The sequence below is a fragment of the Eretmochelys imbricata genome, chromosome 18 (assembly GCF_965152235.1).
Source record: "Eretmochelys imbricata isolate rEreImb1 chromosome 18, rEreImb1.hap1, whole genome shotgun sequence".
Lineage (NCBI taxonomy): Eukaryota > Metazoa > Chordata > Testudines > Cheloniidae > Eretmochelys > Eretmochelys imbricata.
In genome coordinates, this window is record NC_135589.1 from 1,070,015 (window position 1) to 1,211,173 (window position 141,159).

The window sequence follows — 141,159 nt, forward strand, 5'->3', positions numbered from 1 at the left end:
CTGATGAGTTGATTAGAATTCAGAGAACAATCCCACGTCTGTGCTTGTCCATCCAGTGATGGATTAGCCCTCTGTCGCCCTGGGCTGAGATGAAATATGTGCCACCTGACCCCATTCCACTCAACATCAGACAATAAAAAAACCCCTTCCACCATTCACTGCTGTCAGCCTGGCACCACCTGCTGCAAAAGGGGTAAGATTCAAGTCGATGCAAGAATGTATTGGAGGGGGTGTCCCAACAATCAGAGAGCACCTGGGGAGCGGGGCCTGCGTCAGTGGAGGCTCCAGGGCAGAGAGCAGATGAGGCAAATGAAAGGTTCCATGTTGGTCTTACCACGAAGGAGGTGCTGGTGCCATGCCCCAAAGGGGCAGGCGGTAGAAAGATACACAAGCAAATAATTCTCAGTCTCACACAAAAGAGCTAGCAAAGCACATTGTGCTGAGCAGCCTGAGAAGAGATGAGACAGAAATCCATGGCTGGGTCTCTAAACAGTCATCCCCCAGAGACCCAACGTCAAGTCAGGAGTGGGCACTGCACAGATACATGCTAAGAAACAGTCCCTGCCCAAAGCCCTCACCATTCAATAGGCAAAACAGAGATAGGAAGTATTCTCAGCCCTGTTTTGCAGATGGGGAAACTGAGGCACAGACAGATTAAGTTACTTACCCAAGGAGGCAGTGTCAGAGCCCAGAATCAAACCCTGACTGCCCATGTCCCATGCCACTACCCCATCCACAAGACCATCCGCCCTCACGGCAAAGCCTAAAACAGCTACTTCTCACATGTTTCAGGTCACATGTTTCAGATACGACCACTGATTATTTAAATGTCTCCGCATTTGGGAGCCCAACTTGAGATGCCTCAGGCCCGATTTCCATAGTGCTGAGCACTCATAGCTGCCGTTGATGTCCGGTGCAGTTTGTGGTGCTCAGAGATTCTAAAAATCAAGCCCAAGGCATTTCAAAGGGGGCACCCAATGCCCAAGAACCAGTTTTGCTTAATGAATGAAGTGAGCTCTACGGCCCACCCCCAGTGACGCTCCCCCTCCCAGAAAGCTCCCATGACTCCTTTCAGGCTGCACTCTGCTGAGCCTCCCACAACTGTGTCCTATATAAGATGGCAGCAAACTCTATCAGAGATCATCCTCAGAGGTCAGGGGCAGGAGAACCAGGGCAGCTAGTGACTCTGCAATGGAAATATTGCAGGTTTCCTCCCCCGGGTGTCATTCGGCTGGATGTCCTGGGAGCCCATATTCCCTGTAAGCTGCGGGCATGCCTGGGGGCAGGGACCTGGAGGCGGGAGCTGGACTAGGCACAGCAGGCCCAAGAGCAGCTCACCCTGGCAAGAGAGACACGAACGGCTGGGATCCCGCTTCCCAGCCTGGAGATGGCTGCCCCTTACTAAGCCTCACTCCCCGTGTAGAACACCCAACCCCAGACCCCATCTCTCCACCGCCCCATTCAAACTGAGCTTCTGTCACCTCTGCCAGAAGTGCTGGGAGTGAACTTGCCTTCTGGGGAAATATGTCCACGAGTTCTTAGCCCACCTGGGTGCTGGCAAGCGTTACGGGTCCCCAGAGAAACAGCCCAATAGCATAAGATTGAAATGACCAGGAACTGGGACCTGTGTCTCTTTCACCTCGTTGTTTTAATGGCTGGATGTTGCTCCTGGTTTCCAAAAGCCCTTGGTCTTCGCTCCTTCAACGCTACAGTGACTGTAATGCCAATTCTGAGTTCCCCTTCCCATCCCATGAATTATGACAAACACCCAGAACATCAAGAAACATCTAGCAACTTCTGCTTGGGGAAATCAGACCTGCTGGCCATCATGGAATGAACAGGAATAAAGCTACATCTCCCCTTAGAGACAGGAGTTCTCTGGGAGATCTGTGCATTGCATGCCCATGCACATGCCCATACCCTGTCCTGGCTGGACAGAGTGGAGCACTGGATCGCTTTCCACCAGGGCTTTGCAATGCAGGGCTATGAATTTGGGGGGCTGCTAGCCCTTTTCATGCATATCATGCTGCCTCACTTAAGCAGCTCAGGTCATTTCCTCTAATGCCAGGCTCACCTGCAACTGCTGGAAGCTGCCTGACTCCCTGAGCACAGCTGTGAAGAAAAGCTTTCTGGAGGTAATGTTCAGCCTCACTTTGATGATCTCCCTCTCCCATCCCCAGGCTCTTTCTCTTTCTTTAACTTCTGCAACTTTTCTGGCTATCCTCACGCCCCTGTCTGGTGGCCACGATCCTGCAGTGCTCACTCAGGCAAGAATTCCAGGGCAGTAAATGGGAATTTTGGTCATGTGTTTCTGCTCTCCTTTATTTGGGTGTGTTCTGTCCCTGATTTGCTTTGACTGCACAAATACTGCTGGTTTCCTGCGGATCCCCCAGTAGAACTGGGCTAAAATGTCACTGCACTGCCTGGATTTAGGTGCAGACTATCTCCACCATCTCCCTACAATCCTCTGAGTCTTAGTGAGGTTTGCACAGCACCTAGCACAAAGGGGTCCCTCGTAGGTGCTACCACAATACAAATAATCATTGATCCAAAGTAACAGCAGCAACATGGTCCAGAGCACCGAGCAACAGGACTCCTGGGTTCTTTTCCCAGCTGTCACTGCCCAATACAGGTCATGCAAGACCTAGGTGTTGGGATCCACGAAGGGACTTAGGCGTTGCAATGCTAAGTCTGACAGTGCCTAGAAAATCACAGGAACAACACCATGATTCACAAAGCCGAGGTATGCCCCTAGCCTCCCTCCCTATGAATGGGGAGTGAGAGACCCCTTAGCCTGTGCTCCATAAACCCAGCAGGCTAGGCAGGGAGCCGCCTGAGCTGGGCCGAGGGAAGAAGAGGGGCATGTGCTAAGCTAAGCCCCACCACTGTCACAGAGCTGCAGGGCAGGCTGCAGGGCACACTCAGCTCTGCTGGCGATTCATGAACAGGAACCCGCTGCCTCGGTCAGACGGCTTCTGGGCCTAAGGTGTTCCTTGCAGGAACATGTTAGGTACTCCACCCAAAACAGCCCAAGGAGGAGGAGGTGCTGCAGCCCACCTCATAACTTCTAGCCTACCGCTTAGAGCACGCACCTGGGACAGGGACCCAGGTTCATTCCCCTGTCTCTGTCAGAGAGACAAGAGGATTTGAACAGGGGTCTGTCATCTCTCAGGAGTGCTCTAATCACTGGACTCTGGGATACTCTACAGTGGGACTTCCTCACTCTCTCTCTGCTGTGGACAAATAACGAAGGAGTGACTGGCCTGGACCCACCCCCGGACTCTCTCTCACACCCCCAGGTTTCAGAGTAACAGCCGTGTTAGTCTGTATTCGCAAAAAGAAAAGGAGTACTTGTGGCACCTTAGAGACTAACCAATTTATTTGAGCATAAGCTTTTGCGAGCTACAGCTCACTTCATCAGATGCATACTGTGGAAAGTGTTGAAGATCTTATTATATACACACAAAGCATGAAAAAATACCTCCTCCCACCCCACTCTCCTGCTGGTAATAGCTTATCTAAAGTGATCACTATCCTTACAATGTGTATGATAATCAAGGTGGGCCATTTCCAACACAAATCCAGGTTTTCTCACCCCCCCCCCACCACAAACTCACTCTCCTGCTGGTAATAGCTTATCCAAAGTGACCACTCTCCTTATATTGTGTATGATAATCAAGGTGGGCCATTTCCAGCACAAATCCAGGGTTTAACAAGAACGTCTGGGGGAGGAGGGGGGTAGGAAAAAACAAGGGGAAATAGGCTACCTTGCATAATGACTAAGCCACTCCCAGTCTCTATTCAAGCCTAAGTTAATTGTATCCAATTTGCAAATGAATTCCAATTCAGCAGTTTCTCGCTGGAGTCTGGATTTGAAGTTTTTTTGTTGTAAAATAGCGACTTTCATGTCTGTAATTGCGTGACCAGAGAGATTGAAGTGTTCTCCAACTGGTTTATGAATGTTATAATTCTTGACATCTGATTTGTGTCCATTTATTCTTTTACGTAGAGACTGTCCAGTTTGGCCAATGTACATGGCAGAGGGGCATTGCTGGCACATGATGGCATAGATCACATTGGTAGATGTGCAGGTGAACGAGCCTCTGATAGCGTGGCTGATGTGATTAGGCCCTGTGATGGTGTCCCCTGAATAGATATGTGGGCACAGTTGGCAACAGGCTTTGTTGCAAGGATAGGTTCCTGGGTTAGTGGTTCTGTTGTGTGGTATGTGGTTGCTGGTGAGTATTTGCTTCAGGTTGGGGGGCTGTCTATAGGCAAGGACTGGCCTGTCTCTCAAGATTTGTGAGAGTGTTGGGTCATCCTTCAGGATAGGTTGTAGATCCTTAATAATGCGTTGGAGGGGTTTTAGTTGGGGGCTGAAGGTGACGGCTAGTGGCGCACCACCCTATACCGGAAACTACTGTCCGCTATTCCTACCTACATGCCTCCAGCTTTCACCCTGACCACACCACACGATCCATTGTCTACAGCCAAGCTCTGCGATACAACCGCATTTGCTCCAACCCCTCAGACAGAGACAAACACCTACAAGATCTCTATCAAGCATTCTTACAACTACAATACCCACCTGCTGAAGTGAAGAAAGAGATTGACAGAGCCAGAAGAGTTCCCAGAAGTCACCTACTACAGGACAGGCCTAACAAAGAAAGTAACAGAACACCACTAGCCGTCACCATCATGTGCCAACCTTGCGCTGCAGGGTGGGGGCGAGCTCCTCACACAGTCTCATGAAAGTGGCTTTTCTCATCCGAAAGTTCTGCAGCCGCTGCTCGTCATCCCAGACTTGCATGACGATGTGATCCCACCACTCAGTGCTTGTTTCCCGAGCCCAAAAGCACCGTTCCACAGTGGTGAGCATGTCCGTGAATGCCACAAGCAATCTCGTGTCATATACGTTATGCGAGTCGACGTCATCGTCGGACTCCTCACTGTCAGTTTGTAGCTTAAGGAGTAACTCGACTGCCATTCATGACGTGCTGGCGAGACTCGTCAGCTTATTCCCCAGCAGTTCGGGCTCCATTCCCGCAGACCGAAAGGGAAGACAAAAAACGTTGAAAGATGGCGCCAAATGTGGCTGGAAGCACAGAGACTGCTGGGATGCGAACTGATGCATCACGGGGCGCTGGGACAGGACCCACAATGCCCTGCCCCCCGCCCCCTTCCCACAAGCCACAGCGCCTGAATGGGAAGAGCTGCTCTGGGGGACAGCTGCCCACAATGCACCGCTCCCAGTGCCGCTGCAAGTGCGGCAGATGTGGCCACGCCGGTGCGCTCGCAGCTGTCAGTGTGGACAGGCTGCAGCGCTTTCCCCGCTGCGCTCTCCGAGGGCGGGTTTAACTCACAGCGCTCGACATCTGCAAGTGTAGCCAAGCCCTTAGGAAACACTATTTCACTGGGAGGGTGGTGAAGCACTGGAAGGGGTTACCTAGGGAGGTGGTGGAATCGCCGTCCTTAGAGGTTTTTAAGGTCAGGCTTGACAAAGCCCTGGCTGGGATGATTTAGTTGGGGATTGGTCCTGCTTTGAGCAGGGGGTTGGACTAGATGACCTCCTGAGGTCCCTTCCAACCCCGAGATTCTAGGATTCTATGAAATATCAGAGCTCTGTGTGTGGGAGAGGCAGGGCTGAAATACCAGGGGTCCTAATGCCAGCATGGAGGTGCATCATCAGAGCTGTGGCTGGGGAGAGCAGGGCTGGGATAACACAGATAAGGTGGGCAGGGTCAGGACTGGAACAGCAGCGGAAAGGAGGAATGGTGCAGCATTAAGAGTGCTAGCCCAGGCCTCGGGAAATCCCCGGTCAGTTCCCTGCTCTGTCACAAACTTCCTGGGTGATGGCAGGTGAGTCACTCAGACTCTCTGTGCCACCCGTAAAATGGGGCGGCTGTTGCCGTGCTCCCAGGGGTGAGGCATTAGGGCGTGCACGATGCTCAGACCGCAGGGAGAAGGAAGTACAGGGAGCCTGTTGCACATCTGCAGGGAAGTGAGTAGAGTGTAAATAACCCTCAGACCTGCTGAGTGCCACCTTCCAGGGAGAGCCTGGGCTTGAAAGGGGAAATGTGCTCGAGGGCAGGGCTGGGCGCTGGAATGTGAGCAATGTTGGCAAGGCCTGCTGCCCTTCTGGTGTCCCCATTGTTCTGAATGTGCTGTCAGTTGACTGGCATTAGCAGCGCCCCAGCCAGAGGGCATCAAAGCCGACGCCAAGATGAATGGGTCGCGGCTGCCTGTCACAGCCGAGAACCTGGTGCGCCACTGGTATGCCTGGGAAGAGCTGAGCGGGGGCCCTGCTGGCTAGGCAATGGCCCTAGCAATGACCGCTTCAGACCCTGGGCCTCTGGAGAACCTCCCTGGACGTCTGACAAATGAAGATTACTGATGGCCCCTGGTGCTTGGGCAGGGGAACCCAAAGGCCAGGGGTGCTGGAACAATGTGTATAGTGGGGGTGCTGCGAGCCATTGGATCAAACTGTAACCCCTGTATATGTGGAAACCACTTCAAGCCAGGGGGTGCGGCAACCCACACCTCAACCCCTAGTTCAAGCACCTATGCCAAAGGTTCCCTTCCAGCACCCATCCATATCACTGCAGAGCAGCATGGGGCCAAGTTTTGGAAGCTGGTGCCCGTAGGGTGACCAGATGTCCCTGTTTTATAGGGACAGTCCCAATATTTGGGGCTTTGTCTTATATAGGTGCCTATTACCCCCCAGCCCTGTCCCGATTTTTCACACTTGCTGTCTGGTCGCCCTAGGTGCCCACAGCAATAAAGTGGGGGCCTCAGTCAGCAGCTGCCAGGGGGTCTTGTTTTCAGTGACTGTATTTCCAGGACTAAGGCCTCGGGGGCTGCAGTCCTCTCACAGCTGTTCCTTGCCCAAGGCAGCCATCTCTGGGTCATGGCATGGCACAGGAATACACTCGCTGCAGCCTTCTTCACAGCTGGTGCTGTGCCTCTGTGGCTGGCAGCAATGCCTGGACTGGGCTCTGAACCTGAGACCGGGCACTTCCCTGGGGCCAAGCCCCCGAGGAGGCAGCGTTGGCAGGTGAGCTCCTATTGAGCGGGTGGAGCTGCCTCCTGACGCGTGATGAGCGCAGACGAGCTGGAACGAAGAGTTGGGGCATCCGGGCCCTGCACCCCTCCCCTTCCTGTGATTCACCATGACTCTCAGCCAGCCAGTAAAACAGAAGGTTTATTACATAGACAAGAGGAACACAGTCCAAAACTGAGCTTTTAGCTACAGACAACAGGACCCCCTCGGTCAGGTCCGTCTTGGGGGGGCAGGTAGCCTAGAACCTGGCCCTGGGACTCCCTCCGTTTCCCCAGTCAGCTCCAAACTGAAACCCCCTCCAGCAGTCTCACCCAGCCACACACTCCGGCTCCTCCTCCAGCCTTTGTCCAGTTTCCCTGGCAGAAGGTGTCACCTGGCCCCAGCCCCCTCCTGGCTCAGGTTACATGCTCAGGTATCATCCCTCAAGTGAAGTTACCCCCTGATATCCCATCCCCAATGCAGACAGTCCCAGTAAAACTCCCCCGCAACATCCCCAGGTCAATCCTCCCTGCTCCCCGCTCCGTCACACGAGCCCACTAACAGCCAATGGTTTGGAAAGGAGCTCAACCCAATGGGTAGGGGAGAGCGGGTGGATGGGAGACCTAATCACAACAGCAATAACAAGCCCAGTAGATCGAAAAGTGCTTTAGGAAGGGGTCAGTATTGTTATCCCTGATTTACAGCTGGGAAAACTGAGGCACAGCTGGGGACATGCCTGTCCAGGGTCACCCAGCAGCAAAGCCAGGACTAGAACCCAGGTCTCAGCCCAGTGGGTTCTCCATTAGAACACATTGCTGGCGACTCTGAGCTCAGCCTGACTGGCCCGGCACCACCAAGGAGAACACCCCAGAGTTCCCAGTTTTAGCCTCCACTGCCATCCCCAAACCCCCACTCGGCTGCCCCTGAACTCAGCATCTAGGAGTTCAGGGCAAAAGGTGCCTCAGCGCCCATGCTGCTGCCTCTGGGCATGTGTACTAGGCATCCGGTCAGCCCAGAGCAATCCACAGGGGAATCGGACCTGCAGGGCCAAGCAGCTGGGCACGCTCAGAGCATGCCAACGGGATAAGCCCTATTTGATGGTGTGTCTACCTTACTGCTTTGAGCCCACTGGCTAGAGCACATTCCTGAGAGGTGGGAGAGCCCTGTTCAAGCCCCTTTTCCCTCTCAGGCAGAGGAGGGAATTGAACCCAGGTCTGCCACATCCCACGTGAGTGTGCCAACCACTGGGATGGGCACCACCATGTCTTTCTCTGGCTGTTTTGTGTGGTGCAGGCCGGCAGCTGACTCAGTCCTGCCAGCATGACTTGGGCACCTGAGCTGCCTGCCCGGAGAGGGGCACCCATTTGTGGCTCCCTAGCAGAGCTAGTACCTGCCTGCAGCCCAGACATGGTGGCCTAGCTCCAGGAAAAGGCAGGGCTTAGGACACACCTCTCAACAGTCTCCCATTGGCGAGAACAGGCGGCTCCCTGTTAAGCATGCTGGCTTTTGGGGAGCACGTTCTTAGGCGCTGGTGTCTCCCCATTCATCGACTTTGTGCACCCCAGTGTTGTACCCATGGCCCCTAAAATGTAGGCCCTGCAACGCTCAGCATTGCCACATTTAAGTCCCTCTGTGCAGCCAGGCCATTCTGTCCGGCCCTAACTTCCCTCTAAGCTGCACCTCTCCCCACTGGCCCCAGCCCAGCCCTGGACCTCCTGCGGAGAGGTACCCATCCTGTGGCCCCAATCCAGCCCTGGCCCGGACCTCCTACAGCCCGGGGAGAGGTACCTATCCTGTGGCCCCAGCCCCGGAGCTCTGCCCGAGCCCTGAGCCCCCTCCCACACTCCAAACCCCTTCGCCCCACCCCGCGCCACACATCACCTCCCTGTTGGGGCACATAACAAAATTCATTCCGCACATGTGAGGGGAAAATCAGAGGGAACACTGGTCCAGCCTCTTCTGGGCGTGTGAAGAACAGCTGGGCCTGAGGGAATTCCCTACAGCCCGTGCAGTCTCACCACACCTGTGAGGCCCAGAGCTGCTGAGGTGCCAGGCGTTTACATCCAGCCATTTAACTCCAGTGCCAGCAGCTGTTGCCTAAACCCCTCCCCACGGCGGCAGGGATTGGCCCAAAGGAGCTGGAAGTGCTGTCGGCACCAGGTCTGAGGATTTGCTCGAGTCTTTGGGGGCCTCAAGTCTTTCCTAAAAGCTGCTGTGTCGAGGTGGGAGGGAGAGCTCAGTGGTGTGAGCATTGGCCTGCTAAACCCAGGGTTGTGAGTTCAATCCTTGAGGGGGCCATTTAGGGATCTGGGGTAAAAATTGGGGGTTGGTCCTGCTTTGAGCAGGGGGTTGGACTAGACGACCTCCTGAGGTCCCTTCCATCCAACGCTGATATTCTATGATTCTATGGGGGAGCAAGGGGGCTTTCCCTATGCAGGCTCACTGAATGGGAACATCTCCTGTTCTAGCATCTGGAGGGGCTCTGCTTAGACTAGGGTATTCCAAAGTCCTTGTCCCCACTAACACCCCAGAAGACTTGGAATTGAATCCTGCACTGATTGGCAATGAATATTTGGCTGCCTTGCAAAATTCTCAGCCAGCTGAGCCGTCTCTTCTCAGAAGAAGCCAAGGCCCCATCAGTGGGTTAGAGGATGGCACCTTTCTGGAGAATGTTTAAGCCAAGCTATTGAAGTCTCATACAGTGGTAAGCTGCTCTATGCAGTGTCCTAGAGGGCTCTGGACAGGCCTGGTGGATTTTTGGTTACATTCCTAATAAATCCTATGGCAAGTGTCCATAATGGCTGGGGGCGGAGAGGTGAGATCAGGCACTCAACCGCCATGGGGATGAGCCCACGGGAGCTGTCAGGCTCGGGTGGGAGCTGCCAGTTTCCCAGTGCTCGCCCTGCGGGCTCTACCCTTTGCTGCCCCTGCTTGGCCGCCAGGAACCCTCTGGCTCTGCCTGTCCCCTGCTCTGGCCGCTGCCTCCTCTGGGCGAGGGCTGGGGCTGGGCCAGGGCAGCCCTGGCCGGGGGCAGACCCCACAGGCCACCGGGGCCCACGGCCAGGCCTGACGCAATAGGGTCACAGCACCATCTAGTGGCTCTTAGGAGCGTGGCACCAGCATAACCCTGAGCCCAAGGACGAGGCCCCAGAGCTGAGCAGGTGCCAGGCGGCCAGCTACCCACCAGGAGGGGGTCCCCAGCGAGGGCTGATCCGGCACCTCAGCTGACACTGGCTGGGGGCAGAAACTGGCGGGGACGAGCACGGGGACAGCTGTTTCCTGGCGGGGAGAGGGAGGTGAGGGAGAGAGCAGGAGGGAACCAGTGAAGTCCAGCTAGCACGACCCCCCTGATCCAGAGACCCACAGGGAGCAGTGCAGCCCAGGCAGGAGGAGCGCCTGGCCACATGGCTGCTGGGCTCGGCTTGGCCCCGGCGCTCCGGAGTCATTGGGTCCCAGCCTGGTGTCATGGGCGCTGGCTTGCAGCTGGCCCCCGCACACTTTGCCTTGCTGTGGCTGAATCTAGGGGTGGGGACCCCCCTCCCCACCATCTCCTTTGCACTGGCTGAGGGCTCTGGGGAGGCATGCTGCTGGAGGGCAGGAGAGCGGGGGAAGAGGGGGTTGAGCTCAACTGACTTTAGGCAACTTGAGATGCCGGGGCTTGCTTTGCAGAGGTGCGACCTCACTGAGTTCAACAGGAACAGAGGGGGTAGCTGGCCCTTTCAGAAACAAGGCTCAAGGGCCCAGAGCCTCAAATGTATTACGCCTCCTAACTGCCATTGATTTCAGTGGAATTAGGTGCCTCAATACCTCCATGGCTCCGGGCCAAGGTGCTTCAGGTCTGGCACCAAAAGCAGGGAGCACCTTAAAAAATTAGCCTTAATCTGCATCAGTGTCACAATCTGAGAAATGGGGCATGTGGCATGGAGTGGGATTTACCTCATCACCACTGAGATCCTTGCCTACAAAATCCTTGAGCTATGCAAAGTATGGTCCCTGTCTGGATGGTTCAGGGCCAGGCCAGATGCCTTGGCCCTCGGCTCCCTGCTCCCCACACCCACCTTGGAGCCGCACAGGGGGTTCATTTTATTTTCCAGCCTGTGCCTCTTAAAAATCATTTTTGCAAAGAGTGTCATCTTACAATAGCGATAAATAGAACTTTATTTTATACATATTTCACCAGAAACACAAACACAATCTCAGATTTTAAAAAAATTAGTTTCTGAACATTAATTTAGAATTGGATCCAATGCATTTTATGTCGCTTTAAAAAAAATGAATACAACACAGACATAAAATACCCCTGGGTGTCCACAGCATAGTTATATTACACAGACAGTCGGCAGTTTAAAATTAAATACACACACATCAGGGAGTTGTACCTTCCTGCCCGCAGAGGAAGCCAGTTCAATATATATTTTTTTTTACAATGTGCAGTGCACGCCCCCACATGAAAACAGACCCCCATGGCTACACACCAAGGTCATCCTACTTCAGGAGCTAATGGACTCAGGGTGGCTGGTGACCCCTGTGGAGGCCAGGAAGCTGCGCTGGACAGCAGCGTAGGTCTGCTCTTTGTAGTGCATCGTGCGCGCTTTGTGGCCGCAAAACGGCCTGCTGCCCGTAACCCTGGGCAGTGGCACAGAAGAGGTTAATATCACAGCTGGCAGACTTTTCCCCAAAAAATGTTTTTTTCCAACAAAAAAGGTCTTTTTCAGCAAAATGACTTTTTTTGGTGGAAAATTTTTATTTTGGTCAAATTTTCCCCCCTGCCCAGTTCTGGGGGACCCTGGCTAGGTTCAGGGACTTCTGGCAACCCTGCATCACTTTCGTCAAAATGTTCCAGTCTGTCAATGAAAAAACATAAATGGAACATTTCTGGGCTAAAATATTTTCACAAAAAATTGGAAATTTGACCAGAAAGATGTTTGTGAAAACTCACCAGTCGGGGGTTTAGGAGTAATTTTTTTCATCAAAAACAAAAACTAAAAAATAGCTCAGGAAGCTTTTTGGGAAAAATGTATTAAAAAATCCCTGAAAAAACAAATTGGCTTCTCCCGCCCAGGCCTGTCGAACCTCCCTTGTGCCTCTGGGCTCCTGGTGCAGCATGGCAGCGCACTGGCCGGTCACCTGCAGCAGGAGCCGGGGTTAACCCGGGTGGCTGCAATGGGTCTGCTAGAGATTGTCTGTCAGTGCGTCATGGCTCTTTGGGATAAACTTATTCTAAAGTCGTCAGGCGTTTGCCCAGTCCTGGGTTCACACACGCTCTGATTCCACCCTGATCAGGCCTGGGTGCCCCAGAGCTAGGCAGTCGTGAAGCCTAATGCAGCCGAGCTCTCACAGACCCCAGTCTGAAGACACTGCCCCCACATTGCTCCCCACAGCCATTCAGGAGCCCACCTGGCCCGCAGCCCTGGCTGGCACCACTAGCTCGTGCTCTCCATTTGCTCTCCGCAGGACCCTGCTTCCAGGGCGCAAAGAACAGAGTGGGGGCTGGGGCGCCCCCTGCTGGCCACGGGGCAGAGCTACCGTGGAGTTTGTGGAGTGTATGGGCGTCGCTGAGGGCGGGAGAGGAGGCGCGGGCAGAGCGGCTGGCGGACGCCTGTGTGCACAGGGAGCCCTCGTGCTGGGGCCCAGGATGCTGCCGGGCTCATGGAGCAGCTGGGACGTAGGGTGCCATGGCGAGGGCACGCTGCAGAGGGACACTGCTGGAAAGGCTGCAGGCACTGTTACTGGGGGGCCTGCGTGGGGGGGGGGGGCGCTACCAGCAGTGGATGCTGAAGAGTCTTGGCTAGTGTCCCACAGCACTGGGGCACAGACCACAGGCCAGCCACACGCTCACTGCAAACCAGTCCGGCATGCGGAGATGAAGGGGAGGGGGAAGCAGCCCTCCCTCTGGCAAGGCAGAGCTATTCCAGGCCTGGCTCTTTCCTCCACACCTGGGCATCAGCCCAGCACCACGGCTGCTATTTGAGGCCATGCTAGGTGGCTGTGTACAGATGTGGGTGGAGGGGGTATATACCCCCGCCACTCGCAAGAGCCAGGTGCTGGCCACATCCCTGCAGACCGGCCAGCCTGTCAGAGAGCTGCAGGGGGGCTGGCAATGCACATTTGGAGGCATGGCTTTCCAGGCCAGGGCCAGAGACAGGCATTCTCCCTTGGCCCAGGGTCCCACTTCTAGTTTGCCATCTCTCCCAATCCCTCCTTCCCCCAGGACTCCTCCCTAGCCTGGGCTCTGCCAGTGATGCTAGGCTGGTTCCTGGGCACCCTTCACCCTAGGTATCATCTACGTGCCACCCTTCCTCCTCTGGGGCTGGGTCAGACTCCCAGGGACGACCCTGAGGGAGGCTCTCGCGGTGAGACTGGCCAAGGTGGCCCCACAGGTGGGGAACAAGGACGCAGCTGGCCAGGAAAGGTGGGGGCTGGAGGATCTAGCTGCCAGAGGTTATTGGCCTGTCACTGGGGAGTTGCTGGGCTCTAACACACCATAGTGTCATTCCTGGAAGCTGGGTGCCTGGGTACAAATGGCTTCCTCTCTGGAGCGGTTCCTTCAAGGCCTGCCAGGTGTTCTGGGCTGCAGGGCATGTCCCAGGGTCCGAGGGCTGGGCATGGGTGAAGTGCCTGGCACCGCATGTCCCATCAGCAAAGTGCAGAGCAGGCCGAGCTGGTTGGGGGCTGGGCACACGACAGGCAGGCCACCGGGAATCTCTTCCAAGGTCTTGGTCGCTTGCGGGAGAGGCTCTGGGCGCGGCGGGTGGCCTGATGCCCCCTCAGCCATGCGGTGGCCTTCCCAGTGTACAAGCTCCAGCTCTCAAGCAGCCAGCGCCTGGCCGCAATGTGGGAAGGGAAGGAGGGAGCTGGCCCGGCCATCTAGGCCACAGGCTCCGGCTGCTTGCTTTGGCGATGGGCCAGTTGTCTTCAGCTGTGACAAAGCTCGGGGCCCTCCGCAAGCCCTTCAGCTTGTGCTTCTTGTGTGGGTGCTGCAGGGGAAGGAGCGTGGGGCGAGGGCGCTGAGCACAGGCCGTGAGAATTCCCATCTTCTCCAGGCTAGGGGGGAACAGAGATGGGGGTAACCATGGGTATAGAGGTGGAAGGGACGACAGGCCAGTGGGTGGGACATGGGGAAACACAATCCGTGGCCCAAGATCTGGGGAGACCACGGCCCAACAGGAGCAGGAACCCCAAAAATGATCCATATGCCCCAGTGTGGCAGGTCCCGGAGCCCTGCAGGCTCTGCACACATGGAGAGAGCTCTATATTCTGGGCATAGCACGGCCATATGTCAGCCATGCCCTTGAGGTAGGCTGGGAAATCTGAGGATTCAGGGCTGTGAATGGGGGATTTCTCACCCTCCAGCCTCCCCATGCCAGCTGTCGACTGGCACTAACAGATGCAATGGGGATCCCTGCTGGGGGGCCTGGAAACGCCTTGCCCAGAAGCACCAAGGAAGCAATACAGACAATCCACAGAACGTGCTGCCCTCCGTTGCCTCCTTCATGGACGGGGCGGGAGTGGGGCAGCCCAGGAGCTCTGCCCGCCCCAGACACAGAGGGCAGCTCAGAACTGGCTCAGCAGCTCTTGGGCCAACATGGCACAAGGCAGCTGCCCAAAGGCCCAGGGCCTGGCTCAAGTGCCAGCCCCTACCCCATAGCAGAGCCCGAATCCCAGGTAACCGGGTTGGGGGGGCGCTTGTACTCCCAAGAAGAGACCAGCCTCAGCGGGAGGGGGAGACCTGCCCTCTCCATAACCATCCTGCCCCAGGCTCCGGCAAAGCCCTGCCCCCATAACCATCCCACCCCTAGGCATCGGCAAAGCCCTGCCCCCCAACTATCCCACCCCAGGCTCCGGCAAAGCCCTGCCCACCCTCACCCCCCATAACTATCCCAGCCCTAGGCACTGGCAAAGCCCTGCCCTCCCCCACACATAACCATCCCTCCCCAGGTACTGGCAAAGCCCTGTACCCCCTCCCATAACCATCCCTCCCCAGGCTCCAGCAAAACCCTGCCCACCCCCACCCCCCATAACCATCCTGCCCCAGGCGCCGGCAAATTAGGCAGGACTGAGAGGGTGCTGACCTTCTGGGGATGCACGTCCACGGAGGCTAGATGAGGGGCTAGCAGCTCTGCATGGACAGACACACAGACAGGGACATTAACCACAACCCTGGGGTCACAAACAAACCCACTGAGAACCACTGCTTCGGTGTCCATCCGGCCCTGGGGCAGGCGTGCCTTGGGTGCAGCTTGGGTTAAATAGTTCTGTGTCTGGCACACTGGCTAGGCCAGAGTGAGTAGCCGTTCCTGGCCCAGGGATTGTTGCCCCTTGTCCCACGAGCAGGGACTGAGACGCTCGGTGCTCCTGGCTACCATGGCCCAGCCCTGAGCGAGGCAGCGGACGGAGACTCACAGGCAAAGCTGGGATAAGGGTGAGTTAGAAGCATTTGACCCCTGGTGTGGCTGTAGGCCACAGGCTGCACATTGCCCCAGGGGCTCTGGACAAAAGCTGTCTCCTTGAGGGCAAAGCTCTGTCCACTGGTGCTGAGCCTACGACAGCCGCATAGATCTCTGTGAGGGTCTCTGGAGCCCCAGACCAGGGACACGCTCAGGCTTCCAGGCCTGCACCAGGCAGGATGGTGGAGTGCCCGGAGCTGGATCTATCGTGGCTTCTTTGCAGCCAGTGGTGCTAGCTACCCCCGGGGGAGGGAGGGGAGTCCCTGCTGAGTGCTTTGGAGAATCCCACTTCGCACGACGGGTTCCAGCCGCCCCCATGTGCCCCCTTCTGCTGCTGTTGGCCAGTGCCCCAAAGCGGGGGTGACGGGGGTCTCAGTGTCCTGCACAGGGGGCACAGCGAGGGCCAGAACACTGCAGCTAGCCAGGCAAGGCCGCCCAGAATTGGGGGGCAGGGGGGCAGGGGGGCATGGTGCCATGTTCACTGGTCTGAGAGAGATGGTCAGGAATTGGCCCTCTACGCGCCAGGCTGTCAGGTGGGGGAGGGGAACAGACACTGTTTCTCTTCTGCAAAGCCGTGCTGGTGCCAAGGTGCTGAGTAGTGGGGGCTCCTCGGGGTAGCGCTGGAGTCCCTCTAGCTCCCCCGCCCCTCGCGGGCAAGCCCTAGGAGTCCTGCATGTAAACGCCCACTGGCCTCTCCCCGGGGCTCTGGCCCTTAGCCCTAGCGCACTCACCAGGTGGGGCGTGTGCTGCTCAGACTTCTCCAGCTGGATTTTGATTTCTGGACAGGCAGGGTCTCCAGGTTTCCTGGGCTCCGGCTGGGGAGATTGGGAGGGGCCTGGAAGGCAAAGTCAGACAGCAATGGGAAATGTGAGCTCCCAGCACAGCTGGGAGAACTAAATGTCCAAAGCTTGGTAGCCAGAAACCTGGGGCACAGGCAAGTGGTGGAGCCATGTTCATAACGGACGACGCAGGGGAACGATTCCCATTCGGCCCAGGCCAGAGCTTGGGCAGAACCCTCTGGGAAGCAGAGAATAGCTGCAGGGCAACACCCCTGACCACAGCCTGATCGACTCCTGGTGTGCCTCCTGCCCTGCCCTGGCTGGGAGCAGGGCAGGTACAGAGGCCTCGCTCCAGTGTTTCACTGGCAGTGGAAGCCCCCTGCACACGCAGGCTTCACTGGGCGCCATTTCTGCTCCCCTTTAAGGCTGCTTGACACTTCCAGAGAAGCACAAAGGAACCTGCTACACTGAAGCCAAACCCAGCGTGCTTCGCATTACCAGCTGGCTGTGCTTGCTCCAGCAGCATAGAGCAGCGTGAGCGGAGACGGCAGCTGCAGCCTGCTGTGGCCTGAACTCAGGGCTCTGCCTTTCCCCGATGCCCCACCGGCAGCATCTCCCTGCTGTGGCATTTCTAGTGCCCCCCTGAGCAGGCTGCCCAGCTGGCAGCAGGAAGATTTCCCAGCCATTTGGAAAGTTTGAAGCCTTGCAGTTCTTTTCCTGATGCTACGGTCCCCTGAGACTCCGCTCCCCTAACTGTGTGTATGCCCCCCCCCCCCGCAGCTCTGCACCCCAGCATGGGAAGCAGTGTGGCCTAGTGGACAGTGCATTACACTGGGATTCAAGAGACCTGGGCTCTATTCCCAGCTCTGCCAGTGGCCTGCTGTGTGAACTTGGGTGCCTCAGTTCTCCCATCTGTAAAATGGAGAATCAGATTCCCCTGCTAACAGCATCTGAGCGCCCAAGCACTTTGACATGTTATACAAGAGCTAGTGATCATCATCTGCCCCTTTGGCTCTCCCAGCAACCAAGCCCAGATGCCAGGCTGTCTTGCCCATCCCCAGAGCCATTGGCTGGCAAGACAGGTGCACAGCTCTCACGCGGACACATGGGCAAACAGAAGCTCGAGGGGGTTGCTGTGCCATGGTATCGTGCTTGGCAGAGTGTGTGAACAGGGAGGTGGGGGTGGGGGGCACTCAGCTCCCCTTCCTGCTATGGCTGGGGTCCGGTGCAGTGTGATGGCAGCCCCCAGATGGCAGGTCTGTGGCAGAGGCCAGGCTCCTGCCCCATAGAAGCATCGGGAGGGTCTCAGAGAGGCAGCTCTGAGGAAAGGGGGAGGGGGCAGGTGCCGGGGGCTGGTGGTGGCTGGGGCCACGATGGGTGGGGTCCCGGTCGGGTACCTGGAGAGCTCCCCCCGCTGGCCGTGCTGAGGCTGTCATCCAGCCAGGTGCTGTAGATGAAGGAGTCTCGCTTGCGGGGCGTCCCCGAGGCCTGGCTTTCCTGCGGCACACACAGAAGAGGGAGGGAGGGAGGTGAGGCAGACAATCCCCGGCTGATGAGCTCCTGAAATGGGCTCCTCCTGGGAGACTCAGAGCCCCCTCCCAGCTGAGGGTACTGGGTCCACCCCAGCCGCCGAGCCCCCCCGGCCCTGCTGACAGGAACCCCCCACCCAGGGGACACGCTCCGTGGCTGCGATCTTCCCTCAATGCCCCATGGCCAGCAGGGACCTGCTCTGTGCAGCGAGCACCCCTCCAGACCGAGGCCGGGAGGCAGGGAAAGGGGCCAGTGCGCCAAGCTCCGCCCTGACTTACCATGCCCATGTAATCATCGGCACCCTCATTCTCCTCCACCACGCTGCCAAAGCTGCTGGCGCTGGATGACGAGCGGGAGAAATCCCGCAGCACCTCGGGCCTCTGCAACACTGGCTCCCCCCTGCAGACATGGGGCAGTCAGACCCAGTACCGCCCTAAAGCCCCCACCTAGACACGGCAGTGAGACCCAGCACCCCCCCTGCACCCCTCCAAGACACAGGGCACTGAGACCCAGCACCCCCCCTCTACCCCCCCGAGACACGGGGCAGTGAGACCCAGCACCCCCCCTCTACCCCCCCGAGACACGGGGCAGTGAGACCCAGCACCCCCCCTGCTCCCCTTGAGACACAGGGCACTGAGACCCAGCATGCCCTAGACTCCCCCTCCAAGGCTCAGGACAGTGAGAGCCAGCACCCCCCTGTACCCCTCGAGACACAGGGCAGTCAGACCCAGCACCCCCCCTTGCCCCCCAAGTCATGGCAGTGAGACCCAGCACCCCCATATGCCCACCAGAGACACAGGGCACTGAGATGCAGCACCCCCGTAAACTCCTCCCTGAGACACAGGGAAGTGAGACCCAGCACCCCCCTATGCCCCCTGAAGACACTGGACAGTGAGACCCAGCACCTCCCTGTACTCCCCCGAGACAGGGCAGTCAGACCCAGCACCCCCCCTAAGCTCCCCCCTGAGACACAGGGAAGTGAAACCCAGCATCCCACTGTTCTCCCCTGAGACACTGGCCAGTAAGACCCAGCACCCCCCTGTGACATTATTGACATGAACTGTGACTGTATAGATCATTATTGCAACCAAGCTCCTATAGTTGCACAAAATCTGGTACAAAGGAGGTCAGGTGAGGTGTCTATGAAAAGGGTGTAATTTGCCTTGTAAGTAGCACCAGGGAGGCATTTCCTCAGTTTCCTGAGAAAGAATTCTTCAGATTAAGTGCCCAATCAAGAAACACTTCACTGACAGTGGACCTTGGGTGACTCCAATCTACATATGAGGAGCCTTCCTGGGAACATTCAGCATAGCATGTGAGCATTGGCTGCTCCACCTGTAAAGACCTGAGTCATGCAGGGACATGTGACTTGCCCATGTGACTCCAAACTCCATTTTGCTGCTGTGATTTTCCACAGTAAGAACAAAGGGGTCCTGCCACATGGCGGAGGATATAAAAGGCCCAGGAAACCCTCCATTTTGTCTTCAATCCTGCTCCTTACTGCTGCAAACTGAAGCTGTAAACAATGGACTGAATGACCCATCCAAGCTGTGGATGTTCTCCACAGACTTGATTTAAGCCAGCAGTTTACTCCATTGCTGCTGCAAGTCTGAACCAAGAACTTTGCCATCACTGTATGTAATTGATTCCATTTAACTAGTTTTAACTCTCATCAATATTTCTTTCTTTTTATGAATAAAGTTTTAGATTTTAGATCCTAAAGGATTGGCAACAGTGTGATTTGTGGGTAAGATCTGACTGGTCTATTGACCTGGGTCTGGGGCTCGGTCCTTTGGGATTAGGAGAATCTTTTTTCTTTTCCTGGTGTATTGGTTTTCATAAGCATTCATCCCCCTATGGCATGGCACTGGTGGTGATACTGGGAAACTGGAGTGTCTCAGGGAATTGCTTGTGTAACTTCTGGTTAGCCGGTGGTGTAAAACTAAAGTCTTCTCTGTTTGGCGTGCCTTAATAGTGAAGGTCCCCCAGCCTTGGGCAGTGACTGCCCTGCTCTCAGCGATTTGTCCTGAATTGATACTCTCAGTTGTGTCCTGCCAAAGGCCACTAAGTTACACCCACCCCCCACATGCCCTGTGAGACCAAGCACCAGCCCCCCTGCTCCCCCCCACACCCGAGACACAGGGCAGTGAGACCCAACACCACCCTAACCGACCCATAGAGACACCCCCTGCACCCTCTTGAGACACAGCAGTCAGACTCAGCACCTCCCCTGTACCCCCTCCCCGAGACACAGGGCAGTCAGACCCAGCACCCCCCCCTAAACTCCTCCCCGAGACACAGGGCAGTCAGACCCAGCACCCCCTTAAACTCCCACCTGAGACACAGGGAAGTGAGATGCAGCACCCCCCCGTGCCCCCTCCGAGACACAGGGCAGTAAGACCAAGCAACACCCTAAGCTCCCCCAGGGCAACCCAGAGGATTCAGGGGGCCTGGGGTCTTCGGCGGCAGGGGTCCTTCTGCTTCGGGTCTTCAGGGCACTTCGCGGAAGACGTGGAGTGGAAGGACCCCTTGCTGCTGAATTGCCACCGAAGACCCGGAGCAGAAGAAGCAGCGGCCAGTCTTTGGCGGCGAGTCCTTCACTCCAGGCGTGTTTGGCAGCACTGAAGGACCCACCGCCGAAGTGCTGCCGAAAACTCTCGTGGGGGCCCCTGAAAACTCTCGTGGGGGCCCCTGCAGGGCCCGGGACAAATTGCCCCACTTGTCCCCGCCTCTGGGCAGCCCTGAGCTCCCCCTCCAAGATACAGAGCAGTGAGAACCCGCACCCCCCGTATCGCCACCCTGAGACGCAGGGCAGTCAGACCCAGCACCCCTGTCATAAACATACAGCTAAGAGTAGCATAAAATCCCTCCTTTACCTGTAAGGGGTTAAGAAGGTCAAATAACCTGGTTGGCACCTGACCAAAAGGACCAATAAGGGAAGAAGATCCTTTCAAATCTCTGGGGGGAGGTTTGTTTATGTGGTCTTTTGTTGTTTTCTCTGGGACAGAGAGGGACCAGGGAAGGAAAAACCTGCTCCTAAAACCCTACCTGATATAAGCATCTAGATTACAAAAATTGTAAGTTGTCCCGGAGTCCCCGGGCGATGCTCTGGAACTACTCCACAGGACTCTGGGGGAACCTCCTCTCTGAGAGCAGACTCTCTGCAGGACACACAGCTCCCCCGGCTTCCACCTTCCTGGGTCTGACCTCGGAGCATTCAGCCTCCTCTGCCCCTCCGTGCGCTTCCCACAGCAAGTCCGCCCAGGCGGGCTCCTGAGGAAGCCAGAGGGCCCTGCACCCCAACTCCGCAGTCACCTGTGACCCTCAGTGAGTCAGTAAAACAGAAGGTTTATTAGACGACAGGATCATGGTCTAAGACAGAGCTTGTAGGTACAGGAAACAGGACCCCTAAGTCAAGTCCATCTTGGGGCCAGGGAGGCCAGACCCCAGGTCTGGGCCTCCCTCTCTTTCCCCAGCCAGCTCCAAACTGAAACTCTCCAGCCCCTCCCTTGGCCTTTGTCTCTTTCCCAGGCCAGGAGGCCACCTGATCTCTTTGTTCTCCAACACCTTCAGTTGGCCCCTTTGCAGGGGAGGGCCAGGCCATCCATTGCCAGGAGACACGGTGTCGACCATTCTCTGTCCGGACAGCCTCACACTGGCCCTCTAGGGCTCAGCAACAATCACACATCCTTATCCCACCACCTAGATACTTAAGAAATGCATAGGGGAAACCGAGGCACCCACCCAGTATTCAGAGAAAACATTAAGAACAGTCCTACTTCATCACATAATTTAATGCATTTCCTTACTTTACTTATCTTTTGTTTTTAGCTTATGAATTTTCCCTATGCTAAGAGGGACGTTTATTCCTGTTTTTGTAACTTTGAAGTTTTGCCTCTTTGTTTTTAAATCTTATTACCCTGTAAAATTACCTTCCATCCTGATTTTACAGAGGTGGTTCTTTTACTTTTTTCTTCATAATGAGGTTCTGTTTTTAAGAATCTGATTGGTTTTTAGTGTCATAAAACCCCAAGGGTCTGGTCTGTGCTCACCTTGTTTACCTATTTGGTTGGTATATTATTCTCAAGCCTGCCCAGGAAAGGGGGTCAAGGGGCTTGGAGGGATATTTTGGGGAAACAGGAAATATCCAATGAAGTGAGCTGTAGCTCACGAAAGCTTATGTTCAAATAAATTGGTTAGTCTCTAAAGTGCCACAAGTTCTCCTTTTCTTTTTGAGGAACTCCAAGTGGTTCTTTTCCTGAATCTTTATCTAATGCACTTGGTGGTGGCAGCGATACCGTCCAAGGACAAGGAAGGATTTGTGCCTTGGGAAAGTTTTAACCTAAGCCGGTAGAATTAAGCATAGGGGGTCTTTCATGCGGGTCCCCACATCTGTACCCCAGAGTTCAGAGTGGGAAGGGAACCCTGATAGCCCCCATACCCGCTCCCGAGACACAGGGCAGTCAGACCCAGCACCCACCCTGCACCCCCACCCCTGAGACACAGGGCAGTGAGACCCAGCACCCTCCCTGTACCCCCAAAAGATGCGGGCAGTGAGACCCAGCAGCCCTCGTGCCGCCCGAGACAAGCGCAGCGATACTCAGCACCCCCCACCTGAAAGCACACCCCGAGACACAGGGCAGTGAGACCCAGCACCCCCCTAAACTCCCCCTGAGACAAAAGGCAGTGAGACCCAGCACCCCCCTATGCTCCCCCAAGACACTGGGCAGTGAGACCCAGCGCCCCCTGCTCCCCCCAAAGACACAGGGCAGTCAGACCCAGCACCCCCCTGCTCCCCCCAGAGACACATGGCAGTGTCACGGAGTGTGGGGAGTCAGAGCCCTGCACCCCCCCACTTCCTACGATTCACTGCAACTCTCAGCCAGCCAGTAAAATGGAAGGTTTATCAGACGACAGGAACACAGTCCAAATCAGAGCTTGTAGGTACAGACAACAGGACCCCCTCAGTCAGGTCCATCTGGGGGGCAGGGAGCTTAGATCCCAGCCCTGGGGCTCCCTCTGTTTCCCCAGTCCCCTTCCAAACTCCAGCCCCCCTACAGCCATCTTCTCCAGCTTCCCCCTGGCTCCTCCCCCAGCCTTTGTTCAGCTTCTCGGGCAAAAGGTGTCACCTGGCCCCAACCCCGCTCCTGGGCTCAGGTTACAGGCTCAGGTATCGTCCCTCCAGTGAAGTCACCCCCTGCTATCCCATCACCAATGCACACAGTCCCAGTAAAACTCCCCTGCAACATCCCCAGGTCAATCCTCCCCACTCCCTGCTCCGTCACATCTCTCCCTCCTTTGAGATTGAACTGAGCGAGGTCACTCTGACCCGTGACAGTTCAGGGCCCCCTCTCTGGGACAACGCATCCGCTATCATATTGGCACTTCCCTTCACATGGACCACGTCCATATCATAATCCTGCAGGAGCAGGCTCCATCTCAGGAGCTTGGCGCTGGCTCCTTTCATCTGGTGCAGCCAGGTCAGGGGAGAGTGCTCGGTGTACACGATGAAGTGTTGCCCGAAGAGATAGGACTCCAGTTTCTTAAGGACCCACACCATGGCCAGGCACTCCTTCTCGATGGCCGCGTAGTGCTGCTCCCAGGGTAGCAACTTCTTGCTCAGGTACATGATGGGGTGTCTCTCCCCCTTTTCATCCTCCTGCATTAACACCGCTCCCAGTCCCATGTCTGAGGCGTCGGTGAACACCACAAAGGGCTTGTCAAAGCCTGGGTTTGCCAGGACTGGGCCACTAACCAGAGCCTCCTTCAGCGCCCGGAAAGCCTCCTGGCACTGCTCGGTCCAGACCACCTTGTCTGGCTTCCCCTTCTTGCATAGCTCAGTGATAGGGGTGGCTATGGAGCTAAAGCGGGGCACAAACCTTTGATAGTACCCCGCCATCCCCATAAAGGCTTGCATCTGCTTTTTGGTGTGGGGAGCGGGCCAGTCTCTGATCACCTCCACCTTGGCTGGTTCTGGTTTTAGACAGCCGCTCCCCACCCGATGGCCCAGGTAAGATACCTTGGCCATCCCCACCTTGCATTTCTCAGCTTTTATGGTCAACCCAACCTCCTGGAGTCGGTCCAGCACTTGTCTAACCTGGGTCATGTGGTCCTCCCAGGTCTGGCTCAAGACACAGATGTTGTCAATATACGCCACGGCAAAACTCTCCATCCCCCTCAGGAGCTGGTCCACCAGGCGCTGGAAGGTGGCCGGTGCTCCCTTGAGGCCGAAAGGCAGGGTCAGGAACTCATAGAGCCCCAGAAGGTGATAAAGGCCGATTTCAGCCGGGCATCTGCATCCAGTGGCACTTGCCAGTAGCCCTTTGTAAGGTCCATGGTGGTAAGGTGGCGAGCTCCTCCCAGCTTGTCTAGGAGCTCGTCAGGCCTGGGCATGGGGTAGGCATCAGATACAGTGATGGCATTGAGCTTCCGATAGTCCACACAGAACCGGATCGACCCGTCCCTTTTGGGGACCAGCACCACCAGCGAGGCCCAAGGGCTGGCAGATGGCTGGATCACCCCCAAAGCCAGCATGTCATTGACCTCTCTGTCCAGGTCCTGAGCAGTTTTCCCTGTGACTTGGAAGGGGGAGCATCTTATAGGCGGGTGCGATCCTGTCTGTACCCGGTGGACAGTCAGATTAGTGAGTCCAGGCTGGTTGGAAAACAGCTGTCGGTACGGATGCAGCACCCCTGTGATTTCAGCTTCCTGGGCAAGGGTTAGCCGATCAGAGAGGGGAACTGTTTCCTGGGAGGAGCCAGCTCCGGTCTTAGGGAATATATTTACCAAAGGGTCCTGCTCCTCCCAATGTCCACACATGACAAGCACCACATTCCCCCTGGCATAATATGGCTTCATCATATTCACATGGTACACCCGGCGGTGGTACGCCCGGTTCAACTGTTCCACCACATAGTTTACCTCATTTAGCTGCTTGACAACCTTGAAAGGGCCCTCCCAGACAGCCTGTAGTTTGTTCTTTCTCACGAGGATGAGAACCATCACCTGATCCCCGGTGGCATAGGTGCGGGCCCGCACCATGCGATCATACCAGACCTTCTGCTTCCTCTGGGCTCTGGCCAGATTCTCCTTGGCCAGGCCCATTAGCTCAGGAAGTCTTTCTCGGAAGGTCAGGATATACTCCACCACTGAGTCCCCATCGGGAGTGGCCTTCCCCTCCCAATCATCGCTCATCAGGTCCAGGGGCCCCTTTACCCTCTTACTATATAACAGTTCGAAAGGCGAAAATCCAGTAGACTCCTGGGGCACTTCCCTGTATGCGAACAGCAGGTGAGGTAAGTACTTGTCCCAGTCCTGAGAGTGCTGGTTCATGAAGGTTTTCAGCATCATCTTTAGCGTCCCATTGAACCTCTCCACCAGCATTATGGATTGGGGGTGATATGCGGAGGCCCAGTCGTGCCGGACCCCACATTCCTCCCACAAACACCGGAGCAGGGCCGACATGAAGTTGGAGCCTTGGTCTGTCAAGACTTCCCTGGGGAACCCCACTCGGCTGAAAATGGTCAGGAGCGCATCTGCCATAGTGTCTGCTTCGATGGAAGATCGGGCACTGCCTCGGGGTAGCGGGTAGCGAAATCTACCACCACCAGAATGTATTTCTTCCCCAACCAGGTCGTCTTGCTGAGAGGCCCCACTATGTTCATAGCCACCTCCTGGAAAGGCTCCTCTATGATGGGCAAAAGTCTCAAAGCCGCTTTCCCCTTGTCCCGGGCCTTCCCCACCCTCTGACAGGGGTCACAGGATCAGCAATACTGCCAGACCGTGGTAAAGACCCTGGGCCAGTAAAAGTTCTGTAGCAACCTCTGCCGGGTGCGCCGGATTCCCTGGTGCCCTAAGAGGGGGATGTCATGGGCCAGGTTTAGTAGCTTGCGACGATACTTCTGGGGGACCACCAGCTGCCTCCTGATCCCACATGACTCCACTTCCCCTGGGGGAGCCCATTCTCGGTACAGGAACCCCTTCTCCCACAGGAACCTCTCCTGGCAACCTCTCCCCATGGTCTGTGCCGCACTGAGGTTGGCCAGGTCCTTAGTTTCCGCAAGGAGGGATCTTACCTCAACTCGGCCTGGAACTCAGCAGCTGGGGAAGGGATGGGGACCTGCTCCCTCTTGCTGGCTGGGTCTGAAGCCGCAGCCCCTCTGAGCCTTGTCCCTGGGCACTCCCTCCGCACTGGGGTAGGGTCCTGTGCCTCCGGTGAGGTACCCTTTGCCGGCTCTGGCTACAGGTCATGACCAGGGCCTTCTGGGGATTGCTTGGCCATTCCTCTAGGTTCCCCCATCAACACCTCAGTGGGCAAATAGTGTTGCACCCCCATGTACTTGGGAACCTCCTTGGCCCCCCATTTCAGATGTACCCTCTCCACGGGCACCTTGAATGGGGTCCCGCCCACACCCGTCAGGGTCAGGTAGCTGTTGGGCCACCACCTCGGGCTGGGCCAGCATCACCTCACCATCCGTACCCCAGTATCCCATGACCTTCCTCCTAGCCACCTCCAGGGGAACAAGGCACTCGCTCCGCAGGGACAGCCCTGCACCCACTTTGTAAACTGAGAACCTTGAGTCTGGAGCATCCAGCCCCCCAGAGGAACTGGCCTGGGAAACTCCTCCCTCCTGAGCAGTTGGTACACTGCTAACCCCCATTGCCTGGGAAGCCTGCCCCTCATCTGGCTGGGTCCCTACCCAGTTAACTCTGTGCGGGTTCGGTCTGCTCAGTCTGCCCTTGAGCCTGGGGCACTGGGTCCGTATGTGGCCTCTCTGGCCACAGTAATAGCAATGCATGTCCCATTGGTCCCCTCGAGCCGGTTGGTTGGTCCTGACACCAGGCGTTCCCCTTTGGAGGGGGTTCTCCATGTTCCCCCTTTGGGACGTCCCAGGGTGACTCTCTCTGCATCATGGCAGGCCTGTTCCTTTGGGACTTCTCCCTGCCACCCTTTGACCGGCAGTTCACAAATTCATTGGCCAGTTGCCCTGCGCGTTGCGGGTCCTGGGGCTTTTTGTCCTCCAACCATAGCCTCAGGTCAGATGGGCACTGTTCATACAGTTGCTCCAGTACCATTAGGTCTAGCAGGTCCTCCTTAGTTTGGGCCCCATCTGCCCTCTTGTGGGCGTATCCCTGCATCTGGAGGATCAGTTCTAGATATGTGACCTCAGGGGTTTTACACTGACTCCGGAACCTTTTCCGGTACGTCTCGGGGGTCAGCCCAAACTCGCATAGCAAGGCCTTTTTGAATAATTCGTAGTCCCCTACCTCCGCCCCTTTCATTCGGCTGTACATCCCTATGGCTTTGGGGTCCAGAAAGGGGGTGAGAAACTGGAGCCTGTCTGCAGGGTCAACCCTGTGCAGCTCATAGGCGTTCTCAAAGGCATTCAGGAAGTCATCTATGCCCTGGTCTACACTAGGACTTTAGGTCGAATTTAGCAGCATTAAATCGATGTAAACCTGCACCCGTCCACACGATGAAGCCCTTTATTTCGACTTAAAGGGCTCTTAAAATCGATTTCCTTACTCCACCCCTGACAAGTGGATTAGCGCTTAAATTGGCCTTGCCGGCTCGAATTTGGGGTACTGTGGACACAATTCGACGGTATTGGCCTCCGGGAGCTATCCCAGAGTGCTCCATTGTGACCGCTCTGGACAGCACTCTCAACTCAGATGCACTGGCCAGGTAGACAGGAAAAGACCCGCGAACTTTTGAATCTCATTTCCTGTTTGACCAGCGTGGCAAGCTGCAGGTGACCATGCAGAGCTCATCAGCAGAGGTGACCATGATGGAGTCCCAGAATCGCAAAAGAGCTCCAGCATGGACCGAACGGGAGGTACGGGATCTGATCGCTGTATGGGGAGAGGAATCTGTGCTATCAGAACCCCGTTCCAGTTTTCGAAATGCCAAAACCTTTGTCAAAATCTCCCAGGGCATGAAGGACAGAGGCCATAACAGGGACCCGAAGCAGTGCCACGTGAAACTTAAGGAGCTGAGGCAAGCCTACCAGAAAACCAGAGAGGCGAACAGCCGCTCCGGGTCAGAGCCCCAAACATGCCGCTTCTATGATGAGCTGCATGCCATTTTAGGGGGTTCAGCCACCACTACCCCAGCCGTGTTGTTTGACTCCTTCAATGGAGATGGAGGCAACACGGAAGCAGGTTTTGGGGACGAAGAAGATGATGATGATGATGATGAGGCTGTAGATAGCTCACAGCAAGCAAGCAGAGAAACCGGTTTTCCCGACAGCCAGAAACTGTTTCTCACTCTGGACCTGGAGCCAGTACCCCCTGAACCCACCCAAGGATGCTTCCTGGACCCGGCAGGCAGAGAAGGGACCTCCGGTGAGTGTATCTTTTAAAATACTATACATGGTTTAAAAGCAAGCATGTGAAAGGATTACTTTGCCCTGGCATTCGCGGCTCTCCTGGATGTACTCCCAAAGCCTTTGCAAAATGTTTCTGGGGAAGGCAGCCTTATTGCGTCCTTCATGGTAGGACACTTTACCACTCCAGGCCAGTAACACGTACTCGGGAATCACTGTACAACAAAGCATTGCAGTGTATGTTTGCTGGTGTTCAAACAACATCCGTTCTTTATCTCTCTGTGTTATCCTCAGGAGAGTGAGATATCATTCATGGTCACCTGGTTGAAATAGAGTGCTTTTCTTCAGGGGACACTCAGAGGAGCCCGTTCCTGCTGGGCTGTTTGCCTCTGGCTAAACAGAAATGTTCCCCGCTGTTAGCCACGGGGCGGGGGCAGGGTTGAGGGGGTAGCCACGCGGTGGGGGGAGGCAAAATGCGACCTTGTAACGAAAGCACATGTGCTATGTATGTAATGTTAACAGCAAGGTTTACCCTGGAAGAGTGTAGTCACTGTTTTATAAAATGTGTCTTTTTAAATACCGCTGTCCCTTTTTTTTTCTCCACCAGCTGCATGTGTTTCAATGATCACAGGATCTTCCCCTTCCCAGAGGCTAGTGAAGATTAGAAAGAAAAAAAAATGCACTCGAGATGAAATGTTCTCCGAGCTCATGCTGTCCTCCCACACTGACAGAGCACAGACGAATGTGTGGAGGCAATTAATGTCAGAGTGCAGGAAAGCACAAAATGACCGGGAGGAGAGGTGGCGGGCTGAAGAGTAAGTGGCGGGCTGAAGAGTAAGTGGCAGGCTGAAGACAGGGCTGAAGCTCAAATGTGGTGGCAGCGTGATGAGAGGAGGCAGGATTCAATGCTGAGGCTGCTGGAGGACCAAACCAGTATGCTCCAGTGTATGGGTGAGCTGCAGCAAAGGCAGCTGGAGCACAGACTGCCACTACAGCCCCTGTGTAACCAACTGCCCTCCTCCCCAAGTTCCATAGCCTCCTCACCCAGACGCCCAAGAACGCGGTGGGGGGGCCACCGGCCAACCAGCCACTCCGCCACAGAGGATTGCCCCAAAAAAAGAAGGCTGGCATTCAATAAATTTTAAAGTTGTAAACTTTTAAAGTGCTGTGTGGCATTTTCCTTCCCTCCTCCACCACGCCTCCTGGGCTACCTTGGTAGTCATCCCCCTATTTGTGTGATGAATGAATAAAGAATGCATGCATGTGAAGCAACAATGACTTTATTGCCTCTGCAAGCGGTGATCGAAGGGAGGAGGGGAGGGTGGTTAGCTTACAGGAAAGTAGAGTGAACCAAGGGGCGGGGGGTTTCATCAAGGAGAAACAAACAGAACTTTCACACCGTAGCCTGTCCAGTCATTAAACTGGTTTTCAAAGCTTCTCTGATGCGTACCACGCCGTCCTGTGCTCTTCTAACCGCCCTGGTGTCTGGCTGCGCGTAACCAGCAGCCAGGCGATTTGCCTCAACCTCCCACCCCGCCATAAACGTCTCCCCCTTACTCTCACAGATATTGTGGAGCACACAGCAAGCAGTAATAACAGTGGGAATATTGGTTTCGCTGAGGTCTAAGCGAGTCAGTAAACTGCGCCAGCACACCTTTAAACGTCTAAATGCACATTCTACCACCATTCTGCACTTGCTCAGCCTGTAGCTGAACAGCTCCTGACTACTGTCCAGGCTGCCTGTGTACGGCTTCATGAGCCATGGCATTAAGGGGTAGGCTGGGTCCCCAAGGATACATATAGGCATTTCAACATCCCCAATAGTTATTTTCTGGTCTGGGAATAAAGTCCCTTCCTGCAGCTTTTGAAACAGACCAGAGTTCCTGAAGATGCGAGCATCATGTACCTTTCCCGGCCATCCCATGTTGATGTTGGTGAAACGTCCGTTGTGATCCACCAGAGCTTGCAGCACTATTGAAAAGTACCCCTTGCAATTTATGTACTCGCCGGCTTGGTGCTCCGGTGCCAAGATAGGGATATGGGTTCCGTCTATGGCCCCACCACAGTTAGGAAATCCCATTGCAGCAAAGCCATCCACTATGACCTGCACATTTCCCAGGGTCACTACCCTTGATATCAGCAGATCTTTGATTGCGTGGGCTACTTGCATCACAGCAGCCCCAACAGTAGATTTGCCCACTCCAAATTGATTCCCAACTGACCGGTAGCTGTCTGGCGTTGCAAGCTTCCACAGGGCTATCGCCACTCGCTTCTCAACTGTGAGGGCTGCTCTCATCTTGGTATTCATGCACTTCAGGGCAGGGGAAAGCAAGTCACAAAGTTCCATGAAAGTGCCCTTACGCATGCGAAAGTTTCACAGCCACTGGGAATCGTCCCAGACCTGCAACACTATGCTGTCCCACCAGTCTGTGCTTGTTTCCCGAGCCCAGAATTGGCGTTCCACAGCATGAACCTGCCCCATTAGCACCATGATGCATGCATTGGCAGGGCCCATGCTTTCAGAGAAATCTGTGTCCATGTCCTGATCACTCACATGACCGCGCTGACGTCGCCTCCTCGCCCGGTATCACTTTGCCAGGTTCTGGTGCTGCATATACTGCTGGATAATGCGTGTGGTGTTTAATGTGCTCCTAATTGCCAAAGTGAGCTGAGCGGCCTCCATGCTTGCCTTGGTATGGCATCCGCACAGAAAAAAGGCGCGGAACGATTGTCTGCCGTTGCTCTGACGGAGGGAGGGGCGACTGACGACACGGCTTACAGGGTTGGCTTCAGGGAGCTAAAATCAACAAAGGGGGTGGCTTTACATCAAGGAGTATTTCAGGCAGGACTTCATGGAGGGTTCCAATAAGAAATGGTGCACCTAAGTTATTTTTCTTATTGGAACAAGGAGGTTAGCCTGGCCTCTGATTGATACATGGCTAGATTTACCTCACTGCACCTTCTCTGTGAGTGACTACAGTGTGACCTAGAGGAATGAGTCCCCTAGACAGGGGAGGGGGGGAAGCAAATGAGTACAAAACAAATCTGGTCTATTTCTTGTTTTGATCCACTCCATCTATCTTTTACATCTTTGGCTGGCAGCAGATGGTGTAGAAGGACTGCATGCCATCCACATCTCATGGCTGCTCGGCAGAAGATGGTACAGTACGACTGCTAGCCATCCTCATCTCTTGCCTGCCCGGCAGAAGATGGTACAATACGACTGCTAGCCATCCTCATCTCTTGCCTGCCCGGCAGAAGATGGTACAGTACGACTGCTAGCAATCCGTATCGCCTGCCTGCTCACCATAAGACGGTTCAGTAGGACTGACTGCAGGACTAAAGAGAATGACCTGGTCAAGTCACTCCAAATTTAGTCCCTGTGCCCATGTCTGCCCAGGTGCTCCCAGCCAACGTGGCCAGGAGCACCTCGGACACGATGATGACAGCTACCAGTCGTACTGCACCATCTGCTGCCAGAAGGCAATGGGTTGCTGCTACTGTGTAGCAAAGCCGTACCACGTCTGCCAGCACCCAGGAGACATACGGTGACTGTTACCTGAGCGGGCTCCATGCTTGCCATGGTATGGCGTCTGCACAGGTAATTCAGGAAAAAGGCGCGAAACGATTGTCTGCCCTTGCTTTCACGGAGGGAGGGAGGGAACGGGGGCCTGACGATATGTACCCAGAACCACCCGCAACAATGTTTTAGCCCCATCAGGCATTGGGATCTCAACCCAGAATTCCAATGGGCAGCGGAGACTGCGGGAACTGTGGGATAGCTACCCACAGTGCAACGCTCCGGAAGTTGACTCTAGCCTCGGTACTGTGGAAGCGCTCCGCCGAGTTACTGCACTTAATGCGCTTAGAGCATTTTCTGTTGGGACACATACACTCGAATATATAAAACCGATTTCTAAAAAACCGACTTCTATAAATTCGACCTTATTCCGTAGTGTAGACATACCCTATATCCTCCCCTTCCTTATACTGGGCCAGGACACACTTATCAAATCTCCATGCCGTCCTGGGTCCCCCATCACTCACCGCAGCTGGAGGCTCGCTGCTTCTCAGCCTGGCCAACTCCAGCTCACGCTGTCTCTGCTTCTCTCGTTCTTTCCATTCCTCCTTTAGTTCCTGCTGCCTCAGCTCTAGCTCTTTCAGTTTTATCTCCCTCTCCCATTCCAGCCATCTCAGCTCCAGGGGTGGGGAGCTCCGCCAGGAGGATCCCCAGCTGGCCGCAGGGGTCACGGTGCCCTCGGTATTCACTGGGCTCCTCCCAGACCTTCCCCTAGGCATAGATAGGAGGGGTCCCGGGATGCCCTCGGCAGCCGTCTGACCACGTGCAGCTGGGACAGACACTGGTGCCCGCCCTGCATCTGCCAGGCTGCTTCCCTCAGAGACAGGGATCGGTTCATTGAAGCGGTCCTCCTCCTCCAGCTGGGCAATCAGCTGTTCTTTGGTGAGCCTCCCAATACGCAGCCCCCTCTGCCTGCTCAGCTCCACCAGGTCGCTCTTAAGGCGCTCATTATACATCTTCCCGCTGGCCACTCGCAGGCCTGGGTGCTCTCAGCTCCCCATGGTTTCCAGGACAAACCCCTAGTGTGCCAGCCCTTCTCCAGGTCATCACTTCTCTCCCAGGGTCAAGCCGCAGACTCCTCTGCCACTGAGACTTCTCGCCATAGTGCCCAAGGGGACCCCATTATTGCAACAGTCCTTCTCGCTGGTCACACAGTACCAGAGGTTGAGCGTAGCTCCTCTGCCCCCTGAAACCGCTCTTCGCTGAATCTTCAGCACAGATGGTCCTCGTCAATCCCCCTTCGTTTTACTGCTCCCCAGTCACTTACTGCAGGAAGTGCCATCCACGGGATGCAGTACATCCCACTGCTGCCACCAGTTGTCATGGAGTGTGGGGGAGTCAGAGCCCTGCACCCCTCTTCCTGGGATTCACTGCAACTCTCAGCCAGCCAGTAAAAAGGAAGGTTTATTAGATGACAGGAACACAGTCCAAATCAGAGCTTGTAGGTACAGACAACAGAACCCCCTCAGTCAGGTCCATCTGGGGGGCAGGGAGCTTAGACCCCAGCCCTGGGGCTCCCTCCGTTTCCCCAAACCCCTTTCAAACTCCAACCCCCCTACAGCTGTCTCCCCCAGCCTCCCCCTGGCTCCTCCCCCAGCCTTTGTCCAGCTTCCCAGGCAAAAGGTGTCACCTGGCCCCAACCCTGCTCCTGGGCTCAGGTTACAGACACAGGTATCGTCCCTCCAGTGAAGTCACTCTCTGCTATCCCATCACCAATACAGACAGTCCCAGTAAAACTCCCCCAGGTCAATCCTCCCCACTCCCTGCTCTGCCACAGGCAGTGAGACCCAGCACCCCGCTATGCCCCAGAGACACAGGGCAGTGAGACCCAGCAACTAACATGCACCCCCCTGAGACCCAGCACCCCTCTATGGCCCCCCAACACACAGGGCAGTCAGACCCAGCACCCCCCTCCCCGCATCTTTCTGAGATATGGTAGTGAGACCCAGCACCCCCCGGTACCCCCCCAGATAGAAGGCACTGGGACCCAGCACCCCCCAAGACACCCCCCAAGACACCCCCTACACCCCCCTGAGACACTAGGCTGTGAGACCAAGCACCCCCCTACACCGCCATCCTGAGACACAGGGTAGTGAGACTCAGCATCCCCCCTTCGCCCCCCAAGACACAGGGCAGTAAGACCCAGCATCCTCCCTGTACCCCCATGAGATGCAGGGCAGTGAGACCCAGCATCCCCCTAAACTCCACCCCCCGAGACACAGGGCAGTGAGAAGCAGCACCCGCTCTGTGCCCCTCCAACACACAGGGCAGTCAGACCCAACACTCTCCATAGCCCCACGGGACACAGGGTAGTGAGACCAACCAGCAGCCCCCCCTGTATCCCCTGAGACACAGGGCAGGGAGACCCAGTACCCCCACACACACACACCACCCTGATACAGAGGGCAGTGAGATTGAGCACCCCCCTCTGCTCTCCCGAGACACAGGGCAGTGAGACCCAGCACGCCTCTGAGACACAGGGCAGTCACACCCAGCAACTCCTATGCACCCCCCTGAGACCCAGCACCCACCTATGGCCTCCCAACACACAGGGCAGTCAGACCCAGCACCCCCCCTGCACCCCGCAGAGATATGGCAGTGAAACCCAGCACCTACCGGTACCTCCCCAGACACAGGGCACTGAGACCCAGCACCCCCGTAACCCACTCACCAAGATACCCCCTACACTGGGCTGTTAAACTGAGCACCCCTCTATACCCCCACCCTGAGACACAGGGCAGTGAGACCCAGCATCCCTCTGTGTCCCCCCAAGACTCAGGGCAGTCAGACCCAGCACCCCCAACCCACTCCCCGAGACACAGGGCAGTCAGACCCAGCAACTCCCGTGCACCCCCCTGAGACCCAGCTCCCACCTATGGCCTCCCAACACACAGGGCAGTCAGACCCAGCACCCCCCTGCATCCCTCAGAGATATGGCAGTGAGACCCAGCACACCCCTAACCACTCACCAAGATACCCCCTGTAACGACATGGGGGTTTTTCTTGGTTGTTCCTTGTTTCCTATGGGGGGGCTTTCTGGGTTTGCATGCAGAGGGGGTGGGACGTAGTGTTCCTGGGTGTTACTGGTTTAACAAGGGGATGGGAGAGGGAGTTTGTTGTTACAGAGGACCAGCCAGGGAACTGGGGACCCCAGCTGATGGCCTGGAGCATGGAGACCCCAGCGACTGGTGACCCGGAGGCCCAGCTCAGTCGCAGCCGGTTCTGGCCAGCGGGAGAACAAGGACTGTGAAGAGAGGACCCCTAGGGACCTGACCTGCCGGTTCCAGCCAGAGGGGCGAGAGGGCAGATGAGAGGAGGCCCAGGCGACCCTGTTTCCTGTTTACCTGGAGAGAAGACAATGGACAGAGGGGGGGTGGGTAATATCAGATGCCCAGCTGGGCAGCAGGGGGGTCTCTGGGCTGGAGAGAGGGGGCAGGCGGAGCCCCCCTGGATGCAGGGAGATTTGGATGTGCTGTGCTGAGGGAGGCCAGGCCTGAGGGTCCTGAGAGTTTCCTGGGCTGTGTTCAACACTCAATAAACCTCCTGTTTTATGCTGGCTGAGAGTCACTCCGGTCTAGAGAACAGGGTGGCATCGTCCCCTTCAGGGGGTGGAGGGCCCAGGGGTCCAGGGCGAGACCCAGCACCTCCTGGTACTTCCCCAGACACAGGGCACTGAGACCCAGAACCCCCTAACTCACTCACCAAGATACCCCTTGTGACGCCGCAGGGAGGGGGGAGTGTTGACCTGGGAATGTGCCCTGGGGGTGGGAGACCTGAGAGCCTGTCACCTGAGCCAGGAGGGGGAGGGGGAGGTGACACCTCTGCCTGGGAATGTGAACAGAGGCTGCAGGAGGGGGCCTGCTGGGGGGGTTTAGTTTCAGTTTGGTGCTGGGGGGTGGAAAGCAGGGAACCCCAGGGCTGGGGTCTAAGCTCCCTGCCCCCCAGAAGGACTTGACTGAGGGGTCCTGGTTGTACCCACAAGCTCTGTTTCAGACTGTGTTCCTATTGTCCAATAAACCTTCTGTTTTACTGGCTGGCTGAGAGTCTCAGTGAATTCCAGGAAGAGGGGTGCAGGCCTCAGACTCCCCCACACTCCACGACACCCCTACACTGGGCTGTTAGACTGAGCACCCCCTTACACCCCCACCCCAAGACACAGGGCAGTGAGACCCAACACCCATCATGTACCCCCTCAAAACACGGGGCAGTGAAACCCAGAACCTCTCCTGTACCCTTCCAAGACACAGGGCAGTGAGACCAAGCACCTGCCCTGCACCTCCCAACCCCGAGAAATGAGGCAGTGAGACCCAGCATCCCCGTATGCCCCCCAGAGATACAGGACAGTGAGACACAACACCCTCCTGTACCCCTACCCGAGACACAGGGCAGTGAGACCCAGCACCCCCGTATACCCCCAGAGACACAGGGCAGTAAGATCCAGAACCTCCCCTGTACCCCACCCCCCGAGACACAGGGCAGTCAATGCAGCACCCCCCTAAACTCCCCTCCAAGACACAGAGCAGTGAGAACCACACACCCCCTACCTCCCCGAGAAACAGGGCAGTGAGACCCAGCACCCCCCACTACCCTCCCTCCGAGACACAGGGCAGTCAGACCTAGCACCCGTAAACTCCCCCTCCAAGACACAGGATAGTGAGACCCAGCATCTCCCCTGTCCCCCCCCCCCCCACGAGACACAGGGCAGTCACATGCAACACCCCACTAAACTCCCCCTCCAAGACACAGAGTAGTGTGGACCAGCACCCCCCGTACCTCTCCGAGACACAGGGCAGTGAGACGCAGCACCCGCCCTGTACCCTCCCCCCGAGACACAGGGCAGTCAGACCCTGCACCCCCTTGATCCCCCCAAAGACGCAGGGCAGTGAGACCCAGCACCTGCTCTGCACCCCTCGAAGACACAGGATAATCAGACCCAGCACCCGCCCTGTGCCCGCCCCGCCCCCGCGAGACATGGGGCAGTGAGACCCAGCATCCGCTCTGTAAACCTCAAAGACACAGGGCAGTAAGACCCAGCACCAGCCGTACCTGCTCCCAAGACACAGGGCAGTGAGACCCAGCACCCGCTCTGTACCCCTCCAAGACACAAGGCAGTCAGACCCAGCACCTCCCTAAAGCCCTCCCCCCCGAGACACGGGGCAGTGAGACCCAACACCCACCATATACCCCCTCGAAACACAGGGCAGTCAAACCCAGCACCTCTCCTGTACCCCTCCAAGACACAGGGCAGTGAGACCAAGCACCCGTTCTGTACCCCTCCAAGACAGAGGACAGTCAGACCGAGCACCTCCCTAAACTCCACGCCCCCGAGACAATGAGCAGTGAGACCCAGCAACCCCCTGCGCCTTCCCTCAAGACATAGGGCAGTGAGACCCAGAACCGCTCCCCAGCACCCCTCCGAGACACAGGGCAGTGAGATGGGATGGGATGGGAACCTGGGAGGCAGTGACCATGAGAAGGTCGAGTTCAGGATCCTGACACAGGGAAGAAAGGAAAGCAGCAGAATATGGACCCTTGACTTCAGAAAAGCAGACTGTGACTCCCTCAGGGAACTGATGGGCAGGATCCCCGGGAGAATAACATGAGGGGGAAAGGAGTCCAGGAGAGCTGGCTCTATTTTAAAGAATCCTTATTGAGGTTACAGGAACAAACCATCCCGAAGTGTAGAAAGAATTGTAAATATGGCAGGCAACCAGCTTGGCTTAACAGTGAAATCCTTGCTGATCTCAACACAAAAAAGAAGCTTACAAGAAGTGGAAGACTGGACAAATGACCAGGGAAGAATATAAAAATATTGCTCGGGCATGCAGGAGTGAAATCAGGAAGGCCAAATCACACCTGGAGTTGCAGCTAGCAAGAGATGTTAAGAGTAACAAGAAGGGTTTCTTCACGTATGTTAGCAACAAGAAGAAAGCCAAGGAAAGTGTGGGCCCCTGACTGAATGAGGGAGGCAACCTAGTGCAGGAGGATGTGGAAAAAGCTAATGTACTCAATGCTTTTTTTGCCTCTGTCTTCACGAACAAGGTCAGCTCCCAGACTGCTGCACTGGGCAGCACAGCATGGGGAGGAGGTGACCAGCCCCCTGTGAAGAAAGAAGTGGTTCGGGACTATTTAGAAAAGCTGGATGAGCACAAGTCCATGGGGCCGGATGCGCTGCATCTGAGAGTGCTAAAGGAACTGGCGGCTGTGATTGCAGAGCCATTGGCCATTATCTTTGAAAACTCTTGGCGATCGGGGAAGGTCCCGGATGACTGGAAAAAGGCTAATGTAGTGCCCATCTTTAAAAAAGGGAAGAAGGAGGATCCTGGGAACTGCAGGCCAGTCAGCCTCACCTCAGTCCCTGGAAAAATCATAGAGCAGGTCCTCAAGGAATCAATTCTGAAGCACTTAGAGGAGAGGAAAGTGATCAGGAACAGTCAGCATGGATTTCCCAAGGGCAAGTCATGCCTGACTAATCTAACTGCCTCTATGACGAGATAACTGGCTCTGTGGATGACGGGAAAGCGGTGGACGTGTTATTCCTTGACTTTAGCAAAACTTTTGATACGGTCTCCCACAGTATTCTTGCCAGTAAGTTAAAGAAGTATGGATGGATGAATGGACTATAAGGTGGTAGAAAGTTGGCTAGATTGTTGGGCTCAATGGGTAGTGATCAATGGCTCCATGTCTAGTTCGCAGCCAGTATCAAGCGGAGTGCCCCAAGGGTCGGTCCTCAGGCCAGTTTTGTTCAATATCTTCATTAATGATCTGGAGGATGGCGTGGATTGCACCCTCAGCAAGTTTGCAGATGACACTAAACTGGGAGGAGAGGTAGATATGCTGGAGGGTAGGGATAGGATACAGAGTGACCTAGACAAATTGGAGGATTGGGACAAAAGAAATCTGATGAGGTTCAACAAGGACAAGTGCAGAGTCCTGCACTTAGGACGGAAGAATCCCATGCACCGCTACAGACTAGGGACCGAATGGCTCGACAGCAGTTCTGCAGAAAAGGACCTAGGGGTTACGGTGGACGAGAAGCTGGATATGAGTCAACAGTGTGCCCTTGTTGCCAAAAAGGCCAATGGCATTTTGGGATGTATATGTAGGGGCATTGCCAGCAGATGGAGGAACGTGATCGTTCCCCTCTATTCGACATTGGTGAGGCCTCATCTGGAGTACTGTGTCCACTTTTGGGCCCCACACTATAAGAAGGATGTGGAAAAATTGGAAAGCGTTCAGTGGAGGGCAACAAAAATGATTATGGGACACATGACTTATGAGGAGAGGCTGAGGGAACTGGGATTGTTTAGTCTGCAGAAGAGAAGAATGAGGGGGGATTTGATAGCTGCTTTCAGCTACCTGAAAGGGGGTTCCAAAGAGGATGGATCTAGACTGTTCTCAGTGGTAGCTGGTGACAGAACAAGGAGTAATGGTCTCAAGTTGCAGTGTGGGAGGTTTAGGTTGGATATTAGGAAAAACTTTTTCACTAGGAGGGTGGTGAAACACTGGAATGGGTTACCTAGGGAGGTGGTGGAATCTTCTTCCTTAGAAGTTTTTAAGGTCAGGCTTGACAAAGCCCTGGCTGGGATGATTTAACTGGGAATTGGTCCTGCTTCGAGCAGGGGGTTGGACTAGATGACCTCCTGAGGTCCCTTCCATCCCTGATATTCTATGATTCTATGATCCAGCAAACCACATGCACCCCCCCGAGATTCAGCACTCCCCTATGCACCCCAGATACACTGGGCTGTGAGACCCAGCACGCCCCCTGCATCCCACCGAGACCCAGGGCAATGACACCCAGCACCCCTCCGAGACACAGGGAAGTCAGACCCGGCAACTCCCGTGCATCACCCCAAGACCCAGCACCCCTCTATGGCCCCCCGACACACAGGGCAGTCAGACCCAGCACCCCACCTGCATCCCTCTGAGATATAGCAGTGAGACACAGCACCCCCTCCGGTACCTCCCAGACAGAGGGCACTGGAACCCAGAACCCCCCTTAGCCACCCCTGAAGACACCCCCTACACCCCCCTGAGACACTAGGCTGTGAGACCCAGAACCCCTCCTTTACCCCACAAGACACAGGGCAGTGAGACCCAGCATCCTCCCTGTACTCCCACGAGACGCAAGGCAGTGAGACCCAGCACCCACTCTGTACCCCTCCAAGACACAGGGCAGTCAGACCCAGCACCCTCCGTATCCCCATGGGACACAGGGCAGTGAGACCAACCACCCCCCCGTACCCTCTGAGACACAGGGCAGGGAGACCAAGTACCCCCCGCCCCCCCGCACCATCCCAATACACAAGGCAGTGAGACCAGGCACCCCTCTGAGACTCAGGGCAGTCAGACCCAGCACGCCCCTAAACCACTCCCCGAGACACAGGGCAGTCCAACCCAGCAACTCCTGTGCAACCCCCCGAGACCCAGTACCCTCCTAGGGCCCCCCAACACACAGGGCAGTCAGACCAAACACCCCTTCTGCATCCCTCCGAGATATGGCAGTGAGACCCAGCACCCCCCGGTACCCCCCAGACACAGGGCACTGAGACCCAGTACCCCCCTAACCCACTCACCAAGACACCCCCTACACTGGGCTGTTAGACCAAGCAACCCCCTACACCCCCACCCCAAGACATAGGGCAGTGAGACCCAGCACTCCCCTGCATCCCCCTGAGATATAGCAGTGACACCCAGTACCCCCCCGTACCCCTGCAAGACACAGGACAGTCTGATCCAGCAACCCACATGTACCCCCCCCCGAGACGCAGCACGCCCCTATGGCCCCCAGATACACTGGGCTGTGAGACCCAGCACCCCCCCGTATCCCTCCAAGAGAAAGGGCAGTCAGACCCAGCACCCTCCCTGTGTCCCCGCACCCCGAGACACAGGGCAGTGAGACCCAGCACCCCCCTGTGCCTCCCCCGAAGACACAAGGCAGTCAGACCCAGCACCCCATTAACCCAGCCCCCGAGACACAGGGCAGTGACACCCAGCACCCTCCAACATGTCCCACCCTCTCCCTCACCCACCCTTGGAGAGACAGGGCAGTCAGACCCCTCATTGGCTGCCCCTGGACAAGTCTCTTTCCTGTGTCCCGCTCATGGGTGCCCAGAGCCCTGCAGTGGGGCTGCGTCCGGACCACCCTTTGATGGGTATTTTCAGAGCAGAGCAAATGAGTGCAGATCAAATGGAAAGGACCCTCTGCCCCCTGGCCCAATGCCTTTGTGTGGGAAATGCTCCACCCCCCTAAATATTGCCCACGTGTATATTGCTCTCTGCCCACAGCCCATTAGGCTCCCTGGGAATCCCAGCCCTGGGCCAAGGAGGAACTGACCTGTTCTTCATGGTGGGCATCTCTGGAGAGCTCTGGTTGGACGAGTTCTCCGACTTGGGCTCCTGGGACATGTGGCCGCTGTCAGGTGTCTTCTGGGGGCCTGCTGTGCTCTCCCTGTGAGAGGCACCGGGGACATACTTGGGCCAGGGCAGGGAGAGCCATGCTAGCTGCTGGGCAGCTCTCATCTCCAGCTGCCCTCCCAGGGGGCACCAAGATCTTCCAGCCCATAGCACGGCAGGGCTGGATTGGTGACTGGTGTCCCTGTCCTCACGCCTGGTCTCCCCTGGGCTCAGTGCCAGCCGCGATGCAGCACAAACCCCCGGTGTGGCCAGGCTGGCCTGGGCCTGGCAGTGCGGGAGCTCCCGCTGCTTGGTGGCATCCCCACTCCCCTCGGGGTCTAATCCAGGCTGAATTCCAGGTGAATTCCAGGCAGCTGCCCTCAGGGGGAGAGCACATGCCCAGCCCGTCCTGCCCCTGGCAGTCTGGCCAGGGGCCAGGCGTGTCTGCTGGGAGCAGCCTTGGAGAGACGGAGCCGCACAGCGAGGGGCCACAGTGGAGGCTCTCTGTGCTCACTGGGGCAGCCCCTCCCTCCTCCTCCCCACCACCGCTTGGGGCTCTGCTTCCCTGCCCCCGCTGTGCCCTGTCACCCAGCAGGCTGCCTCCCATTGGCACGGGGGCAGCACCACGGGGCTGGGGCAGGGCAGGCAGGAAGGACCCAGCTGTCTCTGCCTGGGGGTGAGGGTGAATGGAGCTGGTCCTCCCTCTTGCAGGTCTTGGCGCCCCTGCTCCTCCCCTGGCATGGCTTCACCCACCTTTTCTCCTGCACCTCCTGGATGTTCTCGATGCCGATGGCGCTGCTCCGCCTGGGGCTGAAGGGCCCTGATTTCTTCCGGGTTGGGCTCTTCCCAGGAACAATCAGCGACTGGAAAAGGTTTGATCCCATCAGCCAGACAGTCCTGGGAAGCCCACAGGGGCCCAAGCTGGGGTGGGTTGGACTTGGACCAAGGGCAAAACCAAACTGGAGCTGGAGCCAACCCAGCAAAGGGCAGGCGCCCCCATCCCGAGGGCTGCTCCCCCAACAGCATTCGCCAGGGCACCAGAGTCCCCTGCTTAGCCAGGTCCCACGGTTACTGCTCACACACATCTACCACTAGGGAGCCCTGTGGGCCACCAACGCTGGGCATCGGGCTCAGGGCCTCCTCCAGCTGGAGCCCCATCAGAGCGCCAGGGGCTGGGTGGAGAGGAGGAATTCGGCGATGACTCTGCCCCATCACGTGGTGCCAGCTGCTAGCCATGGGGCAGAGACCGGGGCTGGGCCGGGCTGATGGGGTCTGGGGGCCTGATGCTGTTGGGGAGTGAGCGTCTGTCAACTGGAGAATGCTCAGCACTTGGGGGGCACTCTGGGGTGCCTGCACCATGCCAGAGGGGCTGGAGGGGCAGCACCTCGCAGACAGCGTGGCCTCTCAGCCGGGCTTCCTGACATGGGGAGAGGTGACCCATGCCTGTGGGGCACTCCAGCACAGCTTGAAGCAGTCACAGCCCTTTGCAAAGCCCTGTGCCCACCTCTGGCACCTTTCACCTGAGGATCTCCAAGCACTGCACGGACTGGAATGAAGCCCTGTGAGGAAGGTACCGTCACCCCTCTTGTACAGGTGGGGAAACTGAGGTACAGTGAGAGGATGTGACAGACAGGAGAGGAACACAGGAGTCTGCACTCCCGTGCTCCTTGCTCTAACCACTGGCTTGCACTGCCTGCCAGCTCAGGCAGGGCCATGCACGGCGGCTGTGTCCATAGCTGGATCTCTCCTTGGAACCAGCGACACTGGCTGGGGGTAGGGCGGGGAGCAGTGGGGGTCAGGCCAGGGGCCAGTCTGGATTGACCCCAGTTATGCAGATTAGAGTGCAATGAGCAGAGGGGCTAGCCCAGCTGGGGACCCAGTAGTGTCAATGAATTCACATTGACACGCCCCCCGGCCAAGGTGAAGGGAAGGTGTGGGGCCACATAGGAACAAGCAGGGCTGGGCTGCGGGCACTGAGGGCACCCGCCTCCTGCTGGCTTCTCAGTGGGCAGAAGGCCGTCTGCACTGGGGTTAGCCCAAGCGATCTATGCCAAGAGACTCCTCTGGAGTCAGCTCAGCTCCAGTGAGCTCGGCTACACTGCAGCATAACTCTCCCCGCCATGGCCGCGCTGGCTGAGCCGGGGGCTTGTCGCATTGCAGGGGGCTGGGCTGGGCCGCTCTGTGAACACCTTCCCCATGGATAGCAGGAAAACGTGTCTGTCCTTCCAGGCACAGCGGGCATGGTAGGAAGCTCTGGCAGACTGGCACCACTGACCGCTAGCTGCATCCTCACTGCGAGCACTTGCGGTAGCAGCTGATGAGTGATGCTCACTCAAGTTGTAGTCTGTACCCACCGAGTCAGCCACGGCACGGCGTGTATGGAGGGAGAGGCAGGAGTGTGACGGAGTGGGAAAGTTCTTAATGTTTTCTTTGAATACTGGATGGATGCCTCAGTTTCCCCTACGCATTTCTTAAGTATCTAGGGGTGGCGGGATAAGGGTGTGTGATTGTTGCAGAGCCTTAGAGGGCCAGTGTGATGGTGTCTGCACAGAGAATGGCCGACACCCTGTCTCCTGGCAACTGATGGCCTGGGCCCTCCCCTGCAAAGGGGCCAACTGAAAGGGTTGGAGAGCAAAGGGATCAGGTGGCCTCCTGGCCTAGGAAAGGGACAAAGGCCAGGGGAGGGGCTGGAGAGTTTCAGTTTGGAGCTGGCTGGGAAAAGGGAGGGAGACCCAGACCTGGGGTCTGGGCTCTGGGCTCCCTACCCCCATGATGGACCTGGCTGAGGGGTCCTGTTCTCTGCACCTACAAGCTCTGTTTTAGACCATGTTCCTGTCATCTAATAAACCTTCCATTTTACTGGCTGGCTGAGAGTCACGGCTGAGTGAGGAGTTGGGGTGCAGGGCCCTCTGGCTTCCCCAGGAGCCCTGCCTGGGCGGACTCGCTGTGGGAAGTGCATGGTGGGGCAGGGGATGCTGAATGCTCCGAAGTCAGACCCAGGAAGGTGGAAGCTGTGGAAGCTTCTTGCCCTGCAGACAGGCTGCTCCCAGAGAGGAGGCTCCCCCAGAGTCCTGACTGGCTTTGTAGGGAATAGTTCCAGAGCATCGCCCGGGGACTCCGGGACAAGGGGCAAGGCTGGTGAGAACACGAGTTCACTCTGCAGTGAGGCCAGGCCCGGGCAGAGGGCTGGAGGGGGAATTGCTCCACTTTGCCAGGCCTGAGGAGAGGAAAGGCCCTGAGCTGTGAGGAAGGGAGGCAGCTGCAAGGGCTGGACACTGCAAGGCGTGGAAGGCGGCATGACCAAGGGTCTTTGGGGTGCCAATACCCAGGCAGGGGTGAAGGCAGCAGGTGCCATGGAGGCTGACACGCCTCTCTCCCTACCCGATGCCCCGAACTGCCCAGCCGGGATGCCCTTCATGCTGGGATGGCAGCCAGGCCCAGCCAGCCAACGTCCCCACCACGGCCCAGCTACCCCATTGCATGTACAGGGCTGGCTCCAAAGAGGAGAGGGGTGCAGGGAGGGGAGGGAGGGAGAGAGAGAGAGAGAGAGAGAGAGACATCAACCTCTTCTATGGTTCCTATCCCTATGGCGCTGCCTCGACGTCCGCACCTACTTGGCGCTTTTCCAGGGACAAGCAATGACTGGTAAGCAGACAGAGGAGAGAAGCAGAGCAGGGTGGGGGGAGAAGAGAGGGGGGAGAAAAAGAGAAGAGAGTCATGCAAAAAAAATGGCTTGACCATCATAACAAAGGGCTCATTAACAGCACCCCGTAGCTGCCCGTCGCTGGATGCACATGTGGGTGTCCTGGAGGGCTATGCGGGGAGACACTGTACCTGTGGTGGGGATCCCCACTGAGCAGCTACTGGCGCTGGATGGTGGATTTGGAGTTGGCAGCTCTCATGGGAAGGTCTGGGGGGAGCTGTGGGACTTGCATAGTGGGGAGAGAGGAGGGTGGGTGGGGAGCAGCTGGGAAAGGGGGCAGAGCTGCGTGACACAGCAGAAAGGGGGCTAGCTCAAGGCAACTTTTGCAGACAAAAGCAAATTCCTCCTTGGACCCCGCCCCAGGCAGGTCAATCTCTCACAATTGGGGAAACAAAGGCACAGAGGAGGCCATGGTTTGCCTAAGACTACACCACAAGTCAGTGTCTGAGCCAGGGATAGAACCCCAGACTGCTGGCACCTCTCCTTCCCTGAGGCCCAGCCAACGATCCCTGGGCACCAGGGGGCTCAGCTCCTGCTGTCCATGGCTTCCCGTAGGAATAGGGTGACCAGATGTCCTGATTTTATAGGGACAGTCCTGATATTTGGTGCTTTTTCTTATATAGGCACCGATTACCCCCCACTCCCGTCCCGATTTTTCACATTTGCCATCTGGTCACACTATGTAGGAGCAGGAGCCCGTGCTGGGGGACTGGCCATTGCCACGCTCAGCACAGCCATGGAGCCCGGCGTTCCAGAGCAGTAACACCAGCAGGCAAATTATCCACCCTGAGGGCGGCCCAGTCTCCTTCCCCGCCAAACTCTGAGGCCTAGATCCTCCTTCGGAGGCACATGCACGTTTAATGCAAACAAGCCCTCTTTTGCCCAGCGCGCCCAGTAGCTGGCACGTCCCTTGCATCCCTCAGACGTTGTCTGGCTGCCGCCCTCGCCGATCTGAGCCAGGGCCACCACTGGACAAGGGGGTAGCCACACAGGAGGGCAGGAAGCTGGGTGCTGGATTGTAAACTGAGCTGGAGTGCAGTTCAGCGGCATGGCCACACGATGACGCCAGCACCTAAGAGCTTGGCAGCGGGCTGGTTCTGAGGACTGGGTGAACTCACCCACATCTTGAAGCTAGTGCTTCCTCTTCCTGCTCCCAAAGGGGATTGCCATCGGTGCTTTGCCCTTCCTAGCCCCTTCCCTCCGGGATCTCCATGCACTTTACAGGCATCAATTAATATGCCTCACAGCCCCCACTCTCTCCCTGGAACAGATGGGGAAACTGAGGCACAGAGCAAGGCTATGACTCACCCCACGTCACAGAGCCAGTCAGTGACAGAGCTGGGCAAGGAACCTAGGAGTCCTGACTCCCAGCGAAGCCCGTGGCAGACCTTCCACTGGTTTCACTGGGGCAGGGCAGTGCCGCTGCAGGGATGGCAGAGCCATGGGACCCATATGGGCCCACCCCTTCCCCGCACCCACTCCATGAAGACACTGCTGCAAACAGCAATGTTTCCATGGAAATAAAGGGCTGGTCCTGGTCCCTAAGGTCGGAGTCCAAGGAGACCTCCCACCAAGGCCTCCCAGCCCCACCCTACCTCCAGCACACACAGGAATTCGCAGCCTGCTCCTTTGATTTAAATGGCAGCTACATTTCTACGCAAATGAAGTGCAGCCCCTGGGCTCTCGGTGGGTTGCCAAGGCAGTCCTGGGTTACACATAGCCTTGGCCTGTTGGAAGAGGTCAGGGCTGCCCCTCCCTTGGACCTGCTTCCTGCCTCCAGGTCTCTGTTGGCCAGCCACCAGCTAGGCAGTAATGCAATGACCAAAGATCCTCCTGGCACCTCCCTGGGAATGCTGCGAGGCAGGATCCCACTGCCCCCACGAGCTCTGCATGGGAACCATCCTCCTGCAATGAGAGAGGGGCTGGACAAGGCCCCCCTCTGTGATGCTGGAGCTCTGGCTGCATCGAAGGGAAGGGGGAAAGGACAGGTGTGGTTGTATGGCTGTGGGGGCACAGAAGGGAACAGGTGGGAGACGGGGGGGTCAGAGGGGACTGGGTGGGGGCTGGGACAGAGGAATGGGGGGTTTCACTGTGACAGTCACTCATGTGCCCAGAGAAGGACCCCAGGGCCCACACACGTTTTCCCATGCTCAGCAAGTCCGGGCTCCGTGCTGCCTGATGCTGCCCTGCAGGAGGCTGAAGGGTCTCGGGGCAGGCTGGGGGGCCCAGCACTGAACAGGGAGGAGTGGGGTGGGGAAGGCAGGGGCAGGCGGGCTGAGGCAGAATTCAAACCAGGCACAAGGAGAGGAAATGGGAGGCCCATGGCAGTGAAGTGAGCAGGGGGGCCCACAGGGAGGAGGGAGAGAGAGATACGGGGAGGAGGGATGGGGGTGGGTCAGGTGGAGCTGGGATGGAGCACCGAGCAGGGAGTGGGGTCAGGTTAGGGGCAGGGCTCTGAACAGGGGGTGTGGTCAGGGCTCACAGCAAGAGGTGGGTCCAGAGTAGAGGCGGGGTCAGATGCACAGGGCTTGGAGCAGGGGGTGGGGCTAAGAGCAGGGGTGGGGCTCAGAGCAGGGGCGGGGCTCGGGGTAGGAGGGGGTCAGAGAGGCGGGGCTCAGAGCAGGGGTGGGGCTCGGAGCAGCAGGGGGTCAGAGAGGCGGGGCTCGGGGCAGGAAGGGATCAGAGAGGCGGGGATCAGAGCGGGGGCGGGGCTCGGGGCAGGAGGGGGTCAGAGAGGCGGGGCTCGGGGCAGGGGTGGGGCTCGGGGCAGGAAGGGGTCAGAGAGGCGGGGCTCAGAGCGGGGTGGGGCTCGGGGCAGGAGGGGGTCAGACAGGCGGGGCTAAGAGCAGGGGTGGGGCTCGGGGCACCAGGGGGTCAGAGTGGCGGGGCTCGGGGCAGGGGCGGGGCTCGGGGCAGGAAGGGGTCAGAGAGGCGGGGATCAGAGCGGGGGCGGGGCTCGGGGCAGGAGGGGGTCAGAGAGGCGGGGCTCGGGGCAGGGGTGGGGCTCGGGGCAGGAAGGGGTCAGAGAGGCGGGGCTCAGAGCGGGGTGGGGCTCGGGGCAGGAGGGGGTCAGACAGGCGGGGCTAAGAGCGGGGGTGGGGCTCGGGGCACCAGGGGGTCAGAGTGGCGGGGCTCGGGGCAGGGGCGGGGCTCGGGGCAGGAAGGGGTCAGAGAGGCGGGGCTCAGAGCAGGGGCGGGGCTTGGGGCAGGAGGGGGTCAGAGACGTGGAGCTCGGGGCAGGGGCGGGGCTCGGGGCAGGAGGGGGTCAGACAGGCGGGGCTCAGAGCGGGGGCGGGGCTCGGGGCAGGAGGGGGTCAGAGAGGTGGGGCTTGGGGCAGGGGTGGGGCTCGGGGCAGGAAGGGGTCAGAGAGGCGGGGCTCAGAGAGGGGGTGGAGCTCGGTGCAGGAAGGGGTCAGAGAGGTGGGGCTCAGAGCGGGGGTGGGGCTCGGGGCAGGAAGGGGTCAGAGAGGCGGGGCTCAGAGCAGGGGCGGGGCTCGGGGCAGGCGGGGGTCAGAGAGGCGGGGCTCAGAGTGGGGGTGGGGCTCGGGGCAGGAGGGGGTCTGAGAGGCAGGGCTCAGAGCGGGGGTGGGGCTCGGGGCAGGAAGGGGTCAGAGAGGCGGGGCTCAGAGGAGGGGCGGGGCTCGGGGCAGGAGGGGGTCAGAGAGGCGGGGCTCAGAGCGGGGGTGGGGCTCGGGGCAGGAGGGGGTCAGAGAGGCGGGGCTCGGGGCAGGGCGGGGCTCAGGGAAGGAATGGGTCAGAGAGGCGGGGCTCAGAGTGGGGGCAGGGCTCGGGGCAGGAGGGGGTCACAGAGTCGGGGCTCAGAGCAGAGGCGAGGCTCGGGGCAGGAAGGGGTCAGAGAGGCGGGGCGCAGAGCGGGGGTGGGGCTCGGGGCACGATGGGGTCAGACAGGCGGGGCTGAGAGTACGGGCGGGGCTCGGGGCAGGAGGGGGTCAGAGAGGCGGGGCTCGGGGCAGGAAGGGGTCAGAGAGGCGGGGCCCAGAGCAGGGGCGGGGCTCGGGGCAGGAGGGGGTCAGAGAGGCGGGGCTCAGAGCAGGGGCGGGGCTCGGGGCACGATGGGGTCAGACAGGCGGGGCTCGGGGCAGGGGCAGGGCTCGGGGCAGGAGGGGGTCAGACAGGCGGGGCTGAGAGCGGGGGTGGGGCTCGGGGCAGGATGGGGTCAGAGAGGCGGGGCTCGGGGCAGGGGCGGGGCTCGGGGCACGAAGGGGTCAGAGAGGCGGGGCTCAGAGCGGGGGTGGGGCTCGGGGCAGGAGGGGGTCAGAGAGGCGGGGCTCAGAGCGGGGGCGGGGCTCGGGGCAGGAGGGGGTCAGAGAGGCGGGGCTCAGAGGAGGGGCGGGGCTCGGGGCAGGAGGGGGTCAGACAGGAGGGGCTCAGAGCGGGGGTGGGGCTCGGGGCAGGACGGGGTCATAGAGGCGGGGCTCAGAGCAGGGGCGGGGCTCGGGGCAGAAAGGGGTCAGAGAGGCGGGCTGAGAGCGGGGGTGGGGCTTGGGGCAGCAGCAGGTCAGAGAGGCAGGGCTCAGAGGAGGGGCGGGGCTCGGGGCAGGAAGGGGTCAGAGAGGCGGGGCTCAGAGCGGGGGTGGGGCTCGGGGCAGGATGGGGTCAGAGAGGCGGGGCTCAGAGCGGGGGTGGGGCTTGGGGCAGCAGGAGGTCAGAGAGGCGGGGCTCGGGGCAGGGGCGGGGCTCGGAGCAGGAAGGGGTCAGAGAGGCGGGGCTCAGAGCGGGGGCGGGGCTCGGGGCAGGATGGGGTCACACAGGCGGGGCTCGGGGCAGGAAGGGGTCAGAGAGGCAGGGCTCAGAGGAGGGGCGGGGCTCGGGACAGGAGGGGATCAGACAGGCGGGGCTCAGAGCGGGGGTGGGGCTCGGGGCAGCAGGGGGTCAGAGAGGTGGGGCTCAGAGCAGGGGCGGGGCTCGGGGCAGGAGGGGGTCAGAGAGGCAGGGCTCAGAGCGGGGGCAGGGCTCGGGGCAGGAAGGGGTCAGAGAGGCAGGGCTCAGAGCGGGGGTGGGGCGCGGGGCAGGAAGGGGTCAGAGAGGCGGGGCTCAGAGTGGGGGTGGGGCTCGGGGCAGGAGGGGGTCAAACAGGCGGGGTTCGGGGCAGGAAGGGGTCAGAGAGGCGGGGCTCAGAGCGGGGGTGGGGCTCGGGGCAGGATGGGGTCAGAGAGGCGGGGCTCAGAGCGGGGGCGGGGCTCGGGGCAGGATGGGGTCAGACAGGCGGGGCTCAGAGCAGGGGCGGGGCTCGGGGCAGGATGGGGTCAGACAGGCGGGGCTGAGAGCAGGGGCGGGGCTCGGGGCAGGAAGGGGTCAGAGAGGCGGGGCTCAGAGCGGGGGTGGGGCTCGGGGCAGGAGGGGGTCACACAGGCGGGGCTCGGGGCACGATGGGGTCAGAGAGGCGGGGCTAAGAGCAGGGGCGGGGCTCGGGGCAGGAAGGGGTCAGAGAGGCGGGGCTCAGAGCGGGGGCGGGGCTCGGGGCAGGAGGGGGTCAGAGAGGCGGGGCTCAGAGCGGGGGCAGGGCTCGGGGCAGGAAGGGGTCAGAGAGGCGGGGCTCAGAGCAGGGGTGGGGCTCGGGGCAGGAAGGGGTCAGACAGGCGGGGCTCAGAGCAGGGGTGGGGCTCTGGGCAGGAAGGGGTCAGAGAGGCGGGGCTCAGAGCGGGGGCGGGGCTCGGGGCAGGAGGGGGTCAGAGAGGCGGGGCTCAGAGCGGGGGTGGGGCTCGGGGCAGGATGGGGTCACACAGGCGGGGCTCGGGGCAGGAAGGGGTCAGAGAGGCGGGGCTCAGAGCGGGGATGGGGCTCGGGGCAGGAGGGGGTCAGAGAGGCGGGGCTCGGGGCAGGGGCGGGGCTCGGGGCAGGAGGGGGTCAGACAGGCGGGGCTCAGAGCGGGGGTGGGGCTCGGGGCAGGATGGGGTCACACAGGCGGGGCTCGGGGCAGGAAGGGGTCAGAGAGGCGGGGCTCAGAGCGGGGATGGGGCTCGGGGCAGGAGGGGGTCACAGAGGCGGGGCTCGGGGCAGGAAGGGGTCAGAGAGGCTGGGCTCAGAGCGGGGATGGGGCTCGGGGCAGGAGGGGGTCACACAGGCGGGGCTCGGGGCAGGAAGGGGTCAGACAGGCGGGGCTCAGAGCGGGGGTGGGGCTCGGGGCAGGAGGGGGTCACACAGGCGGGGCTCAGGGCAGGAAGGGGTCAGACAGGCGGGGCTCAGAGCAGGGGCGGGGCTCGGGGCAGAAAGGGGTCAGACAGGCGGGGCTCAGAGCAGGGGTGGGGCTCGGGGCAGGAGGGGGTCAGAGCGGCGGGGCTCAGAGCGGGGGCAGAGCTCGGGCAGGAAGGGGTCAGAGAGGCAAGGCTCAGAGCGGGGGTGGGGCTCGGGGCAGGAAGGGGTCAGAGAGGCAGGGCTCAGAGCGGGGGTGGGGCTCGGGGCAGGAGGGGGTCAGAGAGGCGGGTCTCGGGGCAGGGGCGGGGCTCGGGGCACGAAGGGGTCCGAGAGGCAGGGCTCAGAGCGGGGGCGGGGCTCGGGCCAGGAGGGGGTCAGAGAGGCGGGGCTCGGGGCAGGGGTGGGGCTCGGGGCAGGAGGGGGTCAGAGAGGCGGGGCTCGGGGCAGGGGTGGGGCTCGGGGTAGGATGGGGTCAGACAGGCGGGGCTCAGAGCGGGGGTGGGGCTCGGGGCAGGAGGGGGTCAGAGAGGCGGGGCTCAGAGCGGGGGTGGGGCTTGGGGCAGCAGGAGGTCAGAGAGGCGGGGCTCGGGGCAGGGGCGGGGCTCGGAGCAGGAAGGGGTCAGAGAGGCGGGGCTCAGAGCGGGGGCAGGGCTCGGGGCAGGAAGGGGTCAGAGAGGCAGGGCTCAGAGCGGGGGTGGGGCGCGGGGCAGGAAGGGGTCAGAGAGGCGGGGCTCAGAGTGGGGGTGGGGCTCGGGGCAGGAGGGGGTCAAACAGGCGGGGTTCGGGGCAGGAAGGGGTCAGAGAGGCGGGGCTCAGAGCGGGGGTGGGGCTCGGGGCAGGATGGGGTCAGAGAGGCGGGGCTCAGAGCGGGGGCGGGGCTCGGGGCAGGATGGGGTCAGACAGGCGGGGCTCAGAGCAGGGGCGGGGCTCGGGGCAGGATGGGGTCAGACAGGCGGGGCTGAGAGCAGGGGCGGGGCTCGGGGCAGGAAGGGGTCAGAGAGGCGGGGCTCAGAGCGGGGGTGGGGCTCGGGGCAGGAGGGGGTCACACAGGCGGGGCTCGGGGCACGATGGGGTCAGAGAGGCGGGGCTAAGAGCAGGGGCGGGGCTCGGGGCAGGAGGGGGTCAGAGAGGCGGGGCTCAGAGCGGGGGCGGGGCTCGGGGCGGGAAGGGGTCAGAGAGGCGGGGCTCAGAGCGGGGGCGGGGCTCGGGGCAGGAGGGGGTCAGAGAGGCGGGGCTCAGAGCGGGGGCAGGGCTCGGGGCAGGAAGGGGTCAGAGAGGCGGGGCTCAGAGCAGGGGTGGGGCTCGGGGCAGGAAGGGGTCAGACAGGCGGGGCTCAGAGCAGGGGTGGGGCTCTGGGCAGGAAGGGGTCAGAGAGGCGGGGCTCAGAGCGGGGGCGGGGCTCGGGGCAGGAGGGGGTCAGAGAGGCGGGGCTCAGAGCGGGGGTGGGGCTCGGGGCAGGATGGGGTCACACAGGCGGGGCTCGGGGCAGGAAGGGGTCAGAGAGGCGGGGCTCAGAGCGGGGATGGGGCTCGGGGCAGGAGGGGGTCAGAGAGGCGGGGCTCGGGGCAGGGGCGGGGCTCGGGGCAGGAGGGGGTCAGACAGGCGGGGCTCAGAGCGGGGGTGGGGCTCGGGGCAGGATGGGGTCACACAGGCGGGGCTCGGGGCAGGAAGGGGTCAGAGAGGCGGGGCTCAGAGCGGGGATGGGGCTCGGGGCAGGAGGGGGTCACAGAGGCGGGGCTCGGGGCAGGAAGGGGTCAGAGAGGCTGGGCTCAGAGCGGGGATGGGGCTCGGGGCAGGAGGGGGTCACACAGGCGGGGCTCGGGGCAGGAAGGGGTCAGACAGGCGGGGCTCAGAGCGGGGGTGGGGCTCGGGGCAGGAGGGGGTCACACAGGCGGGGCTCAGGGCAGGAAGGGGTCAGACAGGCGGGGCTCAGAGCAGGGGTGGGGCTCGGGGCAGGAGGGGGTCAGAGAGGCGGGGCTCAGAGCGGGGGCAGAGCTCGGGCAGGAAGGGGTCAGAGAGGCAAGGCTCAGAGCGGGGGTGGGGCTCGGGGCAGGAAGGGGTCAGAGAGGCAGGGCTCAGAGCGGGGGTGGGGCTCGGGGCAGGAGGGGGTCAGAGAGGCGGGTCTCGGGGCAGGGGCGGGGCTCGGGGCACGAAGGGGTCCGAGAGGCGGGGCTCAGAGCGGGGGCGGGGCTCGGGCCAGGAGGGGGTCAGTGAGGCGGGGCTCGGGGCAGGGGTGGGGCTCGGGGCAGGAGGGGGTCAGAGAGGCGGGGCTCGGGGCAGGGGTGGGGCTCGGGGTAGGATGGGGTCAGACAGGCGGGGCTCAGAGCGGGGGTGGGGCTCGGGGCAGGAGGGGGTCAGAGAGGCGGGGCTCAGAGCGGGGGTGGGGCTTGGGGCAGCAGGAGGTCAGAGAGGCGGGGCTCGGGGCAGGGGCGGGGCTCGGAGCAGGAAGGGGTCAGAGAGGCGGGGCTCAGAGCGGGGGCGGGGCTCGGGGCAGGATGGGGTCACACAGGCGGGGCTCGGGGCAGGAAGGGGTCAGAGAGGCAGGGCTCAGAGCGGGGGTGGAGCGCGGGGCAGGAAGTGGTCAGAGAGGCGGGGCTCAGAGCGGGTGCGGGGCTCGGGGCAGGATGGGGTCAGACAGGCGGGGCTCAGAGCGGGGGTGGGGCTTGGGGCAGCAGGAGGTCAGAGAGGCGGGGCTCAGAGCGGGGGTGGGGCTCGGGGCAGCAGGGGGTCAGAGAGGCGGGGCTCGGAGCAGGAAGGGGTCAGAGAGGCGGGGCTCAGAGCGGGGGCGGGGCTCGGGGAGGATGGGGTCACACAGGCGGGGCTCGGGGCAGGAAGGGGTCAGAGAGGCGGGGCTCAGAGTGGGGGCGGGGTTCGGGGCAGGAAGTGGTCAGAGAGGCGGGGCTCAGAGCGGGGGCGGGGCTCGGGGCAGAATGGGGTCAGACAGGCGGGGCTCAGAGCGGGGGTGGGGCTCGGGGCAGGATGGGGTCAGACAGGCGGGGCTCAGCGCGGGGGTGGGGCTCGGGGGAGGATGGGGTTAGAGAGGCGGGGCTCAGAGCGGGGGTGGGGCTCGGGGCAGGAGGGGGTCAGAGAGGCGGGGCTCAGACCAGGGGCGGGGCTCGGGGCAGGAGGGGGTCAGAGAGGCGGGGCTCAGAGCGGGGGCAGGGCTCGGGGCAGGAAGGGGTCAGAGAGGCGGCGCTCAGAGCGGGGGTGGGGCTCGGGGCAGGATGGGGTCAGACAGGCGGGGCTCAGAGCGGGGGTGGGGCTCGGGGCAGGATGGGGTCACAGAGCCGGGGCTCGGGGCAATATGGGGTCAGAGAGGCGGGGCTCAGAGCGGGGATGGGGCTCGGGGCAGGAGGGGGTCACACAGGCGGGGCTCGGGGCAGGATGGGGTCAGAGAGGCGGGGCTCAGAGCGGGGGCGGGGCTCGGGGCAGGAAGGGGTCAGACAGGCGGGGCTCAGAGCAGGGGTGGGGCTCGGGGCAGGAAGGGGTCAGAGAGGCGGGGCTCAGAGCGGGGGCGGGGCTCGGAGGAGGAGGGGGTCATAGAGGCGGGGCTCAGAGTGGGGGCAGGGCTCGGGCAGGAAGGGGTCAGAGAGGCAGGGCTCAGAGCGGGGGCGGGGCTCGGGCCAGGAGGGGGTCAGAGAGGCGGGGCTCAGAGCGGGGGTGGGGCTCGGGGTAGGAAGGGGTCAGAGAGGCGGGGCTCAGAGCGGGGGTGGGGCTCGGGGTAGGAAGGGGTCAGAGAGGCGGGGCTCAGAGCGGGGGTGGGGTTCGGGGCAGGAAGTGGTCAGAGAGGCGGGGCTCAGAGCGGGGGTGGGGCTCGGGGCAGGATGGGGTCAGACAGGCGGGGCTCAGAGCGGGGGTGGGGCTCGGGGCAGGATGGGGTCACACAGGCGGGGCTCTGTGCGGGGGCGGGGCTCGGGGCAGGATGGGGTCAGACAGGCGGGGCTCAGAGCAGGGGCGGGGCTCGGGGTAGGATGGGGTCAGGCAGGCGGGGCTCAGAGCGGGGGTGGGGCTCGGGGCAGGATGGGGTCAGACAGGCGGGGCTCAGAGCAGGGGTGGGGCTCGGGGCAGGAAGGGGTCAGACAGGCGGGGCTCAGAGCGGGGGCGGGGCTCGGGGCAGTATGGGGTCAGAGACGCGGGGCTCAGAGCGGGGGCGGGGCTCGGGGCAGGAAGGGGTGAGACAGGCGGGCTCAGAGCGGGGGTGGGGCTCGGGGCAGGATGGGGTCACACAGGCGGGGCTCAGGGCAGGAGGGGTCAGACAGGCGGGGCTCAGAGCGGGGGTGGGGCTCGTGGCAGGATGGGGTCAGAGAGGCGGGGCTCAGAGCGGGGGCGGGGCTCGGGGCAGGAAGGGGTCAGAGAGGCGGGGCTCTGAGCGGGGGCGGGGCTCGGGGCAGGAGGGGGTCACACAGGCGGGGCTCAGAGCGGGGGCGGGGCTCGGGGCAGGAGGTAGTCACACAGGCGGGGCTCGGGGCAGGAGGGGGTCAGAGAGGCGGGGCTCAGAGCGGGGGTGGGGCTCGGGGCAGGAAGGGGTTAGAGAGGCGGGGCTCTGAGCGGGGGCGGGGCTCGGGGCAGGAAGGGGTTAGAGAGGCGGGGCTCTGAGCGGGGGCGGGGCTCGGGGCAGGAGGGGGTCACACAGGCGGGGCTCGGGGCAGGAGGGGGTCAGAGAGGCGGGGCTCAGAGCGGGGGCGGGGCTCGGGGCAGGAAGGGGTCAGAGAGGCGGGGCTCTGAGCGGGGGCGGGGCTCGGGGCAGGAGGGGGTCACACAGGCGGGGCTCGGGGCAGAATGGGGTCAGACAGGCGGGGCTCAAAGCGGGGGCGGGGCTCGGGGCAGGAAGGGGTCAGAGAGGCGGGGCTCAGAGCGGGGGCGGGGCTCGGGGCAGGAGGGGGTCACACAGGCGGGGCTCGGGGCAGGAGGGGGTCACACAGGCGGGGCTCGGGGCAGGAGGGGGTCACACAGGCGGGGCTCAGAGCAGGGGCGGGCCTCGGGGCAGGAAGGGGTTAGAGAGGCGGGGCTGTGAGCGGGGGCGGGGCTCGGGGCAGGAAGGGGTCAGAGAGGCGGGGCTCAGAGCAGGGGCGGGGCTCGGGGCAGGAAGGGGTTAGAGAGGCGGGGCTCTGAGCGGGGGCGGGGCTCGGGTCAGGAAGGGGTCAGAGAGGCGGGGCTCAGAGCAGGGGCGGGGCTCGGGGCAGGAGGGGTTCACACAGGCGGGGCTCGGGGCAGGAGGGGGTCACACAGGCGGGGCTCGGGGCAGGAAGGGGTCAGAGAGGCGGGGCTCAGAGCGGGGGCGGGGCTCGGGGCAGGAGGGGGTCACACAGGCGGGGCTCGGGGCAGGAGGGGGTCACACAGGCGGGGCTCGGGGCAGGAGGGGGTCAGAGAGGCGGGGCTCAGAGCGGGGGCGGGGCTCGGGGCAGGAAGGGGTCAGAGAGGCGGGGCTCAGAGCGGGGGCGGGGCTCGGGGCAGGATGGGGTCAGACAGGCGGGGCTCAGAGCGGGGGTGGGGCTCGTGGCAGGATGGGGTCAGAGAGGCGGGGCTCAGAGCGGGGGCGGGGCTCGGGGCAGGAGGGGGTCAGACAGGCGGGGCTCAGAGCGGGGGCGGGGCTCGGGGCAGGAGGGGGTCAGAGAGGCGGGGCTCAGAGCGGGGGCGGGGCTCGGGGCAGGAAGGTGTCAGAGAGGCGGGGCTCAGAGCGGGGGCGGGGCTCGGGGCAGGAGGGGGTCACACAGGCGGGGCACGGGGCAGGATGGGGTCAGAGAGGCGGGGCTCAGAGCGGGGGCGGGGCTCGGGGCAGGAAGGGGTCAGAGAGGCGGGGCTCAGAGCGGGGGCGGGGCTCGGGGCAGGAGGGGGTCACACAGGCGGGGCTCGGGGCAGGAGGGGTCACACAGGCGGGGCTCAGAGCGAGGGCGGGACTCGGGGCAGGAAGGGGTCAGAGAGGCGGGGCTCAGAGCGGGGGCGGGGCTCGGGGCAGGAGGGGGTCACACAGGCGGGGCTCGGGGCAGGAGGGGGTCACACAGGCGGGGCTCGGGGCAGGAAGGGGTCACACAGGCGGGGCTCAGAGTGGGGGCGGGGCTCGGGGCAGGAGGGGGTCACACAGGCGGGGCTCTGAGCGGGGGCAGGGGCTCGGGGCAGGAAGGGGTCAGAGAGGCGGGGCTCAGAGCGGGGGCGCGGCTCGGGGCAGGAGGGGGTCACACAGGCGGGGCTCGGGGCAGGAGGGGGTCACACAGGCGGGGCTCAGAGCAGAAGCAGGCCCAGCGGGGGTGCGGGGATGGTCACACTCACTGTGCCCGCGGGTTTGGCCGTGTCCGGGTTGTTGTGGCCGAAGCTGCCGCTGTGGCTGGTGGACACCGTGTTCTGTTTCTTGCTGCTGAGGCCCATGGCGTCCATGGACTGGCTGCGGCTGCGGATCACGCGCTGGAAGGGAATTCAGTCACTGTCACTCGCTGCCTGCCCCACTGCAGCCCTGCACTCAGGGCTGCCAGCCCACAGCCGCCGGCCATCCCTGGGCCCAAGCGGAGAGCTGCAGCAGGCTGGAGGGGAGAGACACTGGGACACGCTCCGGGGAGCAAGGAGGGGGTCGTGGGGAGCAGAGCCTGAGACAAACCCCATCCCCCAACACTGGGCTCCCCTGGACAAATGGCAGTGGGTGGTGGCATGCGCTGGGCCTGTCACCTTGAGCATGGGCTATGCTGGGTGGGACTGGACCATGAGCCAGACCCTGGCAATGGAGAACTCTTGATGCTCCAGAAGAAGGCAAAAGCCCCCTTCCCACTAATGTACGTAGCAAGGGGTGCTCATGGTGGGCCAAGGGGTTCCTGCCTGACCCCTGCAGCAACCAGCTGCTGTCCTATAGCCTGAGAATTGATAACCTGCCGCCAGCCTGCGTGAATGGCTGTGGGATAACCCACTCACTGGATGTGGCCTATGAGCCCAGGCAACTCCACACAGTGACTTCTCTCCTCGAGAACAATGAGTTCCTAGTCGCTCCCCAGGACCCTCCCACTGTCCCCACTCCCCAAGGTACCCATCTGCCTGCTGCGCAGGTTGGGCATCCGCAGGAGGGGCAGCGTGTTAATGGTGCCTAGATCTTGGCCCCAGGACACTTTTTTGGACTCTAGAAACCTGCGTGGTTGGGGGACAGCTGAGGCCAACAACCCCAGTAATGATGGCCCCACATGCTGCCCCCGCAGCACAGAGAGCATGAGCAGACTGGAGGGGCATTGCCCAGCTGTGGGGGACAGTAAAGCTGCCCACTCCCTGTTGCAGGCTTCCCAGTGCTTGTACCAAGGTCCCAGCCCAGTGCCAGCCCCATCCGAGCAGCTCCTCTTCCCAGCCCCGTCCTAGGGCGCCTGCCTTTCCCCAACACCTCCAGCTGGGCGGGGGCAGGCTGGCAGCAGCTGGCTCAGCGCTGGGACCGGGGCAGGGAGGAGATGGGGGCAGATGGCACATCCGGCTCCTGGTCTGGGGCTGTAACTAGCAGAAAGGAGCACTGCACACTTCAGTTTACTTGTACGTCGTTGGGGGGATGCTCAGGACTTGGCTGGCACAGCCTGGGACATGTTTCACTTTCCTGTCCCAGCAAACAAAGGAACCCACAAGCCAACACGGCTAGTGCTGAGAGCAAGGACTGGCACCAGCAGTCCTGGCTTCCACTCTCAGCTCTGGAAGGGATCACGTCTAGTGCTCAAAACAGGGCACTGGCAGCCAGGACACCCTCCACGCCGGAAGGGAGTAGGGTCTAGGGCAGCCAGGACTCCTGGGTTCTATTCCCAACTCTGCCTCCCTGTGTGACCTTGAACAAGTCACAGAGGCTGGTGTTTTCAAAGCTGTGGTGATCCCCTGGGCATTGGGCACCCAACTCCTTCAGCCCCTTTCAACCACAACCTCCCAGTGCCCTGATCCCCCTGTGTAGGAGTGACCCCACTGCCCAGAGGGCTGCGATCCTTCTGCTGGGCCTGCCTGGAGGCAGGTGCCATGGCTGAGCCCTCACGAAGGGCTGTTTGCCTGGAGGAGCTTTTGCTGCAGCAGGGTGAGACAGGTGGCAGCGTGGGGGGCTGGCTGCCAAGCAGGGCAGGCGGGCGCACTGCCAGACTCCGCCCCAGCTCCAGTGCTGTGCTCCATGGTGAGCGAAGCATGCAAGCACCATGCCGGCGGGGTGCCAGTCCCATGCAAGGGGAAGACTCAGACAGGTGCTTGCCAGCCAGGCTGGGAGGGAGACAGACGTGGGGAGGGGGGAGACAACGGGAGTCCTGCTTATTAGTGCCCCCTGCTGGCTAATATGGGGAGCTGCGGATGTGCCTGAGAGTCAAGGGAAGGCACTACACACCTCACCGCTAGTCTGCAGCCACGTCCCCTCCCCGTCCTTGGCAAGGTCTGTCCCTGTGCCAGGGGCATGCAGGAGATGGTGCAGCTCCCATGAACCCGCTTAGTGCAGGCTAAGGCCTGTGGGCCAGAGCTCCGTGGATGTAGGGCTTCCCTAAGAGCTGACATTCCCCTTAGGTCCCTGGGGAGCAGCTGGACACACTTCTCTACCCAACCTGTCCAGGCCAGGTCAGCAGGGCTGGGCAAGTCCGTCTGCGCCCCATGCATCACAGCGCTGCTGGGAACTTAGGTGTGCCCCCTGGGCCGGGCAGGTAGGAGCAAGAGTTCCCCGAGGTGAGACCCAGACAGCAAAACTGATGAGCAAACTCAGCACACCAGCCACTCACAGGCAACTCTGCCAGGGGGAGCACTGAGCCCTCTGCAGAGATGGCTGGGCCCCCAGGTCAGCCTGTGATGTTGCACTCCATTTGATTTTATGAAGATATGCTAATGAGTGTCAATATAATATTACTAGAATATGCTCCATGCAAAAGGTCTCCTGTAAAGTATCATTACAAAGCTTATAATCTACTGAGTGTGGTCATCCTATTTGTATAAATGTATCACTCTTGTATCTGAAACTAGAAATATGAAATATAACTCTGAGGGCCTATTGTAATTATGCAAAGTGAGGGCCATTAATGGTGGTTTGGAATCCTGATGGCTCCCATCAACTAGGACAATTTGTTGTAAATGGCTGTTTACTTGCTAGCCTTCCTGTGAGTCAGGCCAGGAAGAATGAAGGCTTGGGGTCTCACAGGACATGTGACCATGTCACCTGGTATTGGAATCCATCTTAAACCTGGTGCTTTTTCATTGAGAAGGAGGGTTGGGGACCCAGAGAGACAAAAGATTCCCGCCTTGTGCCAAGGGGGTAGAACAGAACAAGGGGGTGGAACATACAAGGGAGTGGAACAGAACAAAGGAGGGTTCAGTCATGAGAAATCCCCTAGTTACCACCTGAGCTGGAGCTAACAAGAACTGTACCAGGGAAAGGATTGGGCGCAGACTAGGAAGGAGTCCAGTCTGCGAAAGAAGCTTATTGGAACATCTCTGAGGGTAGAGATTTTATCTGTAATCAGTTTCTTCATGTATTAGGCTTAGACTTGCGTGTTTTGTTTTATTTTGCTTTGAAACTTACTTTGTTCTGTCTGTTATTACTTGGAATCACTTAAATCCTACTTTTTATATTTAATAAAATCACTTTTGCTTATTAATTAACCCAGAATAAGTGATTAACACCCGTGGGAGCAAACAGCTGTGCCTATCTCTCTCTCAGTGTTATAGAGGGCAGACAATTTATGAGTTTACCCTGTATAAGCTTTATACAGAGTAAAATGGATTTATTTGGGGTTTGGATCCCATTGGGAACTGGGTGTCTGGGTGCTAGAGACAGGAGCACTTCCTAAGCTGTTTTCAGTTAAGTCTGCAGCTTTGGGGGATGTGGTTCAGACCTGGATCTGTGTTTGCAGTCTGTCTGTCTCAACAAAGCAGGGTTCTGGAGGCCCAAACTGGCAGAGAAAACGGGCTCAGAGGTAGTCTCAGCACATCAAGTTAGAGTGCCAAGGGGGTTTCTGTGATTGAACCCGTCACACAGCCTACAACAGAATGGCAATCCTCCCCTAGCCCCTTCCATGCAGGGAACCCAGAGGCCAGTCAGCACGCTGTCCCCCTTTGACAGATGGGGGAACTGAGGCAGGGTGGGGGAGTGACTGACCCACAGTCACACGCAGAGCTGGGAATAGAACCCAGGACTCCTGCCTCCCAGCCTCTGCTCTCACCATTGGATTCTACTACATCCCTTTAAGGCAGAGCCCTGCAACTGTGGCGTGTGCCCACCTAGGGTGGCATGGAGGAACTTTGGGATGAGCGCAGTGGGGCCCTGGCCAGCCCTCATGGGGGTGCAGTTGGAGTGCCACGCAGCTCCCCTCCGCCCCCAGGCTCCCAGCTCTGCTCCAGCAACGGCCCCAGCCCCAGCCTCACCCTCAGCCTTCTCCCTCAACTGTGGCCCAGCCATGGCTTCCGCTCCTGGCCCTGGCCCTAGCCCTGCCCCCACATGTGGCTCTGTTCCCAGCCCCAACCCCAGTCCTGCCCCCAGCTTCAGTCTCCGGCCCCGTTCCTGGCCCCAGAACCACCCTCCAGCCTCTGCCCCCGCACCCACCCACCCACTCAGGAGCTGTGGCCCTGCTCCTGGCTCTGGCTCCCAAGGGGGATGTGGGGGGGGGTGCAAAGAGGGGTAACAGGGGGCATGACTGAAAAGTTTGGGGACCACTGCTTTAAGGGCTAAAAGTGTGGGTTCCCCCTGCCCTCCAACACATGCCTAGATCTTCTGTCTTCTTCCCACTGCTCTGAGCTGCTACACAGCTTCCCAGGCCTTGGCAGTCCCTGGCTGGAGAGCTGCAATGCCAGGGACTGTGCCACGCCCCTCTCACCTTGAAGGACTCGAAGAAGCCCCCGCTACCCCCGCTGCCGTTCTCCAGCTTGTCCTCGTCCCCGCCCAGGCCCATCATGGACTGGCTGTTAACATGCAGCTCCTCGTACAGCGTCTCCAGCAGAGCTGCCCGCGTGCGTTCCTGTGGCAGGAGGGGCACAGGGGGTGTTAGCGGCATTGGAGGGACGGGCTGGGGGCACTAGGGATCAGAAAGAAAGGGGGCAGAGGGAACCGAGTACTGCGGGGAAAGAGGACGAGTTGTGATTCTGCCCCTGGCTCCTGCTCGGTGCCCGGCTGTCGGCCCTGGAGAGCGGGGCCATCCCCAGGAGCCTTTGGCACGTGCTGCCCTGCCACAGAACCAGCTCAGTGCCTGTATCCTGGGCCCGGCGTAACAACTGCATGCAAGCATGCAGCGAGGCACGGCCCTGGCCCTGGCCCCAGAGCCGACGACCAAGGGCCCCGTCTCGCCACCCTTGCTCCCAGAGCCCTAATGCGGGCACTGCGGCACATTGGCTCTCACAGGAATGAGGGCTTGTGGACAGACAGGTCGGGCCAGAATGAGACAAGGGGCAATGGGGGAGGGGAGGGCAGGTGCTGGGCATTGCTGGGGGGGCTAGGGAGGATGCCAGCTCAGAATGCAGCCCCGGCATGTGGCTCCTGACCCACCTCCAGCTTGGCAAACTTCTCGGCTTTGTAGCAGGCGTACTCGGCATTGATCAGCTTGGTCAGCAGGAACTCCTGGAAGTCAAGGCCCTGCGGGAGGAGAAACCCCATGTCAGTCTCTGCCTTTCCTTCGGGAATGAGCTTGCCAGGCAGCCAGTATCCGCCAGGGCGACTTGGCAGCGGCTGAGCACCCCCTGGTGGTGGGACTAGCACCTAGCAGGAGGAAGCTCCACCCAACTTGGCTCTGGCCTTGGCCCTGCCAGCCCCAGAGTTCCAGGCATTACCGCAATGGGACAGGGCAGTAACCAGCAGACTCTATGGCTGGCTGCCCAGATCCCTGCTCTGAGGCCTCCCTGGGCTCCCTGTCCTGTGAGAGCGGCATTCCCAGCGGAGAGCGTGACTCCCGCAAGCACACAGCCCCGGCCAGCCTGGTCTGGAAGTGCAGATGGACGAGCTGGCCCCAGGAAGCTCCCTGGAACTGGGAAGTTCAACATGTCCCCTCTGGGCAGGTCAGTGCCTGCCTGGGGCCAACAGCTGGCCCTCCTTGCCTCTCACCTTTCTGAAGACGGCTGGGTCAGGCAGTGGGGGGCCAAAGAAAGGCACGTCATCCCGGGCTGTGACAGACACCTGCAAGACATGGCGCTGTGAGCCCCTCCTCTGCCACGCGCTGCCAGGCCAGTGGGTACGTCTAGACAAGGGAGGGCCCAGATGGGGTGGGCAGCTCGTTCCTTCAGGGCCCCCTGCCTTGCACCACTTACTGGACACTGGGGTGTCTTCATGGCACAGGGGAATCACCCGCCCGACAGCCTGGGCAGGAACGCTGGGGCCTGCTGGTGCCCGGGATCATCCCTCCGAGAGGTACGCCTGCCCAAGAGCTCACCCTCCCCACCCTGCTAGGCTGTGCTGAGCAGTGTCCTCCCGCCCCCTGATGATGGGCCCAGCCCTCTGGCCAGGACTCTTTGCGGCATGTGGTGACAGCAGTGCTGCTGTCCCCAGAGCTGCCATCTCCCCAGATCACTGGGACCAGGGGCTCAGCATTGAACCAGGGCCTTCCACTTCAGGTCCACGGAGTGTCCTTGGGTCAGCGTCAGCCTGACTCCGGGTTCAAGCACCTCATGCCCAGGCCATGCGCTCTGGACAGGGCTCCCCCTCCTCCAGTGAGCATCCCAGGGGGAGCAGTGATAACACCCATGCTTCATCTTGGGACTCACATGATCATTAGCCCCAAGAGGAAACTGAAGCACAGAGAGACAAAAGGACTGGCTCCATATCACACAGTCAGTGGCAGAGCAGGAACAGAACCCAGGAGTCCTGACGACCGGCCCCCTGCTTTCATCCCGAGACCTCACCCCCCGCCCAAAGCCAGGAACAGAACCCAGGAGTCCTGACGACCGGCCCCCTGCTTTCATCCCGAGACCTCACCCCCCGCCCAAAGCCAGGAACAGAACCCAGGAGTCCTGACGACCGGCCCCCTGCTTTCATCCCGAGACCTCACCCCCCGCCCAAAGCCAGGAACAGAACCCAGGAGTCCTGACGACCAGCCCCCTGCTTTCATCCCGAGACCTCACCCCCTGCCCAAAGCCAGGAACAGAACCCAGGAGTCCTGACGACCAGCCCCTGTCTCTAACCTCTAGGGACTGTCATTCCCATATTAACAACCTTGTGCCCCATTTCTGAGTTTCATGGATTGCTTCCCATGCCCAGTGCTCTGCCCAGTCCTGTTCCCTCAGGTCCCAGTCTCTAGCTGGGAGCAGGTCTGTGGCCCAACCCCTGCCCTGTTAGTGCCCTGGTAACTCGGTGGTGCTGCACCCATTGGGCTGGGTCCCTGGCGGGCTGCGAGCAGGCCCCTGGGCATGTGCTCACCTTGTAGAGCGTGCTCTCGGAGCAGGGCTTCTCCGCCTGCACCACGATGTAGGCATGCAGGAAATTGGAGGCGATCATGTCCGGCACGAAGGGCGTGTTCTCGTCCTGGAAGACGATGGCCACAATGTCGTTCCCGATGTGCCGCTTCCTCTGCAACTGAGCGCAGCGGGGAGGGCGTCACTCCCGCGGCCCCAGCCCCATGCCAAGACAGCCAGGCCCAGCGCGGGTCGAGGAGGGGAAGTGGTGGGAGATAGATCAGGGAGACTGGGAGCTCAGTGAGGGGCAGGAGCATGGACAGGCTAAGCCAGAGGGATGGGGGTCCCCTGGCTGCCCCTTGTCAATACCCCACCTCCCCTCTGGCCCGAGTTAGGGCCTCGGCACTAGCGAGTGTCTCTTCACTCCAGTGGGGGGCTGGGGCTGGGTTAGAGCTCATGGGGAGCAGGCCAGGGGCTGCGTGGCGGGTGCAGGAGGGGGCTGGTTTGGGGCAGAACCACTTGGGATGGGAGTCATACTGGTCACAGTGACTGCGTAGAAAAAGGGCCACAGGTGGGTGCATGAAGGGGGTGGGGTGTGTGCACATGACGGCCGAGGGTCTGTGCGGGGCTGTACTTTAGGGGGTGTGTACACGTGTGTGCCCACATGTGCAGACCTGCATGTCTGTGCGCAGCCCCTGCCGGGGGGGTACTGCAGCTCTCTCGTACCTGCTGGGCGTCACCCTCGGTGTAGGGCAGCTTTGTGGACACGTGGAACATGATCTCCTTGCTGCGGAAGGTGCAGTAGACAGATTCTGTTCCCGTCTGGCCATGGGTCACGTCCAGCCCCCCCCGGAACCTGCCATCAAAGAGACCCAGGCCTCAGGCAGACGCCCACCCCGCCCTGTCCCTCCACTCCCAAGGAGCCTGGGACAGCATCTGCAAGGCCAGGCCGATCTGTCCTGCAGAGACCCACTGGACGGGACAGCGAGTGGCACAGGCTTAGCAAAAAGGGGCCAGAGCAGCGCAGGGGACCAGCCTCCCTCCTCTCCACACACAGGCCCGGCAGACCCAGGCTGGCAGGAGCTCGCTCACCCCTTGAAATCCTGCAGCTGGACTTTCTGGCCCAGGAAGTTGAGGAACTCCACGAACGCCGGGCTCTCCTCGGTGGTGCCGAACAGCTCCTCCTCGGACGTCTGCAACAAGGCCAGCAAACCAGAGGAGTTAGGACAGGGCCGGGCCCCCTGCCCAGCTTAGCATGAGCCCAGGGCTGTGCCCGGTTGAGGCCTGTCCACACAGCCTGGCTGGAGGGAAGCTGAGTCTGTGAGGGGGGGCAAAGGAGCCCCTAGCGGAGATGGCGCTTGGAAGGGTGCAGGAGCAAAGAGCCTCTGCTGCGGCCGAGCTCCCCCCAAGTCTATGCCGTGAGCTGAGCTCTGACCCGCAGAGTGAACCCGCAATGCCCCTGCAGCACCTGCCGATTGCCGTGCCTGCAGAGAGCATGGCACCACTGGGGCCCAGTTCTGGGGAGAAGCCGTCGCAATCCTTCATCTGGTGCTGTTGCAGCCCCTAACCAACAGCCTGTATGTGCACCCAGCTTCGGGGTTCTCCCCATTTGTCTGGTGGGGAAACTGAGGCACGGGTACATGACTTGTAAAGGGTCACTGGAGAAGCAGGGAACAGAAGTCTCCAGACTCACAGTTCCCAGCCTTAACCATTAGGTGGTGCTCTTCACCCCACCCCAGCCCCGGTAACAGAACCAGGGCAAACGCTATGTAGTCAAGGGTGTGGTTTAGCTGGATAGTCCCGGCCATGGCTCCTGAATCCATTATAGCTCTTGGCAAAGCAAATGGGCCGTGGCTGTGCTCAGATGAAAGCAGCTGGGAGGGTGGGATGCCAGGGAGACGTCCCCGGTGGGTTCAGGCAACCCAGTTCCAGCCGCTTTTGCTCACCAACAGCTATGCTGAGCTGGAGCAATAGCTGGAAGGTTGGGGGCTCCCGCCCCCGCTGCAGGCTGCTTGTCAGAGGGGAAAGCCAGGGGTGGAGACTGGCAGGCTGGGGTAGCCCCAGCTCCCTATGGGATCGATTCACTGTCCCAGAAAGCCCAGCCCCCACCGCATGGAGACTGACCCACCTGGCCCAACTTCTGGTAGATGACGCCGAACTTGAAGTGATTGCTGAGGACGTGCTCGTCGAAGGTGACGATGAGACGGGAGGCCTGGGGAGACGGGAGAGGCTGGTTACATCCAGCTGCCAGAAAGCGCTGCTCCCTCTGAGTTGTGACGGGGACCCGGCCCTGGGAGGACTCACGATCCATGCAGGGCAGGGTTGCTGCATGGGGCGGGTTCCTCTCAGGGTGGCAGGTGTGGGGTGTGAGGCGTGGGGCAATGCAGAATCTGGATTTCAGGAGGGGCGGTCTCATGATTTCAACAATTCTTCCATCCCAGAATGAAAACAACATTTGAAATTTCTCACAAACCAAAATTCTGAAAGAAAATTCATCTGGGGCCAATCGAAGCTCTGACAAAATCTAACCCTTCCCTTTCCAGCACCACTTTCTGCCCTATTTTTATAAGATATGACGCTCAAAAATAAAAAAAAAACTGGAAGGAAAAGTTCTTTCAAAATGGAAACCTGAAATGCTGCGTTTGGAAAAGATCAAAATGGGACACTCCGAATGGGACGCCCTCAGCCCTGCATGGCACCTCCAGCCCCGCACCCAACAAGGACGCCCCACGCCTGGCAGGACGCCCCCAGCCCCGCAGACAGCACTTCATTTCCATTTGGAAAGGAATTTACCAAGGCGAGATGATTCCATGGAACGTTTGCTGTCTCTGAACTGGCATTTCCAGTGGAAAAACGTCCCATTCGAAAATTTCCTCCCAGTGGCAGGTGGGTGAGGGGAGCCCTCAGAGCAGGAACAAGCCGCACAGACAGGGACTGGGCCGGCTCTAACAGGCTTTTCCCATCTCTGAGATCTAGGACTCTGGTTCTTGTCCCCACCTGGCGCAAGCCCAGGCCCCTCACACAGCTCTGTGCAAACTCCTAGCACAGCGACCAGGAACCCCCGCAGAGCAGGGCCCTGGGGGCAGGGGACCCGCGGAGCAGAGGGCACCGGGTGCAGCCGGGACCTGAGCTCTTTTCCAAATCCAGCCCTTTGTGCCTTCATCCACATGTAGTTACCCACAATGCTCTTCTGGCTGTCAGCAGACACAGGATGGAACAAAAGCTCTGGGATATGTGGCGGGAAGGGGGGTCTGGGAGTCACCCAGGGATAGGGTGACCAGAGGGCAAGTGTGAAAAATCGGGATGGGGGTGGGGGTAATAGGTGCCTATATAACAAGAAGCCCCCAGAATCAGGACTGTCCCTATAAAATCGGGACATCACCCAGGGATGCCCCTCTCTTTCCTGCTGGCTGGGGAACCAGAGTGCTTCCTGGCATCCCCCGCTTGCCGCAGTGGACTTCAGATATGTGCTGTGGGAGGGGTGGACTCTCCCGAGTCCCAGGGCTTCCTCTGACCCCCCACCCCCAACCCAGAGGTGGGAGTTTTGCCATGGAGCAGCAGAACCCCAGCCCAGCCCAAGACAGAGCGCTCTGAGCTGAGCACTTTGCCAGAGGCGAGCTCCCAGCAGGAGCGGCCTTTCCACACAGACCTGCTTTTCGGGGCTGCGCTTCACTCCACCATTAACTGCAGGTGCAAATCCCACCCGTCGGTGCCTGGGCACCGGGGACGCCTCAGCACTGGAGTCAGGGAGCAGAAGGAGGCCAGCCCTGATATAAACCCAGCCAGTGAGGTGAGCCCCTGGGACAGGGGTGCCTCTCCTCTGAAGCTCCTCTAAACCCCTGGGTGGGGCTCTGCGCTGGGCCGGGAGCACCCTGAGAAAGGCTCCCTGGTGGGGCTTGGCGGTGCCGCTTCTGGCCACCGGCAAACCTGGCAAAGGAGCCAGCCAGGGTCAGGTTTGGGGCTAAAGCTGGACTAAGTTCTGATTGCCTGTGGAATGCCCAGCCTGCCCTTCCGACATCCTGCTGCCTGCTGAAGGCTGGGGTTCCCTGCTGGGCGCCCTGGTGGGAGCCCCCAGTGGTGCGGAGGCAGGCTGGGGGTGTGAGCGTGCGCGGGAGCTGTCAGAAAGTTCAGGCTGGCTTCCTTCCCCCTGCACGCTGCCGCCAGCCTACCTTTGGGTACAACACCGGATAGAACCGATCCACGTTCACGTCCTCGCACGCCAGCTGAAACAGTGACGAGAGAGTGAGAACGTGCGACTCAGAACCGCATGTGTGCACGTGTCACGGGGAGGAGGAGGAGGGGAGCGTGGATGGGAGCAGCCAGAGCCCACATGTTTGGGCTTTTGGGATGACGCTCTCTGCTCTCTCAGGCTCCCTTCAGGGAGCACGGGGGGGCGGGGGGGTTGTGTGTGTGCCCCTGCACAGCCCCTGCCCCCCACCAGGCTATCGACCGCAGTGCTCTGAGAGAGAACAGGCCGTACACCCACAGTGCCCGGCCTGCCGGTCACGGCCGCTGGACAGGCTGCAGAAAAATGAACCCCCGCTGGAGCCAGAAGTGGTCCCGGCCATAGGGCACTAATCGGCCCCCACGGCCCAGCACTCTCCTCAGGCAGGGAAATGGGGCCTGGCCTGTGCGAGGGCTGAGTGAGATCAGGGTACAGGCTCAGCCCATGGTAACGCCGGGCACCAGAGCTGGAAGGGTCCCGCCGAGGTACCTGCCTTGGCCATCTGCACGACGTTGGGAAACTCGGTCAGGCAGGAGATGGGGATGACGTCGTGGTAGGTTCGGCACTTGGTTCTGCAATAAGAGGCGAGGGTGTCACAGGACCAGGCGGGGCACCCCGAGAGCCCTGGCACCTGGCCCCCCCAGATGGGGGAGGAAGCATGATCCAGGCTCTGTGGCTCGGGCATTGCCCCGGGGACGCAGAGGGCCCCTCGCTCACCTGAGTAGCAGCCGCAGGTGCTCCTGGTCACCAATGACATCGTACTTGAGGGAGAAGACGAGGTGGCCCAGTGCCGTGTCCAGGCAGTAGTAGTTAAAGTGCTCCTGGGGGGAAACAGATGAGCCACTGAGAGACCAGAGAGCAGCCTCCCAGCGGGGGTGGACATAGCTCTTTGGTCCCCTCTCTGGTCCACTGCGGCCCCCTGGGGTAACGGCTGCCCTCCTGGGCTCACACGACAGCCCAGCTCCCGTGATCAGGAGCTAAGGATTTCTGCCCCTTGGGCCCCAGCGCTGAGCAGGGTGGGGTGCCCCCATCAAGGCCTGCGGCACCTCCAGGCAACAGAGGGAGGGAGGGGCAGTTTGCTGGCTAGGGCCTTGCGCAGCCTGGCAGGTGAGGGCCAGCTGGTGACCAAGTTGCTGGGGGACGGTTAGGCTCAGGCAGCAGGTCAGACACCTGCCACCATGCACGGGAGGGCGGGGGGCTGCGAGTAGCTGATGGGTCCCATGTTGGCTGCTGCAGCTCATACGCCCCTTGGAAGAGGCGCATACCCCTTCCACTCCCCGGCATGCTGAGCGCTGCCCCCCACAGGCTGCTGGGCCAGGCTGGCGTGTCCTGCACAGCCCCCCCTCGGGACTCGGAGCAGGACCCCACGATCTGGAGATGTCCCACAGGGTCTGTCAACACCTCGCGCCCCTCCACGGCCTGCTGCAGGCTCAGGGGTCAACAGAGCCAGGGACCCAACGAGCCTCAGAGACCAGCAGGCCGCGCAGCTGGGGGATGCATCCAGGGAACCACAAGGAGTCTGGGCTGCTGCTCGCACTTCCCCGCCAGCTGCAGGTGAACTTGGCCAATGAGCCATTCCCAGCTTCCAGCGGCACACTCCTGCACGCCAGACCCCTCAACTCCTGGCTGCATGAACCGGGGCCGGCCGGGACCTGGAGGTGCCATCTGGGGGGTTCAGAACACCACAGGGCCCTTCCCAAGTGCCCCGAGTCCCAAGCGAGGGGCACCCAGAGCAGCTGCATTGTGGGATCCAGCCCATAGCGCAAACTGCCCCCTCTGCGATCACAGTGCAATGGGTCGGCCTTGCCCATGGGGAGAGGGAAGGGCCGACACACAGGGAGTAAACCCCAGAGCAGGGTGGGCCATCCCTACCCCCAAAGGCAGGGTCTATTTCCAACACTGGCAAAGCTTGGGCTGTCAATCTGATGCCTTTGGATTTGAGCGCCATCCCTGGGACCAGTGGACATGGCCCTGGGCACATTCCAGAGGGATTAGCCATGGGTAGCCCCGATTCATGCCAGGTGACTGGGGATGTGCAGTAAAGGTCCGTCCCTCAGCACTGCTTGGGGTGTCACACCCTTTCCCCAGAACATTTCTCCCCACCAAGACACCAGCCCTGGCCAGCACACTGTGACACAGCCAGCAACGCGCTCCAGCCTGCTGCAGTCCCCAGAGCCCTGCCGGCGTGGGGTGAAGCACAGTGCGGACAGACAGCTGAGTCCAGGGAGCATTTCAACCCCACGGGGCGGATACAGCCGGAGCTGTACGGCGTGTAACAAGGCCCCAGCGCAATGCTCTGCTGGAACAGTAGGAGCAGAAGGGATGCAGCAATGCAATCGGCAGGGGGCGGGAGACGTGCTCTAGCCATTGGAGGAGGGTGCAGGGGTGATTCATGCTAGCATGGCTCAGGGCCAGTCCTCATGAAAGAGACAGGCTGTGGCCAGGTGCCAGGAAATTAATCCCAGCAGCAAGGGGTGCAGAAAAGCAACAACATGTAAGTACTCCAGCAAACAGCGTGAGATCCTTGGGCAAACAGAGCCCGGGACTGCAGCTCACACCCTGAAGGAGAGCCCAGGGGCCCTCAGGCCATGGCATGGGCTTTCCCAGGCTTAGGCCTGTTTGACTGAGAATAACAGAGTGCTGCTCTTCCAACCATGCAGCCCTAGCAGGATCCTGTGATCCGACCTGCAGAGACTGGAGTCGGCGCCAACCTCACCTGCCCTCAGGTACCTCAGTTCTGTGCATGTGAGGGGTAGGGGGAGGCCTGAAGCCAGATTTGAACTCCCCCTATTTGGTGACTTGCCCAGCCCCTGGAGTGGGGTGGAGGACCCCTGGGAAGCAGAGAACTGCTGTAGAGCAGCAAATGCCAACCATGCTCCCGATCCACCCCCTATGCCAGGGCTGGGAGCATGGCTGGCACAGAGCCCTGACACCAACTCCATACTGTTCAGGGAGGCCCCCGCATAGGGTGGCTTTTCCGGAAGCAGTTTCTGCTCCCTTAAAGGCCTCTTTATGGCCCCAGAGCATCTTAAAGGGGCCTCAGCTCACCGGCTAACCAGACCCCTAAACTGGATCCAAACGCTAGCAGGATCCGCTCCTCCCCCTGAGCCCCAGGAAACTGGCTAGTCCCCAGCTGCATGTCCTCTGGGAGCGGGCGAACTGCCAGAGCTGCTTGGGAGTCCCAGGCCTGGGAGGAGGGACTAGGAGCTGGGCAGGGCAGGGCTCTTGGGGGATCTGAAATCAGACAGTGGTTTGTGTGTTAAGGAGCCCTGACAATGGGACATCCTGGGCGCCCCCGATAGCAAGATGTCCCAGGTCACCATTGCTTCCCCAAGCCTCTCTCCCCAAACAGGAGTTGAGGCAAAGGCCTTTCTTTTCCTTGTTCGATTCCCACTACCCCAGTCCCCCCGTCCTGTTCACACAGGAAATTTGCCACATAGCGTCCTTGGGGGGCCCGATGGGGCTCGGCCGGGTTGTTCCAGGGGCAGAGAACACAAGGGTTAGCCCCAGCGTAGGCTGTCCTGAGCCTGCAAATGAAGCAGAACCCCAGTATGAGCCTGCTCCAAAGTCCATTGAAACCAGAGGGAGTCTGAGTCCCGCAAGCACCGGGAGCCAGGGAAACTGGTCTGGTCGGGGAATCACCAGCAAAGGGACTGAGAACGGCCAGTCTGTGCTAAAGGCAGTGCATGGCGAGCGCCGGGATCATCTTCCTGCTGGACCAGGGCCAGGGGGTGCTGGGGGGCGGGTGGGGAAGGAATGCTTACCTTGCCCAGGAAATGCTTCCTGTAGATCCTGGCCATGTGGTTACATTCCAGTTTCACCTTGGAGGTTGGAGACGGGAGCGACACGGTTTCGGGGATGCTGGTCAGCTCATGGTTGGTGCCTTCGATCCAGTAGCCCCCGAACTGTGGCAGCAGGATGAGGGGGAACGGCCCCTCGCGCCCCAGCACCTGGAGGGAGAGGGAGGGCCAGGAAACTGCACTGGGGCATGCTGACCCGCGACCCTGGTGTGGAGACACACAGCCTGCGGAGCATGCGCCCAGGATCTCTACAACACCACTCTTCGGAAGGAGCCCAGAGGCCTTCGCAAACGAAGCGTTCGCCTCGTCGGCCTCAGGGGCCCAAGACAGCAGCCAAGGGCACAGCAGAGGAATGGGAAGCCAAGAGGGCACTGAGGGAGGCAGGACAGTGCTCACTGTCAGGAACCAGGCCCATAGGGAGCACAGGCTGAGCACTGACACAACGGGGTGGGGGAACATCTTTCTTTGAGCCTAATCCTGCACTCTGAGGTGATGAAAGGTCTCCCCTCCCACCCGGCTCTCTAATATCCAGGGACCAACCCTGCTACACCAACACTGCGAACTGCAGAGGGGCTTGGTTTTACCCCCAGGAGCACAGCACCCCCGGCGCCATGCTGGGGCAATCAGGGAGAAGAGCACTCACGACTGGCTAATCACCACCACGCCCCACTCACCCGTCCACAGCCTGGCCAGGCCAGATGCTGCATAGCGTAGGAGATCTGCTAGGATCCGAGCCCACCCCCAGACAGCTGGGAACAGACAGCTCATGGGCTCACCAGGAGGCTTCCAAAAGAGGGGTACACTGAACCCTCTTACCTTATAACTTGCCTTAGAGCAAGCTAGCGGGGACTAGTGCTTAGCGCACTGGCCTGGGCCTCAGGAGACTTGGGTCTCTTCCCAGCTCTGCCCCGGCCTGTGGGGTGACCTTGGCCAGTCCCTTCCCCTCTCCGTGCCTCATTTGTAAAAGGGGGCTGTAAAGTGCCTGAAGAGCTCTGGGTGGCAAGTGTGATCCAAGAGCTACAGCTTGTTCTCAGAGCGGCCTGACACTCAGCAGCACCCTAGGAAATCAGCCAGCGTCGGGCCCAGGATGTCTGTGCAGGAACTGGCTGATGGGGAGGCAGCTAAATTTCAATAGGAAGCACTTCCCTCTTGGTCTCTATTGAAGCAACGCCCCGGCCTGCTGCTGGAGAGATGGACACCTCTGCCAGTCGCTAAGGCAGGGCAGGGAGGCTAATGGTTGTTAAAGACCCTGGGGCCCTTTTCCTACACGATGGAGCCTTGGCCTCAGTACCCTGGCCTGGTAACCATGCCCACCCCTTCCACTCCAACCCCACCCTCCTGGTGCTACTCTGAGATCCCCGGGGAGCCGGGGGATTTCCCAGCGCCTCCCAGGGAATGGCACCATCCCCGCAAGCGCCCAGTGTACCCTGCGATCTGGCAGGGGCAGCCAAAGGCTGCAAGGCTCAGGCGCTGGTCTGGCGCAGCAAGGGGAAGATCAGCAAGTGCTGGGGACGCCGCAGAACAGCCCGCCCCTCCCTGCTTGTCTCCTCGTTACTCACCGCACTCCCTACCCACCCCCCCTTTTCATCCCATTCACTCTGTGCCTTCCCAGGGACTCCCATCCTGGGCTGGCCACTGCCCTCCTCTAGACCTGCCCTGCTGCAATGCCAGTTGTGGGTGGCTGGGCAGAGCGGGCCCCACCCGGCCTTTGTCACCTGTCTCCTTAGACTGGAAGCTCCTTGGGGCAGAGACCATGCCTTGGGGGATGTGCAGCACCCCAGGCCGGGTTCTGGTCTCCACGGCAACACAAATGTGACACAGGCAGAGCACAGGCACCCTCGTTACCTCATGGACGCTGGGATACGGAATATAATCCTCTTCGGTCTGAAACACACAAACACACCAGGGGCTCATCGACTGGGGGAGTCCGCCCTGCGTGAGAGCCAGGCCTGCTGCTGCCCCCCCGGCCCCCGGCCCCCAGCCAAGCCTGGCCTTCCTCCAAGGACCTGCCAGACGGAGAAGAGGCTTATTCTCAAAGCCTAGCAGGCACATCTCCCCTGGGGGGTGGAGCTCAGAGGGCAGTGCACTTTGGGGTGTGCACTGGTAGTGGAAGCTGTAGTGTAGACAGGTCTCTGCCCCAGGGGAGCCGCAGTGCTGCCCAGTAATGGGACGCCTCACTGTAGACCGGGGTGCTGCACAAGGGGCCTGGCAGGCACTGGAAAGGGGAGCAAATATCCCTGATGGGGCAGGCAGGACCCACCAGGCCCACTAGGCGCCAGCCCCCTGCAGAGGCGATCGAGGAACAAAGCCAGAGAGGTGACTGGTCAGAGGCTATCCCGTGACCCCCTGGACACCGTTAAAGGTTAACATTCAGATCAGCAGCGACACTGACGAGCGCCCTTGTGGGTGGCAAGCCGTCAGGCCAATGAACGGTGCTGGCCCACTGCTTGTTGTCTCTGCTGGCTCTGTCAATCAACGGTCCCTTCTCCTGCCAACAGCCCAGCAGGGACGTCTCCGCGGCCACTGGCTTCCTGCACAGCTGCCGCAGACAGGGTGGACACGCTACAGCCAGCCCCCTGGGAAAAGGTGATGGCTCTTGCGGACGCCCATCCCAGCTGGAGCTGCCCTCTGAAGGCATTAGCTTGTCACCTCTGGAGATCGGGGTTCAAATCCTGCCTAAGGCGACCAGGAGAATGAGTCAGATAGTCTCATTCCGCTTCCCACCTTCCCACCGCTGTGTTTCCCCACAAACTACGCTGCAGAACAGCTGACAGCTTCTCTGTGGAGGCTGCGGGTCACACTGCGGGGGTCGGCAGAGCTGTGTGTAAGGGGTCCCCAGAACTGGAATAGCTGAGGGGGTGCGGGTCACACTGAGGGGGTCGGCAGAGCTGTGCGTAGGGGGACCCAGAACTGCAATAACTGAGGGAGTGCGGGTCACACTGCGGGGGTCGGCAGAGCTGTGTGTAGGGGGACCCCAGAACTGGAATAGCTGAGGGGGTGCGGGTCACACTGAGGGGGGTCGGCAGAGCTGTGTGTAGGGGGACCCAGAACTGCAATAGCTGAGGGAGTGTGGGTCGGCACTGAGGGCTGTCGGCAGAGCTGTGTGTAGGGGGACACAGAACTGGAATAGCTGAGGAGGCTGTGGGTCAGCACTGAGGGGGGTCGGCAGAGCTGTGTGTAGGGGGACCCAGAACTGGAATAGCTGAGGGGGCTGTGGGTCAGCACTGAGGGGGTCGGCAGAGCTGTGTGTAGGGGGTCCCCAGAACTGGAATAGCTGAGGGGCTGCGGGTCACACTGAGGGGTGTCGGCAGAGCTGTGTGTAGGGGGACCCAGAACTGCAATAGCTGAGGGAGTGTGGGTCACACTGAGGGGGGTCGGCAGAGCTGTGTGTAGGGGGTCCCCAGAACTGGAATAGCTAAGGGGGTGCGGGTCACACTGAGGGGGGTCGGCAGAGCTGTGTGTAGGGGGTCCCCAGAACTGGAATAGCTGAGGGGGTGCGGGTCACACTGAGGGGGGTCGGCAGAGCTGTGTGTAGGGGGTCCCTAGAACTGGAATAGCTGAGGGGGTGCGGGTCACACTGAGGGGTGTTGGCAGAGCTGTGTATAGGGGGGTCCCCAGAACTGGAATAGCTGAGGGAGCTGCGGGTCAGCACTGAGGGGGTCAGCAGAGCTGTGTGTAGGGGGATCCCAGAACTGCAATAGCTGAGGGGGTGTGACAAAGTGGGACTGTTCTTAATGTTTTCTCTGAATATTGTGGTGGTGCCTCAGTTTCCCATATGCAGTTCTTAAGTATCTAGGTGGTGGGATAAGGGTGTATGCGGACCCTCTAGCTTTCCCAGGACTCGCTGTGAGGGGCAGAGCGCATGGAGGGGCAGAGGATGCTGAATGCTCTGAGGTCAGACCCAGGAAGGGGGAAGCCGGGTGAGCTGTGTGTCCTGCAGACAGGCTGCTCCCAGAGAGGAGGCTCCCCCAGAGTCCTGCCCGGCTTCATAGGGAGCAGCTCCAGAGCATCGCCCAGGGACCCCGTGACAGGGGGTGCGGGTCAGCACTGAGGGGTGTCGGCAGAGCGGTGTACAGAGGGGACCACAGAACTGCAATAGCTGCGGGGTGCGGGTCACACTGAGGGGTCGGCAGGCCGAGGCGGAAAAGCAAGGAGGGCCGGTGGCCGTGCAGTGGCTGGGAACCCTGTACAGCTCCTGCTGAGCAGCCCTCAGAGCCGGGGGCACATCGGTTTCTCTGCCTCTCGTCAGAGCCCCTCTGGTTGTGGGTGCTGAGCTGCAGCTCGTGCTCGGTAGGGAGCGCGAGGGGCGTCAGAGCTGGCTGCAGCCCCCAGCGCGCCGCATGGTGCAAAGCGCAGGCCCCATCCGACACTGCAGAGGGCATCCCAGCATAAGTGGGTAACCCCAAATGTGCTGGGGGGAGGGAGATCCAATGCCCCTGCCCCCATGCAGCATCCTCTGGGGCCTACCTTGAGAGGGGGTGGGAAGGAGCATCGCTGTTCATCCATTCTGCTTCCCTGCGAGAGACAACAAGGAAGAGGGAGTCAGTGGCTGGCCCTGAGCGTGGGCCCTAGCACCAGAGTGTGTGTTTGCTTTGCGGGTGGGGGCTGCTTCCTGCTTGGCACAGATCTGCAGGCAGCTGTGGGTCACAGCCGCATGGCTGTCCCCGCTCCGTGCCTCCTCTGAGTCGATGGCTGTGGGTGGGACTCGGGGGTTGTGTCTACCTGTGGCAGTGCCTGGCAGGAGCGCTCTGCGAGCGGGGCATGAACTCACAGCTGGGGCGGGACGCCGGCTGTCCCTGCAGCTGTGCCGGCTCTGCAAGGCTCTCCATGCTGCCGTGTGTCCGTGCAGCGCTTCAGGACAGGGACAAGTCCAGGCTACAAAGCCCCAGGAAGCCATTCAGCTCTGCTCACTTGGAGAGCTTGGCTTCGCGTGCTGAACCCGCTGGGCAGAGCCCGGTTCCCAGTCTGGGCCCCGCTCCTGCAGACGCTTCCGCTAGACGACTTAGCCACTGCCAGCAGCCTACGCAGAACTGGAATAGCTGAGGGGGTTGTGGGTCAGCCCTGAGGGGGGTCGGCAGAGCTGTGTGTAGGGGGGTCCCCAGAACTGCCATAGCTGAGGGGCTGCGGGTCAGCATTGAGGGGGGTCAGCAGAGCTGTGTATAGGGGGACCCAGAACTGCAATAGCTGAGGGGCTGTGGGTCAGCCCTGAGGGGGTCGGCAGAGCTGTTTATAGGGGGGTCCCCAGAACTGGAATAGCTGAGGGGGCTGTGGGTCAGCCCTGAGGGGGGTCAGCAGAGCTGTGTGTAGGGGGACCCAGAACTGCAATAGCTGAGGGGGCTGTGAGTCAGCCCTGAGGGGGTCGGCAGAGGTGTGTGTAGGGGGGTCACCAGAACTGGAAGGGCTGAGGGGCTGCGGGTCAGCCCTGAGGGGGTCGGCAGAGCTGTGTGTAGGGGGGTCCCCAGAACTGCAATAGCTGAGGGGCTGCGGGTCAGCACTGAGGGGGGTCAGCAGAGCTGTGTGTAGGGGGACCCAGAACTGCAATAGCTGAGGGGCTGTGGGTCAGCCCTGAGGGGGTCGGCAGAGCTGTTTATAGGGGGGTCCCCAGAACTGGAATAGCTGAGGGGGCTGTGGGTCAGCCCTGAGGGGGGTCAGCAGAGCTGTGTGTAGGGGGACCCAGAACTGCAATAGCTGAGGGGGCTGTGAGTCAGCCCTGAGGGGGTCGGCAGAGGTGTGTGTAGGGGGGTCACCAGAACTGGAAGGGCTGAGGGGGCTGTGGGTCGGCACTGAGGGGTGTCGGCAGAGCTGTGTGCCGGGGGGTCCCCAGAACTGGAATAGCTGAGGGGCTGTGGGTCGGCACTGAGGGGTGTCGGCAGAGCTGTGTATAGGGGGGTCCCCAGAACTGGAATAGCTGAGGGTACTGCGGGTCAGCACTGAGGGGGTCGGCAGAGCTGTGTATAGGGGGGTCCCCAGAACTGGAAGGGCTGAGGGGGCTGTGAGTCAGCACTGAGGGGTGTCGGCAGAGCTGTGTGCAGGGGGGTCCCCAGAACTGGAATAGCTGAGGGGGCTGTGGGTCAGCACTGAGGGGTGTCGGCAGAGCTGTGTATAGGGGGGTCCCCAGAACTGGAATAGCTGACGGGGTGCGGGTCAGCACTGAGGGGTGTCAGCAGAGCTGTGTATAGGGGAGTCCCCAGAACTGGAATAGCTGAGGGGGCTGTGGGTCAGTACTGAGGGGGGTTGGCAGAGCTGTGTATAGGGGGGTCCCCAGAACTGGAATAGCTGAGGGGGCTGTGGGTCAGTACTGAGGGGGGTCCCTAGAACTGGAATAGCTGAGGGGGCTGCGGGTCAGCACTGAGGGGGTCGGCAGAGATGTGTGTAGGGTTCCCCAGAACTGGAAGGGCTGAGGGGGTTGCTGGTCAGCAGTGAGGGCGTTGGCAGGTCGAGGCAGGAAAAGCAAGGGGGGCCGGTGGCCGAGCAGTGACTGGGAACCCTATACGGCTCCTGAGAGACGGGAGCCCAGTGCAAAGGGTCTTTCCAGAAAGCACCATGGGTTTTGCAGCACCCCCATCTCCCCGGCTCTGCTCAACCTGCTGCATCAGAGGAGACCCTATTCATGCCCCGTCCCCTCCAGGAATGTATTGAACCAGCTGCAGCAAAACACTGAAAAACTCAGTTAAAGCTCTTCAGGCTCCAGCCACAGTGACAGCCTCCGCTGAATAATACGAGTTGACAACCTGTCCGGCCTCCTCCGATCCCTGAGCCCCAAGGGCTGCTCCTGCCCTGGGCTCTCCCAGGGGACACAGGGCCTGACACAGGGGCCCTGACGGATCTCTCATCCCAGCTGGGGGTGGCGTGTGGGGGAGATCTCTGGGCTGAGATGGTAATTGCTCTCCCAAACCAGCCTCCACTTCTTGGCTGGCTCACCAGAGCCCACGTGGGCCCCCCACCCATGCCTCCTAGTATGTATTGCACCTTCCTTCCTTCCTTCCGCTCTGCTCAGCCAGCCACGGGCCCAGCTCTAGGGAGGCGACTCACCTGCATCTTTTCGATCATCTCAAACAACTCTGAGGTCTGCAAGAGAGAGAAAGCAGCCTGCATCAGCACGAAGGGCCGAGACCACTGTTCCCTCTGAGCTGTGTGCGTGTGCGTGAGCACACAGATCCTAAACCCTGCGCACACAGCAAAACACCGCGCACACAAAAATTTGCACAGAAACTCAACATTTTGCACAGAAGAATTTTTTTGCGCACACGGCCTGTCAAAAATTAGAGGGAACACTGACCCTGGTCTGCAATCCCAGCAGGCCTAGAGCCCCCATTGCCATAGGTCAGCCATCAGTGCCCTGCATGAGATAGCCAGGCTGCCCCCATCAGCCTCAGATGGGGCAGGCTAGGATAGCGGGAGGACTTTAGGGGTAGGTCTGATGAGACTCAGAGACAGCCTGAATTCCAGCCAGATGCCAGCCCCTGTCCCCTTCACTCCCCACATCTGCCCCACCACTGCCCTCACTAACTGCGCTGGCCTCAGGCCTCTGCTGGCACCCCCACAGCCGGGGTACTCCCTCCCCAGCTGAGTCTGATCTCGGGGCAGTCAGTGAATCACGCTGGCTATGTGACCCAGGGGTAACACTCCCTGCTCAAGCCAGTCAGCCTTTGTCCCAAAGGGGATGAGAGCTGTCCTTTTAGCCCATGTGCCCCTCAGCCTGCAGGGTTGGGGCAGTTCTGGCCTGTCCCAGGTGGGAGTTGACTGAGCCATTGATTGTGCTCGGATACAATGGGCTGGATTTCCCGAGACACGTTACATGGAGAGCCGCAATGTGCCCTGCTCTTTGGGCACTAGCAGGGGGTGGGGGCAGTAGGAGCTCGCTCGCCAAAGGACAGAGCTGCTAGACGGGTGAGGCCCCCCCATCAATTACTGAGATACCCACGTGCAGGGTTAGCCCCCCAGCGGATACGTAGCTACAGACGTACACTCACTTGTGTTGCGATACAGCTGTGTACACAGGAACATGGCCCCGTACAGGAATCCACACACACAGGGAGAGAGAGACACACACAGAGACACAACCTCCCCTCCCTCCCATAAACGCCCTTGTGCACCTAGACACACTCCTGAACATAGACACACCTGCCAATGTGCATGTGCACACAGACACCCTCCTCAAACACCCACATGCAAACACCTACAGCCACACTGCGCACACCCCCACCCCATGTGCACCCCTGAGAACTCGTTCACACGCACTCCTGGACACACACGGTGTGGGCCCCTGCTCACCCCCAGGCGTGCAGGGTTAACCACTTTCCCTTCGAACACAAGCAATAGCCCTTAATTACTTGTCTTGGCAGCGGCTCAGAGCCCCTTGAGTGCTCAGCGGCTCCCAGCTGGAGCAGGCAAAAGGGCTGGAACACAGAGCCCTGAACTTCATATGGAACAGCTAGACTGGAAAGGTTTCAGAGTAACAGCCGTGTTAGTCTGTATTCGCAAAAAGAAAAGGAGTACTTGTGGCACCTTAGAGACTAACCAATTTATTTGAGCATGAGCTTTCCTGAGCTACAGCTCACTTCATCGGATGCATACCGTGGAAACTGCAGCAGACTTTATATACACACAGAGAATATGAAACAATACCCCCTCCCACCCCACTGTCCTGCTGGTAATAGCTTATCTAAAGTGATCATCAGGTTAGGCCATTTCCAGCACAAATCCAGGTTTTCTCACCCTCCACCCCCCCACACAAATTCACTCTCCTGCTGGTGATAGCCCATCCAAAGTGAGTGAATTTGTGTGGGGGGGTGGAGGGTGAGAAAACCTGGATTTGTGCTGGAAATGGCCCAACCTGATGATCACTTTAGATAAGCTATTACCAGCAGGACAGTGGGGTGGGAGGAGGTATTGTTTCATATTCTCTGTGTGTATATAAAGTCTGCTGCAGTTTCCACGGTATGTATCTGATGAAGTGAGCTGTAGCTCACGAAAGCTCATGCTCAAATAAATTGGTTAGTCTCTAAGGTGCCACAAGTACTCCTTTTCTTTAGACTGGAAAGGACGCCCTCGTTGGTTTGGGGGCTCCTCCCACCCACCCAATCCCCCTCCAGGCCAGCTCTTCTCACTGCCTCCCCCGCATCCCAGCCCCGTCCACCCGCTTTTTGCATCCCCTCCTGCCGTTCTGTCGCCCTGGCCTGCAGACCTGCCGCAGCATGCTCCTCTGGGCCAGTGGCAAGGGTCGGGGTCACTGGTAGGCACCACCCGAGAAAACCCAGCCAGGACAGGCAGAGGCTGCTGGAGGCCCCAGGGTCCCCGATGCTGATGCCGCTGCGTGCCCGAGATGCTGCCCTTGCGCCAGACTCACGTTCCAGCTGTACTCGGCCAAGTTCCTCCTGCACAGCCCTGGCACACCAGAGGAGAAGGGCTGTGGCCGAGCCATCCTGATGGGCTCGGGCTCTCCTGGGGCACTTCCCCAAGCACCACACAAGCCCTGGCTGCTCTGAGCTCTTGTGGGGCAGCCAGCCCCTGCCCCCTCAGCCCCGGGATTCCAGGAGACATGGAGGTGAGTGCTGGCTCTCCCGGTTCTGCGATTCACTGCACTCGGCTCCATGTGTACCTTATGGGCGTGGCGGCAGGTGCAGAAGGGAGCCATGCCAAGGGGCAGGTCTCGCTGCTCTAGCCTGCCCCAGGCTGTGCAGAGGAGCCAGGGAGTTGGTTGCAGATCACCTGGATGGCCAGGGGTCTCCCATGCTGCACCCCTGGTGCCTGGGTGTGTGAAAACTCAGACTGCTCCTGCCAGCTCCCGGACCTGCACTGTAACAGATGGCAGCACAGCTCAGCCCATGCCAAGCTCTCCGCTGAGCCCTGGCCCTGCATCCTCAAATACTGCCCGAGGAATTGAGGGGGTGTCACGGTGTGACAGGGAGTCAGGGCCCTGCACCCCCACTTCCTGCAATTCACCATGACTCCCAGCCAGCCAGTAGAAGGTTTATGAGAGACGACAGGAACACAGTTCAACCCAGAGGCTGTAGGCATAAACAGGATCCCTTAGTCAGGCCCTTCTGGAGGACAGGGAGATTAGTCCCAAGCCTTGGGGCTCCCTCCTCTTTCCCAGCCAACTTCCCAAAACTGGAAACCCCTCCAACCGTCTCACCCAGCCTCCCCCCAGCTCCTCCTCCAGCCTTTGTCCAGTTTCCGAGGCAGAAAGTGTCACCCTGCCCCAACCTAGGGAGGTGGTGGAATCTTCTTCCTTTGAGGTTTTTAAGGTCAGGCTTGACAAAGCCCTGGCTGGGATGATTTAGTCGGGGATTGGTCCTGCTTTGAGCAGGGGGTTGGACTAGAACCTCCTGAGGTCCCTTCCAACCCTGATATTTTATGATTCTATGATTAACCTCCCTCCTGACTCAGGATGAGGCTCTGGTATCTTCCCTCAAGGGAAGTCTTCCATCCCCAATGAAACCCCTGCAACATTCCCAGGTCAAATCCGCTCCACTCCCTACTGCATCACATCTCTCCCCCCTTTGAGACTGAACTGAGTGGGGTCACTCTGACCAGTATTCAGGGCTCCCTCTCCGGGACAATTCATCCGCTATCATGTTGGCAGTTCCCTTCGCAAGAACCACGTCCTTCTCATAATCCTGCAGGAGCAGGCTCCATCTCAGGAGCTTGGCGTTGGCTCCTTTCAACTGGTGTAGCCAGGTCAGGGGAGACTGCTCGGTGTACACAGTGAAGTGTCGCCCAAAGAGATAGGGCTCTAGTTTCTTAGCCAGGCACTCCTTCTCGATGGCCGCGTAGTTCTGCTCTCAGGGTAGCAACTTCTTGTCCAACTACACGATGGGGTGTCTCGCCCCCTTTTCATCCTCCTGCATTAATACCGCACCCAGCCCCGTGTCTGAGGCGTCAGTGAACACCACAAAGGGCTTGTCAAAGTCTGGGTTTGCCAGAACTGGGCCACTGACCAGAGCCTCCTTCAGCTCACAGAGAACCTTCTGGCACTGCTTGGTCCAGACCACCTTGTCTGGCTTCCCCTTCTTGCATAGCCCAGTGATGGGAGCGGCTATGGCTCTAAAGTGGGGCATGAATCTCCGATAGCGTCCTGCCATCTCAATAAAGACCTGAGCCTGCTTTTTGGTGTGGGGAGCAGGCCATTCTCTGATCACCTCCACCTTGGCTGGTTCCGGCTTTAGGCAGCCACTCCCCACGCGGTGGCCCAGGTAAGATACTTCCGCCATCCCCACCTTGCACTTCTCCGCTTTTACAGTCAGCCCAGCCCCCTGGAGTCGGTCCAGCACTTGCCTAACCTGGGACACATGGTCCTCCCAGGTCTGGCTAAAGACACAGATGTCATCAATATATGCCATGGCAAAACTCTCCATCCCCCTCAGTAGCTGATCCACCAGACACGGAAAGGTGACCGGCGCTCCCTTGAGGCCGAAAGGCAGGGTCAGGAACTCATAGAGCCCCAGAGGGGTGATAAAGGCCGATTTCAGCCGGGCATCTGCATCCAGCAGCACTTGCCAGTAGCCCTTTGTAAGGTCCATGGTGGTAAGGTACCGAGCTCCTCCCAGCTTGTCTAGGAGCTCGTCCGGCCTGGGCATGGGGTAGGCATCAGATACAGTGATGGCACTGAGCTTCTGATAGTCCACACAGAACCGGATCAACCCGTCCCTTTTGGGGACCAGCACCACCGGCGAGGCCCAAGGGCTGGCAGATGGCTGGATCACCCCCAAAGCCAGCATGTCATTGACCTCTCTTTCCAGGTCCTGAGCAGTTTTCCCTGTGACTCGGAAGGGGGAGCATCTTATCGGCGGGTGCGACACTGTCTGCACCCGGTGGACAGTCAGATTAGTGCCTCCAGGCTGGTTGGAAAACAGCTGTCGGTACGGATGCAGCACCCCCCTGACCTCAGCTTGCTGGGCAGGGGTTAGCCGATCAGAGAGGGGAATTGTTTCCTGGGAGGAGCCAGCTCCTGTCTCAGGGAATAGATCTACTAGAGGGTCATCTCCCTGCTCCTCCCAATGTCCACACATGGCCAGCACCACATTCCCTCTGTCATAATATGGCTTCATCATATTCACACGGTACACCCGGAGGTGGTGCGCCCGGTTTGACAGCTCCACCACATAGTTTACCTCATTTAATTGCTTGACAACCTTAAAAGGGCCCTCCCAGGAGGCCTGTAGTTTGTTTTTTCTCACGGGGACGAGAACTATCACCTGATCCCCAGTGGCATAGGCACGGGCCTGCGCCGTGAGGTCATACCAGACCTTCTCCTTCCCCTGGGCTCTGGCCAGATTCTCCCTGGCCAGGCCCATGAGTTCAGCCAGTCTCTCTCGGAAGATCAGGACATACTCCACCACTGACTCTCCATCGGGAGTGGCCTTCCCCTCCCATTCGTCTCTCATCAGGTCCAGGGGGCCCCTCACCCTCCTGCCATATAACAGTTCGAAAGGCGAAAATCCGGTAGACTCCTGGGGCACCTCCCTGTACGCGAATAACAGGTGAGGTAAGTACTTGTCCCAATCCTGCGGGTGCTGGTTCATAAAGGTTTTCAGCATCATCTTTAGCATCCCATTGAACCTCTCCACCAGCCCATTGGACTGGGGGTGATATGCGGAGGCCCAGCTGTCCCGGACCCCACGTTTCTCCCACAAGCACTGGAGCAGGGCCGACATGAAGTTGGACCCTTGGTCTGTCAAGACTTCCTTGGGGAACCCCACTCGGCTGAAAATGGTCAGGAGCGCATCTGCCACGGTGTCTGCTTCGATTGAAGCTAAGAGCATGGCCTCGGGGTAGCAGGTGGCAAAATCTGCCACCACCAGAATGTATTTCTTCCCCGACCGGGTCGTCTTGCTGAGAGGTCCCACTATGTTCATAGCCACCTCCTGGAAAGGCTCCTCTATGATGGGCAAAGGTCTCAAAGCTGCTTTCCCCTTGTCCCAGGCCTTCCCCACCCTCTGACAGGGGTCACAGGATCGGCAATACTGCTGGACCGTGGTAAAGACCCTGGGCCAGTAAAAGTTCTGTAGCAACCTCTGCCGGGTGCGCCGGATTCCCTGGTGCCCTGCGAGGGGGATGTCATGGGCCAGGTACAGGAGCTTGCGGCGATACTTCTGGGGGACCACCAGCTGCCTCCTGATCCCACAGGACTCCACTTCCCCTGGGGGAGCCCATTCTCGGTACAGGAACCCCTTCTCCCACAGGAGCCTCTCCTGGCAACCTCTCCCCATGGTCTGTGCTGCACTGAGGTCGGCCAGGTCCCTTAGGTTCCTCAAGAAGGGATCTTTCTGTAACTTTGCCTGGAACTCAGCGGTTGGGGAAGGGATGGGGACCTGCTCCTCTCGCTGGCTGGGTCTGAGACCGCAGCCTTTCTCAGCTGTGTCCCTGGGCGCTCCCTCCCCACCGGGGTGGGGTCCTGTGCCTCTGGCAAGGTACCCTCCCCAAAGTCAGGGCATAGTGCCCCTTGCTGGCTCTGGCTATGGGTCACAACCAGGGTGCCCTGGGGATTGCTCGGCCAGTCCTCCAGGTCACCCCCATCAAAACCTCAATGGGCAAATGGTGGTACACCCCCATGTCTTCGGGGCCCTCCTTGGCCCCCCATTTCAGATGTACCCTCACCATGCTTAGTTTGAATGGGGTCCTGCTCACACCCATCAGGGTCAGGTAGGTGTTGGGTGTGACAAAGTGGGACTGTTCTTAATGTTTCCTCTGAATAGTGTGGGGGTGCCTCAGTTTCCCCTAGGCTGTTCTTAAGTATCTAGGGGGTGGGGTAAGGGTGTATGATCATTGCAGAACCCTAGAGGGCAGGTGTGTGCAGGAGTCTGGACACAGAGAATGGCCGACACCCTGTTTCCTGGCAACTGATAGCCTGGCCCTTCCCCCCTGCAAGGTGAGAGCTAAAGGGTTGGAGAACAAAGGAATCCGGTGACCTCCTGGCCCAGGAAAGGGACAAAGCCCAGGGGAGGTGGGGCTGGAGGGAGTTTTCAGTTTGGGCTGGCTGGGACATGGAGTGAAGTGCAGAAGTGGTTGTCTGGCTCACTGCCCCCCAAAATGGACCCAGCTGAGGGGTCCTGTTCTCTGCACCTACAAGCTCTGTTTTAGACCATGATCCTGTCGTTTAATAAACCTCTGTTTTACTGTCTGGCTGAGAGTCACGTCTGACTGCGGAGTTGGGGGGCAGGACCCTCTGGCTTCCCCAGGACCCTGCCTGGGTGGACTTGCTGTGGGAAGCGCACGGAGGGGCAGAGGATGCTGAATGCTCCAAGGTCAGACCCAGGAAGATGGAAGTTGTGTGAGCTGTGTGTCCTGAAGACTGGCTGCTCACAGAAAGGAGACTTCCCCAGAGTCCTGACTGGCTTCATGGGGAGCAGTTCCAGAGCATCACCCAGGGACTCTGTGACATTGGGCACCACCCAATCTGGGGCCACAACCTCTGACCGGGCCAGCATCACCCGTGTTCCAGTATCCATTGACCTTCCTCCTAGCCACCTCCAGGGGAACAAGGCACTTGCTCTGCAGGGACAGCCCTGCACCCACTTTGTAAACTGAGAACCCTAAGTCCGGAGCATCCAGCCCTCCAGATGAGCTGGTCTGGGGCCCTCCTCCCCCTGAGCAGTTGGTAAGCTGCCAGCCCCCCTTGTCTGGGAAGGCTGCCCCTCATCCGGCTGGGTCCCTACCCAGTTAACTCTGTGTGGGTTCGGTCTGCTCAGTCTGTCCTTGAGCCTGGGGCACTGGGTCCATATGTGGCCTCTCATGTCCCGTTGGTCCCATCGAGCCGGTCGGTTGGTCCTGATGCCGGATGTTCCCCTTTGGAGGGGGTTCTATGTGTTCCCCCTTTGGGAGGTCCCATGGTGATGCTCTCACTGCATCAGGGTGGGCCTGATCCTTTGGGACTCCTCCCTGCAATCCCTGACCGGCTGTTCACAAACTCATCAGCCAGCTGCCCCGCGTGTCGCGGGTTCTCTGGCTTCTTGTCCTCCAACCATAGCCTCAGGTCGGATGGGCACCACTCATACAGTTGCTCCAGTACCATCAGTTTAACCAGGTCCTCCTTCATCTGGGCCCCATCTGCCCACTTGAGGGCTTATCCCTCCATGCGGGTTACCAGTTCCAAATATGTGACCTCAGGGGTTTTATACTGATTCTGGAACCTTTCCTGATACATCTCGGGAGTCAGCCCAAACTTGTGTAGCAGGGCCTTTTTGAATAGTTCATAGTCCCTTTTCTCCGCCCCTTCCATTCGGCTGTACATCGCCACGGCTTTGGGGTCCAGTAAGGGGGTGAGAAACTGGAACCTGCCTGCAGGAGCAACCTGGTGCAACTCACTGGCTATCTCAAAGGCTATCAGGAATTCATTTATGTCCTCCCCTTCCTTACGATGGGTCAGGATGCACTTATCTAAGTTCCATGCCATCCTGGTTCCCCCATCACTCACTGCAGCCGGAGCCTCGCTGCTCCTCAGCTTGGCCAACTCCAGCTCATGCTGCCACTGCTTTTCCCACTCCTCCAGCTCATGCTGATGCTGCCTTTCACGGTCCTCTCGCTCCTTCTCTCAATCTTCCAGCTCTCTCAGAGAATCAGAGAATATCAGGGTTGGAAGGGACTTCAAGAAGTCATCTAGTCCAACCCCCTGCTCAAAGCAGGACCAATCCCCAACTAAATCATCCCAGCAAGGGCTTAGTCAAGCCTGACCTTAAAAACCTCAAAGGAAGGAGATTCCACCACCTCCCTAGGTAACGTATTCCAGTGCTTCACCGCCCTCCTAGTGAAAAAGTTTTTCCTAATATCCAACCTAAACCAGTTTTATCTCCCTCTCCCATTCCAGCCGCCTCAGCTCCAGGGTGGGGAGCTCCACCAGGAGGATCCCCTGCTGCAGGGGTTAGGGTGCCCTCGGTATTAGCAGGGCTCCTCCCAGCCCCTCCCCTAGGCATAGGTAGGAGGGGTCTCAGGATGCCCTCAGTAGCAGTCTGACCCCTCCCAGCCAGGTCAGGCACTGGGGCCTGCCTTGCATCTGCCAGGCTGCTTCCCTCAGAGACAGAGATCGGTTCCTCTGAGTGATCTTCCTCCTCCAGCTGGGCAATCAGCTGTTCTTTGGTGAGCCTCCCAATGCGCAGCCCCCTCTGCCTGCACAGCTCCACCAGGTTGCTCTTAAGGTGCTTATTATACATCTTCCAGCTGGCCACTTGCAGGCCTGTGTGCTCGCAACTCCCCACAGTTTCCAGGAGGAACCCCTAGGGTTCCAGCCCTTCTCCAGGTCACCACCTCCCTCCCAGGGTCAAGCCGCAGACTCCTCCACCACTGAGACTTCTCACCGTAGTGCCCAAGGGGACCCTGTTATTGCAACAGTCCTTCTCACTGGTCACACACTCCCAGGGGATAAGCGTAGCTCCTCCGCCCCCCGAAACCACTCCTCTCTGAATCTTCAGCACGCCTGGTCCCTGTCAATTCCCCTTCATTTACTACTCCCCAGTCACTTACTGCAGAAAGCGCCGTCCACAGGGTGCAGTAGATCCCACCTGTGCCACCAACTGTCACGGAGTGAGGGGGAGTCAGGGCCCTGCACCCCCACTTCCTGCGGTTCACCATGACTCTCAGCCAGTCAGTAGAATAGAAGGTTTATTAGAGACGACAGGAACACAGTTCAAACCAGAGCTTGCAGGCATAAACAGGATCCCTTAGTCAGGCCCTTCTGGGGGACAGGGAGATTAGACCCCAGCCTTGGGGCTCCCTCCTCTTCCCCAGCCAATTCCCCAAAACTGGAAACCCCTCCAAGCATCTCCCCCAGCCTCCCCCCAGCTCCTCCTCCAGCCTTTGTCCAGTTTCCCAGGCAGAAGGTGTCACCCTGCCCCAAACCTCCTCCTGGCTCAGGTTACAGGCTCAGGTATCTTCCCTCAAGAGAAGTCTCCCATCCCCAATGAAACTCCCCTGCAACATTCCCAGGTCAAATCCGCCCCACTCCCTGCTGCGTCACGGGGCAGGAGGGCGGCAACTTTCTCAGTATTACTGCTCAGGTGTCATGTGAATAGCAGACTAAGGCTGCTTTTACACACAGCCCTCGGCACCGGGGAGCAGCACCCACTAGGCCAGTGGTTTTCAGACTGCGGGTCGTGACCCAGTACTGGGTCGTGGAATGGAAGGCACTGGGTCGCGGCAGCTCTGGTCAGCACTGCCGACCGGGCCATTAAAGGTCCCATCAGCAGTGCTGCCCGGCTAAAGCAGGCTTGTCCCTACCTGTTCTGACACCGTGCTATGCCCCGAAAGTGGCCAGCAGCAGGTCCAGTGCCTAGGCGGGGGGACCACGGGGCTCCGTGCACTGCCCCCACCCCAAGGACTGGCTCCGCACTCCCATTGGCTGGTTCCCAGCCAATGGGAACTGGGAGGGGAGGGCAGTGCCTGTGGGGGAGAGTCACATGGAGCCACTTGTGTTTCTCCACCTAGGAGCTGGACCTGCTGCTGGCTGCTTCCAGGGTGCAGCGTGGTCTGCGGTGGCAGGACAGGCAGGGAGCCTGCCTTAGCATCCTCACTGTGTCGCTGACTGGGAGCCACCCAAGGTAATCCCGTGCCCCATCCCCACACCCCAATCCCCAGCCCCAGCCCAGAGCCCCCTCCCACACCCTGAACCACTCATTCCCGGCCCCACCCCACAGCCCTCACCCCCACACCCCAACCCTGACCCCCTCCCAAACCCTAAACCCCTCATCCTCAGCTCCGTTGGGTCGCGGGCATTAACAATTTTCTTCAACTGGGTCACCAGAAAAAAAGTTTGAAAGCCACTGCACTAGGTCAGCCAGCCACCAGTGTTCCCTCACCCGTCCCACCCCACTGATCCAGAGCCAGGCCCCGCCCCTCGAGAGTTAGGATGCTCTAGTGCCCCTGCCAGAGTCTTAGAGCTAGGAGCCCAAGGTCATCATCTCAGCTCTCCGCTGACGTGGGTGACATGCAGCCTTCTGTGCCTCAGTTTCCCCTCTCAGGTAAAGGGACCGATTGCAAAGTGCTCTGGGATCCTCTGGTGGCAGGTGCTATAGCAACAGGAGGTGCATCCTAGGCGCCAGGGCAGCTCTCGGCCTCCTCAAGTGCACCACACGCAGTGGCTTATGCTTTTGCTACTGGCACCTGCTAGGCGAGCTGGGCCGCCAGCTCCAGCTGTAGGGACTCGTGCTTTCAGATCTGAGGTCTGCACTCAGCCTCCGCCCATGACACCCAACGGTGGCCTGTCCCATGCTGGCGTGGCTGACACAAGCAGCAGTACGCGAGGGCTTGTCGGAGCCTTTCTGTGGCTGGGATTGTAAGAGCCAGGCTGGCCCTGCCCCACCTTGTTGTCCCCAGCTGCCCGGAGCATCAGTGATGACTCATGCTACCCCGTGTCTCTGCTTAGCTCAGGATCCAGCGGTGTTTGCTCTGCCAGGGGAGCTCCACTCTGTTGACTCTGGCATCTGCTCAAGGCTTGGCAGCCACGACCCAGCCTGGAAGTGACGGGGGTCTCACCAAACGAAACAAAAATCTCTTTCCCCTCTCGGCAGCTTGCTTGAATCGCGCCTGACGTGCAGGCAGCCAGCCCGCCCACGCGTGTGGAGTCCAGACAGGGCTTCCCGATGGGGTGACAAGGCAGCACAGGCTGGGTGTGTGGGCCGGACAGCCAGAGAGTGACCCAGCTACACTGTGCTGTAAACCAGGGCTCAGACTGCGGCTTGTGCCAAACCCCCTCTCGTCCACACACAAATCTGTCTAACTCAGGAAGCGAGAGCCAGGGGGACTCACAGGGTCAGAGCCCAAGTCCTGCTGCGACTTGGGTCCAAGTCCTGCCTTTGCGCAGTGTGGTCACAGCTCGAGCCGCAACCCGGAGTCAGAAGGTCTGCACAGTGCAGTGTGGATGCATTCACATGGCTCAGACCCGTGTCCTGCTGTTGTAAGCCCAGCTTTACAATGCACTGTGGACACTCAAGCGCGGGCCTGGAAACTGAATCCACAAGACCCAGTTTCTGATGCAGTGTGGATCCAGCAGCCACAACAGAGAATCCCCTGGGCAGACATCACAGCCCTGGGGTTTCATTTCCAGCTGTCACTGGAAGTCCCATCCCCAAGTCCCATCCCCACACTGCTCCTACCCCCTGTCTGTGTGGATTGGAAGCCCTGTGGGGCAGGGACAGCCCAGCAAAAGGAGCCTTGGCTCTTGGCAGGGACCTCTGGGCACCCCTGCAACATAAGTCATTCCGAATACTTCGAATCAGAGGCAGCAGCTGTTTGGATTACAGTCTCTTTAAGGGAAGTGGCCGGCAGTAGTTGTGTGCTATTAGCCAGGTGAGGGTAATTATAGCAATTAGCAGGCTGCAGGAATGAACTTCCTGCCTGCGAGACATGGCGACCAGAGCCAATGTGTTTCACTGGCACAAATGAAAGGGAAACACAGGTCCCCTGGCTAGTCTGGTGCTGCTTGTGACAGATGGAGCCAGAGAACAAAGCCACAGGAACTGCAGTGACTCAAGGTATCACATATAGCCCGTGTGCGTCGTGATACCACGTCAGAAATAGCAGCAGGTTATCGCAGTACATCCGACAGTGCTTTATACAGGTATACACAGGATCCCTTTCACCCCCTCTGGGGAGGAACGCAGCAGCCTCTCTTGACAAAACTGCACAACATTTTAGGAGAGGCAGGGAAGGAGAACACCACCTCCAATTAAACTGAAGGAATGTAGGTAGGAAGAACGTAGTTACTACTGCCACCTGCAGTGTGTCCAGGACACCGGCAATAACGATCCAGTTTATGTGAATAGTCCCGTGGGATCTTTGATACCAAGTGCTCAGTGCTTTGGTTCTGCAGGCACTTTAACAGGGCTGAACATAAATGCCTATATCTAGCAACAAAGAATGCCGGTCACACTTAGAGAATGGAGGCTTGATCCCGGGCAGCAGTGACTCTGAAAATAATCTGGGGTCATGGTCACCAGTGCCGGAACCGGGGCGGAGGGCGGGACAGTGGGCCATGGCCTCCCACTTTTTAATAAAAGAAACGTATGTGCTCTCTGTGGGATATTTAAGTATTAATTCCTCCACCACTTTGACCTTGGCCCCTCAACTTCTGCAAAGGTTCCAGCACCCAAATGGCCATTGTCTCCCCAGCCCTTTAAAACCTGGCTGGGAGGGAGCATGCAATGACCTGGCCCAGTTGGTTGGCACCAAGGTCCCGCTTTGCACTGAGCCACATACCAGCATCCGGTCTCTTATACAGGCTGTTGGGACAGGTCTGGGGATCTGGAAGGGCCAAGCCATTGTAGGGGAGGGGTTTGGGGATTTAGGGGGTCAGGCCATTGAGGGGAGCTTAGTCCCGCACTCTTGCAGTCCTTCCGGTGCCTGTGATCATGGGGGATGATCAGCTGAACATGAGCTGCCAGTGTGATGCTGTGGCTAAAAGGGGCTAAAGCAATCCATGGACGCCTAAACAGGGGAATGTCTAGTATGACATTTTCCTCTCTGCTTGGCACTGGGGCACCTGCTGCTGGCATCCTGGCTCCAGTCCTGGTGCCACAGCTCAAGGAGGATGCTGATAAACTGGAGGGGGTCAGAGAAGAGCCAGGGGAATGATTAAAGGGTTAGAAAACCAGTGACTGACTCACGGAGCTCCATCCATTTACCCTAACAAAAAGAAGGTTCGGGGGTGACTTGATCCCAGCCTGTAAGTACTTATGTGGGGAACAAATATTTCATAAGGGGCTCGTCAGTCTGGCAGTGACAGGTCTGACCCGACCCAGTGGCTGGTAGCTGAAGTTAGACACATTCAGACTAAGGTGGACATTTTTACCAGTGACAATAATTAACCAATGGACCAATTCACCGGGGTCATGATGGATTCTCCATCCCTGACCATTCTCAAAGCTCTGCCCTAGGGATTACTGTGGGCAGGTCTCTGGCCGGGGCTATCTGGGGTCACACTAGATGGGCACAAGGGTCCCTCCTGGCCTTGGAAGCTATAAGCAAAGGGCAGCGACCCAATGCTAACTGAAAGGGAAGAGTGCCCTCTACTGAATCATCACCTATGTCTCCGCAGCAACCTCAAGTTTTCTTGGTCTCCCATCCTAGTACCAGCCTGGCATGAGATCGGCAGGGCCACAGGCCAATGGGCTCGGCGGGGGGGTGGGGGGGCAGGGCTGGTCTTGACTGCAAGCACGTTAGGCAGCTGGAACGGCTAGTGCATGTGATGTTGGAAGGACTGGGATTGGGGATGAGAAGGGTTCAGGTTAGAGCTGTGGTGGTCAAAGATTTGGGGAGGGCTAAGAGGGGATGATTCTTTCAAGCAGAGAGCAAGAAACTGCCCTAGTATCTGTCATTCCATCTAAATCAGCGATTCTCAAACCAGGGGGTGGGCTTGGCAAGGTAGGCGTGGGAACGTGGCAAGGGAGGCATGAGTTGTGTGCCTTTTTTTTTTTTAAGTGCTCTGGCTCTCAGCCCCGGGTGGCTGGGCTCGTGCAGAAGGAATGTGCACACCAGGGAGGTGGGGATAAAGGAGACAGCTGGAACCCCACCACCCAGGCTCAGGCTCTACTTCCCCTCCCCGCCTCAATTCCTCACCAGGAGGCAGCGGGGTTCTGCTGTCAGCGGGGTTCTGCTGTCAGCCGGGTGGGAGGGGGGGGCAGCACGGAAGTAAAGGTGGCAATGGGGACTAAGTCTGCTGTGAAAAGTGATACTGATGAATATTGCTTTTCACATTGCCACCCTTTCTTCTGTGCTACTGCTCGCACAATGCTGCCTTCAGAGCTGGGTGCCCAGCCAGCAGCCGCTGCTCTCCTCTCTGCCTTCAGAGCTGGGTGCCCAGCCAGCAGCCACTGCTCTCCTCTCTGCCTTCAGAGCTGGGTGCCCAGCCAGCAGCCGCTGCTCTCCTCTCTGCCTTCAGAGCTGGGTGGCAGTATATGTACTTGGGTGGGGTGGAGTGTAAACAAGTGCAAAGAATGGGGGCTTGGTCAAATAAGTTTGTCACTTAGACCAGTGTTCTCAATAGATAAGCACATCAGCTGGATGGTTCTGCTAAAATGATTGGCAAGAAGAAGTTAAAAATGTTGGCATGTAAACTGACACCGCTAGGTTTCAGAGTCAACACCCCATTCAGGATTAAGGATTGCAGCATCTTGACTTTGGCCTTGTCTACACTACAAAATTAGGTTGATTTTATAGAAGTCGATTTTTAGAAACTGATTTTATACAGTCAATTGCGTATGTCCACACTAAGCGCATTAAGTCGGCGGAGTGAATCCTCACTACCGTGGCTAGTATCAACTTACAGAGCAGTGCATGATGGGTAGCTATCCCACAGTTCCCGAAGTCTCTGCTGCCCATTGGAATTCTGGGTTAAGCTCCCAATGCCTGATGGGGGAAAAACATTGTTGCGGGTGGTTTGGGGTACATGTCGTCAGGCCCTCCTCCCTCCCTTCCTCCATGAAAACAATGGCAGACAATCGTTTCGTGCCTTTTTTCCTGGGTTACCCATGCAGATGCCATACCACAGCAAGCATGGAACCCGCTCAGCTCACCGTCACTGTACATCTCCTGGGTGCTGCTGGCAGATGTGGTACTGCATTGCTACACAGCAGCAGCTCCTTGCATTCGCGGCAGATGGTGCAGTAGGACTGATAGCCGATGTACATCTCCTGGATACTCCTGGCAGACCTCAGTGAGGTCGATCAGAGGCTCTTGGACAGACATAGCTATCCTCCTCTTAGAGCACCAAATGGGAGCCAGCAACTCCAGGTCATTCTCTTCTTTAACTTTCATCTTATGGGGATTCAGTCCTGCCTAAAATATCATGCGAGCTGGAGGCTTCTGCCTCAGGTTGCTTTCCCAGCCGGCAGCACTGCGTGGTCACACCTACCCCAGCCTGTCCCTTGCTCCCATGGCTCATGAAGCCTGGACAGTAGTAAGGAGTAGGTCAACTATAGGCTGAGTAAATGCAGACTGGTGGTCGAATGTGCCTTTGGATGTTTAAAAGCTCACTGATGCTGTTTGCTGACTAGGTCAGACCTCAGCGCAACCAACATTCCCATTGTTATTGCTGCTTGCTGTGTGCTCCATAATATCTGCGAGAATAAGGGGGAGACATTTATGGTGGGGTGGAAGGTTGAATCAAATCGCCTGGCATCCGATTTTGAGCAGCCAGACACCAGGGTGATTAGAAGAGCACAGCAAGGCGTGCTGCGCATCAGAGAGGCTTTGAAAATCAGTTTCATGACTAGTCAGGCTTCAGTGTGACAGTAGTGTGCGTTTCTCCTTGATGCAAACCCACCCCCTTTGTTGATTTTAATTCCCTGTAAACCAACCACCCTCCTGCTTTGAAATAAAGTAACTATTATTTTGAAACCATGCATTGTTTCTTTATTAATCTTTTAAAAAATGAGATAATGGACAAGGTTGCCCGGGTGGGGTGGGGGAGCAGGGAAGGACAATGCCACATTGCTTATTGTAGCCACATTAAAAATCAAACGTGACAGCCTTCTGTTGCTTGGGCCATCCTCTGGAGTGGAGTGGCTGGGTGCCCGGAGGTCCCCGCGTGTTCTTGGGCATCTGGGTGAGGAGGATATGTAAAATGGGGAGGAGGGGAGGCGGTTATACAGTGGATGCAGCGGGAGTCTATGCTCATGTTGGCTTTCCTGCAGCTCCAACAGATGCTTCATCATGTCCGTTTGCTCCCACATTCACCTCAGCATCGCATCCTGCCTCCACTCTTCATGCTCACTTAATTCTTTCCTGGCCTCTGCCATTGAATGCCTCCATGCATTAAGCTGTGCCCTATCAGTGGGGGAGGACTGCATGAGCTCAGAAAACATGTCATTGCGAGTGCATTTTTTTTGCCTTCTAATCTGGGATAACCTCAGGGACGAAGATGACAGGGGGAGCGTAGAAACAGCCTACGCTCTACGATTCTGGAGGCACTACATGGTCACCTGTGCTGCTGAGTGCTGCTGAGTTCGCCACGCTGACCAAACAGGAAATGAAATTCAAAAGTTCCCGGGGCTTTTCCTGTGTACCTGGCTAGTGCATCAGAGTTCAAAGTGCTGTCCAGAGCTGTCACAATAGAGCACTCTGGGATCGCTCCTGGAGGCCAATACCGTCAATTTGCATCCACACTACCCCAAATTTGACCCAGCAAGGTCAATTTTAGCACTACTCCCCTCATCAGGGAGGAGTACAGAAGTCGATTTTAAGAGCCCTTTAGGTCGACGGAACGGAGTTGGTTGTGTGGACACAGTCATTTTTAAATTGACCTAACGCAGCTAAATTCAACCTAACCCTGTAGTGTAGACCAGGCCTTTGTGTGTAATCATAGAATCAGAGAATATCAGGGTTGGAAGGGACCTCAGGAGGTCATCTAGTCCAACCCCCTGCTCAAAGCAGGACCAAGCCTCAACTAAATCATCCCAGCCAGGGCTTTGTCAAGCCTGACCTTACAAACCTCGAAAAAGGAGATTCCACCACCTCCCTAGGTAATGCATTCCAGTGCTTCACCACGCTCCTAGTGATGTATTGGTTGGTCAGCCCACACTGCAAGGATAATGGATCTACTAACGATGGCTCTATTACAGCCAGTCTCCTTTAGTTCAAGTGTCAGCTGCCTGCATTTTTGGAGCTGTAGGTCCAAGGTTCTAAACCTGGCTCCCTAGAAGCATTCGTGACTTATAGCATCATCATTTCTTGTCTGTAGCCATGAATGTGTTCCACTGGGTATTGTGGACCAGGGGTGGGCAAACTTTTTGGCCTGAGGGCCACATCAAGGTGCGAAACTGTATGGAGGGCCAGGTAGGGAAGGCTGTGCCACCCAGACAGCTTGGCCCCCCACCCCCTATTTGCCCTTTCCCACTTCCCGCCCCCTGACTGCCCCCTCAGAACCCCCGACCCATCCAACCCCCCCGCTCCTTGTCCCCTGACTGCCCCCTCCTGGGACCCCCCTCCCCAAACTGCCCCCCAGGACCCCACCCCCTATCTAGCCCCTCTGCTCCCTGTTCCCCTGGGACTGCCCTGATCTATCCAACCCCCTGTACCCTGACCCCTGACCAAACCAGAACCTCCGCCCCGTCCAACCGCCCCCTGCTCCCTGTCCCCTGACTGCCCCTGGGATCCCCCACCCCTAACTGTCCCCTGCTCCCAGTCCCCTGACTGCCCCCCCGGGACCCCTACCCAACCCCCCCCCACTGCACGCTTGCCAGGGCAGGAGCTCGCAGCCCCGCTGTCTGCGCGGTGGTGTGGATGCAGGGGAGGTGGAACAGTGGGGGAGGGGATGGGGCAAGCCTCCTGGGCCAGGAGCTCAGGGGCTGGGCAGGATGGTCCCACAGGCCAAATGTGGCCCACAGGCCATGGTTAGCCCACCTCTGCTGTAGACTGTTACCAAACTCATTCCCATCCGATGAACCCCAGGTGAAATGAGCTGGGGGTGTCAATGCAGTCCCTAGAAAGGTAGCATCCACATCCCTTCAGCTGCCCCCATTTTCATAAGCATCCTCAGCAATTAGGACCTGAATGGACCCTAGAGTCTGAGCCCTCCACTCTTGGTTCGTAGGGTTGTTCATGAGGCACAATGGCTGGGGCAGGGAGTGCCTGGGGGCTCTTGATCTGCAGCCAGGCAGTTTGTAGAATGAGTGCCCAGCCTTCACCCCAGCACCTTTCCTCAGCACACACCGCGCTTGGATCCTCAGCTGGTACGAACCCATGTTCCTCCACTGTCTCAGGGTCATAAAGGACTTTCCTCCCGGGTCAAATTGGTAGCACCCTGGGGGAGGGGTCATCTTCCTCTGCAATATGGGGGTGCAGATCACCCACTGGGACCAGCTGGGTAGGTCTCAGCTAATTCATTTCCTGCAATTGTTGGGGCCTTGAGCATTGCGTTACCGAGGGAGGCGGTGGAATCTCCTTCCTTAGAGGTTTTTAAGGCCCGGCTTGACAAAGCCCTGGCTGGGATGATTTAGTTGGGGATTGGTCCTGCTTTGAGTGGGGGGTGGGACTAGATGACCTCCTGAGGTCCCTTCCAGCCTTGGTATTCTGTGATTCTGTGACCGGTGACCTCTTGCTCTCTCCTGGGCTCTGCCAGTGGGTCACAGCAGTTTAGTTTCCTGAGGGCTGAAAGGTTTTAGTCTAACCCAAGTTATGAGGCTCAGTATCAGGTGACAGTGAAATTTAAGGGCCTGTGACACACAGGAGGTCAGACTAGATCGGGTCGGGGAACATTCTTTCCACTGACCCACAGGGAAATCAGTTGCAGGCCACATACTGTGCAGCCGGGGGGCGGGGGGGGGGGGGCGCAGAGGCTCAGGGCTTCCCCTAGGCTCCGGAGTGGGGCCAGGAAGGAGAGGATCAGGGTGCAGGAGGGGGCTCCAGGCTGGGGCACAGGTTTGGAGTGCGGGACGAGGTTCAGGCTCTGGGAGGGGCTCAGGGCTGGGGCACGGGTGAGGGTGGGGGTACGGGATCTGGGAGGGAGTTAGGGTTTGGGAGGGGGTTCCAACCTGGGGCAGGGGGTTCGGGGTGCGGGCTCTGGCCGGGTGGCGCTTACCTTAGGTGGCTCCCAGTCAGTGGCACTATGGGGCTAAGGCAGGCTCCCTGCCTGCCCTGGGTCCATGCTGCTCCTAGAAGGGGCCTCCATGTCGGGCCCCTAGGTGGAGGAGCCAGGGAGCCCACAGGCACCACCCCTGCAGCTCCCATTGGACATGGTTCCCAGCCAATGAGAGCTGCGGAGCTGGTGCTGGGGTGGGGGCAGCACACGGACCTTCCCTGATCATCCCTGCACCTAGGGGCCACAGGGACAGGCCAGCCGCTCCCGGGAGCTGACCAGACTTTTAATGGCCTGCCAACCCCAGCTTCTTCCCGCAGCAGGGTGAGTTCGCACTCACGGCTCCAGCCCCGTGTTTGGGCGCTGAAGCTCAGGGCTTCTGGCCCACAGCACGGAGACTTACCGTGGGCCAGATGAAATGAAGAAGGGGGTTGGATCCGGCCTGCAGGTTGTAGGTTCCCCACCCCTGGACTAGACGATCACATGTTCCCTTCTAGCCCTAGGCACCAGCACTGTGGTCTCACCCCTGGGGAGGATCTGAGCCATGACAGTTTCATTGTGTTTTAAAAGGGCCATTTCCCTAGTGAAATATGGTGGTGCACAGTGTGAGCCAAATGCTAATAAATTGCCCACTCGTATCCAGCGCCATCAGCAGAACATAGGAATGGCCACACTGGGTCAGACCAAAGGTCCATCTAGCCCAGTATCCTGTCTTCTGACAGTGGCCAGTGCCAGGTGCCCCAGAAGAAATGAACAGAACCGGTAATCATCAAGTGATCCACCCCCTGTCCCTCATTCCCAGCTTCTGCCAAACAGAGGCTAGGGACACCATCCCTGCCTGCCCGTCCTGGCTAATAGCCATTGATGGACCTATCCTCCATGAATTTATCTAGTTCTTTTTTGAACCCTGTTATGGTCTTGGCTTTCACAACATCCTCTGGCAAGGAGTTCCACAAGTTGACTGTGCATTGTGTGAAGAAATACTTCCTTTTATTTGTTTTAAACCTGCTACCTATTAATTTCATTTGGTGACCCCTAGTTCTTGTGTTATGAGAAGTAGTAAACAACACTTCCTTATCTACTTTCTCTACACCAGTCATGATTTCATAGGCCTCTATCACATCCCCCCTTAGCCGTCTCTTTTCCAAGCTGAAAAGTCCCAGTCTTTTTAATCTCTCCTCATATGGAAGCCATTCCAGACCCCTCATCATTTCTGTTGCCCTTTTCTGAACCTTTTCCAGTGTATGTTTTTTGAGATGGGGCGACCACATCTGCATGCAGTACTCAAGATGAGGATGTACCATGGATTTATACAGAGGCAATATGATATTTTCTGTCTTATTCTCTCTCCCCTTCTTCATGATTCCCCCCACAACATTCTGTTCTCTTTTTTGACTGCTGCTGCACATTGAGTGGATGTTTTCAGAGAACTATCCACAGTGACTCCAAGATCTCTTTCTTGAGTGGAAACAGCTAATTTAGACCCCATCAGACGCTCATCGGATACTCATTTAGACACTCATCAAAGCAGACAGTTGCTCCGAGGAAGCCTGTGGATTAGACTCATCTCGGAGCTGCACCAGCCAGACCCCAGGAGTTTTGAACCAAACTGCCAGCCACACAGCAAGCAACCGAGAGGCAGACGTCATGACTCAGATCTTGGAGTGGACCTGACTCGAGCACTGCCGTCACTCTCCCTGGGGCTGGTGACTGCTCCTGGCAGGTTCCTCTGTTGTCTAATGTTGCTGCTAGTGAGGCGTTCTAGTCCTCAGCTTCCTTGTTAAACATGCCCAGCATGTGGAAAGAACCTGTTCCCCAGTGCTGCCCAGGCTGGTACTGGAACTCCCTGGTGAGTGTGTGGTACAGGCGCCCTTTGCGCTCACCCACCTCCTTTCACCTGCTGAGTTCATTCCTCTAGCCCCAAGCTCAGATGTGGCCCAGCTGGAGGTCACATCGCTGAGCCACCTGCAGCACACATAGTGCAGACTCCTCTGCAGCCACCTTCACCTGGATTATGGGGCTGTGTGGTTCAGAGGCTACGATTAAGAGAATCAAAGAATATCAGGGTTGGAAGGGACCTCAGGAGGTCATCTAGTCCAACCCCCTGCTCAAAGCAGGACCAACCCCAACTAAATCATCTCAGCCAGGGCTTTGTCAAGCCTGACCTTAAAAACTTCTAAGGAAGGAGATTCCACCACCTCCCTAGGTAACACATTCCAATGCTTTACCACCCTCCGAGTGAAAAAGTTTTTCCTAATATCCAACCTAAAACTCCCCCACTGCAACTTGAGACCATTACTCCTCGTTCTGTCATCTGCTACCACTGAGAACAGTGTAGAGCCATCCTCTTTGGAACCCCCTTTCAGGTAGTTGAAAGCAGCTATCAAATCCCCCTCATTCATCTCTTCCGCAGACTAAACAATCCCAGTTCCCTCAGCCTCTCCTCATAAGTCATGTGTTCCAGTCCCCTAATCATTTTTGTTGCCCTTCGCTGGACTCTCTCCAATTTATCCACATCCTTCTTGTAGTGTGGGGCCCAAAACTGGACACAGTACTCCAGATGAGGCCTCACCAATGTCGAATAGAGGGCAACGATCACGTCCCTCGACCTGCTGGCAATGCCCCTACATATACATCCCAAAATGCCATTGGCCTTCTTGGCAACAAGGGCACACTGTTGACTCATATCCAGCTTCTCATCGACTGTAACCCCTAGGTCCTTTTCTGCAGAACTGCTGCCTAGCCATTCGGTCCTGTGACAAAGCTCTGTCCTTCCCTCCGTGGGTCCCGCGTTTCTTGGCGGATTTTGCTAGCCTCAGAGGCTCACTGTGACCCTCCATGTAACCCTTCTTTCTCTAGAGACAAGGGTCACAGTCTACTGAACCATTTTCATCATTAGCCAACGAGGGAGGAGAGGAGAAATTATCCTTCTTTGCACAGTCTCTGTTGTCTCCCAGTCTCAGTGATTAATCAGGGGGCAAAGGTGGGGGGGAGCCCGGGCCCACCCTCTACTCCGGGCTCCAGCCCAGGGACCCTAATAGTATCAGCTATGGTAGCTGACCTTTTAGAAACATGACATGTACAATTCCCTGGGCTACTTTCCCCACAGCAACCTTCACTTCCTCAAGCTCCACTTCACCCTTACCTCAGGGCCTCCTTTCTTGTGCCTGATGTGGTGTGTACTACTCAGCCTCTCCAACAGCACAACTTCCTCCCACAGATCCTGACATGCACACCCACCTGACTAACTGGGAGGCTTCTAACTAGTTTCAGCCAGCCCCTGATTGGCTTCAGGTGTCCCAATCAACCTAGCCTTCTCCCTGCCTTCTGGAAAGTTCTTAATTGGCCCCAGGTGTCTTAATTGACCTGGAGCAGCTTCCATTTCACTTAACCTGGTACCAGTGATTTGTTTAGCCTGGAGCTAATATATCTATCTCCCACTACTTTTCTATAGCCATCTGGCCTTGCCCCGTCACATATCCTCCCTCCCCACCCCCCCACTCAACACCATAGAGCTAGGCAACTTGGGACGCCAGGCAGTATGCTCGTGAAAGACCATCAGCATGACCATGGTGGCATGCAGCCCTGTGCCGTATGTGGAACTGGAATGGTTGGAGGGATAAGAACCACCTGGTGACCCTTGCATTCTTTTCCTTATTCCGCTGCATCCACTGGAGGGGTGCATGGTCCGTCACAAGAGTAAATTGCCGGCCTAAGAGGTAATAATGCAGTGTCTCCATAGCCCATTTGACAGCAAGGCATTCTCTCTCAACTACTGCGTATTTCTGTTCTCTTGGGAGAATCTGTCTGCTTAGGTAGAGGATTGGGTGTTCCTCTTCTCCCACCATTTGCAACAGAACTGCTCCCAACCCCACCTCGGAAGCATCTGTTTGTAAAATAAATTCCCTGTTAAAGTCTGGGGCTATGAGTACGGGGTCATTACAGAGGGCCGTCTGATGGTCTGTAAATGCCCCCTCTGCTGCGTCAGTCCACTTTACCATGCCTGGACCTCGGGCCTTCACCAGGTCCATTAGGGGACTTGCCCTAGTGCCCTAGAAGTGGGGAATAAACCGTCGGTAGTAGCCTACCATGCCTAGGAACGCACAGGCCTGCTTCTTTCGGGTCGGCTGGGGCCAGTTTTGAATTGCCTCTAGCTTATTCATTTGGGGCTTCACTATGCCCCTTCCACAATATATCCCAGATACTTAGCCTCTGCTAGCCCTAAGGCGCATTTAGCGGGATTAGCAGTGAGGCCAGCCCGCCTTAAGGTGCGCAGTACTGCCTCAACTTTCTCCAAGTGGGTTCCCCAGTCTGGCGTATGGATGATGACATCATCTAGGTATGCAGCTGCATAACTAGTATGGGGGCGCAGCAGCTTATCCATGAGGCGCTGGAATGTGGCTGGAGCCCCATGTAGCCCAAAAGGGAGGACGGTGTACTGGAATAGCCCATCTGGGGTGGAGAATGCTGTCTTTTCTTTAGCTTCTTTGGTCAGAGGAATCTGCCAGTACCCTTTTGTCAGATCCAGTGTAGTGAAGAATTGGGAACTACCCCGTCGGTCAACCAGTTCGTCGATGCGTGGTATGGGGTATGCATCAAACTGGGATATTTCATTCAGTCGGTGAAAGTCATTACAGAATCTCATGGTACCGTCAGGTTTAGGCATTAGAACAATTGGACTGGACCACTGACTGTAAGATTCTTCAATAACCCCTAATTCTAACATTTTCTTTACTTCGGCCTTGATTTCTTCTCTTTTGGCTGCTGGGATTCGGTAGGGTCTCAATGTTACCTTGGCTCCGGGGATCATGTGGATATGGTGATAGGTCTCAGTCGTCCGCCCTGGTTTTGTAGAGAACACATCTCTGTTGCGATTAATCATGTCGGCTGCCTCGATCTTTTGGATCGGTGTCAAGTCGGATGATATCCTCACTTGCTCGTGTAAGTTATCCTCCTGGGGAAGGGTCTCCTGCATGACTAAGCATGCCTCTCGATTGTGCCAAGGTTTTAGACGATTGATGTGGTAAATTTGCTCCGATTTTCAGCGGCCTGGCTGCCGCACCTTACAGTTCACCTCTCCCACGGCTTCAATTATTTCGTAGGGTCCCTGCCACTGGGCCAACAGTTTACTTTCTGCTGTGGGCACCAGTACCATCACCCGATCCCCTGGTTGGAACCGTCGAAGCTTCGCTTGGTGGTTATAATGGGTTCGTTGGGTCTCCTGTGCTCTCTCCAAGTGCTCCCATACAATGGGGGTAACTCGGGCTATCCGATCTCTCATCTGCAGTAAAACATGCTCAACTATGTTCCTTCCGGGATTTGGCTCCTCTTCCCAGGCTTCTCTGGCTGAATCCAATGTGCCCTGAGGGTGGCGCCCATATAGGAGTTTGAATGGAGAGAAACCCGTGGAGGTTCCTCCGGATGGCGAACATGAGGTAAGGCAATAGGGTATCCCAATCTTTCCCATCCCGGCTCACCACTTTCCTGATCATGGCCTTGAGGGTCCTATTGAACCTTTCCGCAAGGCCCTCTGTTTGTGGGTGACAGAGGTCCGTAGGGCTTGTACATGGAGCAATGAACAGAGATCTTTCATCAACTTGGACATGAAAGGTGTCCCTTGATCAGTCAATATCTCCTTGGGTAGCCCAACCCGGGCAAAGATCTGTACTAGCTCCTTAGCTGTTATCTTGGAAGCTGTGTTGTGCAGGAGAACAGCTTCCGGGTACCGGGTTGCATAGTCCAGTACAACAAGCACATGTTGGTGGCCCTGAGCTGTCTTCTCTAGGGGCCCTACCAGATCCATGGCTATCCATTCGACAGGAACCTCTATTATTGGAAGAGGTATCAAAGGAGCCCGCAAGTGCGGGCGAGGGCTATGTAACTGACACTCTGGACAAGAGGTACAGTATCGCCGGACATCTTCATGTATTCCTGGCCAGAAGAACCTCTGCAGGATCCGTGCCTGGGTTTTCTCTACCCCTAGGTGTCCTCCAAACAGGTGACTGGGAGAGACTCAATATGGCTTTTTGATGTTTTTGTGGCACCAGAAGTTGTTGTATCTCTTGCTCCTGCATTTGCACCACGCGGTACAGGAGATCTTTCTTCACTATAAAGTAAGGTCTGGGACCTTCCCATCCATGGATATCCCATCGATCTCTGCCACCTCTTTCCTGGCGTTATCATATCTGGGGTCCTCCGCCTGGTCCCGCCCAAAAGTCTCTCTCCCGGGACTAACCTGCCCAAGCTCCCAGGGGCCGGCTTCTGCTTCTTCCAGTGGCTCGCCGCCATCATGGCTGGGGACAGCTTCTGGCTCACCTTCTGTGGTGGAAGTTTCTCTGTTGGCTGCTTGCATCCATCGGCCTATGAGGGAGGTCTTCTGGCCCTGGGTCAGGATCCGGGATCCCAAGGCCTTCACAGCCTTCCTCTCTTTTTTTGTCTTCTGGGTCTTTCGGGGGGCCGAGAACAGATCCTGAGAAATCTCAGCGAACATTGGGGGCTGACATTCCCCCGGTGACAAGCTGCTGTCCTCAGCGTCCCCACCTCCCTCCAGCCTCTCCAGGGGGAGTAAATTATCAAACCCTGGATAGCCCCTCCCAATGACCACAGGATATGGGAGTTTAGGAACTACGCCCACGGTCACCTCCTCTCTCTCCACTGGGATGGTGGGGTAATGGCTCACGGCCCCAGGCATGCACCTCACTGCTACGCGTTTGGCTTGTAACAGCTGACTATTTTTTACCAGCTTACCCGATATGAGGGTGATCGCACTCCCAGAGTCCACAAACACTGTAGTCTCTGCTCCATTTATCCTCACTGTCCTGGTGTAATTATGCGGGGCTAATGCGACCCCCGCGAGGTGGATAAAGGAGCATGGGACCTCCCAATCCCCCAAGTTACATTGCATAGACTCCTCAGTGCTGGGACACTGTGCTGCTATGTGTCCCCACTCCCCACATGCATAACATCTATAATTGCTTTTAATCACCCCCCTATCCTGGGGGTTAGGGGTTTAGTCCGGGGGTTCCCCCCACTCAGGCCAATCCCTTCCTTCTGGGGTCCCCGCTGGTTTTCGGCCCCCCCGCCTTCTTCCACCTACGACTCCCCAGGGGTTTGGCTGCCCAACCTTCCAGGGTCAGGGTCGGGTGCTTGCTTCGAAAGGGGCCTTCCTTGGGTAGTCGGGTCAGTTCCCTGGCTGTCATCCATCTTTCTACCAGTGTGATCATCTCGTCGTACGTGGATGGATCATTCTGGCCTACCCATTTGCAGAGATCTGGCGGCAGTCCCCGCATGTCATGGTCGATGACCAAGGTCTCCAAAATCTCCTCCAGCCTGCACAGCTCGGGCTGTAACCACTTCTGTGCGAGGTGTATGAGGTTGAATAGCTGGGACCTCGGGGGTTTGTTCTCCTGGTATTTCCACTCATGGAACCTCTGGGCCCTTACCACTGCTGTTATCCCTGATCGTGCTAGGATCTCTGCCTTCAGAAAGGTATAGTCAGTGGCATCCATGGCAGGCAAGTCAAAGTAGGCCTTCTGGGCCTCTCCACACAAAAAAGGGGCGAGAATGCTGGCCCACTGCTCCTGGGGCCACGCCTCACGCTGAGCAGTCCTTTTGAATGAGAGGAGATATGCCTCTACGTCATCTCCTGATGTCATCTTTGGCAGACAACCAGTGGCCCTCAGGGTTCACGTCCCGTCGGACCCCCGGGCCTCGGTGGGGAGGATCTTCAGCTGGTCCACCGCCTCTCTCAAGAGGGCACGATCTTGGGTCGCCTGGCTCATCAGTAATTGATTGGTTTCCTGCTGTACCCGCATAGACTCCTGTTGTGCCATTGCCTGAACCCGGGTGGCCTCCTGCTGGGCTGCCGTGGCTTGTACCAGAGCTCTTACCACCTCCTCCATTGTGGAACAAAGCAAACAAACAAAAACCAAAAAAAAAAAAAAAAATCCAAAACCCCAGTGCACTTTTTTTTAAACCTCTTTCTTCCGCCACACTGTGAACGAAATCCCACTTCTTACACCAGTTGTGACAAAGCTCTGTCCTTGCCTCCGTGGGTCCCGTCTTTCCTGGAGGATTTCGCTAGCCTCAGAGGCTCACTGTGACCCTCCATGTAACCCTTCTTTCTCTGGAGACAAGGGTCACAGTCTACTGAGCTATTTTCATCATAAGCCAGCAAGGGAGGTGAGGAGAAGTTATCCTTCTTTGCACAGTCTCTGTTGTCTCCCAGTCTCAGTGATTAATCAGGGGGCAAAGGTGGGGGGGAGCCCGGGCCCACCCTCTACTCCGGGCTCCAGCCCAGGGACCCTAATAGTATCAGCTATGGTAGCTGACCTTTTAGAAACATGACATGTACAATTCCCTGGGCTACTTCCCCCATAGCAGCCCTCATTTCCTTAAGCTCCACTTCACCCTTACCACAGGGCCTCCTTTCTTGTGCCTGATGTGGTGTGTACTACTCAGCCTCTCCAACAGCACAACTTCCTCCCACAGATCCTGACATGCACATGCACCTGAAGTGGTTCGGGACTATTTAGAAAAGTTGGACGAGCACAAGTCCATGGGGCCAGATGCGCTGCATCCAAGAGTGCTAAAGGAGTTGGCGGATGTGATTGCAGAGCCATTGGCCATTATCTTTGAAAACTCATGGCAATCGGGGGAAGTCCCGGACGACTGGAAAAAAGCTAATGTAGTGCCCATCTTTAAAAAAGGGAAGAAGGAGGATCCTGGGAACTACAGGCCAGTCAGCCTCACCTCGGGTCCCTGGAAAAATCATGGAACAGGTCCGCAAGGAATCAATCCTGAAGCACTTAGAGGAGAGGAAAGTGATCAGGAACAGTCAGCATGGATTCACCAAGGGAAAGTCATGCCTGACTAAACTAATTGCCTTCTATGATGAGATAACTGGCTCTGTGGATGAGGGGAAAGCGGTGGACGTGTTGTTCCTTGACTTTAGCAAAGCTTTTGATACGGTCTCCCACAGTATTCTCGCCAGCAAGTGAAAGAAGTATGGGCTGAATGAATGGACTACAAGGTGGATAGAAAGTTGGCTAGATTGTCGGGCTCAACGGCTAATGATCAATGGCTCCATGTCTAGTTGGCAGCCGGTATCAAGTGGAGTGCCCCAAGGGTTGGTCCTGGGGCCAGTTTTGTTCAATATCTTCATAAATGATCTGGAGGATGGTGTGGATTGCACCCTCAGCAAGTTTGCAGATGACACTAAACTGGGAGGAGAGGTACGGAGGGTAGGGATAGAATAATGAGGGACCCAGACAAATTAGAGGATTGGGCCAAAAGAAATCTGATGAGGTTCAACAAGGACAAGTGCAGACTCCTGCACTTAGGACGGAAGAATCCCATGCACCGCTACAGACTAGGGACCGAATGGCTCGGCAGCAGTTCTGCAGAAAAGGACCTAGGGGTTACAGTGGACAAGAAGCTGGATATGAGTCAACAATGTGCCCTTGTTGCCAAGAAGGCCAATGGCATTTTGGGATGTATATGAAGGGGCATTGCCAGCAGATGAAGGGATGTGATCGTTCCCCTCTATTTGACATTGGTGAGGCCTCATCTGGAGTACTGTGTCCAGTTTTGGGCCCCACACTACAAGAAGGATGTGGAAAAATTGGAAAGCATCCAGCAGAGGGCAACAAAAATTATTAGGGGACTGGAACACATGACTTATGAGGAGAGGCTGAGGGAACTGGGGATGTTTAGTCTGCGGAAGAGAAGAATGAGGGGGATTTGATAGCTGCTTTCAACTACCTGAAAGGGGGTTCCAAAGAGGATGGCTCTAGACTGTTCTCAATGGTAGCTGATGACAGATCAAGGAGTAATGGTCTCAAGTTGCAGTGGGGGAGGTTTAGGTTGGATATTAGGAAAAACTTTTTCACTAGGAGGGTGGTGAAACACTGGAATGCGTTACCTAGGGAGGTGGTGGAATCTCCTTCCTTAGATATTTTTAAGATCAGGCTTGACAAAGCCCTGGCTGGGATGATTTAGTTGGGGCTTGGTCCTGCTTTGAGCAGGGGGTTGGACTAGATGACCTCCTGAGGTCCTTTCCAACCCTGATATTCTATGATTCTATGATGCATCCGGCACCAGCCACTGTCGGCAGACAGGACACTGGGCTAGATGGACCATTGGTCTGACCCACTATGGCTGTTCTTATGGGTGAGCAAATATCTTTTAATGGACTGTCTTCTATTGGTGAGCGAGACAAGCTTTCGAGCTTACACAGAACTCTGGAAAACATACTCTTATGTTACGTTAACCTACAGCCTCAAATCAGCAAGTCCAGACAACCCATACTAGGAGTGTAGGGGGAGAGAGAGGACAGACCTTGTGAACCTCTGCCAACAAGATCTGAAACATCACCGAGAGCTGAAGTGGGCCCAGGTGGTTAAGAGGGAAGCAAACCTGATACTGATCTTCTGAAAGCAATCCTGGCAATTCTCATTGCATAAGACTAACTATAGTCCTGAGTCAAAGAAAGATTAGGAGAAAAAAAATGAGCACTAAACAGTCAATAAGAGTCTTTCTATTTGCTTCAAGGCCCTTTGAGTCTGGCCCCAGGGGAGAAACAGACCCAGGAGCAATTAGCATCCTGAGGGTATACAGATGAAAACCTGCCAGTAAAGAAAACCAACCCGAGTGGCTGCAGGACTTACAGAGGGTATCCAGGCTGAGGACTGGCTGGGCCTGGATCCCTTAAGAGCAGCTGTGGATTTCCTCAGAACTCTGGCTACTCTGGTCTCCCTAAACTTCACTCCACAATTAACCCAAAAGGAGTCAGAGAGATCAGAACCCTGGGTGTGGCAGATGCAGGCTGCCATTTGGAGTTGGCAGGGGCACTGACCCTGACCATAGTGGGCGACACCTTGGGGTGTGAGAGGACAGCAAAGCAGAGTGGGGCTTAGAACATGATGTGGCAGGGAAATGGGCAATGGGCTTCTGGGTCACGTCCTCTGATACATCATTTCAGCCAACAAGGAGGGACCAGTGCCCTTGTCTACAGCTCTCCTGCAGTCACCCTGGGTCTCTGAGGACATAGCACCAAAGGGAGGGACCCTGCCCTGTCAGGAGCTGGGCTTGGTGATGGGTGTGTGCCATCTCTGATGCTCATCCTCGCCCCCTGCCCTGGCACCCACTCTATGAGCCAGGCTGGTGAAGCAGGGACAGGGCAGGTCCAGGGCTGGCTGGCAAGGGCCAGAACCCTCTGCCCTCTAGGCAGGCCCCAGCACCAGGCAGAGCTGCAGGCTCCCACCTCTGCCCTGCACTCATTTCCCTTTCAAATACTGCATGGGGGATCAGCTGGGGCAAATGGGGAGGGCCTGGGCATGAAGAGGGAAGGAGGGGCCTGAAGAAAGGGAGCCAGGGAGTGGCATGACGAGGCTGTGGGGGGAGAGGGGAGGGAGCCTTAGGCAATGCTGGATTCAAGATCAGCTCAGGGACCTGGACTCAACTATACATGGAGCTCTGCTGGCCAGCAGTGTGTGTCTGACGCGAGTACGAGGCACTCTCGGGCTCCAGGCTGGGCAGGGGGTCTGGAGTGAGGTTCAGCCCCATGAGAAACCAACTACTCCTGAATTAATCTGGCATCCCCGAGCCCCCAAGCCACCCCACATACTGGCACAGCGGAGTGGTGCCAGGACACAGCAGCACATGTGAGGGTGCACCCCCTGTCTTCACAATCACAAACCAGCGTGCACAGCCCCAGCGTCCACAAAAGACCCTACAATAACAAACCGGAACGCCTAGCCCATCATTCACAAGAGACCCTAAAATAACAAGGCAGGATGCATTGTGGGCAACCCTACAATAACAAACCGGAAGGTATAGCTCTAACGTTCTCCAATGACCCTATAATAACAAAGCTGCAGAGCACCCATTAACAACCTACAGCCAAACGCCAGTCCCGCATCCCAGCCATCCCACCAGCGCACTCTTCAGAAGGAAGAAGCCGGGCCAGATCCCCCTCCTGTCACTCTGCTGACCCTAACAGGGTTACCCCAGACCTGAATCTGGCCCACTGTGTTTTGGGGGCATTCACCTACTGTGAGACAGCAGGGACTGAGTGGGGAGGATTGACCTAGGAATGTGGCAGGGGAGTTTACTGGGACTGTCTGATCGGTGATGAGATAGCAGGGGGTGGCTTCACTGGCTGTCACCTGAGCCGGGAGGGGGGTTGGGTCCAGGTGACACCTTCTGCCCGGGAAACTGGACAAAGGCAGGAGGAGGAGCTGGGGGGAGGCTGGGGGAATTGGCTGGAGGGGGTTTCATTTTTGGAGTGGGCTGGGGAAGAGGAGGGAGCCCCCTCCAAAAGGACCTGACTAAGGGGTCCTGTTTATGCCTAACCTCTGGTCTGGACTATGTTCCTGTCGTTTCTAATAAACCTTCTGTTCTACTGGGTGGCTGAGAGTCACGGTGAATGGCAGGAAGTGGGGTTGCAGGGTCCTGAGTCCCCCAGCCTCCGTGACACCTAGCCAGTGTGGGGGAAGTGCCTTGGAACAAAATCCCCAGCAGGACACTAGAATGCAAGTCTGCAAACACAACCTTTCCTTGCTGCCCAGCGTGAGCCCAGCCCCAGCACCACCTGCAGAAGCTGGCACAAGTCCTGGAGTGGAGCGACCCCAGCTAGAGGGAGCTTGGCTCTGTTGCACCAGTGCAGAGGGGAGCTGGCAGCTACCTCCTCAGACTGCCCAGGCTGCAGAGACCTACCCAGGACACCTTCACCCGTGGTACACACATCCACTAATCAAAGGCCCCAGGCAGCAGCTCAGTATCGAGACCCTCCAACAAATAGAAACTGAGGCACAGAGCAGGCAGGGATGTGCCCAAGCTCACGAGTCAGACGCAGGGCTGGGAGTGCAACCTCAGAGTCCTGACTCCAGGCCTCCTGCTTAGGCCACTATATCCCACTGCCTACCATGGCAAGCGCTCCCCCTGCAGAGCCAGCAGCTGGGGTGTCCCCGCCCAGGGCCTGTCTGCAGCCACGGCCCCCGGCTTGGTCACTGCTGCAGGGACCCACGCAGCAGTGTGTCCCAGGGGACTCGGGAAGGTGCCGTGACGTGGGGGGGTACAGAGAGGACTCTTACCTTGGGGTGTGGGGGAGCAGAGCCCACCCAGGGCAGCTCTATGGTGTGTGAGACACACTGGCTTGGCCCATGGTTCTTCCTGAAAGAGAAGAAACCCGCATATTACAGCTGGCCCCATGGCTGTGACCTCTCCAGCTGGGCTGGAGCCGGAGGGGCCGGGAGGAGAGAGGCCAGCAGTGGGGATCCCAAAGGAGTCAAGGAAAGGGTAGTCCTGGGGACCCACCAGGTGCCGCTCAGCTGCCACATCAGAGGGGAGACGCAGCCTGGTAACGCGTCCAGGAGAGACGCGGCGCTGGAGGGGCCCACCAGGAGCTGGCTTCCGGTCACTTGCTTTTCATGAAGATCCCCAGGAAAGTGCAGCAGCAGCAAGCTGGACCGGATAAGTTACAAACACGCTACTGAAGCAGCCAGTGGAGAGCGCAGCTGCTCCATGGACTGCAACAGATGCTCCAACTTCTGCACCTGGTACCTTGCGTCTGGCTAGTGGACTGCAACCTGCGTTCCCCCATCCCTCAAACCTGGCCAGGGCCACGCAGAGAGCTACTGAATTGCCACCCTCAGGAGCAGCAACAGCAGTTGCCTCGCTGCGAAGGAGACTGCGTTATTATCCAGGCAGCTGGCACTAGCGACGAGGGGCTCGCACCGGCACAGGTGTTGGTGGCCCCTTCATGCCACTGCAACTTTGAGGAATTGAGCTGGGAACTCTGCCCAGGTGAAAACGAGGGCGACAGCTCAGCCCCCCGCCTGAGAAACCTGCCTGCTGGATGGCCTGAGGGGAAGCAGATTACAGCTCCCCGGCTCTCAGGCAGCACACCGAGCCACAGATCGCAGCATGCATCATTGTCTGCTCCCGCATGGAGCATCTGCTCTGGGCACCGGTGCTCTCACTGGAGGCACCCAACAGGGCAGCGCCAAGCTCTGGGGTGCATTTTCGCTGCCCCACGGCAAAGAATCCACATGGCCTGGTCCTCAGCATGCAGGAGCCACAGATCCCAGGGCAGGGAGCCCTTGCTGCTCAGACCCACTGATGGGCAGGCCAGCTGAGTTTGCCGTCCTCCAGCAAGTATTAATGCTGGCACCGCTGGACGGGCTCACCAGCAATGACGGGGCAGGGCTACCATGCTCTGCATCCAGTGAAATCCTTCTAACTGCCACGTAGACCCTGCCCCAGTGAGCCTTGCACTCCTGCTCCCTGAACGCAGGGGCCACGCTCTGTCACCCCCCTCCTCCCACTAGGGCGGGGCAGGCAAACTTTTGGCCTGAGGGCGCATCAGGTTTCAGAAATTGTATGGAGGTCCGGTTAGGGGAGGCTCCGGACTGAGTCCCCAAACAGCCAGGCGTGGCCCAGCCCCCACCCCCTATCCGACCCCACCCTGCTTCTTGCCTCCCTGACGCGCCCCCCCGGGACCCCTGTCCCATCCAACCACCTCTTCTCCCTGTCCCCTAACTGCCCCTGCCCCCCCGCCCCTAACTGCCCCCCTCCGCCCCATCCAACCCCTCCTCTCCTTCCTGACTGCCCCCCCGGGACCCCTGCCCCATCTACCCCCCGCTCCCTGACCACCCCCGGGACCCCGCCCCCATTCAACCCCCCTGCTCCCCGCCCTCTGACCGCCCTGACCCCTATCCACGCCCCCACCCCCTCAAACTCCCCTGCCCTCTAGCCAGCCCGCCCTTCTCCTGCCCCCTCACCGCGCAGCACAGAGACCAGGTCAGGCCGGGCTCTGCAGCTGCTCTGCCCCAGGAGCTCGCAGCCCCCTGCCCGGAGCATCGCGCCAGCAGCACAGTGAGCTGAGGCTGCGGGGAGGGGGACAGCGGGGGAGGGGCCGGGGGACAGCCTCCCAGGCCAGGGGCTCAGGGGCCGGGCAGGAGGGTCCCATGGGCCAGATGTGGCCCACGGGCCGTAGTTTGCCCTTCTCTGCACTAGGGTCTGTCTCACAGCATGGGCTGGGCTCTGAGCCCACGTGTGCCAGCCAACCCCACACTGGAGTCAGGGAGTCACGCCGGATTGACACCACACACGTTTTCACACCCGTTACAGCAGCGCCTGGAAAGCCCAGCTGCGATCAGTGCCCCTGCATGACACCACACAGACACAGCAAGCCGGGCCCTGCCCGCAGGGCTGAGTCTGAGCAGACCAAGCACCTGTGGCTGGCTCCATGGGCGCGTGCCAAGGCTGGGGAGTGACTCACAGGATTGGGCCCGGCCAGGAGAGTCACCAAGATCCTCGACAGGGCCCCCAGTGTGCAGTGCCAGCAGGGACTCTGGGCACCCACTGCCCTGCCACCCTTCCCCAGGGGCCAGACCCACGGCATGCTGGGAGTCCCGACCCGAGGGCTCAGAGTCATGGCACTCCCCTCCCCCAACCCTCACAGGGCCTAGAACCAGAGCACACCAGGCACCCCCCACATCCCTTGCAGTGTGTGCAGTGTGACACCCTGGCACCCCAATATTCACCACTGTCATGTAATTAGGATATGTTTTGTACAAAGTGCTCCTTGTGAGGTGTTATTCTAAAAGTCTTGCTCTGCTAGACAGTCACATCTCATTGGATTGTACGTGCTACCGTCGTGTGTGACGTTATGAAGTTGGGCTACGTATGTGTCACTGAAACATGTTGCGACATTGAATGCACCCACAAGCCGCCTTTCGGGTTCAACAGTAAAAAGCCAAACAGTGTGAATGGCTCATGGAGGAAATGCACAAGCACCAGGGTTACCCCAGGAACTGTGGACAATAGAAACCTCTCAGAGACAACACTGCCCAATGGGAACTGTTTGATGCAGGTCACAGCAAAGGAGCTTTCCAGCAAGTTGGAAGAAGATATAAAAGGGGGACAATGACATCCTGGGGGGACCTCACTCTCCCTACAACACCTCACCTGGAAACACCTGAGGAACAAAGACTGAACTGGGGGAAGTGATGGTCTCAGGCTAAGAGATTTCTAGCCTGTGTATGAAAACCTGGGAAACCCAAGCTGCAAAGCCAAGGCCGCTTGTGCCTTAAGAATCTGCCAGCCTGTTTATCACTCAGGGTGAGAATTTGCTAATACATTTCCCACCTGTCTAGTGTGTTAAGCTCAGTTTGTGGTTTTGTTTATTTACTAGGTAATCTGCTTTGATCTGTTTGCTATCACTTATAATCACTTAAAGTCTATCTTTTGTATGTAATAAACTTATTTCATGTTTTAATCCAAACCAGTCCGTGTTTGACTAAGGTGTCTGGGGAAAATCTCAGCTTGGTTTCCGCAAGTGTGCATGGTCCTCTTCACACTGAGGGAGAGGCGGACTGGATATTATAACCCACATACGGCCAGATTTGACCAGGGCAGGACGTACTGCTCTGGGGTCTCAAGCTGGGAGGTTGGTAGCTAGAGAGCCTGTGTGTGACTGCAGCTGGGTGTGTCCCTACCTGTGTGAATGATGGTGAAAGTGCAAGCTTGGAGGACTTTGCAACTTGTCACACCAGTAGAGTGCAAAGGGAGCCCAGGCTGGTGGGTCAGCGGGCCCAGTAGTATCCCAGTTCCAGGTGGCATCCCGGGGGGGGGGGGGGAACTTGTCACACACGGCACACCAGGCACCCCCCCTCATAGTCAGGGTTGCCAATTCTCCAGGATTGCCCTGGAGTCTCCAGGAATTAAAGATGAATCTTTAATTAAAGAATATGCCATGTGATGAAACCACCAGGAATACATCCAACCACAATTGGCAACCCTACTTTCAAGGCCCAGAGCCACAGCACACTGGGCACCCCTCCCCCAAGGCCCAGAGCTACGGCACAGCTGGGCAAGCCCCTCCTACACCCCTCGCAGAGCCCAGAGCCATGGCACACCAGGTACCTCTCCCCAGGGCTCAGCACGCCAGCTGGGCTCTGTGATCTAAGAAAGCCTCCCCCAGGGCTGTCAGAGGGAGACCCAGGCACCACCCTTCTGTAGGGCAAGTTTGGGGGATGCTCCCGCGGGGGCTGGCTGTCGCCGCAGCAATCTGTGGCACCAAGTCTGCTTAGATCCAAGCAGAAGGCAGCCGCACAGTAAATCACTGGCCAACGTCTGTCTGGGAGCAGGATCAATCTGGAGGTGTGGGACTGACATCGGCATCTGGGGATCCAGCCCTGGGTTCAATCAGCTTCTCCGGCCTGGCAATAGTGGGTATCACGTCCCACAAGGCACCAGCTCAGCTTCAACGCCCTTTGGAAACATCAACTAGCTTTGTGGGGCAGCTCTCTGCTCTCAGCACCCCATAATACAGGTGGGGAAACAGAGGCATTGGAGGGGCCCACAGTGACAGTGGCAAGGCTAGAATCTAGCTGTTCTGAGGCCACTGAGCCATGCCCCTTCAAACCCTGGAAGGAACCAGAGCTGTGGCAGGGGTTGGTTTGTGTCCCTCGTACCCACACCTATCTCCATGGCACCCGGCAGGCACTGCTGGGAATGAGGCTGCCAGGCCCGGGAGAAGTGGGGGCATCAGAATGAGCTGGCAAGGCCCCCACATATTAGAGGTTTCCCCATAATATGTGGGGGGGTCCCCAGAACACCCCTGGGGGGGTGGCCCATGTCACTCTCTGCCAAAGGATCAATGTGGTGCGAGCTCGGCACCCACAGACAAACCCAGACGCACCACAGGTCCCTGCTCCCTGCTAGGAGGAAGAGGAGGGTTTATCCATGGCGGGACGATGCCCTCAGGGGAGCTGCTCAGTCAGAGGTGCCCAGTATAGTCCCAATGGCTGCCACGCTTGCCTGCCTGACCAGACATGAGGGATTTGCAATCTGGGCCTAACCACATAAAGGAGGTGGGGGATAGCTCAGTGGTTTGAGCATTGGCATTGCTAAACCCAAGGATTGTGAGTTCAATCCTTGAGGGGGCCATTTAGGGATCTGGGGCAAAAATTAGGGATTGGTCCTCCTTTGAGCAGGGGGTTGGACTAGATGACCTCCTGAGGTCCCTTCCAACCCTGATATTCTATGATTCCTAGGCTGGGCTTGAGCTGGCCCAGCAAGGCAGGAAATGGGCAAGCTTCCCACAGCTCGGCTCAGCTCTTCGATGCCTCTCACTCCTGACCTGCAGCCCCCACTAGTCCAGTGCTGGACCTGTCCCAAACAGCAATCCAGCACATGTGGTTTTGCACCATGTGGACATAGAGATCTCACCAAGCCCATTTCCCCTCACATCCATCCTGGCAGTCAGGCCCCCAGACTCCCAGTGGGAGCTGGAGGCCCTGGTGGGCCTTTGACTCTGACTCTGGAGTGCAGAACTCACGGTGGGGACTGATGCCAGCAGGTGCCCTGGCTACTGCAGTTCCCAGGCAGAGAGGGAGGGAGGGAGGGGCGTGCAGAGGGAGGGCTGTTTCTGATACATTCAGATGCATCTGGGTCACACTGTGCCTTTCTCCTCCCCCACATGGCTTCCCTGGGCCGATCAGGGACACGACCTGCCCTGGAGCTGCACTCCCCAGGCAGCCAGGAGTGTCTCACTGCTCCATCAGGGAAAGCTTTGCTGATGCAGTAGCTAAGGTCTGCAGTGTTTGGTTCCCTGCTGCTCATCCAGGGAGTGCTCCACCCGCCCGCCCAGAGAGCTCTCTGCCTGCCTGCCCGCCTGACCAGGGAGTGCTCTGCCCACCTGCCCACCTGCCCGGGGAGCTCTCTGCCCACCTGCCCGCCTGACCAGGGAGCTCTCTGCCTGCCTGCCCACCTGACCAGGGAGCTCTCTGCCTGCCTGCCTGCCTGACCGGGGAGCGCTCTGCCCACCTGCCCACACAGGGAGCTCTCTGCCCACCTGCCCGCCTGCCCAGGGGGCGCTCTGCCCACCTGCCCGCCCAACCGGGGAGCACTCTGCCCACCTGCCTGCCCTGCCCAGGGGGCCCTCTGCTCATCTGCACGCCCACCCGGGGAGCGCTCTGCCCAGCTACCCGTTTACCCGGGGAGCTCTCTGCCCGCCCACCTGGGAGCTCTCTGCCTGCCCACCCGGGGAGCTCTCTCTGCCCGCCTGCCTGACCAGGGAGCTCTCTGGCTGCTGGGCACACAGATGGGCTCCCAGACACAAGTAAACAGGTAGGAAAATGCACAGAGCAAACAGGTAGGAAAATGCACAGAGCAAACGGGTAGGAAAATGCACTTACAAAGCAATTCTCCATCGGACTGGGCCTGCCAAGGGGAGGAGACAGTCTGAATTATTACAGCACAACATCACAGCAACACGACCCCACCCAGCACAGAGCCACAATGCCATAACACAGCACAACACAACAGAGCAGAGCCACAACACAGCATAACATAACCCATCTAACACAGAACCACCACACAACCCCACCCAGAGCCAGAAGACAGAACCACAACACAACCCCATCCAACACAACCCCACAGCACCATAACACAACAAAACCCCAATCTAACAGAGAACCACAACACCAGCATACAGCACAACACAACCCCATCCAGCATAGCACAGAACAGAACACCAGTACAGCACTGCATCGCAACACTGAAACACAGCACAGTGACAAAAAACCAGCACAACACAGCAACAGAACAGCAACACAGGTCAGTACAACTGTGCAACTCAGACCTGCACTAAGCCACAAAGTAATGCAAAGCAAAGTCACAACACAGCCCCGTGAGCAGAGCCTGCAAACATTACACCACCATTATAAAAACAGAACAGTCCAACCCCCTCCTCTCCGCTGTTGGGCTCTGGCCTGAGTGCAATGCCAGTCCCACCGCAAAGGATGGGGGCGGGGGGTCTGGGATCCTGGCCAGCCCCCAATCAGTCCCACACAGAGGGGCCACTACACACTTTGCTGCTTTTTCTAAGCAGCAGCCCTACGCACAGGCCTCGCTCTGCTCATACACCCCAAGACAGTACCCCTGCAGCCTAGCCCTGCACTGCCCACTCCAGACTCTACAGAGAAAGGGACGCCCATGGCTGAGCCAGGATTCAGCCACCCTCTTTCCGCGGCCTCCAGCCTACTTGGTTTGACATGGTTGAAGGTCCAGGCTGTGAGCTGTGCAGAAAGCAGTGCTAGGAAGACAGGGGTGACCCGCCGGGGTCCTCCTGCAGCCCTTCCTGGGGATGGAGTGCCCCACACACCCACAGAGCCCCCCCACGGCTCCATACACACAAACCCTGCACCCCTACACGCACACACCAAGAGACCCCTGTCACGGAGTCCCTGGGCGATGCGCTGGAACTGCTCCCCACGAAGCCAGGCAGGACTCTGGGGAAGTCTCCTTTCTGGGAGCAGCCTGTCTGCAGGACACACAGCTCACCCGGCTTCCACCTTCCTGGGCCTGACTTCGGAGCATTCAGCATCCTCTGCCCCTCCGTGCGCTTCCCACAGTGAGTCCGCTCAGGCGGAGTCCTGGGGCAGCCAGAGGGTCCTGCCCCCCAACTCCGCAGTCAGACGTGACTCTCAGCCAGCCAGTAAAACAGAAGGTTTATTAAATGACAGTGTCACAGAGTGTGGGGGAGTCCAGGCCCTGCACCCCTCTTCCTGGGATTCACTGAGACTCTCAGCCAGCCAGTAAAACGGAAGGTTTATTGGACAACAGGAACACAGTCCAAAACAGAGCTTGTGGGTACACCCAGGACCCCTCAGTCAAGTCCTTCTGGGGGAGCAGGGAGCTTAGACCCCAGCCCTGGGGTTCCCTGCGTTCCTCCACCCAGCCCCAAACTGAAACTAACCCCCCCAGCGGGTTCCCTGCTGCAGCCTCCGTCCACATTCCTGGGCAGAGGTGTTACCTCCCCCTCCCCCTCCTGGCTCAGGTGACAGGCTCTCAGGTCTCCCATCCCCAGGGCACATTCCCAGGTCAACACTCCCCCCTCCCTGCTGCGTCACATCCTCACAGACAGGAACATGGTCTAACACAGAGCTTGTAGATGCAGAGAACAGGACCCTTCAGCTGGGTCCATTTTGGGGGGCCGTGAGCCAGACAACCACGTCTGCCCTTCACTCCATGTCCCCAGCCAGCCCCAAACTGAAACCCTCTCCAGACCCTCCTCCTCTGGGCTTTGTCCCTTTCCTGGGCCAGGAGGTCGCCGGATTCCTTTGTTCTCCAAACCTTTAGCTCTCACCTTGCAGGGGGGAAGGGCCCAGGCCATCAGTGGCCAGGAAACAGGGTGTTGGCCATTCTCTGTGTCCAGACCCCTGCACACACCTGCCCTCTAGGGCTCTGCAAGGATCACGCACCCTTATCCCACTGTGACGAAGTGGGACTGTTCTTAATGTTTCCTCTGAATAGTGTGGGGGTGCCTCAGTTTCCCCTAGGCAGTTCTTAAGCCTCTAGGTGGTGGGATAAGGGTGTATGATCATTGCAGAGCCCTAGAGGGCAGGTGTGTGTACAGGACAGTACAGGACAGGCCTAACAAAGAAAATAACAGAACGCCACTAGCCGTCACCTTCAGCCCCCAACTAAAACCCCTCCAACGCATTATTAAGGATCTACAACCTATCCTAAAGGATGACCCAACACTCTCACAAATCTTGGGAGACAGGCCAGTCCTTGCCTACAGACAGCCCCGCAACCTGAAGCAAATACTCACCAACAACCACATACCACACAACAGAACCACTAACCCAGGAACTTATCCTTGCAACAAATCCCGTTGCCAATTGTGCCCACATATCTATTCAGGGGACACCATCACAGGGCCTAATAACATCAGCCACACTATCAGAGGCTCGTTCACCTGCACATCCACCAATGTGATTTATGCCATCATGTGCCAGCAATGCCCCTCTGCCATGTACATTGGTCAAACTGGACAGTCTCTACGTAAAAGAATAAATGGACACAAATCAGATGTCAAGAATTATAACATTCATAAACCAGTCGGAGAACACTTCAATCTCTCTGGTCACGCAATCACAGACATGAAAGTCGCTATCTTAAAACAAAAAAACTTCAAATCCAGACTCCAGCGAGAAACTGCTGAATTGGAATTCATTTGCAAATTGGATACTATTAATTTAGGCTTAAATAGAGACTGGGAGTGGCTAAGTCATTATGCAAGGTAGCCTATTTCCTCTTGTTTTTTCCTACCCCCCCCTCCCCCCAGATGTTCTGGTTTAACTTGGATTTAAACTTGGAGAGTGGTCAGTTTGGACGAGCTATTACCAGCAGGAGAGTGAGTCTGTGTGTGTATGGGGGTGGTTTTTGGAGGGGGGTGAGGGAGTGAGAGAACCTGGATTTGTGCAGGAAATGGCCTAACTTCATTATCATGCACATTGTGTAAAGAGTTGTCACTTTGGATGGGCTATCACCAGCAGGAGAGTGAATTTGTGTCGGGGGGTGGAGGGTGAGAAAACCTGGATTTGTGCTGGAAATGGCCTAACCTGACGATTACTTTAGATAAGCTATTACCAGCAGGACAGTGGGGTGGGAGGAGGTATTGTTTCATATTCTCTGTGTATATATAAAGTCTGCTGCAGTTTCCACGGTATGCATCTGATGAAGTGAGCTGTAGCTCACGAAAGCTCATGCTCAAATAAATTGGTTAGTCTCTAAGGTGCCACAAGTCCTCCTTTTCTTTCATCTTGACCTGGGCCACATACTGTTCACTTACAGAACTAGCATGGAGACATCTCTTTCTCAACAGCCTTGTCTCCCCAACAAGCTGGCCAAACACAGCCACTTGATTATCGGACTGTTTAACTTCCTTAACAGCTTCCACTTCATCTGAGACCTTCTCAAAGCTCTCCACACTGGATCTTTCAACAGGAAAGTCGGTGGATCCATTCACAACAGAAAATTTCTGGCTGTTAGGAACTGAAACTTCCTTGATTAATTTCAGAGTAACAGCCGTGTTAGTCTGTATTCGCAAAAAGAAAAGGAGGACTTGTGGCACCTTAGAGACTAACCAATTTATTTGAGCATGAGCTTTCGTGAGCTACAGCTCACTTCATTGGATGCAAGCTTATGCTCAAATAAATTGGTTAGTCTCTAGGGTGCCACAAGTACTCCTTTTCTTTTTCCTTGATTAAACCACTTTCACACCCTTCAGTTGCCGCAAACTGCTTGCAAAGACTCCATGAGGATTCCTTTCCCTAGGGCTTTTCTATATAACAATTCACCCTTCACAGAAATTCTTCCCTTACCCTCTTCACCTAGGGCTTGCTCTAAAGGAACACTTTCCTGAGCAACAACAGACTCTTTCTGGGTCTCCCTTACATCCAGAATTACCTCTGGCCCATCCGGCAGATTCCGACACAATCCCGTTTCAGGCAAACTTACAGACTTCCTAGATAAAAGGTCAGAAGCATTCTCCTTCCCTTTGCCACACACAAGTTCAGGAATCTTTTCCTTCTTGCTACAGGTTTCCACACCCTCAGTAGGTAACACAATCACATCACCTTCATGCTCTCCTTGTGCCCCAGCTAGGATCTCACCCTGATTAGACAGAGTTGCTTCATCCTTTCCAACAACACACTAGCAACAGGCAAAATACAAGCACCAGAATTGTCTGGTCTCTGGGATTTTACATAGACCCTAACTGGATGCGACCTAGTTACAGGGCCATTCTCCCGAGCAGACACAAACTTAGGACCCTTCCCTTCCTGGGCTTTAGCTGAATCCAGAACCAGCTCTGGGACAACTGCACGACCCTCAACCATCACAGGCTGAAAGGCCCCTGCTGTCTGCTCCACAGACAAAGAAGAGCCGGACACACTTTCTCCTTTCCCAGACACACAGCTTGGGATCTCATTCCCCTGGTCCCAGCACACAAGGCTGGTCACAGACAACTGCTTGGAGACCAGGGTAGCTCCCTCCACAGGCAAGTCAATACCCCTGACAGACACAGACACATTTCCTTCCCTGTCCCAATTCTCCATCCAGGTAACAGGTAAGGTCCAGGGACACTCAGCTCCCACTCTCCTCGCCTTCCCACCCTGCTGACTAGACACAGCCATCAGCTCACAAGGCTGCCTAGGCTCATCCAAACTTTCCTTACCGAGCACCTTGCCACTTCCAACAGATCCCCTGTCCTGCCTGGGTCTCCCCCCACTCAGCTGGGGTCTCAGCTCCCCCTGTGCTCAGCGCTGCCCTTGCTGTCCCAGTGGGGGTAGGCAGCAAGCTCACTGCTTTCCTCACTGCATCAGAGCCAGCGTGAGCCCCCTCTCCGGTGTATCAGGGGGGTGGGGAGCATCTCTCTGTCCCACCCAGCCCCAGGGGTCTGGTTACAGGCAGGCAGATATCCTGAGCCTAGCTGCTCCTCCCTACTGCCAGCCAGGTCATCTGCATTTTCACTGACCATTTCCCTCTCCACCGATTGGTTCCCTGGATTCAAATTCAAACCCTTGGCAGTTACAGGAGCAGGGCCTGGATCCTGTCCCAAAGAGACACAGTCACCCCATAACAGGGTTTCGCAGCTGGTGTCCTGGAGCACCCCAACGGCCAGCCAGCCCCACCCCTCCTGGGTCTGCACAGGGATCTGGGCCGTAGGCAGGGCGAGGGGCTTCATCCCTGGGACCCTCACACAGCTCACACAGCCCCTCAGCATCTGAGGCTGCACCACCAGGGGCCTGACAACAGTTCTCTCTGTCCCAGGATCTCGCCACCCCAGGAATGTCTCCCCATTGACCATCACCTTCCGCTCCCACTGGGGGTCTGAGGGGCCTGGCCCCAGGAAACTCCACACAGACATATAGGTTGGGATCAGGAGTGGGAGCCTGTCCATCTCCCCACCCATCTGGCTGACAGAGTCTATGGCCTTGGGACCCAGAAAGGGAGCTAGACACTGGGGCTTTTCCGCAGGGTCCCCCTGGTTCAAATCTCCAGCCTGCTCAAAGGCAGTGAGGTGGGCATCCACATGCCCCCCCCCCCTTAACCAGGGGCAATTTAGTCTCAAGGTTCCCTGCAGAACTGGCCCCCCGGGGTCTATCCCCACTCACCCCGGGGAGGTCCCCTAGGCCTCTCCGCTCCCCACCGCCAGTTCATGCTGCTGCTGCTTCTGCAGCTCTTTCTCGGGCTCTCGCTGTCTCCCACAGTCCTCTTGCTCTCTCGGGCTCAGCTCCAATCCAGTCCGTCTCTGATCCCCCGATGGGGAACCTGATCGTGAAGACCCTCGTCTGGTCGGGGACAGGAGTCTTGGGGGTGCCTGGCTACCACTCCAGCTACTCCCAGATCCTGCTATAGCCCCATTTGGGGTCAGGAATCAGTTCCTTAGAGCGGTCATCCTCCTCCAGCTGCACGATTAACTGTGCTTTGGTGAACTTTCCAACGCTCAACCCTTTCTTTCTGCACAGGGTTACAATGGCCTTCTTAAGGAGATGGTGACAGGCCGTCACTCCGCTCTTCCCAAGGTGTTGTGGACTCAGAGGCCTTTGTGCTCTCAGCTCCCCATGGTTTCCAGGGAGAACCCCTAGTGTGCCAGCCCTTCTCCAGGTCACCACCTCTTTGCCAGGGTCGAGCTGCAGACTCCTCCGCCCCTTGGACTGCTCGCTGCAATCCCCAGGGGAACCCTGTTACTGCAAAACTTCTTCTCTCTCCCAGGGCCAAGCCACAGGCTCCTCCACCCCTGAGACTGCTCACCGCAGTCCCCAGGGGGACCCCATTACTGCACAGTCCTTCTCGCTGGTCACACACTCCTAGGGGTTAACCGCCCCCCGAAACCGCTCCTCTCAGCCTTCAGCACGCCTGGTCCTCGTCAATCCCCCTTCGTTTTACTGCTCCCCGGTCACTTACTGCAGGAAGCGCCATCCATGGGGTGCAGTACATCCCACCTCTACCACCAGTTATCACGGAGTCCCCGGGCGATGCTCTGGAACTGCTCCCTATGAAGCCTGTCAGGACTCTGGGGAAGTCTCCTTTCTGGGAGCAGCCTGTCTTCAGGACACAAAGCTCACACAGCTTCCACCTTCCTGGGTCTGACCTCGGAGCATTCGGCATCCTCTGCCCCTCCGTGTGCTTCCCACAGCCAATCCACCCAGGTGGGGTCCTGGGGAAGCCAGAGGGTCCTGCCCCCCAACTCCGCAGTCAGACATGACTCTCAGCCAGCCAGTAAAACAGAGGTTTATTAGACGACAGGAAAACGGTCTAAAACAGAGCTTTTAGGCGCAGAGAACAGGATCCCTCAGCTGGGTCCATTTTGGGGGGGCAGTGAGCCAGACAACCACTTCTGCCCTTCACTCCATGTCCTCAGCCAGCCCCAAACTGAAACCCTCTCCAGACCCTCCTCCTCTGGGCTTTGTCCCTTTTCTGGGCCAGGAGGTCGCCTGATTCCTTTGTTCTCCAACCCTTTAGCTCTCACCTTGCAGGGGGGAAGGGCCCAGGCCATCAGTTGCCAGGAAACAGGGTGTCGGCCATTCTCTGTGTCCAGACCCCTGCACACACCTGCCCTCTAGGGCTCTGCAACGATCATACACCCTTATCCCACCACATAGACACTTAAGAACTGCCTAGGGGAAACTGAGGCACCCCCACACTATTCAGAGGAAACATTAAGAACAGTCCCGCTTCGTCACCCCCCCCCAGCCCTGCATACACACAGCCCTCCCACACCCCCTGACATACAGCACCCCCTACACACACACACCCTGCACCCCTACACACACACCCAGAGCCCCCCCACAGCCCTGCACACACACAGCACCCCCTACACACACACCCTTCATCCCCTACACACACACCCAGAGCCCCCCCCACAACTCCCTACACAAATATACCCATGAACATGCACTTCCTTGCTTGTGTAATGCACCTGCCAGCCATCTCCCTCCCTCATTGTGGATCTAGGTACCAGATGCAAAAGGGATAAGAAAACACAGGGCTGGCAGGAATCGCACTGAGGCCAGCTGCTTTCTCAGAGGCCCCCACTGCGGCCCTGCCCGCTCGGAGTTGGCAGCCTGGAGGCTGATGGGGCTGGGTCCGCTCTCGTGCTGCCCAGTCAGAGCCCGCTCCCTGCGCTGGGCTGAAGGCAGAGGAGCTGGCAGGAGAGCTCCCCGACGTGATGCCTGCCCTAGCCGGGCACTAGGCCTGTAGACTGTGTGATGCAGCAGGGAGCGCGGAGGATTGACCGGGGAATGGCGTTGAGTTCTACTGGGACTGTCTATACTGGGGATGGGTGAACTGGGAATGAGCCTGTAACCTGAGCCAGGAGGGGGGTGGGGCCTGGTAACACCTTTGCCTGGAAACTGGACAAAGGCTGGAGGAGGAGCTGGGGGGAGGGGGAAAGAGCCTGCTGGAGGGGTTTTGGGCTGGCTGGGAAGATGCAGGGGACCCCAAGTCTGGGGTCTAAGCTCCTTGCCCCCCAGAGGGACCTGGCTGAGGGGTCTTGGTTGTACCTACAAGCCCTGCTTGGAACTGTGTTCCTGTCGTCTAATAAACCTTCGGTGTTACTGGCTGGCGGAAAGTCCCAGTGTATCACAGGAAGTGGGGGTGCAGGGCCCTGACTCCCCCACACTTCGTGACAGACTGCAGATGTTTGGCAAAACCAAGGCCAGGGCCGGTTTGCAGGAACCTCCCCCTAGGCACCACCTGCCTGGGAGTGAGCAGACCAGCTCCATTGCCAAGGGGACAGGAAAGCTCCAGCAGGCAAGAGCACATGGCCCTGGAGCTGCAGCAGTGGAGAATGTGCAAGTATCCCTGACACCTGTCTGATCCAGCCTCTGGGACAAACCTCCCTCCATTGCAGACTCCAGCCTCCCTGCACAGACTGTCTCCATTCGACGGCTTGCCCCACCCCCTCGGTGGGTACATCACCCCCTGCATCATCCCCATCCCTAATGCAGCACCCAGCCCACAGCTCACCCACATCTCCGGCCCTGCTCATCTGTTTCCTTAGCAGGATTCCAGAGTGGCCCCACTCTCCCCACATACCCCTCACCCAGGACATGATGCTGACAAAGCCATTGACCCTGTGCTGGGACTCAAACTCCCCCCCGCAGAATGGGGGAGCTCCAGCTTGGGTCTGGGGAGCTGCCTGGCTGTTGCTGGGCTGCCTGGACGTTGGCTGCCTGCTCCCAGGGGGGGGAATAGCTCTGTCTTGGTGTTGGTTTAGGCATCTTATGTTTCAAGAAGGGCTGGCACACACTGCCCATGGTTAGTCCTTCCTGGGCCAACACCTTACAACCAGCCAAAGGCCCACTACCATCCCACAGCTGCTCCTGCACCCACTTGGCTCTTCCTACCTTACTTCCCCCGACCCCATCACTTTCACGGGGGTCTGTCCTGACACCAAGCCTTTGACTCTTCAGAGTTCATCAACTGCACCTGTGATTCCTCAGCTGAGCTGAGCAAGACAGGTAAACCACTAACGAATAAAGGGTCGGTGAGGCAGCTGGGCCCAGGGGAGCTCTGGAGCATGCGTCTGCAAGGATGCATCCCAGGTATACAAGCTGGGACTGCTGGAAACAAGGAGATGCCATTGACTCAGCTGGAGGAAATGGTAGCTCCCAATCGGTTCCACCAAATGTTTGTCTCGGCCCCGTGGTACTTCACAGATTGTAAAAGAAATCCTGGTACAGCTGACCGTGCGAGGTTCCAGGCTGTCACTGGTCTCAGCTGGCCATGCTTGCTAGGGCTCAGCTCCTTTGGTGCCAGCAGCAGCCTTCAGCTCAGGCTGATACAGATCCCAGCAGCAGCAGAAGGCACCTTACGCTCAGTGGGGCTGCAGCCAGACTCCTGGTGCCCAGCAAATCTGCCTTCAGAGATGGTCAGCAGTACAAAGCCACCCGGGCAAATTCAGAACAGCCCAGGACACAGGGTAACTCGGGGCACAGTGGGGCCCGAGTCAGAGGGTCTGAGTCTCCTCTTGCTTGCCCCTTAGCATCACTGGCATGCCTCCTGATCTACACCAGGGCAAGAGATGGATCTGGCCCAATGCCACTGAAGAGCCAGAAGCCAGTCCCTGCCTCTGGCTTCTCCTGCAGATCTAGGGCTGTCTGATCTCCATATGCAAATATGCAGATGAGATGTTTGTTTGCTGCTGCTGCTGTCTCCTCAATAGGGAACTAAATGGCAGCCGAGCTGCCTTCTAGTCCATGCCTCTGCGACAGGGAGCTCGACCTCGCCGGCGTCTAGCTCTGCACCCCATCCTCTCCTCCGAGATGCCTGACCTGCCAATCTAGGCACTGCTCAGGCTGCAAGGACCAAGGGCCCTGTATGCCACTGAACGCCCCACCAGGCTCCTGGGGAGACAGTGGGGAATGGAGGAAAAGGGTGACCAGCTGTTCTGGCCAAAGTCCATTTCCAGCTGGCCCCAGAAATCCATCTGGGGTTCTCCTTGCATCAGCACCATTAAGTCCATTCCAGGTGGGCCATCCTACCTTGGGATCTTCCCCTCTTCCCCCAGTGAGTGTGAGACAGTGGGTGTTGCACCCTCCCTTTCAGGGCACAGGGCTCAGACCCCAGCTTGGGCAGTTAATTTCACATCCAGTGGAGCATCTTGTCCTTCACCAGTGCAGACGCTGCAGCCGTACCCAGGCTCTGTCCACAGCCTGTCCCACTGCAGCTGCTGCCGAACTTTAACTCAAAGCGAAGGGGCCACAGTCAGGCCCTGGCAGGCAGGGGCAGCGCCCAGGGAGCTGCCTGGCCTTGCTTCGGTACCTACTCAGTTGCATCAGCTTGGAGCCCCCTCTCTGTGAGAAGGTAATGAAGCTGCCGCCATTCAGTCCCCAACTAACCTTTGCAACCCGATCGGTGATGCACAGCTGCTGCCCCACCAACAGCCCCCTGCAGAGCAATTCCATCAGGCGGCAGGTGCAGGGCCCAAGAAACGCACCCTGTGAGGACTCCTCCTCAAACACCAGTGCAAACCCTGGGGCTTGCTTTGATGTCTCTGTGATGATGGGACGCAGCAGAGAGAGGGAGGTGTTGACCTGAGAATGTGCCCTGGGGATGGGAGACTTGAGAGCCTGTCACCTGAGCCAGGAGGGGGAGCGGGAGGTAATACCTCTGCCCAGGAATGTGAAGACAGGCTGCAGGAGAGAGCCTGCTGGGGGGGTTTAGTTTCAGTTTGGGGCTGGGTGGAGGAACGCAGGGAACCCCAGGGCTGGGGTCTAAGCTCCCTGCTCCCCCAGAAGGACTTGACTGAGGGGTCCTGGTTCTACCCACAACTGCTGTTTTGGACTGTGTTCCTGTTGTCCAAAAAACCTTCTGTTTTACTGGCTGGCTGAGAGTCTCAGTAAATCCCAGGAAGAGGGGTGCAGGGCCTGGACTCCCCCACACTCCGTGACAACTGGTGGCAGCAGTGGGATGTACTGCACCCCATGAATGGCGCTTCCTGCAGTAAGTGACTGGGGAACAGTAAAACAAAGGGGGATTGACGGGGACCAGGCGTGCTGAAGATTCAGAGAGAGACGGTTTCAGGGGGCGGTTAACCCCTGGGAGTGTGTGACCAGAGAGAAAGACTTTTGCAGTAAAGGGTCTCCCAGGGGATTGCAGTGAGCGGTCCCAGGGGCAGAGGAGTCTGCAGCTCGACCCTGGCAAAGAGGTGGTGACCTCAAGAAGGACTGGCACCCTAGGGGTTTTTCCTGGAAACTGTAGAAAGCTGCCCAGGCCTGCAAGTGGCCAGCAGGGAGATGTACGCTAAACGCCTTAAGAGTGACTTGGTGGAGCTGTGCAGGCAGAGGGGGCTGCGCATTGAGAGGTCCAGCAAGGAACAGCTGATTGCCCAGCTGGAGGAGAGGGATCGCTTGGATGACCCGATCCCTGTCCCGGAGGGAAGCCCCCCGGTGGACACAGTGTGGGCCCTGGGGCCTGACCGGACTGGGAGGGGTCAGACTGCTGCCAAGGATATCTCGAGACTCTTCCTACCTATGCCTGGGGAAGGGGTTGGGGGAAGCCCAGCGAATACCGAGGGCACCCTGACACCGGCAGCCAGCAGGGGATCCTCCCGGCGGAGCTCCCCATCCCTGGAGCGGAGGCGGTTGGAATGGGAGAGGGAGATGAAAATGAGGGAGCTGGAGGATCATGAAAAACAACGTCAACATGAGCAGGAGGAGAAGGAGAAACAAAGACAGCATGAACTGGAGCTGGCCAAGCTGAGGAGCAGTGGGGCACCGGCTGCGGTGAGTGAGAGGGGACCCAAGACTGCAAGGAGCTCCGATAAGTGCTTTCTGGCCCAGTGGAAGGAGGGGGAGGACACGGATAGCTTCCTGACGGCCTTTGAGAATGCCTGTGAGATGCACAGGGTTAACCCTGCCGACAGGCTCCAGTTTCTCACCCTCTTACTGGATCCCAAAGCCGTGGAGGTGTACAGCCGAATGACAGGGGTGGAGGCAGGGGACTATGAACTGTTCAAAAAGCCCTGCTCCGTGAGTTTGGGCTGACCCCCGAGATGTACCGGAGAAGGTTCCGGAGTCAGTGTAAAACGCCTGAGGTCACCTACCTACAACTGGCCAACCGGATGCAGGGATATGCCCGCAAGTGGACAGCTGGGGCCCAAGCTAAAGAGGACCTGCTTGACCTAATCGTACTGGAGCAACTGTATGAACAGTGCCCTTCCGACCTGAGGCTGTGGCTGGTGGACAAAAAGCTAGAGAACCCCCAGCATGCAGGGCAGCTGGCTGAGGAGTTTGTGAACAGTTGGTCAGGGGGTAGAATCATAGAATCATAGAATATCAGGGTTGGAAGGGACCTCTGAAGGTCATCTAGTCCAATCCCCTGCTCGAAGCAGGACCAATTCCCAGTTAAATCATCCCAGCCAGGGCTTTGTCAAGCCTGACCTTAAAAACCTCTAAGGAAGGAGATTCTACCACCTCCCTAGGTAACGCATTCCAGTGTTTCACCACCCTCTTAGTGAAAAAGTTTTTCCTAATATCCAATCTAAACCTCCCCCACTGCAACTTGAGACCATTACTCCTTGTTCTGTCATCTGCTACCATTGAGAACAGTCTAGAGCCATCCTCTTTGGAACCCCCTTTCAGGTAGTTGAAAGCAGCGATCAAATCCCCCCTCATTCTTCTCTTCTGCAGGCTAAACAATCCCAGCTCCCTCAGCCTCTCCTCATAAGTCATGTGTTCTAGACCCCTAATCATTTTTGTTGCCCTTCGCTGGACTCTCTCCAATTTATCCACATCCTTCTTGTAGTGTGGGGCCCAAAACTGGACACAGTACTCCAGATGAGGCCTCACCAATGTCGAATAGAGGGGAACGATCACGTCCCTCGATCTGCTTGCTATGCCCCAACTTATACAACCCAAAATGCCATTGGCCTTCTTGGCAACAAGGGCACACTGCTGACTCATATCCAGCTTCTCGTCCACTGTCACCCCTAGGTCCTTTTCCGCAGAACTGCTGCCTAGCCATTCGGTCCCTAGTCTGTAGCGGTGCATTGGATTCTTCCATCCTAAGTGCAGGACCCTGCACTTATCCTTATTGAACCTCATCAGATTCCTTTTGGCCCAACCCTCCAATTTGTCTAGGTCCTTCTGTATCCTATCCCTCCCCTCCAGCGTATCTACCACTCCTCCCAGTTTAGTATCATCCGCATCCGGGTAGCCGGGAGGAGTCCCAAAAGAACAGGCCCCCTGCCTCCGATGCAGAGAGAGAGTCACCATGGGACCTCCCAGCGGGGAAATAGGGAGAACCCCCTCCCAAGGGGAACGCCTGGCGTCGGGACCCTCCGACCCGCTTGAGGGGACCAACGTGACCTGAGCTGCTATCACTGTGGCCAGAGAGGCCATGTACGGACCCAGTGCCCCAGGCTCAGCGACAGACTGAACACACCCAACCTACCCAGGGTTAACTGGGTAGGGACCCAGCTGGACGAGAGGCAGACGACCCAGGCAAGGAGGGCTGCCAGTTTACCACCTGCTCAGGAGGGAAGAGTACCCCCAGCCAGCTCCTCCAGAGGGCTGGAGGCTCTGGGCTCAGGGTGCTCGGTTTACAGGGTGGCCGCGGGGCTGTCCCTCCGGAGAGAGTGCCTTGTTCCCCTGGAGGTGGATGGGAGGAAGGTCAATGGATACTGGGATACGGGCGCGGAGGTGACGCTGGCCCGGCCCGAGGTGGTGGCCCCAGATCGGGTGGTGCCCAACACCTACCTGACCCTGACAGGGGTGGGCAGGACCCCATTTAAGGTGCCCGTGGCAAGGGTACACCTGAAATGGGGGGCCAAGGAGGGCCCCAAGGATGTGAGGGTACACCACCATTTGCCCACTGAGGTTTTGATGGGGGGAGACCTAGAGGACTGGCCAAGCAAGCCCCAGACCGCCCTGGTTGTGACGCGTAGCCAGAGCCGGCGAGGGGCACTGCTCCCTGACCTCGGGGAGGGTACCACACCAGAGGCGCAGGACCCTACCCTGGTGGGGAGGGAGCACCGAGGGGCACGGCTCAGAGAGGCTGAGGCCTCAGACCTGGCCACTGAGGGGGAACCGGTCCCCATCCCTTCCCCAGCCGCTGAGTTCCAGGCCGAGTTGAGGAAAGATCCCTCCTTGCGGACGCTCAGGGACCTGGCCGACCTCAGTGTGGGACGGACCATGAGGAGAGGCTGCCAGGAGAGGTTCCTGTGGGAGAAGGGGTTCCTGTACCGAGAATGGGCTCCCACAAGGGAAGTAGAGTCCTGTGGGATCAGGAGGCAGCTGGTGGTCCCCCAGAAGTATCACCGCAAGATCCTGTACCTGGCCCATGACATCCCCCTCGCAGGGCACCAGGGAATCCGGCGCACCCGGCAGAGGTTGCTACAGAACTTTTACTGGCCCGGGGTCTTTACCACCGTCCAGCAGTATTGCCGATCCTGTGACCCCTGTCAGAGGGTGGGGAAGGCCTGGGACAAGGGAAAAGCGCCTTTGAGACCTTTGCCCATCATAGAGGATCCTTTCCAGAAAGTGGCCCTGGACATCGTGGAGCCTCTCAGCAAGACGACCCGGTCGGGGAAGAAATACATTCTGGTGGTGGTAGATTTCGCCACCCGCTACCCCGAGGCAGTGCCCTTAGCTTCCATTGAAGCAGACACCGTGGCCGATGCGCTCCTGACCATTTTCAGCCGAGTGGGGTTCCCCAAGGAAGTCTTGACAGACCAAGGCTCCAACTTCATGTCAGCCCTGCTCCGGTGCTTGTGGGAGAAATGTGGGGTCCGGCACAACTGGGCCTCAGCTTATCACCCCCAGTACAATGGGCTGGTGGAGAAGTTCAATGGGACGCTAAAGATGATGCTGAAAACCTTTATGAACCAGCACCCGCAGGATTGGGACAAGTACTTACCTCACCTGCTGTTCGCGTACAGGGAGGTGCCCCAGGGGTCTAGCGGATTTTCACCTTTCAAACTGTTATATGGAAGGAGGGTGAGGGGCCCCCTGGACCTGATGAGAGACGAGTGGGAGGGGAAGGCCACTCCCGATGGAGAGTCAGTGGTGGAGTATGTCCTGATCTTCCGAGAGAGACTGGCTGAACTCCTGGGCCTGGCCAGGGAGAATCTGGCCAGAGCCCAGAGGAAGCAGAAGGTCTGGTATGACCGCACAGCGCGGGCCCGTGCCTACGCCACCGGGGATCAGGTGATGGTTCTCATCCTCGTGAGAAAGAACAAACTACAGGCCGCCTGGGAGGGCCCTTTCAAGGTTGTCAAGCAGCTAAATGAGGTAAACTACGTGGTGGAGCTGTCGAACCGGGCGCACCACCGCCGGGTGTACCATGTGAATATGATGATATTATAATATGCCATATTATGCCATATTATAAAATGCCATATTATGACAGAGGGAATGTGGTCCTGGCCATGTGTGGACACTGGGCAGAGCAGGCAGATGACCCTCTAGTAAATCTATTTCCTGAGACAGGAGATGGCTCCTCCCAGGAAACAATTCCCCTCTCTGATCGGCTAACCGCTGCCCAGCAAGCTGAAATCACAGGGGTGCTGCATCTGTACCGACAGCTGTTTTCCAACCAGCCTGGACTTACTAATCTGACTGTCCACCGGGTGCAGACAGGGTTGCACCCGCCGATAAGATGCTCCCCGTTCCAAGTCACAGGGAAAACTGCTAAGGACCTGGACAGAGAGGTCAATGACATGGTGGCTTTGGGGGTGATCCAGCAGTCTTCCAGCCCTTGGGCCTCGCCGGTGATGCTGGTCCCCAAAAAGGACGGGTTGATCCAGTTCTGTGTGGACTATCAGAAGCTCAGTGCCATCACTGTATCTGATGTCTACCCCATACTCAGGCCTGATGAGCTCCTAGAGAAGCTGGGAGGAGCTTGTTACCTTACCACAGTGGACCTTACAAAGGGCTACTGGCAAGTGCCGCTGGATGCAGATGCCCGGCTGAAATCGGCCTTTATCACCCCTCTGGGGCTCTATGAGTTCCTGACCCTGCCTTTCGGCCTCAAGGGAGCGCCGGCCACTTTCCAGCGCCTGGTGGACCAGCTACTGAGGGGGATGGAGGGTTTTGCCATGGCGTATATATCTTTAGCCAGACCTGGGAGGACCACGTGTCCCAGGTTAGACAAGTGCTGGACCGACTCCAGGGGGCTGGGCTGACTGTAAAAGCGGAGAAGTGCAAGGTGGGGATGGCTGAAGTATCTTACCTGGGCCATCGGGTGGGGAGCGGCCACCTAAAGCCAGAACCAGCTAAGGTGGAGGTGATCAGAGACTGGCCTGCTCCCCACACCAAAAAACAGGTCCAAGCCTTTATTGGGTTGGCAGGATACTACTGAAGATTTGTGCCCCACTTTAGCACCATCGCCATCTCCATCTCTGAGCTATGCAAGAAGGGGAAGCCAGACAAGGTGGTCTGGACCGAGCAGCGCCAGGAGGCTTTCCGGGAGCTGAAGGAGGCTCTGGTCAGTGGCCCAGTTCTGGGAAACCCAGACTTTGATAAGCCCTTTGTGGTGTTCACCGACGCCTCCGACATGGGACTGGGGGTGGTGTTAATGCAGGAGGATGAAAAGGGGGAGAGACACCCCATCGTGTATCTGAGCAAGAAGTTGCTACCCCGGGAGCAGCACTACGCGGCCATCGAGAAGGAGTGCCTGGCCATGGTGTGGGCCCTCAAGAAACTAGAGCCCTATCTCTTCGGGTGACACTTCACCGTCTACAGCGACCACTCTCCCCTGACCTGGCTGCACCAGATGAAAGGAGCCAACGCCAAGCTCCTGAGATGGAGCCTGCTCCTGCAGGATTATGACATGGACGTGGTCCACGTGAAGGGAAGTGCCAACATGATAGCGGATGCGCTGTCCCGGAGAGGGGGCCCCGAACTTCCCCAGGTCACTGGTCAGAGTGACCCCGCTCAGTTCAGTCTCGAAGGGGGGAGAGATGTGACGATGTGACTCAGCAGGGAGGGGGGAGTGTTGACCTGGGAATGTGCCCTGGGGATGGGAGACCTGAGAGCCTGTCACCTGAGCCAGGAGGGGGAGGGGGAGGTAACACCTCTGCCCAGGAATAGTTGGTTAGTCTCTAAGGTGCCACAAGTACTCCTTTTCTTTTTGCGAATACAGACTAACACGGCTGTTACTCTGAAATCTGCCCAGGAATGTGAACAGAGGCTGCTTGAGAGAGCCTGCTGGGGGGGTTTAGTTTCAGTTTGGGGCTGGAGGGAGGAACGCAGGGAACCCCAGGGCTGGGGTCTAAGCTCCCTGCTCCCCCAGAAGGACTTAGAATCATAGACTCATAGAATATCAGGGTTGGAAGGGACCTCAGGAGGTCATCTAGTCCAACCCCCTGCTCAAAGCAGGACCAATCCCCAAATTTTTGCCCCAATCCCTAAATGGCCCCCTCAAGGATTGAACTCACAACCCTGGGTTTAGCAGGCCAAGGCTCAAACCACTGAGCTATCCCCCCCCCCAACTTGACTTGACTGAGGGGTCCTGGTTGTACCCACAACCGCTGTTTTGGACTGTGTTCCTGTTGTCCAATAAACCTTCTGTTTTCCTCGCTGGCTGAGAGTCTCAGTGAATCCCAGGAAGAGGGGTGCAGGGCCTGGACTCCCCCACACTCCATGACAGTCTCATGTTCCTGCTTTTGGGCCCTCCTTAGGCAGTGGGTTTGCTTTACGTTCCCCGACCCTTAGATCCAGTGAATCCTTCGGGATGGGGAGGGAATCCAGCTCTGTTGCAGGTGGCCTGCGGGATGGCTGTAGGTCACTGCAGTCCCCGCACTGCTCCTGAGCAAGGGGGCAGCACCAGGGCCTTGCAGCGAAAGGGGGCAGGGATTTCCCCTGGTGCTGCAGGCTACTCAGAGCTGTTGCATACGGGCTCTCGGAGCTCTCAGGGCCCCACTTGGCAACGGGGGAGACAGAGCACAGAGCTGGGAAGTGGCTTGTCCCTGGTCTTGCAGCACGTCAAAAACATGCCTTGGTCTTCTGGCTTCCAGGCCTGGGCCTTAGACACTGCTCCTGCTGCCTTCCAACCTTTCCCTTGGTAACGTCTCTTGGGGCGGGGAGCCAGTGTCACAAACTAGCATAAGAGGATCTAAGGGGCCACATGGGGTGTGAAAAGCTTCAGTGCTGCAGTCCCAGGTCTCCGAGATGGGAAAGGCCCTGTTGAGGCCCGGGGGAGTCACAGCAAGACTCTTCCCCACAGGAGTGGTCAGGCCAGTCATTTTCTCTCCCCCGCGCCGCCGTGGCTCTCTTCTCCACAGGCTGCAGCAGCTCTCCGGTCAGCCTACTCACTGCCCCGCGTTCCTGCTCTCCTGCCTGTGCATTTCCATCCCCGGGATCTCAACGGGGGCATTCATGGGTTAAGGCTACGATTTTGTCGCTCGAGGCTGTTGCCCGTGACTGGAACCCTGCCGGGACCCCGCTGGCTGCCAGCTCCAGTCCTGGCCCCGGGGGCTGAAGCCGAGAATGTCACAGAGGTCTCTGGAAGTCACGGGTTCCGTGACCTCTGTGACATAAACGTAGCCTTAATTAGTATTGATGGACGCATCTCTAGGGCCACAGCTTGGCAGGACACTTCCCAGTGCCCTCCCTGAGGACCGAGAGCCCAACTCTGCCCCCAGCACCCCCATGCAGCCCTTCCTCCTCTCTCGCTTACCCCCGGTGTAAATTAGGAGTAGCTGCACTGGCTCCATGCTAAGGTAGGGCGAGAAGACTCAGGCCCCGCTAGAACACGATGGGGAGGGGGAGCGGAAGCCTCGGAAGGAAAGCAGGGCCCCATCCTGCATCCCCAAGTCACAGTTCTGTGCAAGCGTCAGTTATGGAAACAGGCCTTACTACTCCCTGCCCTGTGCCTTGGCCACACCAGCCTGGGAAGGCTGCCCAGGGCACTGCACGGCTCTCTGGAGAGACAAAGCCAACTCTGGCGTTTCCAGCCCTGACGGGAGTTTGGTGATGGGTGTCGCTGACTTGACTAGCAGAGCTCTCTGACAACCTAGCAAACTTTCAGCCGGGGGACTTCTGAAACCCCAACTGCAGGATGCAATAGACGCAACAGACCTGATCTTTACGGGTTCCTGCTGCTGCCCGCACTGCAATGCCCAGCGCAAAGCTGAGCTGCACGGAGCTTGGCCAGCCGTGGGGGGACTGCGCATCGCAGCACGGTGTGGCTGTCTCACTCCAGGGCCATGGTGGGGCTAACAGGATGCCATGGTGCCCCCACCCCCCAGCCTCAGGGTGCCTTACAGGCAGGGCCAGTGCAAGGATAGTTTGCGCCCTACGCAAAACTTCCACCTTGCAGCCCCCTCCGGCCCGGGGAGCCCTGCGGCAGCTCCCCGCCTCCGCCCTGCAGCACCCCTCCGCCCCCCCTCCACCTGGGGAGCCCCCCCCGCGGCAGCTCCCCGCCCTGCAGTACCCCCCCCCCGTGGCAGCTCCCCGCCCCAGCTCACCTCCGCTCCGCCTTCTCCCCGGAGCAGGCCGGCGCCACTCCACTTCTCCCGCCTCCCAGGCTTGCAGCGCCAATCAGCTGTTTGGCGCCGCAAGCCTGGGAGGGGAGGAGAATTAGAGCAGGGGCGGCATCTCAGGGGAGAAGGAGGAGCGGAGGTGAGCTGGGGAGGGGAGCAGTTCCCCTGTGCGCCCCCCCACCCCCCCTTACTTGCTGCGGGCAGCCCTCCCTGCACCCCCCTGCCCCAGCTCACCTCCACTCCACTGCCTCCCCTGAGCGCGCTTTTTGGTGCTCCCAACCACTTGGCGCCCTAGTGGTTGCACCGGCCTTGCTTACAGGACTAAGTCCTGTACCTGCCATACTTTGAACTCCTTGGAGCCCCAGGTTCAAGCCTTGCTAGGGTCAGCTCAGCTACCCCTCCCTTTGAGGTGACAAAATGGAGTCTCTTGAAAGTTTATCCCAGGGTGGTTTTCTAGGTAAAGCATCTGCTCTGAGGGCATGAGAATGCTCCCACAGAGCAGGAGTTGTAACCACCACAACCCCACTGTCTGCTACTTCAACAAAGGGAGATTGATATGAAAAGAAATTATTATTGGAGAGAGTTCCATTACATGGTGCCCAAAGCCATATTTTCCCCTAGCTCTGCTGTTGTGCAGGCTGCAGCCGGCTGTTGTCTGCCACCCTCCACCCTAGAGGTAGCTGAATTTCAGGGGTGCTGCATACATCCAGATCAGACCCAAACACCGGGGTCCTTGCTCTAGCAGATTCTCCTTGACTTCGTTCACAGAACTGAGTGAAAACAAAATGAGAGCCCAGATTCTCCACTCACTCACACCAGTGCAAATTGCAGCCCCTGGAGCCGCCCCCACATAGAACTGGGGTGAGCCAGTGGTGAGTCAGACCAAGGACTCCATGACTGTGGTTTGTGAAGTGCTTGGGCAGGAAAAGTACAAAACCTGCTTTCAGCCCATGCTTTGGGGTGAGCGTCGTCCCCTCCTAGGCTGCCCGGGAGCTATTGCGGAAGGCAGGCTGACCGCTAGCTTCACTTGGCACATTCTGAGGACCCTGCACAGGAGAGACACCAGATCAAACCCCGTCCCCGTCCATCCCCCGCACAATGGAGCCCAGCTACGCTCTTCTCTTTGCACTCTGCATCCCCAGGCTGGGGCCTCACTGCAGGGGGACACACACTGTGTCTGGCTTCTCTCCACCAGACTCCTGGGATGTAATCCTGGCTCCCCGGACATCGACAGGCACACCCTAATCTCCAGATACCCAACAGCACCAGCCTGACTGTGAGGTGGCACTTTGTCAGCTTAGAAGCGACACTACTTTGGGGTGAGCAGAGCAGCAGGAAAGCATCGACACTGCTGGACGCTGAATAGATTTGGGAGACAGACATCCACTGAAATTCAGGATGGCAGAACAGGATTAAATCCATAGATCCCTGGACTGCCCAAGGGGATGGGCTATTACAGGAACTGGCCATTAGGTGACACTTTTGCTCCAAGCAGAGCTCTTCAATTAACCACATTTCTAGTTTGAGAGAGGAAAGCGAAATCCTGATAAATATCAGAGCAGAGATGGGCCCATTCCCCAGCTCCAAACACCCGACCCAGTGCACACTAGACTCAGCTGAAATAACAGAGGGGATTCTGGGTAGGCCCCTGCTCCAATAGTAAAAATAATGCTTAGTGCTTGTGCTCTGCCAAGTACTGTGCTGAAAGCACAGTCAGCGCACCCCCACTCCTCCAAGCAGCTGCGGGGATCCAACAAGATCGCAGCTGCAGTCATGCAAGCCCACCTTTGAGACCATTCTGTGCGGGGTCTGGTGACAGCCTGAGACTCCAGACACCTGGATTCTAATCCTGGTTCTGCCACTGGACTGCTGGCTGACCGCTATCCCTTTGTCTGCCCTGTCCATTTAGATGGTGAGGTCTTTGGCTCAGGGCCTGTCTCTCACCCTGGCTGCAGAGCCCAGCACAATCGGGTCTCTGGCTGCTACTGGATTACAAGTACCGATAGTAACTTTTGCCTTTTTGCACCCTGTGATTCTGTGCCCCTCGAATGTCACACTCTATGAGGTGGCGTTCCCTTTAGCACTGAGAGCAAGAACGTGTTCTCAGGACTAAGCCGCCTGCCCTTGAGAGCGGCCTGGTTCAGAGCCACGTTTGTGAGACTCAGTGCATAACACGAGAACAAGAACAGGGCCGTGCTCCTGATGGAATGGGAAAGACCCTGAATTTCCAGCACTCCTGCCTGTCGTCATGGCCTTTTCACAACTATTGCAAAACACACCTTGATCACTTGTGTAAGCAGAGTCAGGATGAGCTCCACCCTGACATCGGGTGGTGAGGTGTGGCAAGTTGTGGAAAAGAACTTCAGGGGCTCATCTCATTTGCATAGGCACACCCACCCCGGCCCCTGCACTTCTAGGTCTAGCACTGAAGGGTCCAAGGTGCCCAGGACATCCTCTACCTGTGTGTCTCCACTGTCCAATAGCCTGCGTGTGTCATCACACGGGGGTCCCATCAGCGGCACAGGGGTGTCAGAAATGGGCCTAAATAATTCCGCCATGGGGTTTAGGACGGAAGAGGGGGAACTCTCGTTTGGTTCAGCTGATCGAGACTGAAATCTTGTCTCCATTCCAGGATATACCAGCGTTGTGTCTTCCTCCTCAGACTCGCTCTCGGATGTGCTGCATGGGGTAGGTTAGCTGCAGGGGGCCAGCTGTCCATGTTGGATGGTGGCTTTGGTCTAGCACCTTTATCCTGCCCGGTTGCCCTGTTATAGCCCATCTCATAAGGGGTACTTACTAATTCCCCCACAGGGAGCAAAAGGTTTCTATGCACTGTCTTTATTTGCCCTGGACCCTCTTCAGGTTTGATCTTGTAGACCGGCAGGTCTCCCAGCTTTTCCATCACCAGGTAAGGTACTGCCTTCCATCCGTCAGCTACCTTGTGTTTGCCAGCAATACCCACATTTCGCAGCAGGACTCTGTACCCCGGCTGGAGCTCCTGTGAATGCACTCGAGCATCATATCGATGTTTGTTGCGGTCTGTGTTCTTCCAAGCCACAGCGGCAGCTAAGTGATAAGCATCCCGCAGTTTTTCTCTTAGTCAGGATATATATTGCTGATGAGTTTCATAGCTATCTCCATCCTCTGATACACCAAAGCACAAGTCTATGGGTAATCTTGGTTCTCGCCCAAACATCAAGAGATATGGGGTGACTCCCGTAGCATCGTTCTTTGTGGCATTGTAGGCATGCACCAGAAATGCGACATGCTGGCTCCAGGTTGCCTTCTGCTCTGGTCGCAAAGTTCCCAACATATCTAATAGGGTTCGGTTGAACCTCTCTGGCTGAGGATCACTTTGGGGGTGATAAGGCGTTGTCCTAGACTTTTTAATTCCTGCTATTTTCAGCACCTCCTTCAGAAGGTGAGTTCAAAATCCCGCCCCTGATCAGAGTGTATCCAAGCTGGGAATCCATAGACTGAGAAATATTTGTCCCACAATACTCGAGCGACGGTGGTGGCTCTCTGATCACGCATGGGATATGCCTGTGCATATCATGTAAAATGGTCAGTCACTACTAGAATGTTCCCAACATTCCTCTTG

At 58.3% G+C, this 141,159-nt stretch overlaps 1 protein-coding gene across 1 annotated transcript; it reads right to left on the minus strand.

Annotated features, from left to right (window-relative positions):
- Window positions 1–13,906: 13,906 nt before the first annotated feature.
- RAP1GAP (RAP1 GTPase activating protein) lies at window positions 13,907–111,933 on the minus strand. Its single transcript, XM_077837107.1, is given in 23 exon segments — window positions 13,907–14,083; window positions 16,218–16,321; window positions 17,663–17,762; window positions 18,074–18,194; window positions 41,041–41,154; window positions 41,853–41,962; window positions 44,664–44,741; window positions 57,226–57,357; window positions 61,737–61,877; window positions 62,402–62,488; window positions 62,954–63,025; window positions 64,262–64,417; window positions 64,963–65,092; window positions 65,329–65,429; window positions 66,365–66,448; window positions 68,406–68,459; window positions 68,955–69,033; window positions 69,179–69,282; window positions 72,226–72,411; window positions 74,107–74,145; window positions 76,729–76,776; window positions 79,294–79,329; window positions 111,862–111,933. Coding segments are annotated over 22 exon segments (2,235 nt in total). The 5' UTR covers window positions 79,312–79,329; window positions 111,862–111,933.
- Between the last annotated feature and the right edge of the window lie 29,226 nt (window positions 111,934–141,159).